Source organism: Rattus norvegicus (assembly GCF_036323735.1).
Source record: "Rattus norvegicus strain BN/NHsdMcwi chromosome Y unlocalized genomic scaffold, GRCr8 chrY_unlocalized_42, whole genome shotgun sequence".
NCBI lineage: Eukaryota > Metazoa > Chordata > Mammalia > Rodentia > Muridae > Rattus > Rattus norvegicus.
Genome location: NW_026947403.1, coordinates 1,898 through 146,076, shown reverse-complemented (window position 1 = coordinate 146,076; position 144,179 = coordinate 1,898). Strand labels below are relative to the sequence as shown.

General features: G+C 39.0%; 1 long non-coding RNA gene across 1 annotated transcript; it reads left to right on the top strand.

Moving 5' to 3' along the window:
• The first annotated feature begins 80,495 nt into the window (after positions 1–80,495).
• Positions 80,496–117,765, top strand: LOC134484746 (uncharacterized). Its single transcript, XR_010062487.1, has 4 exons — positions 80,496–80,734; positions 108,572–108,705; positions 110,852–113,526; positions 114,115–117,765. It is a non-coding gene; the product is annotated as an uncharacterized LOC134484746 (long non-coding RNA).
• Positions 117,766–144,179: the final 26,414 nt, after the last annotated feature.

Here is a 144,179-nt window from a genome sequence, read left to right as displayed (position 1 = left end):
ATTTTCAAAGTCCCCTATCAACGAATTTTCAATAAGAAATTGAAATACAATATTAATTCAATTAAACGTCTGTAGGGAAAATACTGGCCTTTGGGAAACAGAATACTTAGAATGTTGAACTGAGTCACAGGTATGAACCTGGGGATATAAGTATTATCTGGAAGATCTCCTATATTCCATGTTCCTAAATGTTTTCAACCCATGCCAAGACCCTGACTAACTTTCTCCATTCAGAGCTTTTAACTACTAGTGAAGCAGAGAGAAGTCTCTAGGTTTAGAGAGATGGAGTATGTAAAGGTTTCAACTGTGCAATAGGAGACTCTCCTGGAAAGGACACCCTCGAATCTGGTCAATGAAAGGAACGCTGCTCAGCAGCTAAGGACATGGCAGTTCTTAGTGACATCATCATTAGGCCTCCCTGAAAAATCTTTTGTATCCTGGAGATCCCTAGCTTCTTCTGTGATGTAACAAGTATTGTCCTGACAGGAACTGCCTCTCCGATATTTCTTCAGTACCTCTCTGGTTTACTAATTGGCCACAAATTCAGAGTAAACAGCCATGTGGGAGTGAGAACAAACAGGATGAAGAGATCAGAAATGGGCAGAAGTAAGCTGGCCTTCTGTCTTAGTATTAAAAAAAAGAAAAAAATAAGTGGTATTTGGAAAAGCTCAGAGAGCCCTTGGTAGGGGTTGAGTGGTATTGATGAAGAAATAGACTTGATCTGAGCCTTCCACATATGGGAATCAAGAGCTGGAGCATCTGGACTTCCCTGTTCTTCTGGTTCCTGGATGTCAGAGGGTTTATATCATTTATTCCTTTATTCCAATACCAAGTGTTATGAACGGCACAGTTGATTTCCTGAGAGCTCATGACCTTTACTCTTTTTGTCAAGAAGAAAAGGTCCTAAGGAAGAAGGGAAAAACAAGTATTGTGTCCCTAACTCAAGTTAAACTCCTCAAGGCTTTGAATCCCTATAGTGCAGTTTGTGTCTGACACTGATATCTAGGAGAGAGAAGTGCTTCTAGTTGAGACTTCATCATCTCAGTCTTTATACTAATATTAACCTGACTACCACTTCAGATTTCTGAGTCAATATGTTAGATTACTTGGCAGCTTTCTTCTCTTTTATATCATATATTTTTTTATTTTTTAGCAATTTGTTTTCTTTTCAAACTACATGTTTCTATATATACATTGAAAATATGATTTCCTTTCCCAGTTTCCTGCCCATAAGATCCCTACCAGTTTCATTTCCTTCTTCTCTAACCAGCCTTTCTGCTGCATGACATTCCCTTGAACTGAGAGACAAACTGTGGAGGACAAGGCCTCTCTTTCCAATGTTGCCTAAAAAAGGCCATCCTCTGCCACATATGCATTTGGAGCCATAGGTCTGTCCTTGTACTATTTTGTATGTTGGTATAGTATGAGAAAGTTCTGGTTCATTGGCAATGTTGTTTGTATGGGTTTGAAAACACCCTCAGCTCCTCTATCCTTTTTCAAAATTTACGAACAATAGGTCCGTTTTCAGTTCAATGGTTTACTACTAGCATTCACTTCTGTATTTGACATGCTGTATCTGAGTATCTCAGGTAATATTGATATCCGGTTCCTGGCAAAATGCATTTCTTACCTTCATCAATCTTATATAGTTTTGTTGGCTGATGTATACATATATACTTTTGGTGGCTCCTACACTTATGTTGTGAAGTGGAATGATAACATGGATTTTACCCAACTATGTCAAGAATGTAGAACTCACAAATGACCATTTCAAAAATACTCCTTCCTATTTTTATAAACCTAATGAAGTAGATGTTTAACTGGTCCTCAAGCCATTCTTCTCCTTTCCCATCATCCAGTATCTTATGTTTGGCCTTAAGATAGAATCACGTTAAAACATCCTAAAACCTCAAGTCTGGCCATTGGAATACTGGAAGCTCAATAGTGTAGTTCTGATATCAAATTGTACAAGAAACCGAAATCAATAGTCCATGTTGTCCTTTGCTTTCCTGATGTCTGGTAATTTTTCAATAAAATAAGAATTTGGGAATTTATCACTTGAAGTAGGTACACAGTTTTACACTTTTTATACTCACTCTATACCTGGGCCCACTTTGTGACCAAAATCATTGCAGAGAATGGAATTGGAAAACAAAATTTTTGAGTACACATTGAGGAATATTTACCAAGTCCCTTGTCATGCCCAACCTCGACCAGCAAAAAAGATATGACCAATGAAGATCTACTTCAAGCAGTTTTACTCAGGAACCTTGAAACAATCTTCTGACCCCGGGGAACCCCCGGAGAACACTTAAATAGCTAGTGCTGGCTAATCCCAGCAAGCTATCTGGGTCATGCAGACAGGCTATCACTATGCGGAAGCTAGCAAGCCAGGCAGGTATAGCCAAATAAGGACTTGCTTACTACAAGGAGCGCACACTGTTCGGAGGGTGGAAAGTGGAACCAGCACGATCTTTGACGCCTGTCACGTCACAGCCGCCTATAGTTCCACCTTTTTGTTTAATTAACCAAGCAGGCAAAGGCACCAGTGAGTGTGGTGACCCCCACTGTCTTAGGATCATCCCTTCATTAAACCAGTCTTATGACACCTCTTTGCCCACCAAGTTCCTTAGCTAGAAGAGAGGTTGCCCATAACTGGGGAGGGTCACTCACACATACTCATGCCTGAGGTACAACAAGGTCTTCTGAATAACCTTAAGCCAGGCTTGAGGGGACTGTCCTGCTTCAATTGCTGCAAATACCTGTACCACCATAACAGCGTGCCGCCTCTGAACAAACCTCATTCTACAGAGACAACACAGGCACACTAGGCAGACCAGCAGCAAGAATCCAACTAGGGTTCCCATACCCTCCCACTCCCTCAGATGATTCATAGCAGCCTCAATCCAAAATGACAATCCCGTAGCCAGTCTAGCATATGCACGTGTGGAGTTCACGGTCACGATGGCTGCACATAGCTGAACCATTAAGAAATCGAATTCTCCTGTCCAATTTCCTAGAAGATAACTTGACAACTTTTTAGAAAAATTAGATGAGTGGATTTAAAAGTCATGACGTATCGGCATGAGTCTCCGGAACACCAATAGTATCCCCCACAGGGGTTCCATTTGGACCACCATTTGGGTCACACCAAGAAGTGTCAGCAGCAGCAGGATCTTCATTCTTGTTGTACCTCCTGGTCAATCTTTCAGCGACCCACAACGGATCTTGCCGGTCCTGAGGAAACACACAAAGAGACCCTCTTGCCCATGACAACACGGGATCTGGCCAATGTCATAAGCCAGTGATCACGTCTTTCCATTTCACGTAACCTTTCAACATGCCCACCCGACACTGATGTCTGTCAGTGGCAGATAGGCCATCATAATCCAATATTAAAAATTAAGAGTAAAAGGGGCTAAGGATATCTGTTCCCTGGTGGTTCTACCATGGCCTATTCCCCCTATTTGTTTAATCACGCATTCCTTCAAGGTACGATATGCTTGCTCAACAATACCTTGACATTGGAGATTATAAGGCAGGCCATGGGTCAACTGCATATCCATCTGTTTACAAAAGGATTTGAAAGATATAGCAGTTTAAGCTGGGTCATTATCAGTTTTTAAGTGTTAAGGCTTTTTCCAAACAGCCCAGGCTTATAGGAAGTGTCCAATAACATTGCGTGGCTTTTCTCTACTCATAGGGGTAGCATGAATGACACCTGAACAAGTATCCACAGAAACATGAATGCATTTTAGAGTCCCAAATCCAGATATGTGAGTTACATCCATTTGCCAAATCTTTAGGGGCAAAAGGCCTCTAGGATTAACCCCTACACCTGGGGAATCGTGAAAAGTGATACACTGTTGACATCCTAAAACTATCTGTCGAGCATCTGCTCAAGACAGATGAAACTTCTGTTCTAAGGTCTTAGTAGGCACATGAAATTGTTGATGAAACTGTCCAGCTTGATCCAATGATGAGCTTAAGAAGATGAACTCCATTTGGGTCCATCTATCCACAAGATCATTTCATTGTTAGACAAAAATCTTGACCTCTTTTCAGATCAATTCCTGATGTTCCCTCAGCAGCTGGCATACCGTGCTGCTAATTTTAATAGGGCTAACCACTTCTAAAATCTTAACTGCATTAACAAATATGATGAATCAGAGAGCAAATTAAAGGCAAAGGAACAATTTTTATACACTTCCTGCACAATCTTGAGTTCAATTATTTGTGGAGAGCTGGGATGATATTGACACAAAATTGGCTCTTGATGGTTAATCATATAAGCTCCACAGCCATTTTTGGATCCATCTGTAAAAATGTTTGGTGCCCCCTGTATAGAAGTACTGGAAGTAACCTTAGAAAGAATATGGGATGTTCTTTAAAGAAGGATAGCAAAGAATGTTTTGGATAATGATTATCTATCTCTCCATGGAATCCACAGCATAATATAGCGCAATCACCCACAGTGCCACACAAGATCTTCATCTGCTGACCTGTATAGGGCACTATGATCGAGATAAGGGAAACACCAAAAAATTGTATGCACTTTTGGATCCCATACAGGCCTAATTCTGTAACTGCTGTAGGATAATACTCTACTGATCTAGCTGGAGAAGCCTTGGGATAAAAACAAAGCAGAGGGCCATCTTGGCACAACAATTCTGTGGGCTGCATGTAGGTGGCTAGAATTCATAGCACAATGTCTGCACCCTCCTTCCATCGATGTAAAATTGTGCCTTGTAATCCTTTTTCAACCTTCTTTAAATCTCTCCTTGCTTCATCTGTCAATTGTCTATGAGAATCCAAGGCCGAATCCCCAACTAAAGTATTATAAAATGGTTTTAATTCATAATTTGGTAAATTTAAATAACTACTGACCCAAATAATACCTCCTAATAATTTTTTAAAATCATTAAGTATTAAGATTATCTTTCCTCCATTCATCCTCCTGGGGAATAATGATAAAGGGACTTAATTTTGCTCTTAAATAATTTACAAGATTGCCCTTTTGTACCTTTTCCGGGGCAGTAATCAATCCCCTACCTTCTAGCAATTTAACTAAATTTCCATATGATAAATCTAAAATCTCTTCATTCTTTGCAGTTAAAAGGATATCATCCATAATATGAGGTGCATGAAACTTCTGTCTTATTGGGGTGATGGCATTGCCAGAAAAAGTTGACATATAGAAGGGCTATTTGGCATACCCTGTAGTATAACTACTGATTCATATTTTTGATCAGGTTCTTCATGTTTGCATGATGGAACAGTAAAAGCAAATCTTTCACTATCCCTTGGACAAAGAGGTATGGAGAAAAAGCAATCTTTTATATCAATCAGTACAGCAGGCCAACAGGCTGGCAGAGAGGATAAAAGAGGAAGCCCACGTTGCACTGGGCTCATGATTTGCAACTGTTGATTATTAACTTGTAAATCATGCATCATCATTCCCTGACTTCTTATATCACATATATTGGGGTATTCCAATATGATACTGATGGTTTTATATGCTTCATAGTCAGCTTTAGCTGTGGCAAGCTTCTCAGAAGAAAGCAGTCACTGAAGAACCCACACTGGCTCCTCTGTTTTCCAGGTAATGGAAACCCTTCCTCAGCAGCCCCAAGGAAAAACCCAAGTCCTGATCCTTTTCTCTCTTTTGGGCAGTTATAGGGTTAGTCCTACCCTGCAAGTATTTCCCTATTCCTTTACTGGGAATATAACCCATACGTTTCATAATCTTTTGTGAAGTTTCAGAATACTCAGTGTTCAATTTGAAACCCATATATTTCAGCAAATCTCTCCCTCAAAGGGAAATGGGCAAATCAAACACATAGGGTTGCATAACTCTCGAATGCCCTTCCTGATCTCTCCAACTCAATTGTCTTGCGCTCATATCAGGAGCTCATGCTTAATGGAGACATTGTAATGTTTGATATGAGACCTGTACTGGCCATCCAGAGGGCCAATCTTTCTTAGCTATTATACTTCTATTGGGCACTGTATCCAACAGTCCTAGGATCCTTTTTCCTTCTACCCTTAGCTCCATTACTGGGCGTTGGTTTAAACCCAAGGCTAGAAATGTAAGGTCGGAGCTGAAACCATTCTCTCTTCTCCCTCTAGACTGGGCTGCAAATCTTCCATGAAGCCTAGGCAAAGTAATAGTTTGGCTATTCTGTCCCCAGGGGAAATGGCAGTAATCTCTTTCAGTGATTCTACCATGTTCTTGACTACCCCAGTATAATCTGGGTCAATAACTCCTGGATGGACATGTAGTACTGTTAAAGCCGTAGATGATTTCCCTATAAGTAACCATACTGTGCCAAGTTCAAGGGGACGTTTAAATCGGTTTCTATCAACTGTACACCCATCCAAGGAGTTAGTACGAGTCTGGCAGTGGACCAGATGTCCAGTCCTGCAGAGCCTTTAGTGGCTCTCCTTGGCCCCTCAGATGGCGAAGGGATGACCATCTCTCGTGACTCGGTTCTACATCCTAATTCTCGACTGGCACATATATTTGTGGGCCCTAGGGTCGTGGACGTGGCTCTCCATTTTTTGGACCTGCTCCACCAAAACCCGAGCTAAGAGGCTGCCCATTGATGTCTTTTACCGAGTGGCACTCATGAGTGCAATGGTTCCCCTTTTTGCACTTGGGGCACGACCCTTTTTGCCTTGGTCGTTGGCCACTTCTTGTACTGAAGAGACTTCTCCTTTCTGGACATTGCCTTTTGAGGTGCCCCTGTTGATCACACTTAACACACATTCCTGAGCGTCCTCCTTTTCTCTGCATCATCTGCATAACAGCAGCTGCAAGTCCAGCATTAGTCAAAGATCCCCCTATATCTCTACAGACCTTGTTCCAAGCTTCAAGTCCCTTATTCTTGTAAGGAGTGATAGTGGCTCGACATTCCTTTGTGCAAAGCTCATAGGCCAATTGTTTAATTAAGGGCATAATCATAATGGGGTCGCCAAAGTCTCTACCTGCTGCTACCACTAATTGGGCTACAAAGTCAGAGAATGGCTCCATAGGTCCTTGAAGGATCTTGATGAGGTTTCTACTTACTTCTCCCTTACTAGGTAAGGATTTCAATGCATTTGTTGCAACCTCATTAATCTGCTGGTAAACCTGTCCTGGATAACCTGTCTGAGCATTTGCAGAGTGTCCCTGACCTAGCAGCATATCTCTATCCGAGGCAGCCTCCCCCCACCTCGCTACCAAGTTAGCAGCAGCCTGTTCATTGGCAAACTCAATAAGAAAAGCTCTCCAGTTCAAATACTGTCCCAGACTAAGACAGGCCTAAGGAAGTTTACTCCAATCACTAGGAGTCATGCAAAATCTGTATAAGACCTCAACCTGAGTTATGGGAAATGAGGCCATAATGCGATATGTCCTGACTGATTTTACAGGGACTTGATCACCTTAAAGTCTAAAAGCTCATGATACCTTTGTTGATTATCATCCACATAAACAGGATAGACCAGATGCAGTTCTGTGTGGATTGGCTTCCACACTTCTGGGCAGAATTTACTACCCATTTGTCACGCGCCCAATTTCTCACCAGCAAGAACGACGTGTGGCAACAGGATACTTCTGCGAACAAGCCTTTACTGTACAGCTCTCTTGAACAGGGACAGGGAGACCTCAAGCAGCAAGAATGCTCGCCTTATATAGACAGCAGCTGAGACTTTGCTAATTGTACTTCGGGGATTGGCGGAGCATGAATACCTCATTAGCATGGTGCTGCTCCCTCATTAGCATATTACTGGCCAACTGATGCCTGGTGCAAAGCCTGCACATGCACAGTACTGTTGTTCACCACAGGAGGGCTCCCTGCACGGGAAACTCTACTTCCTCCCTCTACAACATTGCAGGGAGGAGCAGCTGAGGGGAACCACACAGGAAGTTCCTCCACCATTTTAGGCTTTTTCCTTTTCTTGTTCTGTCTATTCCTTAGAGACTGTTTCCGCATTTGATCTATCAACTCTTGTAACTCTTCTTCTGAATCTGTTTTGTCTGTTTCTTCCTCTGTATCTGTCTTTTCTGAGTCTGTCTCCTTTACGCTTCCCTGCTTTTCTGTCCTCTCATTTTGATGCATTTCTTGGGCAGCTTGCCCCTTCTCCATAGTTGCCTGACAACATTTTTGATCCTCAAGACAACTACGCACTAAGGGCCACACTGGATGGACCCCAGGTCTTTTCATCCCCTGTTCCCATGCAAAATCAAGGTCTTTCCCTAATTTTTCCCAACTTCCACAGTAAGATTACCAGAGACTGCGAACCAGGGGGCAATGACATCCCATTCACGCAAAAATCTCTCTACTAATGCTCCTTTTTATTTTTAGTTTCTTATGCTCAAACAGCTCTTGAAGAGCCAGAAAAATTGGATGAGACTGTGAGGTCCTCATGACAAAATCTTTCTACCCTGCTATGGCTAAATTCACCAAGCGTCTTCCTAATTTCGGTTCGCTGCTACCGAGAACTTTCTTTGTAACTACACTGAATATTTATAGCCACTTATATCCCAGGGTCGTTATGGTCCCATCTTACCTTGGGAACTTTCCAGCGCTGCCCTGACTGCATGAAGTTCTGATATCAGGAGGTCCCGTACGGGCCACCACTTGCTGTGTCCAACCTCGACCTGCAAGGAAGACATGAATAGTGAAGATCTTCTTCAAGCAGTTTTACTTAGGAACTTTGATACAATCTTCTGACCCCAGGGAACCCACACACCACACTTAAATAGCTAGCACTGCCCAATCCTAATAAGCCACGTGTGTCATGCAGATATGCTGTCACTATGCAGAAGCTAGCAGGCCAGGCAGGCATATAGCCAAATAAGGAATAGTTTAGTGAAAGGAGAGCTCACCATTGGGAGGGTGGAATGCAGAAACAACTGCCAACTTTGAGCCTGGGCACATCACAGCTGCCTACAGTCGCTTTTCAAGGAATTTACAATAAGAACTAGAAATACAATATTCATTAAATTAAAGGTCTGTAGGGAAAATACTAGAGTTTGGGAAACAGAGAAAACCTAGAAAATTGAACTGTATGTCACAGGAAAAAACCTGTGACATAGAGAATAAAAATATTCTCTTGAGGAATCTACTACACTCCATATTCCGAAATCTTTACTACCCATGCCAAGCCCCTGTCTAAATTTCTCCATTCAGAACATGTAACCACAAGTGAAGCAGAGAGAAGTCTCTAGATTTAGAGAAATGGGGTACATAAATTTTTCCACTGTATCACAGGAGACACTCCTGGAAAAGGCACTCTCGAATCTGGTCAATGTAAGGAAAGGTGCTCAGAAGTTAGGCCATGGCAGCTCTCAGTTACATCATCATTAGCCCATGCCTGAAAAATCTCTTGTAACCTGGAGAGCCCTAGCCTCATCTGTGATGTCACAAGTTTTGTCCTGACAGCAACTGCCTCTCAGATATTCCTTCAGTAATTCTATGGTTTACTAAATGTCCTCTAATACAGAGCAAATAGCCATTAGGGAGTGAGAAGAAAGAGGGTAAAAAGAACAGTGATGGGGAGAAAGAAGTTGGTCTTCTGTATTTGTATAAAAAAGGAAGAAATACTTGGTCCATTGGAAAACTGAGTGAGCCCTGATTAGGGTTGAGTGGGTTTACTGAAAAATAGCCTTTATCTGAGCTCTCTACACATGGGACTGAGAGCCTCACAGAAGCATCTGGACATCCCTGCTTGCTATGGTTCCTTGAATTCAGAGAGTTTAAATCATTAATTTCTTTATTCCAAAAGCCAGGTATTGGAAAACGCCCAGTTGTTTCCTGAGAGCTCATGGGTTTTATAATTTTTCTGAGAAGAGAAAGGTCCTAAGGAAGAAGGGAAAGACAAGTATGGTGTCCTCAGTTCAGAGTACACACCTCCTTTTTTGGATTCCTGTAGTGCAGTTTGGGTCCATCACTGATATCTGGGAGAGAGAAGTGTTTCTAGTTGAGTCTTCATCATCTCAGTCTTTCCACTAGTATTATTCAGACAATATTCCCTGACAATTACACCTTTAGATTTCTGAGTCAATAGGTGTGATTAGCAGGCAGTTAACTTTTCTTTTTTTCTCTCATTTTTTTAGCAATTTTTATTGCTTTTTCTAATTGGATATTTTTATATTTACATTTCAAATATTATTTCCCTGGTTCCTGTCCATGAGATCCCTAAACAGTCCCACTAACCTTCTTCCATAACCCCTCTTACTTCCCTTTGACATTCCCTTGAACTGGGAGGCAAACCTAAGGAGGAGCAAGGGTTTCTCCTTCCATTGGAGCCCAACAAGGCCATCCTCTTCTACCTATGCATTTGGAGCCATAGGCCTGTTCATACACAGTCTTTGAATATTGGTTTAGTACCAGAAAGCTCTGCTTAGTTGAATTGTTGTTCGTATGGGAGTTGAAAGTCCATTCAGCTCTTGTAATCTTTTCTAAACATCTACAAACATGAGGTTCATTTTCAGTTCCCTGGTTTGCCACTAGCATTCACTTCTGTATTTGACATGCTCTGGCTGTGTTTCTCATGAAAGATCTATGTCCAGTTCCTGGCAGCATGAGCTTCTTAGCTTCAACAATCCTATCTAGTTTTGGTGCTTGATATATATATGCTTTGGTAGCTCCTACTACTAAGAATTTTGATGGAATATTTACTTGGATTCTGTGTAACTAGGTCAAGAATATAGGATCCACAAATGACAAGGCCAAATAGAGTCCTTCCTGTTCTTATAACCTATGGAAGTTGAGGTTTCACTGGACCTCAAGCCATTCTTCTAGCTGACCATCACCCAGAAACTGATGTTTATCCTGGTAAAGATTCATGGTAAAACATCCAAAAACCACAAGTCTTTCCCTGGGAACACAGGAAGGTTGATATTAGAGAACTGATATCTAATAGAACTACAAAACCGCATTATATAGTCCATGTTGTCCTTTGCTTAACTAATGTCTGGTTATTTATGGATAAAATAAGGATTTGGGAGTTCATCATTTGAAGGACATACACAATATTTACACTATTATATTCACTCTATAGCTGGTCCCCTTGTGTATCCAAATTTATTGCATAAAATGGAATTGGAATAATTAAAATTTTTAGTACACATGCAGGATCATATGTAATGTCCCCTATCAATGAATGTACAATCAGGAAATGTAGTACAATATTCACTCAATTAAAGGTCTGTAGGGAAAATACTGGAACTTGGAAAACGAGGACACTTAGGGAATTGAACTTTATGTCAGAGGATTGTACCTGGGAATAAAATTAATCTCCAAAAGGATCTCCTTCTCTCCATGTTCCTAGATCTTTTCTACCCATGCCCAGCCCCTGACTGACTTTGTTCATTCAGAGCATGTAATCACTAATGAAGCAGAGAGAAGTCTGTAGCTTTAGAGTGATGTAGGATAAAAAGATTTCTACTGTATCACAGGAGACACTCCTGGACACGGCACCCCTGAATCTGGTCATTGTAAGGAGATCTGTTCAGCAGGTAGGCCATAGCAGTTCTCAGTGACATCATCATTAGGCCCTCTCTGAAAAATCTGTTGTATCCTGGAGAGGCGTAGCTTCTTCTGTGATGTCACAAGTGTTGTCTTGACAGCCACTGCCTCTCAGATATTCCTTCCTTATATCTATGGTTTACTAATTGGCCTCTTCTTCAGAGTAAAGATCCATTTGGGAGGGAGAACAAATAGGATGAAGACATCAGAGATGGGGAGAAGGAAGCTGGCCCTCTTTCTTGGTATAACATAAAAGAAGAAATATGTGGTTCTTGGGAAAATTCCCTGTGACGATGACTTTAGTTCTTTTGTTTTCTAGGTGTACCGAGCTCTTGGAGAAGTTGCTTAAAATCCTAAAGAAATTTGGGCAGATGGTAAAGTTTCTAGGTACCCCTTTTTAGATTCAATTGTCCTGGGGATTGTATGTCTTATGGTACATGTTTACCAGGAAGAGTGATAGAGCCAGATTGATTTTTAGATGTTTTAGAAGACATGGAATTTTTCTGATATACTTGGCCTAATGATTGCATAAGGTCCAAAGGATTTTTTTTCGATGTGGACTTTCCCTCAGACCTTTGGAAATATAAAAAAAATAGTTTTGCATTTTTAAGTCTAATTTGCACAATGAAAAATCACTTTGAGCATCTTTGGACGACATGGGATGTCCAGCATTCCCTTGAAAGCATTGTTAACTTTACAAATTTCCTTCGTCATTTTTTGAATATTCCAAGGCCCTTAGGACAGAGAAGGTGTGGGACTCACCTAAGGAGTAGTTGTAGCTTTTGGTGTCTCTTTTGCAGAAGAAGTCACAAGATCCCTTTTGGCAGAAGGGGGAAGGTTGAAACTGTCTTCCTTAGAGGAGAAATTTCTCAAGACTCCATCAGAAGGATCAAATCTTAACCCTTTGTTTCTAGAAACTGGATGCCTGTGGCACATTTTTGTAGAGGGAGAATGTCGACTATTTCTCTCCAGAGAGGACATGTGAAAGAAATCTACTTGGGTACATGGGATAGTTGTAAAGCATGCTGTTCAGATGTAGTAGATCCTAAGATATCCTTCTCAGGTGAGGAAGGTCTTAATGTACCATGTATATGTTTAGAAATCCTGACTGACGTCAGAACGGGGCTTAGGTATTAGAGATACCTCTGAAGATGTGACCTCTCCTAGAGCATCATGGATATATGTGAGATGGCTGAGAGCCTCATGAACAGATAAGGATGTTTCTAGATATTGTTGTGTAATTGAGGAAGTTCCAAGAAAAATTTCTTCTGCTGGAGAAGAAGAAACAGACTTTCATATAGAAGTGTGAGGTTCCCTAGCCTCCTTGATAGGCAAAACAGGTTCGAAGGCCCCTTCAGAAGTTTAGATAAAATCCAGAGCCTTTGAGGTATTAGGTAAAATCAGAGCCTGGGACTGATTGTGGGTATAAAGTAGGACTGGAAACCCTTTGTGCATACTTGGAAGAGTGTACCATCTTCTGTAGTTGGGGAAGATGGCTGATCTTGAGGCGATAAGGAAGTTCCCATAGCCTCCTGTGAAATTTGCGGAGGTCGTATGCATTCTTTTACACAAATGTAATCCAAGGAATCACTTTCCTCAGATGCCGAGGATGGTACAGACACTGGTGTTTGCATATCATGTTCCCCTACTCCACGTTCACATACGCTTGGATCCATAACCTTCTCTACAGAAGGAATATGTCCTAGAACATCTTTTGTACATGTGTCACATCCACAAGACGTTTCTCTAGATGTGGCTGTGGTTAGAACTCCTTTAGTAGATATTTCTCGTTCCACAGACTCTTTATGAGATAGAGTACTACTCAGAGAATCCTGCTCAGTTTTGGGAAATTCTAGCATCTCTGATGTATATCTGGAAAATTTTGGAGCCTCTCCTTTTTTGAAAGAATGACCTAGAATCCCTTGAGTAGGTAGGAGATGATTTATCTCCTCTGCACATTGTATTAATACGGAGTTTGCATGGCTCATTGACTGTGTGTTGTGATAAACTTGGCTCTTTTGTGCCTGATGAAAACCAACATTTGTGCTCTACTGCCTGATGGACTCAGGACACAAAAAGACCGTATTTCCATTGGGACCAGGCAGTTCCAGTTTCCAGTTTGTTGATCCTAACCCAGAACTCCCTGCTCCTAGATGCTGTGGGAGAGAGAGCTGATCACCCAGGACTGTAGGCTATACTGAGACTACAGGGCAGGAGAGACTGAAATTTTTGCCCAACATTGCCCACATCTCTGGCCCAAGAGGATCCTTCATAGTGCCTCTGGACACCTGGACACCGGAATATAGGAGGAGTAAAGCTGCAGGACCACCATGTTACAGACTGTGCCTGGATCTGAACTGAACTGTTCAAACAGCTCTTTCATCCAAATCCTGAGGGTGGGGGAACTAGAATTTCAGAGGAGCAGACACTCCTGGGAAACCAGAGGAGACTATTCTCTGCCCAGATTCCTGACTCAACAGGAAAACCCCTTGGGCCATCTGTGCAACACCCCCACAGAGGAATCTAAGAGAAATAGGTGAAGGTCCTGCTTGTTCCTAACCACAGGGATGACTGAAAGCCAGTGGACAGGAGAAACTACTCGACTGAGAGCAGAATACTCTGTTCCCGTAACTGGCTAAAAGAAAACAGGAAACAAGTCTACAGCAGTCTTGACAAATGAGACTACAGGATGGTCAAGCCCCTGTCAGAAAGAATTAGGCAAGCTAACTCCAGAGACAACCTGATGGTGAGAGGAGAGCACAGGAAAGCAAGCAACAGAAATGAAGAATGCTTTGGCTCATCAGAGACCAATTCTCCCACCAAAGCAAACACTGGATATTCAAACACACCAGAAAATGAAGATCTAGATTTAAAATCTCATTTTATCATGACAATTTAGGATGATAAGAAGGTCATAAATAAATCCTTTAATAAAATACAGGACAACAGAAGTAAACAACTAGAATCTCTTAAATAGGAAACACAAAAATACCTTAAAGAACTACTGGAAAAACAACAAAACAGGAGAAGGAAATAAACAAAACCATCCAGGAGTAAAAATGGAAATAGAAACAATAAAGAAAGCAGGAAGGGAGACAACCCTGAGAATGAAAACCAAGGGTAGAGACCAGTAGTCATAGATGCATGAATCACAAACAGGATACAAGAGATAGAAGACAGAATCACAGGAGCAGAAGATTCCATAGAAAACATACACACAACTGTCAAAGAAAATATAAAACAGAAAGAGCTCCTAGCCCAAAACATACAGGAAATCCAGGAAACAATAAGAAGCTCAAAGCTAAGGATCACAGGTATAGAAGAGAGTGAAGACTGCTAGCATCTAGGGACAGTAATATCTTCAACAAAATCATAGTAGAAAACTCCCTAACCTAAAGAAAGAGATGCCCATGAACAGATAAGAAGCCTAAAGAACTCTAAATAGATTGGACCAGAAAATAAAATCCTCCCCTCACATAATATAGAAAAAAACCAAATGCAAAAAACAAACAAAAATATGAAAAGCAGTAAGGGAAAAGGTCAAATAACATATAAAGGCAAACCTATCAGAAATACACCAGACTTCTCATCAGAGTCTATGAAAGCTAGAACAGCCTTGACAGATGTCACACAGATCCTAAAAAAAACAAATGCCAGCCCATGTTACTGTGTCCTGAAAAACTGTCAATTAAAATAGATAGAGAAACCAAGATATTCCATGAGAAAACCAAATGTACACAATATCGTTCTACGTATCCAGTCCTACAAAGGATAATAAATGGCAAAGTCCAACACATGGTGGCAAGTAAAACCATAGATAAAGAAAGAAATTAAACTTTTCGCAACAAAACAGAGAAGAGAAGCACACAAACACAAACTAACCTCAAATTACGAAAATAACAGAAAGCAACCATCACTATTCCTAAATAACCCTAAATATCAAGGAACTCTATTCCCCACTAAAAAGACACAGATTAACAAACTGGATATTGAATGAGGACCCAGCATTTTGCACTACAGGGAACACTACTCAGAGAAAAAGACCGACATTACCTCAGAGTGAAAAGCTGGAAAACAACTTTCCAAGCAAATGGTCTGAAGAAGCAAACTGGAGTAGTCTTTCTAATATCAAATAAAATCGACTTTCAGCCAAAAGTGATCTAAAAAGATAAGGAAGGAGACCTCATATTCATCAAAGCAATAATTCACCAAGATGAACTCTAAATCATAAATATCTATGCTCCAAATAAAAGGGAATCAGCATAAATAAAAGAAACCTTACTAAATCTCAAAGCATACATTGCACCTCACACAATAAGAGTAGGTGATTTCTACAGCCCACTCTCATCAATGGAAAGATAATGGAAACAGAAATTAAACAGAGACATAGACAAACTAAGAGAAGTCATGAATCAAATGGACTTAACAGATAATTACAGAAAATTTTATCCTAAAGCAAAAGGTACTCACCACCTCATTGCACTTTCTCCAAAATTGACCATAATTGGTCATAGAAAAGGCCTCAGCAGATACAGAAAGGTAGAAATAATCCCATGCATCATATCAGTCCACCACGGGCTAAAGCTTGTCTTTAATGACAATAAGGAAAGAATGCCCACATATACGTGGAAGTTAAACAATGCTTTACTCAATGATAACCGGGTCAAGGAAGAAATAAGGAAAGAAATGAAAGACTTCTTAGAATTTAATGAAAATGAAGTTACAACATACCCAAACTTATGGGACACAATGAAAGCTGTGCTTATAGGAAAACACATAGCGCTGAGTGCCTGCAGAAAGAAACAGGAGAGAGCATAAATCAGGAGCTTGACAGCACACTTAAAAGTTCTACAACAAAAAGGAAGGTAATACACCCAGGAAGAGTAGAAGGCAAGAAATAATCAAACTCAGAGCTGAAATCAACCAAGTAGAATCAAAGAGGACCATAGAAAGAATCAAAAGAACCAAAAGGTGGTTCTTTGAAAAATCAACAAGATAGATAAACCCTTGGGCAGGATAACGAGAGGACACAGGGAGTGTGTCCAAATTAACAAACTCAGAAATGAAAAGGGAGACATAACTACAAAATCAAAGGAAATTCAAAAAACCTCAGATCCTACTACAAAAGTCTATATTCAACAATACTTAACAATCTGCAGGAAATGACAATTTCTAGACAGATACCAGTTGACAAAGTTAAATCAGGAACAGGTAAACTATTTAAACAACCCCATAACTCCTAAGGAAATACAAGCAGTCATTAAAGGTCTCCCAACCGAAAAGAGTCTGTGTAGAGATGTGTTTAGTGAAGAATTCCTTATTTATAATAGCCAGAAGCTTGAAAGAACCAAATGCCCTTCAACTGAGGAATGGATGCAGAAAATGTGGTACATCTGCACAATGGAATATTACTCAGCTACCAAAAGCAATGACTTTATGAAGTTCTTAAGCAAATGGATGGACTGGAAAATATCATCCTGAGTGAGGTAAACCAATCACAGAAATACACATAATGTATGCACTCATAGATAAGTGGCTATTAGCCCAAATGCTTGAATTACCCTAGATGCACAGAACACATGAAAGTCAAGAAGGATGACCAAAATGCGAATGTTTCACTCCTTCTTTAATTGGGTACAAGAATACCCTTGGCAGGGAATAGAGGCTAAGATTAAAACAGAGACAGATGGAACACCCATTCAGAGCCTGCCCCACATGTGGCCCATACATATACAGCCACCTATTTAGACAAGATGGATGAAGCAAAGAAGTGCAGGCCGACAGGAGCTGGATGTAGATCTCTCCAGATTGACAGAGCCAGAATACAGCAAATACAGAGGTGAATGCCAGCAGCAAACCACTGACCTGAGATCAGGACCCACGATGAAGGAATCAGAGAAAGAACTGGAAGAGCTTGAAGGGGCTCGAGACCACATATGAACAACAATGTCAAGCAACCAGAGCTTCCAGGGACTAAGCCACTACCCCTAAGGACTATACATGGACTGACCCTGGACTCTGACCTCATAGGTAGCAATGAATATCCTATTAAGAGCACTAGTATAAGGGGAAGCGCTTGGTCCTGTCAAGGTTGAACCCCCAGTGAACATGATTGTTGGGGCGGGGGCTGAAATTGGGGGGGATGGGGCGGGGAACACCCATATAGAAGAGGGGGATTAGGGGGATTTTGGCATGGAAACCAGGTAGGGGAATAACATTCAAAATGTAAATAAGAAATACTCAAGTTAATAAAGATAAAAAAATTAATGTGAACAGATAAACAGATACCGGTTTTCAGTTCTTCATAATTTCAAGAAGAACCTGAAAGAGAATATATAATGTTCCAGAGATAAAATAGGGGAATTTAAATTAGCCGGCATAAATATGTTGTTAAAATTTTCTCCCTTCTGTTATCTATTAATTTTGACTATTCGTGCTATGAATGAAAATATGGTTGTAAAATGTCTATCAATCCCCAAAGCCTGAAACGTTGTGAAAAAGTTTCGTATTTCTCCCTACCGTGGGTCTTTGGTCACCATCCTTTTCATTGCCCATCTAAATTCTCTGTAAATCATGTAGATCAGAGGACTACGTGAGGATGTCACTCTCATGTAGAAGACCAATAAACTGTCTGTACTTGCATGTATTTGCTCTTGGGAGCATGTAAATAAAACTTTCAGTTCCAAGAACAAAACATGGCCATCCAATGGGACCCCCGTTAACCAAAATCTTTCTTTCTGCCATCAGTGAACTTTAGCACACTAGTAACAATGTAGACAATAATATAAAGGAATAATCCTGTAATAATAATAATAATAGTAATAGTAATAATAATAATAATAATAATAATAATAATAATAATAACAACAACGGAATAATGCCCTGAGGGATCACGGACTAAGGAAATAACATGTTGAGCCGTGTTTTTCTAGGGATATTGTATCCATGAAAGCAAATTTCCTCACACATGAAAATCACTCACCCTGTCACGGCTTCACAGAGAGAGTTGGGAACCAGAGTGGTCTTTTCTTAGGACAAGAGAATCTTCGCCAACCTTCCAAATGGAAAACCAATCCAGACAGTCTGTGTGAGGATGGTTAACTTATGCATGACTAACACACACACACACACACACACACACACACACACACAGCACACACACACACACACATCCCACACACACACACATGCACACACACACATGCTCACAAACACACACACACACAGCACACACACACACACACACACACATACACACACACACATCTCTGATGTATGCTTCTTAGAGTGTCCAGGTGCACACCAGGTGTGTAAGGATGAAGTGGACCCAGGATGGTTAACTTATGCATGACTAACACACACACACACACGCACACACACAGCACACACACACACACACACACACACATACACACACACACATCTCTGATGTAAGCTTCTTAGAGTGTCCAGGTGCACACCAGGTGTGTAAGGATGAAGTGGACCCAGGAACCAGTCGGTCAGCAGAATCTTGGTCTGCCTGCAAGTAAGTTAGGGTTCCTCCAAGGAATTCAGGAACTCTTTTAGAAGTTATTCGGGGAAGCGCTGTGTGCATATATTTTACTCAGGGTGAACAAGGGCTACACAAAACTTTGAGAGCATGAAGGGGTATTCGGGTGCATTTACATTGATGGAGGCCTCATTTGGTTGAGCTTTTTAATCTCTGTCCCATCCTCAGTCTGTTGTTCAGGGATCTCCATTTGACCTCCTCAGACACAGACTCCACTGAATGTGCCCCATCCCCACCCCTGAGGTCTTGCTTGCTCGATATCAAAGGATTTCAGGTTCCGACTCTGCATTCTCCATCAGATTAAATCCTCAGGAAGGTGGCTTTCTAGATGCCATGAATTAACCAGTGCATCGAGTTTCTGCATTAACCCGTATGTCCCCTAATTTTGGCAGGTTCTCTCTGCACAGCGCTATCCCTCCATCTTCCCCACCGAACCTCTGCTTCTGTCCTCAGACGCCCTCACTCACCCACAGAATCTGTTCGAGTTTTCCTTTCAGAGAGGTCGATGCTTTCCCCCTCACCGGCCTTCTCCTTTCCTGTGACCTCTCTCCATTTGAGGATTGTAGATAAAATACGATTTAACTCACAGCTGATACTGATACCATCCGTAGGTAAACGCCAGCCATGTTTGTGTCTCTATGTCTCAGCTCCGTCTCGGGCTTTTTTTTTTTTTTTCTAGTTTCATCTATTTTCCCTGAAGCATGATGATATCATGCCCCATCCCTATGACATCATTCCCCCACCCCCATGATGTCATGCCCCACTCCATGATATCATGCCCCACCCGTACGATGTCATGCCCCACCTCCATGATGTCATGCCTGCGCCCCTTGCTAGAATGGTTGCATCTATTCACCAGGTAACATTCTGAATGCTGCCCTTTCACCACACTCCTCCCCGCTCCCAGCATTTACAGTCCCTCTTTCTATCCTCTCCCCTTCTTCTCTGAGAGAGTGGAGGACCCCTCTCAGTGCACCCTCTCCCCTGGCACATCAAGTCTCTGCACGACATGGTTCATCATCTCCCACCAGGTCCTGAAAACCCAGCCCGGGTAGGAGGACAGGATCCACAGACAGGCGACGGGTTTAGTGAACCCACGTGAAGACCATTGTGCTCCTCTGCCTCTCTCAGTCCTTCCCTCAGCTCTTCAGTGAGACTCACTGAGCTCCATCTGATATTTGTCCATGAGCCTCTGCTTCTGTGTCAGTCGGCTGCTCGGTGGAGCCTTGCAGAGAACAATAATGCTACCTCCCGTCTGCAGACACAAGAAAGAACCATTAATAATGTAAGTGTTTCCCGTTTGCCCGTAGGATAAGTCTCTGATCCGGCCACTTATCCTTTGGCTATTCGCTCATTTCCTCTTACATATCTGTCCCTGTGACTATAATAGAGAGCAATTTTTGGGTCAAAATTTTGGGGGAGGGTTTGTGTCCTTATCCTTCCACCTTGGGTCCTCCGTGGCTACGGAAAGAGACCATTTCAGTATCCGTATCCCCACTGCTACAAGTCTCAGCTAAAGTCAACCTCATGGACCCCAGGGTAGCCTCACCCATCCCAGATTGCAGGCAAATCAAAGACATAGCACCCACCCTGGACAGTCACTGATTTCTCTTTATTCTCTTGGCCCTCTGTCCCTCTTGCTCGTCTCTCCCAAGAAATGATTCTCAAACCCCATTTCCCTTCCCATCCCCACAGCCACCCAATCCTTTCCTTCCATCTGCCTCCTCTCATTATTTTATTCCTCCATCTGAGTGAAATTCAAGCATTTTTCTTGGTTTTTTCTTCATGTTTAGCCTTTTTTGGTTCCATAGATTGTAGTGTGTGAATTCTGTTCTTTATGGCTAATACCCTCTTTTAAGTGAGCATGTACATGTTATTTTGGGTCTCAGTTACCTCATTCAGAACAATACTTTCTAATTCCATGTATTTGACCACATCTTCACAATGTCCTTATTTTCAAAGATTCATAGTATTCCATAGTGTAATTGAACCACATTTTCCGTAGCCATTCTTTGGTTGAGGTGCTTCTGGGTTATTTCTATTTTCTGCTCATTATGAAGAAAGCGGTTAGAAATCTTATGGAGCACATGACCTTGCGGTATGGCAGATGTCTTTTCAGATATAAGGCCAGGAGTAGTATAGCTGGGTCTTTAGAAAGAATATCACTCATTTTCTCAGAATCCACTGGACAGATTTGCAAAGACATTATTCGGATTTGATCTTCCCACAGCAAATGTTATTTGTATCCTGATTTTTATCTGCTTCCTAAAAGGATGTTGCCCCTGACTAGACCTCTGTCATGGAATAAGGAGATCACATATGAACCTTCTGTACATTTTAATTGTTCCGTAAATGCTAGAGCCTATAACGGGGGCAAGAGGGGAAAGTTGATACTAGAGGGTTGAGGATGGGGTTGGGTAGAGAGGCAGAAGAGGATAAGAGAGGCATAGTATTATTACCATATAATAATATAATATACTAACCTAATATATTAATGTTATTTATATTTTATTATGATATTTATATATAATAATTTGATATATTAATATAATATATTAATATTTATTTTATATTATCATAATGTTGATACATAACAATTTAATATGTTAATATAGTATATTAATATTAATTATATTATTATAATGTTAGTATATAATAATTTAATATTAACTTATTAGAATATTTTATATATGTACATACACACACATACACACACACACACACACACATATATATATATATATATATATATATATATATATATATATATATATATATATATTGAATGATCTGTAACTTCCACTAAGTTAACTCCAAGTGGACCTCACACATTAATGGGTAATGCTGAGGGCAGAATATTTTTTTTCAGTTCGGTTTGCTTATATGGTAGATCACTTTGATGGGTTTTCATAGATTGATCCACTCCTGAAGCCTCAGGAGAAAGCCTACATGATCGCAGTAAATGGCGGTTTTGATATGCCCTTGCATATTATTTTCGAGCATTTTCCCTAGTATTTTTTCCACCAATGTTCATAAGGGCAATTCGTCTGAAATTCTATCTTTGTTGAGTCGATTTAGGTGTCAGGGCGACAGTGGTGTCATGGAATCAGTTTGGCATTTTCCTCCTTTTTCTGTTTTTTTGGAGTAGGTTGAGAATTCTTTGAAAATCTTGTAGGAGTCTGCACTCAAGCAATCGGGACCTGGGGCTCTTGCTTGGGGGGGGGAACTTAATGTTTGTGTCTCTTTAGGTGTTGTAGAGCTATTTGCATAGTTTATCTTACCTGAATTTACCTGTGGTCAGTGTAATCAGTCTACACAATCATCTACTTCATTCAGAGCTTCTAATTTGGAGACAGAGGGTTTTTGAAGTGAGACCTAATGATTCTGTGACATTCATCAGTGTCCATTGATATAGCTCCCTGTTCATTTCTGATTTTGTTATTTGGATGCTGTCTCTCCACCTATTACATTATCTGTCTGAAGATTTGTCTGCCGGGTCGATGTTCCCAAGGAACCAGCTCTAATTTTTTTTTTTTTAATCTTTGTATTCACTTTGTTTCTGATGGATCACTTTCACCCCGAGTCTGATCATTTCTTGCTGTCTCCTCCTTTAATATGTATTTGCTACTTTTATTTTAGAGATTTAGTGTGTGCTGAGAAGTTGCTTGTGTCAAATCTCTGGTTTCTTTATGAAAGTGCCCTGTGCTGCATATGCATGTTCCTCTTAGCACTGCTTTTACGTCCCTTAACTTTGGAGAAGCTGTGCCTTCATTTTCATTAAATTCTAGGAACCCTTTTTGTTTTTCATGTCTTCTCTGAGTTGGGGATTCTTCAGTTGCGAGCTATTGAATTTCAATGAGTTTATACATTTTTTCTTATTGTTGAAGTCTAGTTTTAATACATGGAGATCTGAGAAGATCCAATGGTTAGCACAGTCTTTCTGTATCTGTTATGGCTTGTTTAGCGAGGGAAAACATGGTCAGTTTAGGATAAAGTTCCATGAGGTACTAAAAAGAGAGTGTGTACTTTTGTGTTCGTGTGAACTATTCTGTAGATATCAGTGAGGTCAGTTTAATTGAACCCCGTGTTAGTTATATTATTTATTTTTTTAAATTTCTGTTTCAAAGGCCTACCCTTGGTGAGAGTGGGACATTGATGTTCCCCACTATTAATATGTGAGGTTCGATGTGATATTTAAGTTTCAGCAATATTTCTCTCACCAATATTGCTGCTTTTTCTTTGGCATATAGATGTCCAAAATCGAGATGCCGTTTTGGTGGATTATTCCTCTGATGCATATGAAGTGTCCTTCCACATCTCTTTTGATTACTTTTGGTTGAAAGTCTGATTTGCTGCATGTTAGAATGGTTACATCATCTTTTTTCTTATGTCCATTTGCTTGGAAAACTTTTTCCAACTACTTAGTCTGAGGTTGTGTCTATCTCGGTTGTTGGATTGTGTTTCTTGAGTGCAACAGAAGGATGGTCCTGTTTTTAAATCTATTGTGTTAGCCTGTGTCCTTTTACTGTTGAGTAGAGGCCATTAATGCTTAAAGGTATTAATGAGAAGTGATATTTATTTCATGCAATTTTGATGTTGTGGAAGCAGGGTTTTATTGCTTGCATCCTTTTTGTTTTTTGTTTTTTTGATTGGGATGTTTGAGTGTGTATGTGAGTATTTGATATGTTCTGTAGGGTGCATGGTTTTTTTGTTTGCATGTTTTTTGTTTTTTGTTTTTTGTTTTGTTTTTTGGTAGCTGTTAGAATATTCATGTGAATATGAGATCCCTTCTGTAGGTTATGCTGTGTAATTATTAATATCTAGTGGGAGGCAGGGATGGTTCAATTTCTGAAAATGCGTCAGTATAATCCAGGATATAATGAAACTGAAAGAAAAAAATCACATGATAATCTCATTAGATGCTGAAAAAGCTTGCAAAAATATTCCAACCCCCCTTCATGTTAAAAAATGAGAGCGATCAGGGATACCAGTTCTATGCAGAAACATAATAGAGGCAACAGACAGCAAGCTGGTACCCAACATCAACCTAAATGGAAAGAAATGTAAAGCAATTCCATTAAAGTCAAGGACAATGTAAAATGCCCACACTCCCTACTCTGTATAGTACTTGAAATTCTATCCAGGGTGAAAGCATGGTTCAAATTTTGTTCTGACATGGAGTATGGCCAAGGCCCGTGAAGGAGGAATGACACAGAGCTTTAGAAATCCTGGGGTATGGCACACTCTTCAGCACAGTCTCGTTGGACCTTGGTGAGGCAGGAACCCAAGGAGGACTTCATGCAGAGTGTCGGTCGGTTATTGCACTCATATCTCTCTTAATCTAAGAAGTGCATGAAATTCCTCATGGAGTTTCCCACCACTCAGAGGGCAGCGCCATTGGAATTGGCAATAACAGTGGTCAAGGTCTTTTAGGAATTGCCTCTGGGGCAGATCAGTGCTTCCATCATTGCCCGAGGAAATGTAGAATGGTCAGCGACGACCGCCAACCTTAAAACGCATTTGGATAAGTAAATAGTTTGTGAAGCTGGTTAAGATGTTGTCCCTACTGACTCTGATGTAAAACACAATTTATGTAACAATTTGATGTTTGGAAAGACTGGGACCTTTTCAGGTCAGGGATCAAGAACAATGGCGGGATAGGCTAATGGTGTGACTGTCACAAAGGCTGGACTGTTGATAACTGATTTCTGATTGAGTTTTACCCTCAGCTTCCTGATTGATTTAATAGATTGCCACAGATGTGCATTCTGATCATTAAAAGCAGATATGACATTTTTATGCAGATGTTTAGATTTCTGTTTTTTTTAAGATTATTATAAGTGTACACTTAAAGATAAGTAATACAATACTTAGCCATTTCTCTGTAAATTCAAATTGCTTACTTTTGAAGTTACGTTGGCCTTGAGAATAATTAGTTTTCTTTAGGTGTACTATAAAATATTTGTTCTAATACAGTATTGGGTATCACTTTATTTCAGCACTAAGATAGAGAAGAAAACAAGAACATGATCACATTTGTGTAATACAATATTCAATAAATTAATGGTCAATAAGGAAAATATTGCCTGTTGGGAAACAGAGAAAACCTCGAAAATTGAACTATATGTCACAGCAATGAACCTGGGAAGAAAAATATTATCTAGAAGAATCTCATATACTCCATGTTTCTAAATCTTTTCTACCCATGACGAGCCCCTGACCATCTTTGTCCGTTCAGAGCATGTAACCACTAATGAAGCAAAGAGAATTCTCTAGATTTAGAGAGATGGAGTATGTGAAGGTTACCACTGTGTCACAAGAGACACTCCTGGAAAAGGCCCTCTCGAATCTGGTCAATGTAAGGAAGGCTGTTCAGCAGGTAGGCCATGGCATTTCTCAGTCATCATCATTAGGCCCTGGCTGTAAAATCTCTTGTATCCTGGAGAGCCCTAGCTCCTTCTGTGAGGTCACAAGTGTTGTTGTAACTGCATCTGCCTCTCAGATATTCCTTCAGTACCTCTAAGGCTTACTAATTGGCCTTTAATTCAGAGTGAACAGCCATTTTTGAGGGAGAAAAGGAGGATGAAAAGGTCAGAGATGGAGAGAAGGAAGATGCCCTTCTATCTTGGTGTAAAAAAAGGAAGAAATACGTGGTCCATTGGAGAGCTAAATTAGTCCTGGGTAGGTTTTTAGTGGGTTCCTTGAAGAGACAGCCTTGATCTGAGTCTTCCACATATGGGAATCAGGAGATGAGAGCCTCTCAGGAGCATCTGGACTTCCCTGTTCTTATGGCTCCTGGAAATCAGAGAGTTTATATCATTCATTTCTTTATTCCAAAAGCAAAGTGTTGGAAAGTGCACAGTTGTTTCCTGAGAGCCCATGGCCTTTATTCTTTTTGTCAAGAAGAAAAATGTCCTAAGGGAGAAGGGATGGGCAAGTATCTTGTCTTCAGCTCAGAGTAAACTCCTCCAGGATTAAGATCCCTATAGGGCAGATTGAGTCTGACACTGACATCTGTGAGAGAGAAGTACTTCTACTTGAGATTTCATCATCTCAGTCTTTCACTAGTATTACTCTAACTACCATTCCCTGACTGTGACCCTTGAGATTTCTGAGTAAATAGTTGATATTAGCTAGCAGTTTCTTTTCTTTTATTTCTTCCATTTTTTTTATTTTTTACCAAATTTTATTGCTTTCTTAACTGGATATTTCTATGTTTACATTTCAAATGTTATCTTCTTTCAAAGTTTCCTGTCAATAAGAACCCTAACTGATCCCCCTACTCTACTTCTATAACCTCCCTTACTTCACCTTGACATTCCCTTAAACTGGGAGTCAGACCTGGGAAGGACCAAGGGCTTCTCCTTCCATTAGTGCCCAACAGGGCCATCCTATGTTACATATGCAGTTGGAGCCATAGTTCTGTCGATGCACAGAATATTGGCTTAGTACCAGAAATCTCTGGTTCTTTGGCATTGCTTTTCTTGTGAAGATGAAAGCCCCTTCAGTTCTTTTGGAGCAATGCCCTTGACGCCCTCCATTGTTGATGTTATTATTATGATTAGAATTAAGTAGGATTATTTTCATGGAAAATCCCCAGCCAGCTTTATAATACTAATACAAATCTGGTGGTCAAGAAAAATAATAACATTTTAAAGTTGTCCTGCTGACTAATAATATGACAAACCTTTTACATTTCTGATATTATATCAACATCAGCTGATTCCATGACGACACCAATATTGTATCTTTGGACTGAGTAAATGTTTCTTACTTCTCCCCACCCTATGTTACCACTGTTATGGTATAAATTCAGCCTTGGAGGAAAATAAAATTTTCACCTTGATCAGAGTCTTATCTTAACAACCTATGTTGTTACCCTGGTACCCAGTTCTATTCCAGGCACCCTCAGACCTCTCACTTACAAATGGCACCCAAGGAGAGGCTCTTTGAAGGTGTCCTAGAGGAGAAAGTCATTCCCTGTAAATAGGCTGGTCTGTCTTCTTTGTTTTTGAAAGCCTTTGCTCCCCCTTGGAGTTTTTGCTCCCACCCACCACCACCTCCTAGAGCTTCTGCTGAGAGATGGCACAAGCATTCTACAGTAATCTTTTGTGACATGACTCAGGGAGTCACACAGGACACAATGAATATGGTTATAAATTTTAAAAAAAATCTTAGATTTTGTAAAAATATTGTCCATAGTTCCCCCAGGAAGGAGCAATTGATTCAAAAGATAGTATAGAGTTTGTGATAGTTTAATGAATGAGCTAACACTTTTACTGAAGTCTACAATCTGTAGGGAATAAAATTTATGTGCATTTTGGGTACAAGGTTGCCTCTCCTTGTGTGAATGAGCAACCCCACATATGTGGATTAGAAACCTTATACACTCATGCTACTGCTCCGGTCACTTTGTCAATCTATGCTCCGTGGTTGCACTCCAGAAGTGGTTCACTATGGGGTTTTGGTGCATCACAGGGAACTGTACTCCCTCCAAACCACAGTTGGTGAAGAGATCACAGGTAATCTCAAACAAGTCAGTCTTTTCTGTTCTGTGTTACTTTCTGTTTTATCTCCATGTCATGTCTCGTCTTTGTTTCATGCTGACTTGTGTTGTCTGCCTCTGCTGTCTGAAGGGTTTGAGTCCCCACTGGAAAAGGTTTAGAGTCCACTCGGTTGTCACTATTGGTCCTGTAAGGGGCTTATGGTTGTGACAGGTTGACTTGCTAGTTGACACAAGCCATAGGGCCTAGAGGATGCTCTAGGAGGAAAAAGGAATCTAGGGGACACTCTAGAATCCCATTGGGAGGTGGGATCAGATGGTCTTCCTCTTCCCAGAAGCAGCTAAGGTTAAGCTTCATTTTGGGCCAGGTACTGAAGGTAACAGACATCTGTGGAATTCACTTATAGAATGATTTTTCTTGGTCCTGTTTTTCTATTTTGTTTTCTTTGGTATTGTTGAGTGTCCTTTTTTGGCTTTTGTTTAATTTTTGGGATTGGGCTGATGATAGTGTTTGAAATCATGGAACTGTTTGCTGTGTTTCTCAAGAAGTTTTACTTGGTCCTCTTGGTGCTTAACTTGGAAATAATTTGCTTGAGAGAAATTGCTTTCTGTCAGGGAGCCTGCCTTATCTGCTGGCCCTATTGCAAGTGAGGAGTTGATCTTCATCATTAAGTCCCTTCCTTGTTAGTCATCATTAACAAAGACACTGCCTCTGATCCTATCACTGCAGCAGTCAGTTCTTGTCCCATGGTCAAAATGCCCCAGGTTAGGAGTCAGGGTAGTCCCTAAAATAGTTTAAGAAAGACTCTGCACCAGACTGAGAAGAACTTTTTTTGCCAGACAAAACAGACTTTACTCTAGGATGACATGAGGAGAAAGTGTTGGCACCGGCTCTTCATCTTACACTAATTGGAGGCTGTGGCCAAGGTCATGGTCAATGTTTTTTTTTTCCCATGGCCCTCTAACTAAGTGAGATGGCTTACTGAAGGGCTACTCCTGCAGTACTGGGAGGGCTATACTTCTATTAAAGATCAGTATTCCACTGTTAGTCATATATTTATTGGTTGTAAGAGGCAGGAAACCCAATGCAATTGTGACCCTGCCTCAGGAATGGCAGCAGAAAGTGTCCTTAAAACCAATTGCCTCTAACTATAGCTTACTCTCTGATACCTGAGGCTTCAGTCGGATAACAATGGGCAAACCCTCTTCAATACTCAAATGCTACTTTCTCCTGGTCTTTTGGGGGAAGGTCATCCGGCATGTCTGACATGCTGGAAGAAACTTCCCCTCTAAAGTAGATGAACCATAAAATGATTTTGTCAACCACTTGGCATTTACTACTCAGATCCTAACCATCTCCCCATCCTTTTGTTATTAATTCTTACTGGAAGCCTAGTGTCCTTCAGAGGCTGGGTCTCTTGAGAGGCAGAGCCACTGAGCTGACTCTAAGGAGCTGAGCTGAGCTGAGTCCAGAAGGACAGCCAGTAACAGACCAGCTGCCCCTCTGCTCTCATTTTTGTTTCACAGGCACAAGGCTTCTGCTCAATTATGGGCTGGCCTTTTCGCCCCAAGAAAGCTGGCTCATTTAGCTGTGTGACTGAATGCTATTTGTCACCTGATAAGGTTGTTACACCTGCTCTCATCAGGCCACTCCATAGCACTCTTGCCAGGCCCCTTACAGCTCTTCTTAAGAATTTTATGACCTAAGACACTGTGTACTTTGACTTAAAGTATATCCCAACCTGCTTAATGCATGTCCGAGATTCACATTCTGAAGGTCCTAATTCTAAAGCAAGGGGATGGTGAACCCCCCTAAATATTAACTTTAACTCCACGGTCTGAACCAGGATTGGACAGATGGATATAGTTGGGGTCTTACAATGCTTCAATCAGGTGCTGATATGGAGATTATATTTACTATAAAATTGTTAAAAGTGACAGTGCATTCTTACTGCTTCGCTTTTGGGCACTGATCCAAAGAAGGAGCCCAGGGAAGCACTGAACATGCCGCAAGGTACACATGACTTCATCTTCAGCCTGCACTCCACTGAGAGGACCTGCTTCCTCAAAGATCTGCACTGATTCAAGTCCACTGCCATCGCCCAAGAAGAATCAGTATCCTACCACCCACTCTAGCACAACTAAAATATGTATTCTTCAACAATGCAATAACTTTCATAGGATTTGACTTTTTGGATAATGCAATTATGATTGTTGCAGGAACACAAATTTATGATTTATTCAAAACATGATTTATTTTGAAATATATAAAAATGTCAATCAGAATGTTATTTTTCCTTCTATGTATCAACACATTATTTATTTCTCAGTTATTGATGCTGTACTTTAATGACGTGTGGTTTGCTTATTTCTTATTTGCCATGCATGGGATACCTGTTTATCTCTTTGTCTTTTACTTATATATTTTGGACCTTGGACATTTAATCCTTTAACCAGCCTTGTTAAATAACAGGGAGACAATATAGCAACAAAACCTATTCACTTATATCATCATAGGCTAACTCTCGATGATGCTTTGATGAGGGTCAAACTCAAACACAAATCTCCATCTCAGTTCAGGCAAGGACATTTTTGTCCTTCAGTCAAATGGGGCTAACATTCTTTTCTGCCTACTGTCCTGATGTGTTTGCTGAAAAACCAAAAAATTGTCACCACTGCGTGCTGAGCTGGACAGTCAATGATGGATAAGAGAGTGATATGTTCATGAATAAGCAGCCTAAGACAGGAGGGCCGACATTAGCTGCTGCCTTATCCCATGATGGGCCCTGGTTACAAGATTCTCTTGGCCATGTGATAAATAACACCCCAACCTAAGACAGACACAGTTTCCAAGGGGTTCATTCCAGGACATACATGGCCATTGGTCACTTTTACATTTGAGTATAAGTAAGGTTATGGTTGACGAGGTTCATGGAAAATCCCCAGGCAGCTGTAGAAGACTAATACAAATTTGGTGTTCAAGAAAAATAATAATATGATAATGTTGTCCTGATGATTAATTATACGACACACCTGTGAACTCTCTGACATCCTTTCAACATCAGTTCTGTGATCAAACAAATCCTGTGTTCTTGCCCTGCGTAAATGTTTCTTAGTTTCCTCCCTCCCTCTGTTACCCCTGTTATGGGATAAATTCAGCCTTGGAGAAAAATAAAATTGACACCTTGTTCAGACTCTTGTCTTGGCATCCTTCTTTGCGTCCTTTGTCCCACATTCTCTTCCAGGTACCCTCAGAACACTCACTTACAGAGCATTTGTAATCCCTTCTCAAAAATCTACCAACAACAGATCAGTTTTCAGTAAACTCGTTTGCCACTAGCATTCACTTCTGTATTTGATATGTTCTAGGTGTGTCTCTCAGGAAAGATATATATCCGGTACCTGGCAGCATGCACTACATAGCTTCATTAATCATATCTAGTTTTGGTGATATATATATTCTCCTACACCAATGAGGTTAGGTAGAATTTTAGTATGGATTCTGTGCTACTAGCTCAAGAATGTTGAATCCACAAATGACAATGCCAAATAATCTTACTCCTGTTCTTAGGAACCTATTGAAGTTGAGGTTTAACTGGACCTCAAGTCATTCCTCTCACTGCCCATCCTCATAAGTATTATGTATGGCCTGAAGAAATAATCATGCTAAAACATCCAAAACCCCCAAGACTGACACTGGGAACACAGGTAGGTAGATATGAGAGAACTGATACTTAAATGGAAAGAGAACACATTCTATACTCTATGTTGCCCTTTGTTTTATTGATATCTGCTAATTTTTGGATAAAATAAGCATTTTGGAGTTTATCATTTGAAGTAGGTACACAATATTTTCACTGTTATATTCATTCTACTACTGGACCCACTTTGTTGACAAAATCACTGAAAAAAATAGAAATGAAAACAGATTTTTGATATGATATTCAGGAATATATATAAAGTCCCCTCTCATGGAATGTTCAATTAGAAAATGAAATACAATATTCACTCAATTAAAGATCTGTAGGGTAAATACAGGTCTTTGGGAAACAGAGAAAACCTAGGAAATTGAAATATATGTCACAGGGATGAACCTGGTAATAAAATTATTATCCAGAAGAATCTCCTCCATTTTATGTTCCTAGATGTTTTCTACCCATGCCATGCCCCTGACTAAGTTTCTCCATTCACACCATGTAACCACTAATGAAGCAAATGAAGTCTCTAACTGTTGAGAGATGGAGTAAATAAAGGTTTCCACTGTGCCACAGGAGATAGAACTAGAAAGGGCACCCTGGAATCATATCAGTGTAAGGAAAACTGTTCAGCAGGTAGGCCATGGCATTTCTCACCGACATCACCATTAGACCCTCTTCTGTGATGTCACAACTGCTGTTTTGACTGCAACTGCCTCTCAGAAGTCCTTCAGTACCTCTAGGGTTTACTAATTGGCCTCAAATTCAGAGCAAATTGGGGAGTGATTACAAAGACGATGAAGAGATTGGAAATGAAGAGAAGGAAGCTGTCCTTCTGTCTTGGCATATAAAACAAGGAAGAAACATGTGGTTTTTGGGAAACCTTAGTGAGTCCTTGGTAGGTGTTGAGTGGGATCACTGAAGAGATAGCCTTGATCTGAGCCTTTCACATATGAGAATCAGAACTGGGATCCTATCAGAAACATCTGTACTTCCCTGTTGTTATGGTTTCCCTAGTCAGTGGGATTATATCATTCATTTTTTTATTCCAAATCCAAGTGTTGTGAAGGGCATATATGTTTCCCTGAGAGGTTATGACCTTTACTCTTTTTGTCAAGAAGAAAAGGTCCTAAGGAAGAAGTGAAAAAGAAGTATTGAGTCCCTAGCTCCGAGTAAACTACTCCATGCTTTGGATATCAATAGTGAAGTTTGTGCCTGACACTGATATCACAGAGAGAGAAGTTCTTGTAGTTGAGACTTCATCATCTCAGTCTCTCCAGTAATATTACTCTGAATACCACTTCAGATTTCTGAATCAATATGTGCGATTACTTGGCAGCTTTCTTCTCTTTTATATGTTTCTCTTTTTAGCAAATTTTATTGCTTTTAATAACTGGATGTTTCTATATTTACCTTTAAAATATTATTTTTTTCCAAGTTTCTTGCCCTTCAGATCCCTAATTGTTCCCTTTTCCTACTTCTTTAACCAGTCTTTCTTTCTGTTGACATTCCATTGAACTGGGAGACAAATTAGGGAGGACCAAGGGCTTCATTTCCATTGTTGCCCAAAAAGGCCATCCTCAGCAACATATGCATTTGGAGCCATAGGTCAGTCCATGTACTTTCCTTGTATATTGGTCTAGTAACCAAACGCTCTGGTTCACTGGCATAGTTCTTATGTGGTTTAAAGCACCCTCAGCACTTCTAATCCTTTTTGAAAATTTACCAACAAGAGGTCCGTTTTCAGTTCACTGGTTTGCTACCAGCATTCACTTCTGTATTCGACATGCTGTATCTGTGTCTCTCAGTAAATATTTATATCCAGTTCCTGGCAGAATGCACTTCTTACCTTCATCAATTTTATCTAGCTTTGTTGGCTGATGTATACATATATACATTTGGTGGCTCCTACACCTAAGTGTTTACGTGGAAAGTTAACATGGAATCTGCCCAAGTATGTCAAGAATGTAGAATTCACAAATGACAATTTCAAATAGACTCTCTCCTGTTTTTATGAACCTTTTGAAGTAGATGTTTAACTGGTCCTCGAGACATTTTTCTCCCTGCCCCTCGTCCAGTATCTTATGTTTGGCCTTAAGAAAGAATCATGGTAAATCATCCTACCCTCAAGTCTGGGCATGCAAACACTGGAAACTAGATAGAGTGTACAGGAATGACCTGTGAATAAAAATATTGTCTAGAAGAACTTCCTACACACTGGACTTTTCTCTTCTTATGGTTCCTGGAAGACAGTGGGTTTATATCATTCATTTCTTTATTTAAAAAGCTAAGTGTTTGAAAGGCATATTTGTTTTACTGAAAAGTCTTGACCTTTATACTTTGTCAAGAAGAAAGGGTCCTAAGGAAGAAGGGAAAAACAAGTACTATGTGCTTATCTCTGAGTAAACTCCATGCTATGGATATCTATTGTGCACTTTGTGTCTGACACTGATATTTGGGAGAGAGAAGTGCTTCTAGTTGAGACATGATCATCTCAGTCTTTCCACTAGCATTACTCAGACTACCACTTCAGTTTTCCTAGACAATATGTGTGATTACTTGGCATCTTTCTTTTCTTTTATGTCATTCATATTTTTTAGAAAATTTTATTGCTTTTTTTAACTGGATGTTTTCTCTATTTACATTTAAAATATTATTTCCTTTCCCAGTTTCTTCCTTTATGATCCCTACCTGTTCTTTTTTCTTACTTCTATAACCAGTCTTTCTGTCCATTGACATTCCCTTGTACTGTGAGACAAATTAGGGAGGACCAAGGGCATCATCACCATTATTGCCCAAAAAGGTCATTCTCTGCCACATATCCATTTGGAGACATAGATCAGTCCATGTACGTTCTTTGTTTATTGGTCTGGTATGAGAAGGCTCTGGTTTATTGTCATTGTTGTTCTTATGGGGTTGAAAGCACCTTTAGCTCTTCTAATCCTTTTTTAAAATTTACCAACAAGAGGGCCGTTTTCAGTTCACTGGTTTGCTACTAGCATTCACTTCCGTATTAGACATGCTGTATCTGTGTCTCTAGGTAAATATCTATATCCAGTTCCTGGAAGAATGCACTTATTAGCATTATCAATCTTATCTAGTTTTGGTGGCTGATGTACATAAATAATTTTGGTGGCTTCTACACTTATGTTGTTAAGTGGACTGTTATCATGGACTCTCCCCAACTATGTCAAGAATGTAGAATTCACAAATGACAATGCAAATAGACTCCCTCCTGCTTTTTTTTTTTCTTTTCTTCAGAGCTGGGGACAGAACCCAGGACCTTGCGTTCGCTAGGCAAACACTCTACTGCTAAGCTAAATCCCCAACCCCTGCTGTTTTTATGAACCTATTGAAGTAGACATTTAACTGGTCCTCAAGCCATTCTTCAACCCTGCCCATCATCTGGAAGATTACATTAGGCCTTAAGAAAGAATCATGGTAAAACATCCTAAACACTCAAGTCTGGCCATGGTAACACTGTAAGATAGATAGGGTAGTACTGGCATCAAATGGGAGTAGAGAACCAAATTCAATAGTCCATGTTGTCCTTTGCTTTCCTGATGTCTGGTAATTTTTTGATAAAATAAGGATTTGGGAATTCATCATTTGAAATAGGCACACAGTATTTATACTGTTGTACTCACTCTATGGCTGGGCCCCCTTTGTGACCAAAATCATTACAGAAATTTTAATTGGAAACAGAATTTTTGGTTACACATTGAGGAACATTTACATAGTCCCCTATCAAGGAATTTACAGTAAGAAATTGAAATACAATATTCATTCAATTAAAGGTAGTTGAGAAAATACTGGCCTTTGGGAAATAAAGAAAACCCAGAAAATTGAACTCATTGTCACAGGAATGATCCTGGGAATAAAATATTGTCTTGAAGAATCTCCTACACTCCATGTTCCTACATCTTCTCTACCCATGCCAAGCCCCTGTCTAACTTTCTCCATTCAGAGCATGTAACCACTAGTGAAACAGAGAGAAGTCTCTACTTTAGAGTGATGTAGTACATACAGGTTTCCACTGTGTTACCGGAGACATACCTAGTAAGGGCACTCTCGAATCTGGACAATGTAAGGAAAGGTGTTCATCATGTAGACCACCGTAGTTCTCAGTGACATCATCATTAGGAACTCCATGAAAACTCTCTTATAACCTGGTGAGCCCTACCTCCTTCTGTTGTCATGACTGCAACTGCCTCTCAGATTTTCCTTCAATACCTCTAAGGTTTGCTAATTGGCATCTTATTCAGAGACAATTTGGGAGTGAGAACAAAGAGGATGAAGGATATGAAATGGGGATAAGGAAGCTGGCCTTTTGTCTTGGTATAAAAAAGAAGGAAGAAATATGTGGTGCTTGGGAAAGCTTAGTGTGTCCTTGTTAGGTGTTGAGGGGTATCTCTGAAGTTATGTGGTTTCCACATAAGGGAACCAGGAGCCAGGAGCCTCTCAGAAGCATCTGGACTTCCCTGTTATTTTGCTTCCTGGAAGTCAGAGAGTTTATATCATTCATTTCTTTATACCAAAAGTCAGGTGTTGTGAAGGGCACAGTTGTATCCCTGACAGGTCATGGACTTTATACTTTTTGTAAAAAAGACATAGGTACTAATGAAGATGGCATGGATAAGTATTGTGTTCTCAGCTCAAAGAAACCTCTTCAATGTTCTGGATACCCTATATTGCAGTTTTTGTCTGAAACTTTTTTTTATTAACTTGAGTGTTTCTTATTACATTTCGAGTGTTATTCCCTTTCCCGGTTTCCGGGCAAACATAACCCTAATCCCTCCCCTTCCCCTTCTTTATGCGTGTTCCCCTCCCCATCCTCCCCCCATTGCCGCATTTCCCCCAACAATCACGTTCACTGTGGGTTCAGTCATAGCAGAACCAAAGTCTTCCCCTTCCACTGGTTATCTTACTAGAATATTCATTGCTACCTATGAGGTCAGTCTTTGTATAGTCCTTAGGGGTAGTGGCTTAGTCCCTGGAAACTCTGGTTGCTTGGCATTGTTGTTCATAAGGGGTCTCCAGCTCCTTCAAGCTATTTGAGTTCTTTCTCTGATTCCTTCAACGGTGGTCCCGTTCTCAGTTCAGTGGTTGACAGTTATATCTGGGAGAGAGAAGTGCTCTAGTTCAGACTTCATCATCTCAGTCTTTCCACTAGTACTACTCTGTCTATCATTTTAGATTTCCAAGTCAATAGGTATGATTAGTTGGCAGTTTTCTTTTATATCTTTCATTTTTTATCAAATTTCATTTCTTTTTTTAACTGAATGTTTTTATAATTACATTTAAAATGTTATTTCCTTTCCCAGTTTCCTGCCCATAAGATCCCTAACTGGTCCCCCTCCCCTTCTTCTATAACCATCTTTACTACTCCTTGACATTACCTTGAACTTGGAGTCAAACCAAGATGAACCAAGGACTTCTCATTCCATTGTTGCTCACCAAGTCCAACCTCTTCAACATATGGAGTTGGAGACATAGCTGTGTCCATGTACATTCTTTTAATATTGGTCTAGTATCAAAAAGCTCTGGTTCATTGGCATTGTTCTTCTTATGGTGTTAAAGCCCCTTCAGCTCTTGTAATCTTTTCTGCACATCTACAAACAAGAAGTCCATTTTCAGTTCACTAGTTTGCCACTAGCATTCACTTCTGTATTTGGCATAATATAGCTGTTCTTCTCAGGAAATATCTATATCTGTTTCCTGGAAGAATTCACTTCTTACCTCATCAACTTTGTCTAGTTTTAGTTTCTAATGTATACATATGTACTTTTGGTGGCTCTTACAGCTATGAGTTTAGCTGGAATTTTATCATTGATTCTGCACATCTAGGTCAAGACTGTAGAATCCACAAATGGGAACTCCAAATAGATTCCATCCTGTTCTTTGGAAACTACTGAAATTGAGGCTTCACTGGCCCTCAAGTCATTCCTCTCCCTACCCAGTCTCCTATATCTTATGTTTGGCCTTAATAAGGACTCATGGTAAAATATCCGAGACCCTCAAGTATGGCAATGGAACACATGAAGGTAGATATTGCAGAAGTGATATCAAATGGGACTAGAGAACCGAATTCTATAGTCCATGTGGTACTTCCCTTTATTGAAGTCTGGTAATTTTTGGATAAAATAAGGATTTGAGAGTGTGTCATTTGAAGCATGTACACAGTATTTACACTGATATACTTACTCTATAGTTGGGCCTCCTTTGTTGCCAAAATCATTGCAGAAAATGGAATTGGAAAACAAATTTTTTGAGTACACATTCAGGAATATTATAAAGTCCCCTATCATGGAATGTACAATAAGAAATTATAATATATTATTCATTCTATTAAAGGACTATAGGGAAAATCCTAGAGTTTGGCAAACAGAGATATCTGAGAAAATTGAACAAAAGACCATAGGAATCGACCTGGGAATAAAATTATTATCCACAAGAATCTAATCCACTCTAGGTTCCTAAATCTTATCTACACATGCCAAGCCCCTGACTATCTTTCTCCATTCAGATCATGTAAACAATAATGAAGCCAAGAGAATTCCCTAACTTTAGAGCGATATAGTATGTAAAGTTTTCCACTGATTCACAGGAGACACTCCTGTAAAGTGCACCCTTGAATCTAGTCAATGTTAGTAAAGCAGTTCAGCAGGAAGTCCATGGCAATTCTCAGTGATATCATCATTAGGCCCTCCTTAAAAAAAATTCCTGTATCCTGCAGAGCCCTAGCTTCTTCTATGATGTCACAAGTGTTGTTGTGACAGCAATTTAATCTCAGATTTTTCATCAGTACCTCTAGGGTTAACGAATTGGCCTCTAATTCAAAGTAAACATATATTTGAGGGGGGAGAACAAAGAGCATGAATTGATCAGAGATGAGGAGAAGGAAGGTGGCCTTCTGTCTTGCTAATAAAAAAGGAAGAAATGTGTAGTCTATGGGAAAGATCTGCGTCCTGGGTAGGGACTGAGTGGGTTGGCTGAAGAGATAGCCTTGTCCTGAGCCTTCCAGATATGGGATTATGGAGCAGGGAGCCTCTGAGAATCATCTGGACTTCCCTGCTTGTTATGGTTCCTGGATATCAGAGAGTTTATATCATTAATTTCTTTATCCCTAAAGCCAAGTGTTAGGAAGGGAATGGTTGTTTACCTGAGAGCTCATTGCTCTTATTCTGTTTTTCACAGAAGAAAAAAGTCCTAAGTAAGAAAGAAAAGACAAGTATTATGTCCTCAGCTCAGATTAACCTCCTCCATGATTTGGATTCCTTTAGTGCAGTTTGTGTCTGACACTGACGTAAGGGAGAAGGGAAGGACAATTATTGTGTCTTTGCTCACAGAAAATTTCACCATGTTTTGGATATCTATAGTGCAGTTTGTGTTTGACACTGATATCTGGGAAAGAGAAGTGCTTCTAGTTGAGTCTTCATCATCTCAGTCTTTTCACTAGTATTACTCTGACTATCCTTCCTTGTCAGTGACTTTTTAGATTTCTCAGTCAATAGGTATGATTAGCTGGTCATGCTCTTTTATATAATTTCTTTCTTTTTTTATTTTTCACCAAATTATATTCCTTATTATTAATTGGATATTTCTATATTCTTATTTCAAATGTTATTTCTTTTCCCAATTTCCTGCTCATAAGATTCCTATCCTGTCTTGTCCCCTTGTTCTACTGCTCCCCTTACTGCCCCTTTACATTCCATTGAACTGGGAGTCAAACCCAGGGAGAACAAATGGTTTCTCCTTCCATTGATGCTCAACAACGACATACTCTGTCTCATATGCTGTTCGAGCCATAATTCTGTCCATGAACCATTTTTGAATATTGGTTTACTACCAGAAAGCACTAGTTCATTGACATTGTTGTTCTTATGCGTTTGAAAGCCCCTTCATCTCTTGTAATCCTATCTCAAAATCTACCAACAAGAGGTCCATTTACTTGTTTGCCATTAGCACTCGCTTCTGTATTTGACATGATCTATCTGTGTCTCTAAGGAAAGATCTGTATCTATTTATTGGGAGAATGCACTACTTAGCTTCATCAATATTATCTAGTTTTGGTGGCATATATATATGCTTGATGGCTGCTACAGTTATGACGTAAGGTGGAATTTTAACATGGATTCTGTGCAACCAGGTCAAGAATGTAAAATCCACAAAGGACAATGCCAAATAGACTTCCTCCTGTTCTCATGAACCTATTGAAGTTGAGGTTTCACTGGTCCTCAAGCCATTCTTTTCCCTGCCCATCCTCCTGCATCTCATGTTTGGCCTTAAGAAAGAATCACGATAAAGCTTCCAAAACCCTCACATCTGGCACTGGAACACTGGAAGGTAGATACTGTAGTGTTGATATCAAAAAGGACTACAGGAACGAATTCTATACACCATGTGGTCCTTTGTTTACTGATGTCCTAAAATTTTTGAATAAAATAAGGATTTGTGAGTTTTTCATTTGAAGAAGGTACACAATATTTACACTGTTATACTCACTGTATAGATGGGCCCCTTTGTTGCCAAAATCATGGCAGAAAATGGAATTGGAAAGCAGAATTTTTGAGTACACATTCAAAAATATTTATAAAGTCCCCTATCAAGGACAGTACAATGAGAAAGTGAAACACAATATTTATTCAATTAAGGTTTGTAGGGAAAAAACTGTACTTTGGGAAACAGAGAAAAAAAATGAACTGTATGTCACAGGAATGAATCTGGGAAACAAATAATATCTAGAAGAAACTCCTCCTGTCCATATGCCTAAATCAGTTTTACCCATGCCAAGCCCCTGACTAACTTTCTCCATTTACAGGATGTAACCACTAATGAAGCAAAGAGAAGTCACTAGCTTTAGAGAGATGGAGTACATAAAGGTTTCCACTGTATCACAGGAGACACTCCTGGAAAGGCCACCTTTGAATCTGGTCATTGGGAGGAATGTTTAGCAGGTATGCCATGGCAGTTCTCAATGACATCATCATTCGGCCCTACCTGAAAAATCTCTTGTATCCTGGAAAGTCCTAGCTTCTGCAATGATATCACAAGTGTTGTGCTGAAAGCAACTGCCTCTTAGATATTCCTTCATTACCTTTAGTGTTTACTATTTGTCCTCTAATTCAGAGGAAACAGCCATTTGGGAGTGAGAACAAGAAGGACGAAGAGATCAGAGATAGAGAGAAGGAAGCTGGGCATTGTCTTGTTATAAACAATGCTAGAAATATGTCGTCCATGGGAAAGCTCAGTGTTTCATGGGTAGGTGTTCACTGAGTTCACTGAAGAGTTATCCTTGATCTGAGCCTTCCACATCTGAGAATCAGGAGATGAGAGCTTCTCATCTGGTCTTCCCTGCTTTTTATGGTTCCCGGAAATCAGAGAGTTTATAACATTATTTTATTTATTCCAAAGCCAGGTGTTGGGAAGGGCAGAATTGTTTTCCTGAGAGCTCATCATTTTTTTTTAATTTTGCCCAGAAGAAAAATGTCCTAAGGGAGAGGGGAAAGTCAAATATTGTGTCCTTAGCTCACTGTACACTCCTCCATGCTTTGGATTCCTATAGTGCAGTTTGTGTCTGACACTGATGTCTGGGAGAGAGAAGAGCTTCTATTTGAGACTTCACCATCTCAGTCTTTCCACTAGTGTTACTCTCCTGAGAGTGACCCTTTAGATTTCTGAATGAATAGATGTGATTTGCTGGCAATTCTCTTTTCTTTTAATTTTTTTTATTATTTTTTAAATTTTATAGCAAGTTTTATTGCTTTTTTGAATGGGATGTTTCTATATTTACATTTCAAATATATTTTCCTACCCCAGTTTCCTGTAGGTTAGGTCCCTAACCGGTCCCCCACCCATTATTCTATACTTCCTCTTACAGGCCCTTGACATTCCCTTGAAATGGCTGTCAAACCTAGGGAGGATCAAGGGCTTCTGCTTCCATTGGTGCCCAAAAAGCCATCCTCTGCTACCTGTGTATTTTCAACCATAGGTCTCTCAATGTACAATCTTTTAATATGGGTTTATAATTGGAATGCTCTGGTTCATTGCCATTGTTGTTCTTATGTGGCTAAAAATCCCTTTAGCTCTTGTAATCCTTTTTCAAAATCTACCAACAATAGGTCTGTTTTCAGGTCACTGGTTTACCACTAACATTCACTTCTGTATTTACCATGCTCTAGCTGTGTTTGTCAAGAAATATATATATATATATATATATATATATATATATATATATATATATATATACATATATATTATCCGGTTCCTGGCAGCATGCACTTCTTAGCTTCAACAATCTTTTCTAGTTTTGGTGGCAGATATGTTTATCAATCTATATCTATATCTGTATCTGTATCAGTATCTGTATCTTTATCTATCTATCTATCTCAATCTCTATCTCTATCTCTATCTCTATATCTATATCTAATCTATCTACAGCTTCTTCAGCTATGATTTTAGACATAGATTCTGCATAAGGAGGTCAAAAATGTAGAATTCACAAATGCCAAATAGACTTCCTCCTGTTCTTATGAACCTATTGAAGTTGAGGTTTCCCTGGACCTCATGCCATTCCTCTCCCTGCCCATCCTCCTGAATTTTGTTTTCCTTGAAGAAAGAATCATGGTAAAACATCCAAAACCTGCAAGTCTAGAACTGGGAAAACAGGAACGTAGATATTACAGAAATGTAACTTAATGTGACTTCAGAACCGCATTCTATACTCCATGTTGTCCTTTGCTATAGTGATGTCTGGTAATTTTTAGATAAAATAAGGAGATTTGAGTTTATCATTTGAAGTAGGTATACAATATATACACTGTTATATTCACTCTATAGGTTGGTTCCCTTTGTTTACAAAACCATTGCAAAAAATTGAATTCGTTAACAGAATTTTTGAGTATACTTTCAGGAATATACATAAAGTCCCCTATCAAGGAATGTACAATAAGAAAGTGTAATACAGTGTTGGGGAATTAGGTCAGTGGTAGACCGCTTGCCTAGCAAGCTCAAGGCCCTGATTTCAGTCCCCAGCTCCAAAAAAAAAAAAAAAAGAAAGAAAAAGAAAAAGAAAAGAAAATGTAATACAATATTCACCCAATTAAATGTCTGTATGGAAAATACTGGCTATTGGGAAACAAAGAAAACCTAAAAAATTGAACTTTATATCACAGGAATGGACCTGGGAATAAAATTATTATCCAGATGAATCTCCTCCACTCCATGTTCCTAGATCTTTTCTACCAATTGCAATCCCCTGACTAACTTTCTCAATTCAGAGCAGGCAACCATTAATGAAGCACAAAGAGATCTCTAATTTTAGAGAGATGTAGTAAGGAAAGGTTTCCACAGTGTCACAGGAGACTATCCTGGAAATAGCACCGCCAAATCTGGTCAATATAAGATAGCTTTTTAGCAGGTAAGTCATGGCAGTTCTCAGTGACATTATCATTTGTCCATCCTTGAAAAAATCTCTTGTATCCTGGAGAACCCTAGTTTATTCTGTGATGTCACAAGTGTTGTCCTGTATGCATCTCCCTCTCTGATATTCCTTCAGTACCTCTAGGGTTTACTAATTTTCCTATAATTCAGAGTAAACAATCTTTGGGAAGGGGAACAAAGAGGATGAAGAGATCAGAGATGGGGAAAAGGAAGCAGGACTTCTGTCTTGGTATATAAAATAGGAAGCAATACCTGGTCCATGGGAAATATACATGAGTCCTGGGTAGGGGCTGTGTGGGTTACCTGAAGAGATAGCCTGGATCTGAACCTTCCACATATGCAAACCTGGAGCTGGGATTCTCTCAGAATTATCTGGACTTCCCTGCTTGGTTCCTGGAATCAGAGAGTTTATATCACTAATTTCTTTATCCCAAAATCCAAATGTTGGGAAGGGTGCTGTTTTCCTGAGATCTCATCAATTTTATTCTTTTTTCCCAGTAGAAAAGCATCCTAAGGAAGAAGGGAAAGGTCATTATTCTATCCTCAGCTCAGTGTAAACTCCTCCAAGCTTTGGATTCCTACAGTGTGCATTTTGTGTCTGACACTCATATATGGGAGAGAAAAGTGCTTCTAGTTGAGAATTCATGATCTCAGTCTTTCAACTAGTATTGCTCTGTCTACCATACATTGACAGTGACTCTTTATATTTCTGAGTCAATAGGGGTGATTAGCAGCCAGTTTTCTTTTCTTTAATTTCTTTCATTTTGAATATTTTTTTTGCTTTTAATTCCATACTTCTGTATTACCTTTTCCAGTTTCCTGTCCATAAGATCTCTAAGTAGTCCCCATCCAATTCCTCTAAAACAACCCTTACTGCCCCTTGACATTCCCATAAACTGGGAGCTAAACCTAGTGATGAAACCAAAGGGCTTCTCCTTCCTTTGGTGCCCAAAAAGGCCATCTTCTGCTACATATTCAGTTGGAACCTTAGGTCTGTCCATATACATTCTTTGAATATTGGTTTAGTACCTGAAATATCTGGTTCTTTGGCATTGTTCTTCTAATGATTTTAATGCCCCTTCAGCTCTTGTAATCGTTTCTCAAAATCTACTAGCAAGAGGTCCGTTCTCAGTTCACTGGTTTGCCACTAGCTTTCATTTCTCTATTGGACCAGCTTTCGCTGTGTCTCTCAGGAAAGATCTATATCCTGCTCCCGGAGGCATGCAATTCTTAGCTTCAACAGTTATATATATATATATATATATATATATATATATATATATATATATATATATATATATATATATATATATATAGGTGGCTCATACAAGCCATGAGATTAGGTGGAATTTTAACATGGATACTTTGGAACTACCTCAATTATTTAGAATTTACAAATAAAAATACCAAATTGACTTCCTTCTGTTCTTATGAAACTAATAATGTTGAGGTTTTCCTTGACCTCAAGCCATTGCTCTCCCTGCCCAATCTCCTGACTCTTATGTTTTATCTGAAAAAAGAACCATGTAAAACATCCAAAACCCTCAAGCCTGACCCTGGGAACACAGGAAGGTATATATTAGCTATCTGACATCTAAAGGTATTACAGAATCTCTTTCTCTTGTCCATGTTGTACTTTGCTTTACTGATATCTGATAATTTTTGGATAAAAAAAAAAAGGATTTGGTAGTTTATCGTTTGAAGTAATTACATAGTATTTACCCTGTTATATTCACTCTTTGCCTTGGCCTCCATTGTTCTCAAATTCATTACAAAAATATTGAATTGGAAAACAGAATTTTTGAGTACACATTCAGGATATATATATATATATATATATATATATATATATATATATATATATAATGTGCCCTTTCAAGGAATGTACAGTCAGAAAATGAAATACAATGTTCACTCAATAATAGGGCTGTAGGGAAAATCCTGGCCTTTGGGAAACAGAGAAAAGCTAGGAAATTGAACTGAAGGTCACAGGAATGGAATTTGGATTAGAATTATTTTTCAGAATAATCTCCTCCCTTCCATGATCCTAGATATGTTCTACCCATGACAAGCCCCTGACTAAGTTTCTCCATTCAAAGCATGTAAACACTAGTGAAGCTAAGAGAAGTCTCTAGTTTTAGAGAGATGAATACATAAAGGTTTCCTCTGTTTCGCTGGAAACCCTTCTTGAAGGGGCACTCTCAAATCTGGCCATTATAGTTCAGCAGGCAAGCTAAGGCAGTTCTCATTGACATCACCATTTTGCCCTCCCTGAAAAATCTCTTGTACCCTGGTGTGCACTAGCTTCTTCTGTGATGTCACAAGTGTTGTCATCACAGCACGGCCTAAGGGTTATTCCTTCTGTAAATCTAGGTTTACTAATTAGACTCTCATTCAATATAAACAGTCATTTAGGAGGGAGAACAAAAAGGCTGAAGAGACCAGAGATGGGGAAAAGGCAGATGGCCTTCTGTTTTCATTAAAAAATAAAAATAAAAAAAGAAGAAGAAATATGCCATCACTGGGAACGTTCAGAGAGTCTGGGGTAGGGGCTAAGTGTGTTCGCTGAAGAGAAGCCTTGGTCTTAGTCTTCCACGTTTCAGAATCAGGAGCTGGGAGCCTCTGAGAAGAATCTGGACTTCCCTGTTGTTATGATATCTGGAAGTCAGAGAGTTTATAACATTCATTTATTTATTCCAAAAGCCAGGTGTTGGGAATCATACAGTTGTTTTCCTGAGAGCTCATGCCTTTATTCTTTTTGCCCAAAAGAAAAAGGTCCTAAGGAAGGAGGTAAAGACAAGTATTCTGTCCTCATCTCAGAGGAATCTCCCACATGCTTTCCATTCCTATAATGCAGTTTGTGTCTGACACTGATATCGTGCTTCTAGTTGACACTTCATGATATCAGCCTGTCCACTAGTATTACTCTGACTCCCATTCTCTGAAGGTGACCCTTTAGATTTCTGAGACCATTGGTGACATTAGCCTGCAGTATTCCTATCTTTTATTTCTTTCATTTTTCTTTATTTTTTCTAAATTCTATTGCTTTTTTAAATGAATATTTCTATATTTACATTTCATATTTTTTCTTTCCCAGTTTCCTGCCTGTAAGACCCGTTACCTGTCCCCCTACCCTTCTTGTATAACCTCCCTTACAGCACCTTGACATTCCCTTGAAAGGGGAGTCAAACCTACTTTGGACAAAGGGCTTCTACTTCCATTGGTGCCCAACATGGCCATCCTCTGTTACATATGCATTTGGAGTCACTGGTCTATCCATGTACAGTCTTCAAATATTTGTTTAGTACCAGAAAGCTCTGGTTTGTTGAAACAGTTCTTATTGAGTTGAAAGCCCCTTCATCTTTTGTTATCCTTTCACAAAATCTACCAATGTGTCGTCAGTTTACAGTTCACTGGTTTGCCACTAGGATTCACTTCTGTATTTGACATGGTCTAGCAGTGTCTCTCTGGAAAATTCTATACCCGGTTCCCGGCAGCGTGCGATTCCTAGTTTCATTAATCTTACCTAGTTTTGGTGTCTGATTATATATATATATATATATATATATATATATATATATATATATATATATATATACACACATACACACACGCACACACACACACACACACACACACACACACACACACACACACATACTTTTGTTGGCTCCAAGAGGTATGATGTTAGGTGGAACTTTAACATGGATTCTGGGAAACTAGGTTAAGATTGTAGAATCCACAAATGACAATACCAAATAGACTCTCTCCTGTTCTTATGAATCTATTGAGTTGAGTTTTTTTTTTTTTTTTTTTTTTTTTTTTTTTTTTTTTTTTTGGAGCTGGGGACCGAACCCAGTGTTTTGTGCTTCCTAGGTAAGCGCTCTACCACTGAACTAAATCCCCAGCCCCTGAAGTTGAGTTTTTTTTTTAATTTATTTAATACTTAATAATAATTCTTTGGTTTCCGGTCAAACATCCCGGAAACCTCTCCAGGTAAATTAAGAGACTTAGAAAAGAAATAGCATTTTAATAGAAGTGCACATGTCAAACAAGATACAATAAAATCCCGAAACTCTACTAAGATGGTTACTATGCATTCCTATGTCCTAAGGTTTCATCAACATGGTATATAAAGAGAAGGTATATATCAGAAAAACAAATTCATGTTTTTTTTTATTTTTAACATTTTTTTAAATTTTTTTTTAATTTATTTAATACGTAATAATAATTCTTTGGTTTCCGGGTAAACATCCCCCTCCCCCCTCCCCTTCCTTATGGGTGTTCCCCTCCCAACCCTCCCCCCATTGCCGCCCTCCCCCCAACAGTCTAGTTCACTGGGGGTTCAGTCTTAGGAGGACCCAGGGCTTCCCCTTCCACTGGTGCTCTTACTAGGATATTCATTGCTACCTATGGGGTCAGAGTCCAGGTTCAGTCCATGTATAGTCTTTGGGTAGTGGCTTAGTCCCTGGAAGCTCTGGTTGCTTTGCATTTTTGTACATATGGGGTCACAAGCCCCTTCAAGCTCTTCCAGTTGTTTCTCTGATTCATTCAACGGGGGTCCTATTCTCAGTTCAGTGGTTTGCTGCTGGCATTCGCCTCTGTATTTGCTGTATTCTAGCTGTGTCTCTCAGGAGCGATCTACATCCAGCTCCTGTCGGCCTGACCTCTTTGCTTCATCCATCTTGTCTAATTGGGTGGCTGTATATGTATGGGCCACATGTGGGGCAGGCTCCGAATGGGTGTTCCTTCAGTCTCTGTTTTAATCTTTGCCTCTCTCTTCCCTGCCAGGGTATTCTTGTTCCCCTTTTAGAGAAGGAGTGAAGCATTCACATTTTGATCATCCGTCTTGAGTATCATTTGTTCTAGGCATCTAGGGTAATTCAAGCATTTGGGCTAATAGCCACTTATCAGTGAGTGCATACCATGTATGTCTTCCTGTGTTTGGGTTAGCTCACTCAGGATGATATTTTCCAGTTCCAACCATTTGCCTACGAATTTCATAAAGCCGTTTTTTTTTTTTTTTTTGATAGCTGAGTAATATTCCATTGTGTAGATGTACCACATTTTCTGTATCCATTCCTTTGCTGAAGGGCATCTGGGTTCTTTCCAGCTTCTGGCTATTATAAATAAGGCTGCGATGAACATAGTGGAGCACGTGTCTTTTTTATATGTTGGGGCATCTTTTGGGTATATGCCCAAGAGAGGTATAGCTGGATCCTCAGGCAGTTCAATGTCAAATTTTCTGAGGAAACTCCAGACTGATTTCCAGAATGGTTTTACCAGTCTGCAATCCCACCAACAATGGAGGAGTGTTCCTCTTTCTCCACATCCTCGCCAGCATCTGCTGTCACATGAGTTTTTGATCTTAGCCAATCGCACTGGTGTGAGGTGAAATATCAGGGTTGTTTTGATTTGCATTTCCCTTATGACTAAAGATATTGAACATTTCTTTAGTTGTTTCTCAGCCATTCGGCATTACTCAGCTGTGAATTCTTTGTTTAGCTCTGAACCCCATTTTTTTATTAATTTGAGTATTTCTTATATACAGTTCAAGTGTTATTCCCTTTCTCGGTTTCCGGGCAAACATGCCCCTCCTGCCTCCCCTTCCTTATGGGTGTTCCCCTCCCAACCCTCCCCCAATTGCCGCCCTCCCCCATAGTCTAGTTCACTGGGGGTTCAGTCTTAGCAGGACCCAGGGCTTTCCCTTCCACTGGTGCTCTTACTAGGATATTCATTGCTACCTATCGGGTCAGAGTACAGGGTCAGTCCATGTATAGTCTTTAGGTAGTGGCTTAGTCCCTGGAAGCTCTGGTTGCTTGGCATTGTTGTAATTTTGGGGTCTCAAGCCCCTTCAAGCTCTTCCAGTTCTTTCTCTGATTCCTTCAACGGGGGACCTACTCTCAGTTCAGTGGTTTGCTGCTGGCATTCGCCTCTGTATTTGCTGTATTCTGGCTGTGTCTCTCAGGAGCGATCTACATCTGCTCCTGTCGGTCTGCACTTCTTTGCTTCATCCATCTTGTCCAATTGGGTGCCTGTATATGTATGGGCCACATGTGGGGCAGGCTCTGAATGGGTGTTCCTTCAGTCTCTGTTTTAATCTTTGCCTCTCCCTTCCCTGCCAAGGGTATTCTTTTTCCTCATTTAAAGAAGGAGTGAAGCATTCACATTTTGATCATCCGTCTTGAGTTTCGTTTGTTCTAGGGATCTAGGGTAATTCAAGCATTTGGGCTAATAGCCACTTATCAATGAGTGCATACCATGTATGTCTTTCTGTGATTGGGTTAGCTCACTCAGGATGATATTTTCCAGTTCCAACCATTTGCCTACGAATTTCATAAACTCGTTGTTTTTGATAGCTGAGTAATATTCCATTGTGTAGATGTACCACATTTTCTGTATCCATTCCTCTGTTGAAGGGCATCTGGGTTCTTTCCATTTTCTGGCTATTATAAATAAGGCTGCGATGAACATAGTGGAGCACGTGTCTCTTTTATATGTTGAGGCATCTTTTGGGTATATGCCCAAGAGAGGTATAGCTGGATCCTCAGGCAGTACAATGTCCAATTTTCTGAGGAACCTCCAGACTGATTTCCAGAATGGTTTTACCAGTCTGCAATCCCACCAACAATGGAGGAGTGTTCCTCTTTCTCCACATCCTCGCCAGCATCTGCTGTCACCTGAGTTTTGATCTTAGCCATTCTCACTGGTGTGAGGTGAAATCTCAGGGTTGTTTTGATTTGCATTTCCCTTATGACTAAAGATGTTGAACATTTCTTTAGGTGTTTCTCAGCCATTCGGCATTCCTCAGCTGTGAATTCTTTGTTTAGCTCTGAACCCCATTTTTTAATAGGGTTATTTGTTTCCCTGCGGTCTAACTTCTTGAGTTCTTTGTATATTTTGGATATAAGGCCTCTATCTGTTGTAGGATTGGTAAAGATCTTTTCCCAATCTGTTGGTTGCCGTTTTGTCCTAACCACAGTGTCCTTTGCCTTACAGAAGCTTTGCAGTTTTATGAGATCCCATTTGTCGATTCTTGATCTTAGAGCATAAGCCATTGGTGTTTTGTTCAGGAAACTTTCTCCAGTGGCCATGTGTTCCAGATGCTTCCCTAGTTTTTCTTCTATTAGTTTGAGTGTGCCTGGTTTGATGTGGAGATCCTTGATCCACTTGGACTTAAGCTTTGTACAGGGTGATAAGCATGGATCGATCTGCATTCTTCTACATGTTGCCCTCCAGTTGAACCAGCACCATTTGCTGAAAATGCTATCTTTTTTCCATTGGATGGTTTTGGCTCCTTTGTCAAAAGTCAAGTGACCATAGGTGTGTGGGTTCATTTCTGGGTCTTCAATTCTATTCCATTGGTCTATCTGTCTGTCTCTGTACCAATACCATGCAGTTTTTGACACTATTGCTCTGTAATACTGCTTGAGTTCAGGGATAGTGATTCCCCCTGAAGTCCTTTTATTGTTGAGGATAGCTTTAGCTATCCTGGGTTTTTTGTTATTCCAGATGAATTTGCAAATTGTTCTGTCTAACTCTTTGAAGAATTGGATTGGTATTTTGATGGGGATTGCATTGAATCTGTAGATTGCTTTTGGTAAAATGGCCATTTTTACTATATTAATCCTGCCAATCCATGAGCATGGGAGAACTTTCCATCTTCTGAGGTCTTCTTCAATTTCTTTCCTCAGGGTCTTGAAGTTCTTATTGTACAGATCTTTTACTTGCTTGGTTAAAGTCACACCGAGGTACTTTATATTATTTGGGTCTATTATGAAGGGTGTCGTTTCCCTAATTTCTTTCTCGGCTTGTTTCTCTTTTGTATAGAGGAAGGCAACTGGTTTATTTGAGTTAATTTTATACCCAGCCACTTTGCTGAAGTTGTTTATCAGCTTTAGTAGTTGTCTGGTGGAACTTTTGGGATCACTTAAATATACTATCATGTCATCTGCAAATAGTGATATTTTGAACTCTTCTTTTCCGATCTGTATCCCCTTGATCTCCTTTTGTTGTCTGATTGCTCTGGCTAGAACTTCAAGAACTATATTGAATAAGTAGGGAGATAGTAGGCAGCCTTGTCTAGTCCCTGATTTTAGTGGGATTGCTTCAAGTTTCTCTCCATTTAGTTTAATGTTAGCAACTGGTTTGCTGTATATGGCTTTTACTATGTTTAGGTATGGGCCTTGAATTCCTATTCTTTCCAGGACTTTTATCATGAAGGGGTGTTGAATTTTGTCAAATGCTTTCTCAGCATCTAATGAAATGATCATGTGGTTCTCTTCTTTCAGTTTTTTATATAATGGATCACGTTGATGGTTTTCCTTATATTAAACCATCCCTGCATGCCTGGGATGAAGCCTACTTGATCATGGTGGATGACTGTTTTGATGTGCTCTTTAATTCGGTTTGCCAGAATTTTGTTGAGTATTTTTGCGTCGATATTCATAAGGGAAATTGGTCTGAAGTTCTCTTTCTTTGTTGTGTCTTTGTGTGGTTTAGGTATAAGAGTAATTGTGGCTTCGTAGAAGGAATTAGGTAGGGCTCCATCTGTTTCAATTTTGTGGAATAGTTTGGATAATATTGGTATGAGGTCTTCTATGAAGGTTTGATAGAATTCTGCACTAAACCCGTCTGGACCTGGGCCCTTTTTGGTTGGGAGACCTTTAATGACTGCTTCTATTTCCTTAGGAGTTATGGGGTTGTTTAACTGGTTTATCTGTTCCTGATTTAACTTCGATACCTGGTATCTGTCTAGGAAATTGTCCATTTCCTGAAGATTTTCAAATTTTGTTGAATATAGGTTTTTATAGTAAGATCTGATGATTTTTTGAATTTCCTCTGAATCTGTAGTTATGTCTCCCTTTTCATTTCTGATTTTGTTAATTTGGACGCACTCTATGGGTCCTCTCGTTAGTCTGGCTAAGGGTTTATCTATCTTGTTGATTTTCTCAAAGAACCAACTTTTGGTTCTGTTGATACTTTCTATGGTCCTTTTTGTTTCTACTTGGTTGATTTCAGCTCTGTGTTTGATTATTTCCTGCCTTCTACTCCTCCTGGGTGTATTTGCTTCTTTTTGTTCTAGAGCTTTTAGGTGTGCTGTCAAGCTGCTGACATATGCTCTTTCCTGTTTCTTTCTGCTGGCACTCAGCGCTATGAGTTTTCCTCTTAGCACAGCTTTCATTGTGTCCCATAAGTTTGAGTATGTTGTATCTTCATTTTCATTAAATTCTAAAAAGTTTTTAATTTCTTTCTTTATTTCTTCCTTGACCAGGTTATCATTGAGTAGAGCATTGTTCAATTTCCATGTATATGTGGGCATTCTTCCCTTATTGTTATTGAAGACCAGTTTTAGGCCGTGGTGGTCCGATAGCACGCATGGGATTATTTCTATCTTTCTGTACCTGTTGAGGCCCGTTTTTTGACCAATTATATGGTCAATTTTGGAGAAAGTACCATGAGGAGCTGAGAAGAAGGTTTATCCTTTTGCTTTAGGATAGAATGTTCTATAAATATCCGTTAAGTCCATTTGGCTCATGACTTCTCTTAGTCTGTCGACATCACTGTTTAATTTCTGTTTCCATGATCTGTCCATTGATGAGAGTGGGGTGTTGAAATCTCCCACTATTATTGTGTGAGGTGCAATGTGTGTTTTGAGCTTTAGTAAGGTTTCTTTTATGTATGTAGGTGCCCTTGTATTTGGGGCATAGATATTTAGGATTGAGAGTTCATCTTGGTGGATTTTTCCTTTGATGAATATGAAGTGTCCTTCCTTATCTTTTTTAATGACTTTTAGTTGGAAATTGATTTTATTTGATATTAGAATGGCTACTCCAGCTTGCTTCTTCTGACCATTTGCTTGGGAAGTTGTTTTCCAGCCTTTCACTCTGAGGTAGTGTCTGTCTTTGTCTCTGAGGTGTGTTTCCTGTAGGCAGCAGAATGCAGGGTCCTCGTTGCGTATCCAGTTTGTTAATCTATGTCTTTTTATTGGGGAGTTGAGGCCATTGATATTGAGAGATATTAAGGAATAGTGATTATTGTTTCCCTTTCTATTCATATTTGGATGTGAGGTTATGTTTGTGTGCTTTCATTCTCTTTGTTTTGTTGCCAAGACGATTAGTTTCTTGCTTCTTCTAGGGTATAGCTTGCCTCCTTATGTTGGGCTTTACCATTTATTATCCTTTGTAGTGCTGGATTTGTAGAAAGATATTGTGTAAATTTGGTTTTGTCATGGAATATCTTGGTTTCTCAATCAATGTTAATTGAGAGTTTTGCTGGATACAGTAACCTGGGCTGGCATTTGTGTTCTCTTAGCGTCTGTATGACATCAGTCCAGGATCTTCTGGCCTTCATAGTTTCTGGCGAGAAGTCTGGTGTGATTCTGATAGGTCTCCCTTTATATGTTACTTGACCTTTTTCCCTTACTGCTTTTAATATTCTTTCTTTATTTTGTGCGTTTGGTGTTTTGACAATTATGTGACGGGAGGTGTTTCTTTTCTGGTCCAATCTATTTGGAGTTCTGTAGGCTTCTTGTATGTCTATGGGTATCTCTTTTTTTTAGGTTAGGGAAGTTTTCTTCTATGATTTTGTTGAAGATATTTACTGGTCCTTTGAGCTGGGAGTCTTCACTCTCTTCTATACCTATTATCCTTAGGTTTGATCTTCTCATTGAGTCCTGGATTTCCTGTATGTTTTGGACCAGTAGCTTTTTCCGCTTTACATTATCTTTGACAGTTGAGTCAATGATATCTATGGAATCTTCTGCTCCTGAGATTCTCTCTTCCATCTCTTGTATTCTGTTGGTGAAGCTTGTATCTACAGCTCCTTGTCTCTTCTTTTGGTTTTCTATATCCAGGGTTGTTTCCATGTGTTCTTTCTTGATTGCTTCTATTTCCATTTTTAATTCCTTCATCTGTTTCATTGTGTTTTCCTGGAATTCTTTCAGGGATTTTTGCGATTCCTCTCTGTATGCTTCTACTTGCTTATTAATGTTTTCCTGTGTTTCCCTAAGTGTGTTCATGTCTTTCTTGAAGTCCTCCAGCATCATGATCAAATATGATTTTGAAACTAGATCTTGCTTTTCTGGTGTGTTTGGATATTCCATGTTTGTTTTGGTGGGAGAATTGGGCTCCAATGATGGCATGTAGTCTTAGTTTCTGTTGCTTGGGTTCCTGCGCTTGCCTCTCGCCATCAGATTATCTCTAGTGTTACTTTGTTCTGCTATTTCTGACAGTGGCTAGACTGTCCTATAAGCCTGTGTGTCAGGAGTGCTGGAGACCTGTTTTCCTCTCTTTCAGTCAGTTATGGAGACAGTGTGTTCTGCTTTCGGGTGTGTAGTTTTTCCTCTCTACAGCTCTTCAGCTGTTCCTGTGGGCCTGTGTCTTGAGTTCACCAGGCAGCTTTCTTGCAGCAGAAAATTTGGTCTTACCTGTGGTCCCGAGGCTCAGGTTCGCTCGTGGGGTGCTGCCCAGGGGCTCTCTGCAGCGGCAGCAACCAGGAAGACCTGTGCTGCCCCTTCCAGGAGCTTCAGTGCACCAGGGTTCCAGATGGTCTTTGGCTTTTTCCTCTGGCGTCCGAGATGTGTGTGCAGGGAGCAGTCACTTCTGGTTTCCCAGGCTTGTCTGCCTCTCTGAAGGTTTAGCTCTCCCTCCCACGGGATTTGGGTGCAGAGAACTGTTTATCCTGTCTGTTTCTTTCAGGTTCCGGCGGTGTCTCAGGCAGGTGTCCTGCCGCTCCTGGGCCCTCCCCCACGGGAGCCCAGAGGCCTTATACAGTTTCCTCTTGGGCTAGGGATGTGGGCAGGGGTGAGCAGTGTTGGTGGTCTCTTCCGCTCTGCAGCCTCAGGAGTGCCCACCTGACCAGGCGGTTGGGTCTCTCTCTCACCGGTTCTGGGAGCAGAGAGCTGCTGCGGGCCGGGATCCGCGGGTGTGGGACTTCCGGGAAACACAGAACGTGCCCGGTCCTAGAGAAATTCTGCTTCCATGTGTCCCAAGCTCACCAGGCAGCTTTCTTGCAGCAGAAAATTTGGTCTTACCTGTGGTCCCGAGGCTCAGGTTCGCTCGTGGGGTGCTGCCCAGGGGCTCTCTGCAGCGGCAGCAACAAGGAAGACCTGTGCCGCCCCTCCTAAGCTTAGTTTTAAGTGGTTCCAGACAGTAAAAAGCATACCTTTGCATATAGACAAACATGTGTTTCCCAGTCTAAATCACACATTCTTAGGCGAATTCTGTACATTCCGACTGGGAAAAGCATGTAGGAAGTCTACAAATCAGATAAACACAAACCTTGTGTTTCACAAAGTGAATTGCTGTTACTTGGCGAATAAGCTTAGGTTTCAGTGGTACTAGACAGTAAAAAGCATAATTTTCTGGATAGACAAAACATGTGTCTCCCAGTCTCATTCACACATTCTTTTGCGAATTCTGTTCGTTCCAAGTGGGAAAACCTAGTAGGATGTTTACGTTTAGCTATGAACACACAGCTAGTGTTTCACAAAGTGAATTGCTTTTTCTTGGCGAATAGCTTAGTTTTAAGTGGTTCTAGACGATAAAAAGCATACTTTTCTATATACACAAATCATGCGTTTCCCAGTCTGAATCGCACATTCTTAGGCGAATTCTGTTCGTTCCAACTGGGAAAAGCATGTAGGAAGTTTACAAATCAGATAAACACAAACCTTGTGTTTCACAAAGTGAATTGCTGTTACTTGGTGAATAAGCTTAGTTTTAAGTGGTCCTAGACTGTAAAAAGCATACTTTTCTGGATAGACAAAACATGTGTTTCCCAGTCTCATTCACACATTCTTTTGCGAATTCTGTTCGTTCCAAGAGGGAAAAGCTTGTAGGATATTTACGTTTACACAGGAAAACACAGCCAGTGTTTCGCGAAGTGAATTGCTTTTTCTAGGCGAGTAAACTTAGTTATGAATGGCTCTAGACAGTAAAAAGTATACTTTTCTACAGAGACAAAACCTGCGTTTCCCAGTCTAAATCGCACATTCTTAGGCGAATTCTGTTCGTTCCAATTGTGAAAAACGTGTAGGCGAACTTGGTGAATAAGCCTACTTTTAAGTGGTAGTAGACGGTAAAAAGCATACTTTTCTGGATAGACAAACATGTGTTTCCCAGTCTCATTCACACATTCTTTTGCAAATTCTGTTCGTTCCAAGTGGGAAAAGCTAGTAGGATGTTTACTTTTACCCATGAACACACAGCTAGTGTTTCACAAAGTGAATTGCTTTTTCTTGGCGAGTAAGCTTAGTTTTAAGTGCTTCCAGACGGTAAAAAGCATACTTTTCTATATAGACAAAACATGCGATTCCCAGTCTAAATCACACATTCTTAGGCAAATTCTGTTCGTTCCGACTGGGAAAAGCGTGTAGGAAGTTTACAAATCAGATAAACACAAACCTTGTGTTTCACAAAGTGAATTGCTGTTACTTGGCGAATTAAGCTTAGTTTGAAGTGGTACTAGACGGTAAAAAGCATACTTTTCTGGATAGACAAACATGTGTTTCCCAGTCTCATTCACACATTCTTTTGCGAATTCTGTTCGTTCCAAGAGGGAAAAGCTTGTAGGATATTTACGTTTACACAGGAAAACACAGCCAGTGTTTCACAAAGTGAATTGCTTTTTCTAGGCGAGTAAACTTAGTTATAAGTGGCTCTAGACGGTAAAAAGTATACTTTTCTACATAGACAAAACATGCGTTTCCCAGTCTAAATCGCACATTCTTTTTTTTTTTTATTATTATTATTAACTTGAGTATTTCTTATATACATTTCGAGTGTTATTCCCTTTCCCGGTTTCCGGGCAAACATCCCCCTCCCCCCTCCCCTTCCTTATGGGTGTTCCCCTCCAGACCCTCCCCTCATTGCCGCCCTCCCCCCATAGACTAGTTCACTGGGGGTTCAGTCTTAGCAGGACCCAGGGCTTCCCCTTCCACTGGTGCTCTTACTAGGATATTCATTGCTACCTATGAGGTCAGAGTCCAGGGTCAGTCCATGTATAGTCTTTAGGTAGTGGCTTAGTCCCTGGAAGCTCTGGTTGCTTGGCATTGTTGTACTTTTGGGGTCTCGAGCCCCTTCAAGCTCTTCCAGTTCTTTCTCTGATTCCTTCAATAGGGGACCTATTCTCAGTTCAGTGGTTTGCTGCTGACATTCTCCTATGTATTTGCTGTATTCTGGCTGTGTCTCTCAGGAGCGATCTACATCCGGCTCCTGTCGGTCCGCACTTCTTTGCTTCATCCATCTTGTCTAATTGGGTGGCTGTATATGTATGGGCCACATATGGGGCAGGCTCTGAATGGGTGTTCCTTCAGTCTCTGTTTTAATCTTTGCCCCTCCCTTCCCTGCCAGGGGTATTCTTTTTCCTCACTTAAAGAAGGAGTGAAGCATTCACATTTTGATCATCCGTCTTGAGTTTCGTTTGTTCTAGGGATCTAGGGTAATTCAAGCATTTGGGCTATAGCCACTTATCAATGAGTGCATACCATGTATGTCTTTCTGTGATTGGGTTAGCTCACTCAGGATGATATTTTCCAGTTCCAACCATTTGCCTCCGATTTTCATAATCTCGTTGTTTTTGATAGCTGAGTAATATTCCATTGTGTAGATGTACCACATTTTCTGTATCCATTCCTCTGTTGAAGGGCATCTGGGTTCTTTCCATTTTCTGGCTATTATAAATAAGGCTGCGATGAACATAGTGGAGCACGTGTCTCTTTTATATGTTGAGGCATCTTTTGGGTATATGCCCAAGAGAGGTATAGCTGCATCCTCAGGCAGTTCAATGTCCAATTTTCTGAGGAACCTCCAGACTGATTTCCAGAATGGTTTTACTAGTCTGCAATCCCACCAACAACGGAGGAGTGTTCCTCTTTCTCCACATCCTCGCCAGCATCTGCTGTCACCTGAGTTTTTGATCTTAGCCAATCGCACTGGTGTGAGGTGAAATCTCAGGGTTGTTTGATTTGCATTTCCCTTATGACTAAAGATGTTGAACATTTCTTTAGGTGTTTCTCAGCCATTCAGCATTCCTCAGCTGTGAATTCTTTGTTTAGCTCTGAACCCCATTTTTTTTCGGTTCTTTTTTTCGGAGCTGGGGACCGAACCCAGGGCGTTGCGCTTCCTAGGTAAGCGCTCTACCACTGAGCTAAATCCCCAGCCCCTGAACCCCATTTTTAATAGGGTTATTTGTTTCCCTGCCGTCTAACTTTTTGAGTTCTTTGTATATTTTGGATATAAGGCCTCTATCTGTTGTAGGATTTTTAAAGATCTTTTCCCAATCTGTTGGTTGCCGTTTTGTCCTAACCACCGTGTCCTTTGCCTTACAGAAGCTTTGCAGTTTTATGAGATCCCATTTGTCGATTCTTGATCTTAGAGCATAAGCCATTGGTGTTTTGTTCAGGAAATTTTTTCCAGTGCCCATGTGTTCCAGATGCTTCCCTAGTTTTTCTTCTATTAGTTTGAGTGTGTCTGGTTTGATGTGGAGGTCCTTGATCCACTTGGACTTAAGCTTTGTACAGGGTGATAAGCATGGATCGATCTGCATTCTTCTACATATTGCCCTCTAGTTGAACCAGCACCATTTGCTGAAAATGCTATCTTTATTCCATTGGATGGTTTTGGCTCCTTTGTCAAAAATCAAGTGACCATAGGTGTGTGGGTTCATTTCTGGGTCGTCAATTCTATTCCATTGGTCTATCGGTCTGTCTCTGTACCAATACCATGCAGTTTTTATCACTATTGTTCTGTAATACTGCTTGAGTTCAGGGATAGTGATTCCCCCTGAAGTCCTTTTATTGTTGAGGATAGCTTTAGCTATCCTGGGTTTTTTGTTATTCCAGATGAATTTGCAAATTCTTCTGTCTAACTCTTTAAAGAATTGGATTGGTATTTTGATGGGGATTGCATTGAATCTGTAGATTGCTTTTGGTAAAATGGCAATTTTTACTATATTAATCCTGCCAATCCATGAGCATGGGAGATCTTTCCATCTTCTGAGGTCTTCTTCAATTTCTTTCCTCAGTATTTTGAAGTTCTTATTGTACAGATCTTTTACTTGCTTGGTTAAAGTCACACCGAGGTACTTTATATTATTTGGGTCTATTATGAAGGGTGTCGTTTCTCTAATTTCTTTCTCGGCTTGTTTCTCTTTTGTATAGAGGAAGGCAACTGATTTATTTGAGTTAATTTTATACCCAGCCACTTTGCTGAAGTTGTTTACCAGCTTTAGTAGTCCTCTTGTGGAACTTTTGGAATCACTTAAATATACTATCATGGCATCTGCAAATAGTGATATTTTGACCTCTTCTTTTCCGATCTGTATCCCCTTGATCTCCTTTTGTTGTCTGATTGCTCTGGCTAGAACTTCAAGAACTATATTTAATAAGTAGGGAGAGAGTGGGCAGCCTTATCTAGTCCCTGATTTTAGTGGGATTGCTTCAAGTTTCTCTCCATTTAGTTTAATGTTAGCAACTAGTTTGCTGTATAAGGCTTTTACTATGTTTAGGTATGGGCCTTGAATTCCTATTCTTTCCAGGACTTTTATCGTGAAAGGGTGTTGAATTTTGTCAAATGCTTTCTCAGCATCTAAGGAAATGATCATGTGGTTCTGTTCTTTCAGTTTCTTGATATAATGGATCACGTTGATGGTTTTCCTTATATTAAACCATCCCTGCATGCCTGGGATGAAGCCTACTTGATCATGGTGGATGATTGTTTTGATGTGCTCTTGGATTCGGTTTGCCAGAATTTTATTGAGTATTTTTGTGTCGATATTCATAAGGGAAATTGGTCTGAAGTTCTCTTTCTTTGTTGTGTCTTTGTGTGGTTTAGGTATAAGAGTAATTGTGGCTTCGTAGAAGGAATTTGGTAGGGCTCCATCTGTTTCAATTTTGTGGAATAGTTTGGATAATATTGGTATGAGGTCTTCTATGAAGGTTTGATAGAATTCTGCACTAAACCCGTCTGGACCTGGGCCCTTTTTGGTTGGGAGACCTTTAATGACTGGTTTATCTGTTCCTGATTTAACTTCGATACCTGGTATCTGTCTAGGAAATTGTCCATTTCCTGAAGATTTTCAAGTTTTGGCGAATATAGGTTTTTATAGTAAGATCTGATGATTTTTTGAATTTCCTCTGAATCTGTTGTTATGTCTCCCTTTTCATTTCTGATGTTGTTAATTTGGACGCACTCTCTGTGTCCTCTCGTTAGTCTGGCTAAGTGTTTATCTATCTTGTTGATTTTCTCAAAGAACCAACTTTTGGTTCTGTTGATTCTTTCTATGGTCCTTTTTGTTTCTACTTGGTTGATTTCAGCTCTGAGTTTGATTATTTCCTGCCTTCTACTCCTCCTGGGTGTTTTTGCTTCTTTTTGTTCTAGAGCTTTTAGGTGTGCTGTCAAGCTGCTGACATATGCTCTGTCCTGTTTCTTTCTGCAGGCACTCAGCACTATGAGTTTTCCTCTTAGCACAGCTTTCATTGTGTCCCATAAGTTTGAGTATGTTGTATCTTCATTTTCATTAAATTCTAAAAAGTGTTTAATTTCTTTCTTCATTTCTTCCTTGACCAGGTTATCATTGAGTAGAGCATTGTTCAATTTCCACGTATATGTGGGCATTCTTCCCTTATTGTTATTGAAGACCAGTTTTAGGCCGTGGTGGTCCGATAGCACGCATGGGATTATTTCTATCTTTCTGTACCTGTTGAGGCCCGTTTTTTGACCAATTATATGGTCAATTTTGGAGAAAGTACCATGAGGAGCTGAGAAGAAGGTATATCCTTTTGCTTTAGGATAGAATGTTCTATAAATATCCGTTAAGTCCATTTGGCTCATGACTTCTCTTAGTCTGTCGACATCACTGTTTAATTTCTGTTTCCATGATCTGTCCATTGATGAGAGTGGGGTGTTGAAATCTCCCACTATTATTATGTGAGGTGCAATGTGTGTTTTGAGCTTTAGTAAGGTTTCTTTTACGTATGTAGGTGCCCTTGTATTTGGGGCATAGATATTTAGGATTGAGAGTTCATCTTGGTGGATTTTTCCTTTGATGAGTATGAAGTGTCCTTCCTTATCTTTTTTGATGACTTTTAGTTGGAAATTGATTTTATTTGATATTAGAATGGCTACTCCAGCTTGCTTCTTCTGACCATTTGCTTGGAAAGTTGTTTTCCAGCCTTTCACACTGAGGTAGTGTCTGTCTTTGTCTCTGAGGTGTGTTTCCTGTAGGCAGCAGAATGCAGGGTCCTCGTTGCGTATCCAGTTTGTTAATCTATGTCTTTTTATTGGGGAGTTGAGGCCATTGATATTGAGAGATATTAAGGAATAGTGATTATTGTTTCCCTTTCTATTCATATTTGGATGTGAGGTTATGTTTGTGTGCTTTCATTCTCTTTGTTTTGTTGCCAAGACGATTAGTTTCTTGCTTCTTCTAGGGTATAGCTTGCCTCCTTATGTTGGGCTTTACCATTTATTATCCTTTGTAGTGCTGGATTTGTAGAAAGATATTGTGTAAATTTGGTTTTGTCATGGAATATCTTGGTTTCTCCATCAATGTTAATTGAGAGTTTTGCTGGATACAGTAACCTGGGCTGGCATTTGTGTTCTCTTAGGTTCTGTATGACATCAGTCCAGGATCTTCAGGCCTTCATAGTTTCTGGCGAGAAGTCTGGTGTGATTCTGATAGGTCTGCCTTTATATGTTACTTGACCTTTTTCCCTTACTGCTTTTAATATTCTTTCTTTATTTTGTGCGTTTGGTGTTTTGACAATTATGTGACGGGAGGTGTTCCTTTTCTGGTCCAATCTATTTGGAGTTCTGTAGGCTTCTTGTATGTCTATGGGTATCTCTATTTTTAGGTTAGGGAAGTTTTCTTCTATGATTTTGTTGAAGATATTTACTGGTCCTTTGAGCTGGGAGTCTCCACTCTCTTCTATACCTATTATCCTTAGGTTTGATCTTCTCATTGAGTCCTGGATTTCCTGTATGTTTTGGACCAGTAGCTTTTTCCGCTTTACATTATCTTTGACAGTTGAGTCAATGATTTCTATGGAATCTTCTGCTCCTGAGATTCTCTCTTCCATCTCTTGTATTCTGTTTGTGAAGCTTGTAACTACAGCTCCTTGTCTCTTCTTTTGGTTTTCTATATCCAGGGTTGTTTCCATGTGTTCTTTCTTAATTGCTTCTATTTCCATTTTTAATTCCTTCAACTGTTTGATTGTGTTTCCCTGGAATTCTTTCAGGGATTTTTGTGTCTCCTCTCTATGTGCTTCTACTTGTTTATTTATGTTTTCCTGGAATTCTTTCAGGGATTTTTGCGATTCTTTCAGGCATTTTTACGATTCCTCTCTGTAGGCTTCTACTTGTTCTCTAAGGGAGTTCTTCACGTCTTTCTTGAAGTCCTCCAGCATCATGATCATAAATGATTTTGAAACTAGATCTTGCTTTTCAGGTGTGTTTGGATATTCCATGTTTGTTTCGATGGGAGAATTGGGCTCCGATGGTGCCATGTAATTTTGGTTTCTGTTGCTTGGGTTCCTGCGCTTGCCTCTCGCCATCAGATTATCTCTAGTGTTACTTTGTTCTGCTATTTCTGACAGTGGCTAGACTGTCCTATAAGCCTGTGTGTCAGGAGTGCTGTAGACCTGTTTTCCTCTCTTTCAGTCAGTTATGGGGAAAGAGTGTTCTGCTTCCTGGCTTGTAGTTTTTCCTCTCTACAGGTCTTCAGCTGTTCCTGTGGGCCTGTGTCTTGAGTTCACCAGGCAGCTTTCTTGCAGCAGAAAACTTGGTCTTACCTGTGGTCCCGAGGCTCAAGTTCGCTTGTGGGGTGCGGCTCACGGGCTCTCTGCAGCGGCAGCAACCAGGAAGACTTGTGCCGCCGTTTCCGGGAGCTTCAGTGCACCAGGGTTCCAGATGGTCTTTGGCTTTTTCCTCTGACTTCCGAGATGTGTGTGCAGAGAGCAGTCTCTTCTGGTTTCCCAGGCTTGTCTGCCTCTCTGAAGGTTTAGCTCTCCCTCCCACGGGATTTGGGTGCAGAGAACTGTTTATCCAATCTGTTTCCTTCAGGTTCTGGTGGTGTCTCAGGCAGGGGTCCTACCGCTCCTGGGCCCTCCCCCACGGGAGCCCAGAGGCCTTATACTGTTTCCTCTTGGGCCAGGGATGTGGGCAGGGGTGAGCAGTGTTGGTGGTCTCTTCCGCTCTGCAGCCTCAGGAGTGCCCACCTGACCAGGCGGTTGGGTCCTGTCTTTTTTCTTGAAGTTGAGTTTTAACTAGACCTCAAGCCATTCCTCTCCCTGCCCATTCTCATGAATGTTATGTTTGGCCTGAAGAAAGGATCAAGGAAATATATCCAAAACCCTCAAGTGTGTCTCTGGGAACTCAGGAATTTAGATATTACATTACTGATATCTAATGGGACTCCAGAACCACAGTCTATAGTCCATGCTGTCCTTTGTTTTACTGATATCTGGAATTTTTGGAAAATATAAGAATTTGGGAGTTTATCATTTGAAGTAGGTACACAATATTTAAACTGCTGTATCCATTATAGCTGGGCCCCTTTGTTGCCAAAATCATTGCATAAAACTGAATTGGAAAATAACATTTTTAGTACACATACAGGAATATTTAAAAATCCCCTATCATAGAATGTCCAATAAGAAAATGTAATACAATATTCAGTGAATTAAAGTTGTGTGGTGCAAATACTGGCATTTGGGAAATAGAGAAAACCTAGGAAATAGCACGGTATGTCACAGGAATGGAACTGGGAATAAAATTATTATCCTTAAGAATATCCTCCACTTTATGTACCTAGATCATTTCTACCTCTGCCAAGCCTCTGAATAACTTCTTCCATTCAGAGCATGTAGCCAATAATGAACAAAGAGAAGTCTCTAGCTTTAGAGAGATGTAGTACATAAAGGTTTCCACTGTGTCACATGATACACTCCTGGAAAAGGCACCCTCAAATCTGGTCAATGTAAGGAAAGCTGTTTAGCAGTTAGGCCATGGAATTCTCAGAGACACCATCATTAGGCCTGCCCTGAAAAATCCCTTCTATCCTGAAGAGTCCGAAGTTCTTCGGTGATGACACAAGCTTTGGCATGACAGCAACTCACAGATATTCCTTCAGTACCTCTAGGGTTTACTATTTGGCTAATAATTCAGAATAAACAACAATTTGTGAGGGAGAACAGGGAAGATGAAGAGATTAGAGATGGGGAGATGGAAGTTGGCTTTCTCTCTTGGTATAAAAAAAATTCTTCGTCCATGGGAAATTTCAGTGAGTCCAGGGTATTAGTTGAGTGTGTTCTGAAGAGATAGCCTTGATCTGATCTTTCCACATATGGGAATCAGGAGTAGGGTGCCTCTCAAAAGCATCTGTTCTTCCCCTTTTTTTTATGGTTCCTGGAAGTCAGAGAGTTTATATCATTAACAGCTTTATCCCAAAAGTCAGGTTATTTGATGGGCACCGTTGTTCCGTAGAGCTCATGGCTTTTATTTGTTTTGCCCAGAAGAAAAAGGTCCTGAGGAAGAAGGGAGGAAAGACAAGTATTTTGTCCTCAGCTCAGAGGAAATTCCTTGTTGATTTGGATTCCTATAGTGCAGTTTATCTCTGACACTGATATTTGGGAGAGAGAAATGCTTTGACTTGATATTTCATCATCTCAGTCTTTCCACTAGTATTACTCTGACTATCATTGCCTGACAGTGACCCTTTAGATTTCTGAGTCAATAGGTGTGTTAGCTTGCAGTTTTCTTCTCTTTTTCTTCTTTCATTTTTATTTTATTTTTTAGACAAATTCATTGCTCTTTTAAAATTATTGATTATATATTTATTTCAAATGTTATTTTCTTTCCCAGTTTCCTGCCATAAGTTCCCTACCCAGAACCCTCCCATTTTCTATAACCCCATTTACTGCCCCTTGACATTCTCTTGAACTAGTAGTCAAAGCTAGATTGGACCAAGGGCTTCTCCTTCCATTGGTGCCAAACAAGGCAATCCTCTGCTACATATGCCGTTTAGACATTGGTATGTCAATGTACAGTCTTTGACAATTGGTTTAGTAACAGAAATCTCTGCTTCATTTGAATTATTTTTCTTATGGTTTTGAAAGTCTTTCAGCTCTTGTAATCCTTTCTTAAAATCTACCAAAAGGGGTAGGTTTAAAGTTCACTTGTCTACCACTACCATTCACTTCTTCATTTGACAAGCTCTAGCCGTGTCTCTCAGAAAAGAATTATATCTTGTTACTCTCAGTGACACTTCTCTGCATTATCTAGATTTGGTGGCTGAATATATATATATATATATATATATATATATATATATATACACTTTTGCTGTCTCCTACAACTATGAGCTTTGGTGGAATTTTAACTTGGATTCTGGGAAACTAGATCAAAGATTTGGAATCGACAAAGAACAATGCCAAATATAAACCCTCATGGTATTATGAAACCAATGAGGTAATGATGTAAAGGATTCAATGGACCTCACCGATTCCTCTGCATGCCCATCCTACTGAATCTTATGTTTGGCCTAAAGAAAGAATCATGGTTAAATATCCAAAAGCCTCAATTCTGCCCTTGGGAACACAGGAGGTAGATATTAGAGAACTGATATCTAATATGGATACAGATCCACATTCTATAATCCATGTTTTCCTTTTCTTTACTGATGTCTAGTAAATTTTTGATAAAATAGGATTATGGAGTTTATCTTTTCAAGTAGTACACAATATATACACTGGTATATTCACGCTATGGCTGGAGCCTCTTCATTTCCTACGTCATTGTAAAAATTGAATTAGAAAACAGAATTTTTGAGTACACATTCAGGAATATATATATATATAGCAAGGAATGTACAGTGAAAAAAATGTAGTAATATATTCACCCAATTAAAGATCTGTAAGGAAAATACTGGCCTTTTGGAAAGAGAGATAACGTAGAAAATTGAACTGCATGTCATAGGAATCAACCTGGGAAAAAAATTATTATCCAGAAGAATCTCCTCCACACATATTTTCTACCCATGTCAAGCCACTGACTAACTTTCTCCATTCAGAACATGTAACCAATAATGAAGCAAAGAGAAGTCTCTAGCTTTAGAGAGATGTAATACGTAAAGGTTTCCTCTGTGTCACAGGAGACATCCTGGAAAGGGGACCCTCAAATCTCATCAATGTAAATAAAGCTGTTTAGAAGGTAGGCCATTGCAGTTCTCAGTGGCATCACCATTAGACCCTCCCTGAAAAATCTCTTGTACCCTGGAGAGCCCTAGTTTCTTCAGTGATGTCAAAAGTGTTGTGTCCGCATGTGCCTCTTGGATGTTCCTTCAGTACCAATAGTGTTTACTATTTGGCCACTAATTCAGAGTAAACAGCCATTTGGGAGGGAGAACACAGAGGATGACAATGTCAGAGATGGAGAGACGGAAGCTTGAATTCTGTCTTGGTATAAAAAAAGGAAGAAAAATATGGTTCATGAGAAACTCAGTGGGGCCTGAATAGCCATTGAGTGGTTTCACTAAACAGATAGACTTGATCTGAGTATTCCACATATGGGATTCAGGAGCAAGATGCCTCTCAGAAGCATCTGGACTTGCCTGCTTGTTATGGTTGCTGGAAGGCAGAGAGTTTATATCATTCATTTCTTTATTCCAAAAGCCAGTAGTTGGGAAGGGGTCCATTGTTTTTCTGAGAGCTCATCACATTTATTTTTGTTGCCCCATAGTAAAACATCCTAAGGAAGAAGAAAAAGACAAATTTTATATCCTCAGCTCAGTGTAAGCTCCTCCATGCTTTGGATTCATAAAGTGCAGTTTGTGTCTGACACTGATATCTAGGAGAAAGAAGTGCTTCTAGTCGATGTTTGATCATCTTACTCTTTCCACTAGAATTACTCTGACTACCATTCCCTGACAGTGAATCATTAGATTCCTGAGTCAATAGGTGTGATTAGCAGGCAGTTCTCTTTTGTATTATTTCTTAATTTTTAACTTTTTTTTGCCTTTTTAGTTGGATATTTCTTTTTTTTTCTTTTCTTTTATTCAGAGATGGGGACCATACCCAGGGCTTTGCACTTGCTAGGCAAGTACTCCACCACTGAGCAAATCTCCTACCCCTAATTGAATATTTATATATTTTCATTTCAAATGTTATGTTTCTATTCAGTTTCATTTCCATAAGATCCCTAAGCAGTCCCCCTCCTATGCCTCTATAACCACACTTATTACCCCTTGACTTTCCCATTCACTAGGAGTCAAAACTATGGATGACCAAGGGCTTCTCCTTCCTTTGGTGCCGTACAAGTCCTTGCTCTGCTACATATGCAGATGGAGACATAAGTCTGTCCATGTACAGTCTTTGAACATTGGTTTAGTACCAGGTTTGTTGGCATCTTTGTTCTTATTGAGTTGAAAGCCCCTTCAGCCCTTGTAATCCTTACTCAAAATCTACAAACAAGAGTTCCGTTTTCAGTTCACTGGTTTGCCACTGGCATTCACTTTTGTATTTGACATGCTCTAGCTGCGTCTCTCAGGAAGGATCTATATCTAGTTCCTGGAAGAATGCACTTATTACGTTCATCTATCTTATCTAGATTTGTTACACTATATATATATATATATATATATATATATATATATATACTGATATATACTGGATATATATTTGGTGGCTTCTACAATTATGACATTAGTTGGAATATTACCATGGATACTGCACAATTAGCTCAAGAATGTAGAATCAACAAATGACAATGCCAAATAGACTCCCTCCTGTTCTTAAGAACCTATTAAATTTGAGGTATACCTGGACCTCACTCATTCCTCTCCCTTCCCATCCTCCTGAATCTTATGTTTGGCCTAAAGAAAGAATCATGGTAAAACATCCAAAACCCTCAAGACTGGCCGAGGGAACACAGGAAGGTAGATATAAGAAACTGATATCTAATGGAACTACAATACTGTTTTCTATAGTCTATGTTGTCCTTTGCGTTACTGATATTTGGTAATTTTAGGAAAAAATAAGGATTTGGGAGTTTATCTTTTGAAAAGAGTACACAATATTTACACTGTTATATTCACTCTAAAATTTACCCCCTTTGTTACCAAAATCATTGGAAAAAATTGAATTGAAAAGAGGAATATTTAAGTTCACATACGGGAAAAAATATATGGAGTCCTATACCAAGGAATGTACAATAGGAAAACGTAATACAATTTTCATTCAATTAAAAGTCTGCAAAGAAAATCCTGGTCTTTGGGAAACAGAGAAAACCTAACAAATTGAACTGTATCTCACAGGAATATACCTGGAAATAGAAATATCCAGAAGAATCTCCTCCACCTTATGTTCCTAAAATTTTTCTACCTATGCCAAGCCCCTGACAAAGTTTTTCCATTCAGAGCATGTAACCACTAATGAAGCAAAAAGAAGTCTCTACCTTCAGAGAGTTATAGTGTGTATAGGTTTTCACTGTGTCACTGGAGACACTCCTGTAAAGGGCACACTCGAATCTGATTAATATAAGGGAAAGCTGTTCCCCAGGTAGGCTATGGCAGTTCTCAGTGACATCATCATTACACCTTCCCTGAAAAATGTCTTGTATCCTGGAGAGCCATTGCTTCGGCTGTGATGTCAAAAGTGTTGTTGTGTCTGCAACTGCCTCATTGATATTCTTTCAGTATCTCTAAGGTTTACTAATTTGCTTCCAATTCAGAGTAAACAGGCATTTGGGAAAGAGAACAAAGAGCATGATGATATCAGACATGGGGAGAAGGAAAGTGGCTTTCTGTCTTGGTATAAGAAAAGGAAGAAATATGTCGACAATGGGAAAGCTCAGTCATTCCTGGGTAGGAGTTGAGTGGGATCGCTGAAGAGATAGCCTCGTCAGAGCCTTCCACATATGGTAATCAGGAACAGGAACCTCTCAGAAGCATCTGTAATTCCCTGCTTGTTATGGTTCCTGGTAGTCAGAGAACCATACTCCAAAAGCCTGGTTTTGGGAAGGGCACAGTTGTTTTCCTGAGAGCTCATGGACTTATTCCTTTTGGCTCATGTTTGTAAAGAATTTAGTTCTTGATAACCTGAACCCTTCAGGTCTGTAGGAAGGCACATCACTTTTGTCACAGTGTTAGAGTCAGTTGCTAACTGTTACTATTAGTAATACTACTCGCTGGGGACAGCACACATGATAGTTTACCTTTGGCCAACACTTCGTTTCCAAAAAACATCCTTCGTAGTTTATCACTTACACAAACATGAAATCTTTTTACTGTGTCTTCATATTCTTTGAATTTTATCACTATTCACTCCATCCATTATTACTATCTTTGTCTCAAGAGTTGTTTCTTGTTTATCCTACAACAGTGTGCATCTACCCTGAGCTTTTTCTAACCACAAGTCTGTGCAATGTGGTTTCCTTCTGTTCCCCTTTCTTCAAACCCTCCCCCTCCATAGTAAACAGTATGTTTAATGATGTTGCACCTTAATTGTTGGTTACTTCCTATCTTGTCTTTCTCCCCATGTTCATTCAGTTGAATCCATTAGTCTTTGGACACATCTGTTGCTTAGGGAGCTCTTTCCCAGGGTGTCAATTTGCCTTATTCTTTCCCTTTATTTAGATCTCTGTTTAATGCTGTATTATCAGTGAGGCATTCAGTGAGCACACTACATTAAAATGGTCTCCTCTCTATTTTTCTATCCCTTTAGCCATATTAGTTTTCTTCAGATGCTTGTGACATGACAGTGCATCACATACTCCTGTCTCTACTTGCCACTAATATGTAAGAAATAGTTGGACTTGGTCCCAAACACCTTTATTGCTGGACTTTTGTCTCTAATCACTAGAATACTACATGCAGCATAAGAGAAGTTTAACAATATTTGGAGAAGTATGAATGGATTGAAGAGAAAAACCAATTGAAATTAAGTGATGTACAGAACTTTATTATTTCTTGGATGCTTTTTCCTCAGAATTGCCTACTTTATATCACAAAGTTATAAACCTATTTGCAAGGCATTGCAAGAACTTTCCAATTAACTGTATGTTTTCATTGTATTATTAGAGTTTTGTAGCTAGAAAGACAGGTCAGCCATTACAACCAAAACTTCAAGGTCCTCCTTCCCACTAGTTGCTAAAAAGTATTATTCACACAAATCATACAATTTAATATTGCTGAGAGTTATGATAATTTTTAACCAGTTTCTGTGCATGTAGGGTAATTATAGTTTACGTGTCTAGGATACATGAAACGTCTACAGTACACACGACCAACCAGATTACCAAGCTGCCATGGAAAGAGCAGAACTCGGTCTGACTTTCAGTTCCAGGTCCACCATTGTTGGATTGTTTTGGTCCAATGGAAAATTCTTCTTTTCTACAGCAGTTTCCTCATCTATTCAATGAACTCAGTACCTTAAATATACAGGATTATTATAAATTTATCTTTATTTGTTCATCTATAAGGAACTTAGAACCTGAAGTTTTTGTATTATCCATAAATGTAAATGTGACCCCTGCACAGTTAGAATATCAGAGGAACAAGGCAGGCATTGTTCCCTTTTGTTTTGAGGCTGGGTTTCTCTATTGTTTACCTCGGCTATGCCATTCAAGCTGGCCTATAGGTGTCTAATATTCTCCTATCTCACCCTGCTATCCAGTGAATGGGGCACAAGGATTATAGATTCATGTTATAAAATCTTGCTTTTTATGTGGATTTCTTGCATTCAAACTCAGATCCTCACACTTGCACCTTAAGCTCTCTGCTCACTATGCTATTTCCCCAGTAAACCCGCAAGTCACCTTTATGTGACTTGAAAACATAGGAACTGCCCTTGACCGCAATGAGTCTTTAGACAAAAAAAAAAAGGGTTTGGGCGTACAGAGGAAGGAGAGGGTTATGTAGTTCAGTAGCAAAATGATTGCCTGTCTCAAATGGACTCCTGAGTTCAGTCCCCAGTACTGAAAAACTAGGAGAAGTCAATCCTTAAGAGTTAAATAAGTCAGGAAAAAAGCAGATTTCTTTCTTTTCATGTGAATTAAAGGAAAGGGAGATTTTAGGGTTTTTTTATTTTTTAACTTATTTGACAAGCTAAGTTTTTAGTAAACATAGACTGTATTACTCTGAGTTTATTTTTAATGCATGCAGTTTATATATCTAACATTGTGCATTACACTCTAACCTCAGAACCTTTTTTTGTTTGATTTTTGTGAGTATTGGTGAGGGGTAGGGTAAACAGATAAGGCCAGCTGTCTGTCTTTATTTAACTCCACTCAGGTACTGAGAAGATAGCACTGTTGAGAGTCAGAGAGAAACACAGCAGCGGTAAAGCAAGTACAAGCAAGATTCTTTTCATTTTGCATTCACATAAAAATTATGTGAAAAATTGCTATGGTCTCTCAAGGGAACATGACCTAGTGTTCAATAATTTTCAATAAAAAATCTCATATCCCAGAGTTTTAATTTCATAAAAATAATTTTTTCTATACAAATTTTTGTTTTTCAGTTTTTCTTCTATTAACCTTTGCTCAATTTAAAATAATCAAATTATGCCAGATTTCACTTATGACTTAACAATTGCAGTAGACTTAAGTGTATAAAATAAGCACTTGTAAATTAATGGTAGGACTATTGATTGTTGAAATCCTTTTTGAGAATAATTGGTAGTATATGTAAAATGTTAAAAAAATTTAATTATATTGTTTTTTATAAATGTACAACCTAAGAGGCTACAATACAAAGAAATATTTTTGTGCCAATGTGCCTACAACAGTAGCAGCCTCGAAGCCTCTCACATAGCCATATATTTGGAGTGTACAGGAGTTGTGTTGCTCTGTATAGTGGCACATCTTGGCAGTAATACTGGAAGTGAAAGGTAGGCATAGCACTTCAGAGTGATGCTAGGCACTATTTACCAAAACGGAGGTAACCTATGTTTGTGGGCAGTAACCTATGAACCTCTCTAGGAATAGAGATAAGTGCATACACCTACGTATAAGCACTCGAGAACATTAGTAACTGTACTATGTTTATGTCCCCAAACTGGAACAATACAAAGTTCTATCAACAATGTAATAGATGTTTTGTTTTGTTTTGTTTTTTTCCCAATGGGATGGTGTGCAGAAGAGAGAGGAATGAAGTGAAGCCACATACAGGGACACAGATGAAAGTTTATAACTGAGGTTTATAGAACATGAAACTAACCATTTAAAAATAAACAAAAGAAGCCAAACTCCAAAAATACACTTATTTCATTTAGCTGACAAAAAGATTGACAATTCGTATTAGAAGACAGTGTTTACTTACCATGGCCGGAAAGGGATGTAAAGCGCAGGCACTGTTTTGTGATGAGTTTCAACAGTGATTTAGGACCCAAAACAACAAAAGAAAACATATCCAGCAACTGTACTCAATGCAGCAAAGATTATAATGAAAAGATTTAGAATAGACTTCTGTTTGGGGCATTGTTTTTTGTTTTGAGTTAACAGACATGTTCTGATTTGTAAATATTTTACATACAAGTCCAGAAGGCTCTGGAACCAGATTACTGAAGTTAAATATTTGTGTCCTTAGATGACGTACTTGATTTAACTCTGTTTCTTCATTTAGCTCCTGTAAAATCATGTATGTTTTTACTGTGAAAATAAAATTATACACAGCAAGAAACATAAAACATCACTTAGCCCAAAAGATGCTAATGAATGTTAGTATCCTCTCACTAAGATTTTAAACTATGTGAGAGTTTAGAATAGAACAGTATGCAGCTTTTATTATATGGATCCATTATTCACAGAGGTGGTATTCTTATTCTTAGATAGAAACTCCATGAACTCAGCTTATTCCATAATTACTTGAGTTTATTTGCGGCCCTCTCACATCAGCCATCAGTCAAGACCGTCTCCCAGAGACACAGTCACAACACATTCTCAATAGGGGTACCTCTTCCCAGGTCACTCTACGTTATGTCAAGTTGACCAGACAGAATTAGAAATTTTGGAATGTTGGAGCAAATCCGTGAGTGGCAAACAGTTAAAACAGTTAATCTTAAGATGTAATTTCAATGTCAACTTCAATATTTTATTACTTTCCCCCTTTGTAATTACTTTTTTTAGTGAAATGAAGTGTATAAAAGATGAACACTCCTTCTTTGTGTGTGTGTGTGTGTGTGTGTGTGTGTGTGTGTGTGTGTGTGTGTGTGTCAGATTCCTGTATACAGGTATACCCAGCATGGGTACATGAAAAAGCCCAAAAGAGGATAACAGATGTCTTTCTTATCCCTGCTTTATTCCCTTAGGGCAGGTTGCTCACTGAACTTGAGGCTGATTATTTTGCTCGGCTGCTGGTTAGTGAACTTTCCCGGCATGACTGGCTTCATGATACAGCACTAAATTATAAGTATCTATGACAAAGCCTGTTTTTATATGGTGCAAACTCACTTTGTCATGCTTGCTTAAGCTGTTTTTTGACCTCAGAATTAACTATTTTACAAGAAGATGTCAATATTGTTATACAATCTACCTAAACCTTTTATTGTCTTAGAAGGGAGCCCAGTCACAAATTTCTATTGCTCCAGCTGTCGACAACTACAGAACTTTTCTGTCTTTATGGATATACCTCCAGTAGATAGTCCATGTGATTGAAGTCTTGTGGCATTTTCACTTAGTGTGTTCTCAATATTCATTTACGTTGTGGCATCAATCCGTACTACGTTCCACATATCACTTTTTGTTTATCCATTCGTCCATTCATAGACTCTTTGGGTCTTCTAAACTTAATTAATAAACTTTCATTGTTTATATTATGATATTAGGACCTATGGGCATGTGCTTGCTATGGCTCACATGTATTGATCAGAAAACACTGTACGGGTGACGTAGGTGAGTTGTTTCCCTCCTATTGGGGCGAGAAATGGAACCCAAGTAGGTGTGCAGGCTTGGGGCATGTTTTACTTTATAGGAAAGCATCTTATTTTCTTCTATAGAGGTTATACCACTTTCCATTACTACCAGTAATGTATGAGGGTGCTTTTACGTCCATCCAAGTGGATGTGAGGTATTGTCTTAGTTTTTAAGTTGCATTTTCCTAATAACTTATCATTTTAAGCATTTTTCTTTTAGACCAGTATGAGAACAGATGATATTTCTATTGACCAAGAGGAAACTGAGAACCAGAAATTCTAAATCAAATAATTTCTCCTACTAGGATTTGATATTTGATTTATATATGTGACTTCAAAGCAACGCTTTTTCTGACCTGTTATTTTTAAGTTACTAAATATTTTTTTTAAAAAAAATGATTATATAAATTAAGGAAATATAATTTGGTTGAGATGAAATGAAAGAGCACAGTAGGTGCTGGGAAAAAACCCACTTTTTAAAAGGTAAGATGCATTAGGACTGAAGTGGGAGTAGTGTAGCATAGGTTTGGGAAAAGTAATTTGGAGAGTAGATGTCTTTAAGAGCTTTAATTTGCAGAGCTAAAGTATTTGAATATCAGAATTGTAGGAAGTGGAGATCAATAGTGTTCCCGAGTGGTGTGAATGGGCATATAAGCAACATAGTACTTGAGAGCACCAGCTTCGTGCACAGTTATAAAAGTTGCAGCCAGGTGTGGAGGCAGAGGAAGATGGGTACCTTCAAGTACAAGGCCAGGCCAACCAAATGTTACATTTAGCTCAATAATCCAGAGCAAATTCCTCAACCTTTCTGTGCTCTTGTTTTCTCCATCAACATAGGCATAATAATTTAAATTCATGAAGTTATTATAATGATTTAAACTATTTTACATGTAAATGTACCAAGAACAAAGTAAACTCTTAATGTTTTAAACATTCCATAGATGTCAACTATTATTATGTGACATTTGCCTTGTGTTTTGTATCTTTTCATTTTACAACAAATCTGTGCAGTAGAAGTAAGTGTAATTAGTGTAATGACAGAGACAGCAAAGTAGAAGAGGTTGTATCATATAGAAAGCTCCCATTGACTAAACTAGTCTTATACTAGGCATGGCACATATTTAATGCCAGGATACAGAAGGCAGAGGAAAGATGATCCCTGTGTTTGAAGCCAGTCTGGTCTACATAGCATGCTGCAGGATTGTCATGACTGCATGTCTCAAACAAAAACCACGTCTGGTCTTACTGTTCAATGCCATTTAAACCTGCTGTTTTATACTTTAGAAAAAGAATGAAAATTAAAAAAAAACATATAGAACTATGGAATAACATGATTAAAAAAGTTTGATAGAAATTAATCTAATGGAACTCTGCAGCATAAAGAGGTAGAAGAAATATGCCTAGATGCATATTTATTGACTATTAAGATTATCTATATACAGATTGTCTTTGTAGAAATATTTTGTCCTAGGTCTGTGACTTAGAGAATTATGAGAAAAGATATTTAAAGGGAACATGGTAGATAACTAACCAATATATTTCTTTCAGTTGTTTATAAACTTGAAATAGATAGAACTGTGTGGTCCTTGATAAGAATCTACTGTGGTAGCTATCTTCTGATTGAATTCCTTTTTCTACTGAGCATCAACACAAATGGTTGGAGACAAGCTGGAGTAAATCATTTCCTCACCTTTTAACTTAATTCAAGAAACAATTTGTCTCATCATCATCCCTTTGAGGTAGTACAGCACAGAGTCTTGTGAACATGTCCTTGCTAAAAGAATGGCCAGCTCACTGGGAGTCTCCTGAGTGTTCTCCACTCTCACAGAGCGTCTGACTTACTGGGACTCCATAGATGTACTCCACTCTGAGTGACTGAATGCAAGGGTGTTCATGAATAACCTGATCAGTGCTCAAGTCAACCTCCCACTAGAGGATTATTGAACTGTGCATCATTTTTTATATATTTGTTTATTAAAGGCTATTCTGTGTAATGATAATGAGGAACTTTCTCTCTTTTGTCTTCCCTCTGCTTTACAGATTGCTGAATTCCTGGTGATATTATGGTTCCTGAGTCTTCTGCCGTGCTTCTTTGCTCCAATTAGTATCATCCCAATATATGTGTATTCACTTGCCCTTTATGGGTTTATGCACTTCTTTCTTATCAACCCCCCAAAAAACTTTCTACTATAAATCCAGATTTTGGTTGTTTAAACTTCTGGTAAGTCTACAAGGCATGCACAATATTTTGAGCATAGTACATTAGCATTGACTTCCTCAAATGTCTCACTGGACTGTTGGATTGTACAGCCTTAGAGGCAGGATTCACATTGGGACAAGGGAATAGTGCCCAGATTCAGGAGTAAGTGCTTTTGTTGGATACCAGATATACTTGAACATTTATAACATGGAAGTCAGATAGTGAATTGATTGTATATATTATAATTAATTAACCAGTGTGGTAAAATATAGCACTTTTTTTCTTTCTAAAGAAAAGAGAGTCAGGCAGAGTGTTATTGTGTAATCCCTTACTTAGAATTTGAAGGTAGAAGGATCAGAAGTCCAAGGCTACTTTATACTGCATTTACCTCAGTATTCTCTTAGATTTCCTATAACTATAAATCCCTATGAAGTGTTTGTTTTTCTCTAAATCATATAAGTGAGTGCCTACATATTTGTATATGTATGAGTACCACATATGTGGTTGGTATTCATGAAAGCCTAATGAGTGTGTCTGATGCCTGAAGGTTGAGTTGTAGACAGTGGTGAACCAAGCATGGGTGATGGGAACTAAGCTCCTTCCTCCACAAAATCAGCAGTACATAACTATAGAGCCACCGATCTAGCATTTCTATAAACTTATTTCTAAATGACGGTTTTGGAAGATTCAGAAAGCTTACTGTGATGATGTTGCAATAGCAGGATGGTATAGATGCGTACTTTGTGAGCAGTGCCTCGGTGAGTCCTTTTTTTTTTTTTTTTGGAGTAGGAAGCCATCATTTCATGCATAATTACATTCTCTGATGAGTAGAATGATCACTGTTGAATGGATGTGTATCTAGGTCTGAACTGTGTGATGATAAATTTAGACTGATTGGTTGAATAGGCTGGAGTGAGGTATAAAATGGATTAACACACTAGTAAACGTCTTCTTTGAAGCAGTGATTTGTTGCTTTTGTAATATCATTACCAAAACAGAAGTGTTATAGGGTATAGGTGATTTAAAATCAGTTCGACTATTTACTCAAACTTCATTTATAAAATTATTCCCTAAAATGTGTGTCAGAGTATTAACTTAATGTTTTCACCATAGTTTTATTTATTGAAAATGTTTGTAAACTTTTGTCCTAAAATAAATATCTTATTTCCCTTTTTTTCTCCTTTATTTTTACTGAAAAATACTTGGTCTTAAAAATAAAGATTGCTCAACATTTATATTCATAGTTGTATCGGAATCTTTAAAATTGACTTATGCTACCTTCTTTTCCCCCCAAAAAAATTAAGAAATTTAAGTACTATATTTCTGCAAAGTTACTGTGTCAAATATATTGCATTCTATTTAAACTAAGGAAGTCTTTTGTCCTCTATCCTATCATTTTTTTGCCCCAACTAGGAATCCAATTAGATAGCACAAAGTCCCAGACTTTCCAATAGTAACATTACCTCATTCTTCTAGTAAGCTAACTAAAGTTTTAAAATAGAGTCCTTAGTTATATCATTAGCGATCAATTTGTTTTGTTTTGTTTATTTTTGTTGCTGCTGCTGCTGTTGTTGTTATTTTTCAAGGCACGTATTTCAGTGTGTCCCTGTTTGTCTGAGACCAGGATCTACAGAACAGGCTAATCTTGAACTCACCCAGATCTGCTGCCTCTGACTCTAAAGGCATGTGCAATGACTGCCTGGGCACAGATCAGGTTTTACCAATTTTTTTGAGTAAAATTGTGTGTGCATGGACATGATCTTAAGGGACCTGGAGAGTGTTCAGTGGTTATCAGCACAGGCTGAGGATCATAGAATCAAAATATATCGGCTCCAGAGACGAGTATCTCAAAACTTGTTATTATTGTTTCCGTAGCTAATTCAAACCTTATCTGTTATAGATGATATTCAAGATTGATTCATATTATATAGTCATGTAACCCTCTGAAGAGAAATGTTTATAGAATAAAGCGAAAGAACCAACCACATCTGAGGGCAGGCCTGCCATAGTTTCCCTGGTTGAATGTGTCTACTAAATAAAAAAAGGATACATCCAGAGAGCTAGAAATTTAAGCTCATTTTCAGAATTACTATAGTGTCAGAGGAATGCAATATTATCTATAAATTTTCTTCTGTATGATAAAGTAAAGGGAGACTAAGAGGATAAAGTTAAAAGCTATCTCTATCCATTCTCCTCCACGCAGGTACCACTGGGTCCACTGCACAACAAACAGTATCTGGTTCTCCTCTGCAATGACAGGAATTTTTTTTATAATTATAACAGGTTTAAAGAAAACCAGTCAAGGTGAATTTGTGTTAATGCGAATAACAAAGGACTAGCTTAGGAAATACTATGAGAAAGTTGACCGTGCTGTTACACACTATGATCCTGGCCTTACTGAGTAAAGGCAGGAGAATTTCAAGTTAGAGGCCAGCCTGGGGTACATAGTGCAGCCTGTCTCAACCTACTCCCCTTAAGAGAATTGTTATAAGAATTGTGCTATACCCATTTATAAACTCTAAGAGAATATATTGCATGAGTTAGTTGCTTAACAACACGTTTATCATTATTTTCAGAATAGTGGTCAGAGGTGATTTTTGTGGAAATGTTAAGGCCAACACAGTCATTACCATTACATTAGTGAAATCAATATTATATAGTCTGTGGGTGCAGTCAAGTGGTAGAGTGCATGCCTCATATGCATAAGATCCTGGGCTTGAAACCCAATGCTCTAAGAGTGTCATTTAGGTTAGAGAATGCAACAGACCTCAGATGATCACACTCCCTGCCAGTTTTTCTCTCTCTGATTTTGTGAGACAGGGTTTTTCTGTGCAGCTGTCCTAGAACTCACATTGTAGACCAGGCTGGATAACAATTCAGAGATCTGCATGCCTCTTCTTCCCTCTTTTGGAATTAAAGGCATGAGCCACCACTGTCTGTCCCTTCCTGTCTTTTATAGGCAAAGAAGAGCTTTGTAGTCAGCCAAGTTTACCCTGTCCAACAAATGATTTGTAGTCCAACACCGGGTTACCTCTTGTGCTTACATCACTTATTTTTCTTACTCCGTAGCACAGGCTAGCCTCAAACTTGTTGCACTGCTGCCTCAGCCTTCTAAGTGAAGGCCTACAGGAACGAACCACTATGGCTAGCGTATTCTCTCTCCACTTGGTTTCTGCTTTCCCCAACAACAACCACACACTCATCCACTGTTTACCTTCCAATTTTGCATTCAACTCCTTCCTACTTTACTGGGTTACACACCCTCGTTGTCTGGGCTTAGTGTACGTGTGTTATTTATTGGTTTCCTTTTTAACAGCAGTCATTCTGAATGGTCAGCCTTGCAGTAGAGAACTGATTCTATGTTTTCTCATTTTTTCCTTTCTTTTTCTCATTTTTGAGTATTTACTGCTGCCTTTCATAAGGTAGGCTTTGCCAATTTCTGGATGGCCGATCAGCTGAACAGCCTGTCAGTGATTCACATGGACCTGGAATATATGATCTGCTTTTACAATTTGAACTTAAATGGGATGAGAATAAGGGCCTGTTGCCAAATGATCCGCAAGATACAGTATGATTTTGTATTCACACTAGTGAATGCCAGCATAAACAAAGAACTGTTGGGAATGATAACTTCGACAGTTAATGTCATGATGAAAACTCATCCAATAGCATTACACACAGAATTAAATGTGCTTGGCACCCTGTTAGCAATCTCCTTATCTGAAATCATTTATTTGGCATTTAAGTTGTGTTAGGATTTTAGTCAACCTCTTGCCAAAACATTTACAACTTACATTTAAAGAATTCTGCAGTTATATCTCAACGTTCATATGTGTTGGTAGCTGTATCACAACTGCCAAAGTGCCAGCAGCTAGTCCTCATAGAAATGCTCAGGATGCCATTGTAGGAGCCAGTGGTCCAAGTACTGATTGCTTAGAATCAGGTCAAATGCCTGAGAAAGAACATCCTGGTCAGTTCAGAAGTCTTGACCTTCTTCTGGCTCTTTACCCATGCTTAGGTGACACCAAGTTAATTTAGTTAGGAAGTTTGCATTAATTACAAAGATCTAAGTGTAGAGAGACCTAGCATGTACTCACAAAAGATAATGATAAATTGGGTATGGCAGGCCACCACTCACCTGCAATCCCAGCACTGAGGAGGCTGAACCGATAGGATTGCCAGTCATCCTGGGGTGCATAAATGAAATCCTGTCCCCAAAACAAAAACTACTGCAGAGAAGCAATAAGAAACAATAATGAGCCATAAGCGTTCTATGATTATGAGGAGGCCATAGAGCGTGTGCTCTGGGTGTATTTTTATAGTAACTTGCCACTTACAAAGCTGTCTCAGTACCCGTAATATTTCTACATTTTCCTATGTTTAAAGTCATATAACAAAGCATGCGTTTTTCTTCCTTTTATTCATAGACTCTTTTCCTATAGTTTTATTACACTTGAAAAAAGTATGAAATTGTTTGAGTTGGTTCTAGGATATTCAGAAATCACAAAAAGAATTGCCCAGTAGTCACCTCAGCTTCTCTCGTTTTCTCAGCCACTAATGAGGTTGTGCAAGTAGTGTCTGCATAGGAGAAAGTGACTGTGAAGCACGGGTTAGGGTTTTATGGATATGCTGATGGGTAGTTGTACTGTGTGAATAAATGGTATGAACAGTTAATTTATTTGAATTGCGATATTGTTTTCGTTCTTCTTTGAAATATTCACAGAACCAGAATTTTGCAACAGAAATACATACAGAGTGCAAGCCACTGTTCAGTGCATTCCTGCTTGGCTTCGCTTCATCCAGTGCCTGTGCTGGTACCGTGACACAAGAAGAGCCTTTCCTCTTCCAGTAAATGCTGCCTGGCAAATACTCTACAACTTTCTTCACCCTGACATTTCCAGCCCTTTACAACACTCACAAAGGTAGGCTGAGTTCTCCCATCTGAGCCCTTACTACTGCATTCTGTTGCCCTGGACTCTGCCGTCGCTGCTGCTGGTTCTGCTGAGGCTTCAGTACCTGGACATCTCACTTTAGCCTTGAATATAGTTTTAATCTCATTTCAATTAACAGTTATTATCACTAAGATTTTCAGTCAATTGATTAGAATTGTGATGCTGTTTCAATCCTGTCTGTTGCTCAGTGTCTTTAACCTATGGGTGCGTTGGGTTTTAATTTAGTGGTTTAGAGTGTTTTTTTTTTTTTTTCTGTTCGTTTTTGAGGATTTTTTGTTGTTTTTCCTTGGGGGGGGGTTGGGAGGTTGAAATTTCCTTGTTTATTAGTGAGGTTAAGAAATGGTTAGGTGCACAAGAATCCCTCTTCCAACCAAGTATTTAATATTTAAGTATTTTCTTTGATGAACATGTAAGGATTGTTTACAGCCCATTTAACTGCAAATTGAGTTCTCTGATCGCTTCAGTTTCTCATTTCCATGGAATCCTGCTATGACTTGCTACTGATCTTCTGTTGGGAATAGAAAAAAAAAAAGTCTTTTAAGTTTAGAACCAAATGCAGACACTCAGTTTGACTTTTTACCATTTCCCATGAACTGTCAGTGATTTGCCATCCTTGCACTAAAATGTATTCCTTCTTTGTCTGCTGAGTAGAGAGTATCAGCCCACACCTTACAAAGTGCAAAGAGCTTTGACTAATGCAGTTTAGTAAAGAGCTTTTTAAATACGCACGTAAATTGTTCTCAGTAAACTTTTCTGTGCGGCTCTATTGGGAGATATATTCAGAAGTACAAAACTACTGTTGCTGTAATATGTATCTGATGCCATGTCAGATGAGGTCACTGTTAGTTCCGTGATATTGGTGTCCCTGAACTTTCACAGTATGACATAGGGTCTGTGCTAGAATAGTAATGATAAATGTAGCCATTCTTGTTAAGTGTTAGAATTTAATTGAGTACCTCAGTGAAGGAAACACATCCACAGGAATTCCATAATTTTAGTTCTTGCTAAGGAATGCCAGTACTCAATACCAGTATGCACCTTGATTTATAGATTTGACAGTTGATTTGGAAAAAAAGATGTGATATGGCTTCTTTTACTAAATTATCAGAAACATCTGCCTCCTGTCTTAGATATAAATGAGTGCTGGGGTAGATTATACTAGTAATATATTTATTAGGAAGTTAAAATTGCTGGAAGGTACTATTGACACAAAATACAGCACTTACCTCAGGAAATAAGGAATAGTTAATTCTTGAGGCAAACCTAAGTGCTAGTAGCCTGGGAGCACAGACTCAGGTTATAACCACTGGAGGTGATCACATAATATTTTATTTGATACAAAAGAAAGAGAAACATAAATAAGTGCATTTATCACATTGATGATCACTGCCAATAAGCAGGCTACAGCAAAACAAGTGGAACTCTGTATAAATCTAGGAAGTCTGATAACATGTTTAGCTTTCAGATTAGTAAAGGATGGTGCCCTGCTGAGCATACATTTTAGGGCTGTAGTGAATTTGGTCCCCAACACCCAGGTAAAGGCTGTGAAAGGCAGCAAACACCTATAACTCGAGCTCTGGGGAGATAGACACTGTGACTTACTTGCCACTCCTATTATGGTATCATTGAGCTGCAGATTCAATCAGAGACCTTGTCACAAAAAATAGGGTGGAGAATGCCTGGGAAGACACTGATACCAAGCTTCACACACACAGAGAAAACATTTGACAGATTTGGATAGTCACAGGCCCATTCAGATAAAGGAGTGAACAGTGAGTGACTTTCAAAGGGAAAGTCTAAGGTAGTCTGGTTAGGTTCTTCACACCATCTTCAATCACGAAGCTCGTTATTGAGACTCAGCCTTGAGGAACTTATGTTTACATAAAGACCTTTAACAACACAAAAGGATTACAAGTCCAAGCCTGTCTTATTTACAGAGTGAGTTCAGGCCAACCTGGCCGCATAATAAAATCCTGTCCCAAAATAAGTAATATATAGCTTACCTCTAATTCATAGAACTCTGTGGTCTGTCCTTAGCACGATGTAAGAAGAATTACAAAGAAGGTTGGGATGAGCCAGTAAAAATGGCTTCACAAGTAAAGGCACCTGAAGCAAAACTTGACAGCCTGAGTTCAGTCCCTGAGCACGATGGTAGAGAAAAAGAACTACCTCCATCGGGTTGTTTTCTGACCTCTGTGTTTGAACAGTTGGACTATGAGGAAATGGATGCTTTGTCCCCAGTATCACAGGGGGCTGGGGAATGTGAACAGAACTTTGAGCCAACATAATTTACCTATACATAAAGCAGTCCTGTACTAGTAAATACATATATTTCCTTTTCAAGTATAGTTTAAATTGGTACAGTTTTACATTGATATATTTGATGCATTGATGACTTATCTGTTTATATATATATATATTTATATTCTTTTCTCAAAAACAAAAAAAAATATCAGATTACATTATTCTTTCATTACAAGGTACTAAGAGAAGTTTCCTTATATCTGATTTAAAATTATAGAGGTTTGTTTAACTGTATATACTAAGGAATGGTTAAAGTGGTAAATTTATGGAGGTTTAAAACCACATATTTTTGAAAGGCTTCTATTATACTATTTTGTGTAAGCAGTGATCAGTAAAACCCTTAGCACAAAACTCTCACACAGCTTGCTAGGCCACAAATAAAAGTTGACATTCAGAGGACATGCAGGTGAGAATGACCGTGAAGGTCTGATCCTCCTGCCATAACCACTCAAGTTCTGGGATTACAGAAGTGAGTAACCCTGCCTGGCTCCTTATTTTTATTTTGTGATACCAGGCTCGTTCTCAGGGGTCTGAGTGTGATGTGCCATGTGGTCACTGTGCCATGGGGCTCATTCAGCCACACCATGCAGTGTAAGAGGTAATTCTGCTTCCTTCTCCTGTTTCCCTTGACCCCATTTGTCATGGCTGTGTTTGTCTTACACATTGCTACATCTTTTACTTCACATAATCATTGTAAGAATTGTCCTGAAATCATGGTATAGACTTTATAGGTGTACATACTGCATGAATGCCCTGGAGAGAAAAATGGTTTGGCCATTTATTAATTTTGTTTATCATATCCCTAAAGTTTTAAATATATTTTAATATTGCTACATATTGGATACATAAATAATTTTTGTACCAAAAAGTCAAGAACTTGGCATTGCAAAATTTTGACGTTGAATCGTGTTCAGGTTTCATTTTCTTCCTTCTTTTCTTCCTTCCTTCCTTCCTTCCTTCCTCCCTTCCTTCCTTCCTTCCCTTTTTTCTTTCTTTAAGATTGGGTCTCATGTCATGTGATAACAGTGCATCCCTTTAATCCCGACAGAGGCAGGTAGATCTTTGAATTTGAGTCCACCCTTGTCTATAGAGAGAATTCCGGGATAGCCAGAGTTACGCAGAAAAGCCCTGTCTCGAGGGAGAAATCAAAAAACAGAACAGAACAGAACAAAACAAAACAAAATGTGCAAGTCTCAAATAAAAATTAAAAAAAGACAGGGCTAGGCCACACATAGGTCTTACTAGCTTCAAATTCATTATGTAGCAAGCATGACTTTGAACTTCCGACTCCCTTCCTTCTATTTCCCTCTTAAGTGCTGGGATTAGAGGAATGTGCAACAACAACATAACCAGTTTTATATGGTGATGGATATAAAACTCAGGGCTTCAGTTTGCTAGGCAGACGTCCTACCAGTTGAGCCATCGCCCCAGCCCTAGTTAGGTTACTTTATTGGACAGTGTCCTAAAAAACAAAGTCTTTAAAAGTAATTACTGAGACAAAAGAATCTAGTCAAAATTACTAATTATCTAGATACTGTTCTATTGAGGCTGTTGCAAAGGAAACATTTCTGAGGAAAAAATAGTAAAAGACCATGACATGACCTTGTTTAGACTCTGATGTGATTCTTTCAAAGAAGTAGTCTGCCTTAGTTACCATAGTAACAGCACTGTACTAAGTGAACTTTGAAAATTGTTACAGTGCTTGTTTTTTTGTTGTTTTTTTTTTCTGCTGCCTGATTTGTTAAGATGGAGGATTATGCATTAACTCTGCACCTAGAATCATTGTAGGTGAGGATTTAGGTAAGCTATTTAGAAAGATTAATCATGAGGGCCCATGAGCGGCAGGACACCTGCCTGAGACACCAGCGGAACCTGAAAGAAACAGACCGGATAAACAGTTCTCTGCACCCAAATCCCATGGGAGGGAGAGCTAAACCTTCAGAGAGGCAGACAAGCCTGGGAAACCAGAAGAGACTGCTCCCTGCACACACATCTCGGACGCCAGAGGAAAAAACCAAAGACCATCTGGAACCCTGGTGCACTGAAGCTCCCGGAAGGGGCAGCACAGGTATTCCTGGTTGCTGCCGCTGCAGAGAGCCCCTGGGCAGCACCCAATGAGCGAACCTGAGCCTCGGGACCACAGGTAAGACCAAATTTTCTGCTGCAAGAAAGCTGCCTGGTGAGCTTGGGACACACGGAAGCAGAATTTCTCTAGGACCGGGCACGTTCTGTGTTTACCGGAAGTCCCACACCCGCGGATCCCGGCCCGGAGCAGCTATCTGCTCCCAGACCCGGTGAGAGAGAGACCCAACCGCCTGGTCAGGTGGGCACTCCTGAGGCTGCAGAGCGGAGGAGACCACCAACACTGCTCACCCCTGCCCACATCCCTGGCCCAAGAGGAAACTGTATAAGGCCTCTGGGCTCCCTTGGCGCAGGGCCCAGGAGCGGCAGGACCCCTGCCTGAAACACCGACGGAACCTGAAAGAAACAGACCGGATAAACAGTTCTCTGCACCCAAATCCCGTGGGAGGGAGAGCTAAACCTTCAGAGAGGCAGACAAGCCTGGGAAACCAGAAAAGACTGCTCCCTGCACACACATCTCGGACGCCAGAGGAAAAAGCCAAAGACCTTCTTGAACCCTGGTGCACTGAAGCTACCGGAAGTGGCGGCACAGGTCTTCCTGGTTGCTGCCGCTGCAGAGAGCCCCTGGGCAGCACCCCACGAGCGAACCTGAGCCTCAGGACCACAGGTAAGACCAAATTTTCTGAAGCAATAAAGCTGCCTGGTGAACTCAAGACACAGGCCCACAGGAACAGCTGAAGACCTGTAGAGAGGAAAAACTACACGCCCGAAAGCAGAACACACTGTCCCCATAACTGACTGAAAGAGAGGAAAACGGGTCTACAGCACTCCTGACACACAGGCTTATAGGACAGTCTAGCCACTGTCAGAAATAGCAGAACAAAGTAACACTAGAGATAATCTGATGGCGAGAGGCAAGCGCAGAAACCCAAGCAACAGAAACCAAGACTACATGCCATCATCGGAGCCCAATTCTCCCACCAAAACAAACATGGAATATCCAAACACACCAGAAAAGCAAGATCTAGTTTCAAAATCATATTTGATCATGATGCTGGAGGACTTCAAGAAAGACATGAACACACTTAGGGAAACACAGGAAAACATTAATAAACAAGTAGAAGCCTACAGAGAGGAGTCTCAAAAATCCCTGAAAGAATTCCCGGAAAACACAATCAAACAGTTGAAGGAATTAAAAATGGAAATAGAAGCAATCAAGAAAGAACACATGGAAACAACCCTGGATATAGAAAACCAAAAGAAGAGACAAGGAGCTGTAGATACAAGCTTCACCAACAGAATACAAGAGATGGAAGAGAGAATCTCAGGAGCAGAAGATTCCATAGAAATCATTGACTCAACTGTCAAAGATAATGTAAAGCGGAAAAAGCTACTGGTCCAAAACATACAGGAAATCCAGGACTCAATGAGAAGAACAAACCTAAGGATAATAGGTATAGAAGAGAGTGAAGACTCCCAGCTCAAAGGACCAGTAAATATCTTCAACAAAATCATAGAAGAAAATTTCCCTAACATAAAAAAAGAGATACCCATAGACATACAAGAAGCCTACAGAACTCCAAATAGATTGGACCAGAAAAGAAAAACCTCCCGTCCCATAATTGTCAAAACACCAAACGCACAAAATAAAGAAAGGATATTAAAAGCAGTAAGGGAAAAAGGTCAAGTAACATATAAAGGGAGACCTATCAGAATCACACCAGACTTCTCGCCAGAAACTATGAAGGCCAGAAGATCCTGGACTGATGTCATACAGATCCTAAGAGAACACAAATGCCATCCCAGGTTACTGTATCCAGCAAAACTCTCAATTAACATTGATGGAAAAACCAAGATATTCCATGACAAAAACAAATTTACACAATATCTTTCTACAAATCCAGCACTACAAAGGATAATAAATGGTAAAGCCCAACATAAGAAGGCAAGCTATACCCTAGAAGAAGCAAGAAACTAATCGTCTTGGCAACAAAACAAAGAGAATGAAAGCACACAAACATAACCTCACATCCAAATATGAATATAAAGGGAAATAATAATCACTATTCCTTAATATCTCTCAATATCAATGGCCTCAACTCCCCAATAAAAAGACATAGATTAACAAACTGGATACGCAACGAGGACCCTGCATTCTGCTGCCTACAGGAAACACACCTCAGAGACAAAGACAGACACTACCTCAGAGTGAAAGGCTGGAAAACAAATTTCCAAGCAAATGGTCAGAAGAAGCAAGCTGGAGTAGCCATTCTAATATCAAATAAAATCAATTTCCAACTAAAAGTCATCAAAAAAGATAAGGAAGGACACTTCATATTCATCAAAGGAAAAATCCACCAAGATGAACTCTCAATCCTAAATATCTATGCCCCAAATACAAGGGCACCTACATACGTAAAAGAAACCTTACTAAAGCTCAAAACACACATTGCACCTCACACAATAATAGTGGGAGATTTCAACACCCCACTCTCATCAATGGACAGATCATGGAAACAGAAATTAAACAGTGATGTCGACAGACTAAGAGAAGTCATGAGCCAAATGAACTTAACGGATATTTATAGAACATTCTATCCTAAAGCAAAAGGATATACCTTCTTCTCAGCTCCTCATGGTACTTTCTTCAAAATTGACCATATAATTGGTCAAAAAACGGGCCTCAACAGGTATAGAAAGATAGAAATAATCCCATGCGTGCTATCGGACCACCACGGCCTAAAACTGGTCATCAATAGCAATAAGGGAAGAATGCCCACATATACGTGGAAATTGAATAATGCTCTACTCAATGATAACCTGGTCAAGGAAGAAATAAAGAAAGAAATTAAAAACTTTTTAGAATTTAATGAAAATGAAGATACAACATACTCAAACTTATTGGACACAATGAAAGCTGTGCTAAGAGGAAAACTCATAGCACTGAGTGCCTGCAGAAAGAAACAGGAAAGAGCATATGTCAGCAGCTTGACAGCACACCTTAAAGCTCTAGAACAAAAAGAAGCAAATACACCCAGGAGGAGTAGAAGGCAGGAAATAATCGAACTCAGAGCTGAAATCAACCAAGTAGAAACAAAAAGGACCATAGAAAGAATCAACAGAAACAAAAGTTGGTTCTTTGAGAAAATCAACAAGATAGATAAACCCTTAGCCAGACTAACGAGAGGACACAGAGAGTGCGTCCAAATTAACAACATCAGAAATGAAAAGGGAGACATAACTACAGATTCAGAGGAAATTCAAAAAATCATCAGATCTTACTATAAAAACCTATATTCAACAAAATTTGAAAATCTTCAGGAAATGGACAATTTCCTAGACAGATACCAGGTATCGAAGTTAAATCAGGAACAGATAAACCAGTTAAGCAACCCCATAACTCCTAAGGAAATAGAAGCAGTCATTAAAGGTCTCCCAACCAAAAAGAGCCCAGGTCCAGACGGGTTTAGTGCAGAATTCTATCAAACCTTCATAGAAGACCTCATACCAATATTATCCAAACTATTCCACAAAATTGAAACAGATGGAGCCCTACCGAATTCCTTCTACGAAGCCACAATTACTCTTATACCTAAACCACACAAAGACACAACAAAGAAAGAGAACTTCAGACCAATTTCCCTTATGAAAATCGACACAAAAATACAAAATAAAATTCTGGCAAACCGAATTCAAGAGCACATCAAAACAATCATCCACCATGATCAAGTAGGCTTCATCCCAGGCATGCAGGGATGGTTTAATATACGGAAAACCATCAACGTGATCCATTATATAAACAAACTGAAAGAACAGAACCACATGATCATTTCATTAGATGCTGAGAAAGCATTTGACAAAATTCAACACCCCTTCATGATAAAAGTCCTGGAAAGAATAGGAATTCATGGCCCATACCTAAACATAGTAAAAGCCATATACAGCAAACCAGTTGCTAACATTAAACTAAATGGAGAGAAACTTGAAGCAATCCCACTAAAATCAGGGACTAGAAAAGGCTGCCCACTCTCTCCCTACTTATTCAATATAGTTCTTGAAGTTCTAGCCAGAGCAATCAGACAACAAAAGGAGATCAAAGGGATACCGATCGGAAAAGAAGAGGTCAAAATATCACTATTTCCAGATGACATGATAGTATATTTAAGTGATCCCAAAAGTTCCACCAGAGAAATACTAAAGCTGATAAACAACTTCAGCAAAGTGGCTGGGTATAAAATTAACTCAAATAAATCAGTTGCCTTCCTCTATACAAAAGAGAAACAAGCCGAGAAAGAAATTAGGGAAACGACACCCTTCATAATAGACCCAAATAATATAAAGTACCTCGGTGTGACTTTAACCAAGCAAGTAAAAGATCTGTACAATAAGAACTTCAAGACACTGAAGAAAGAAATTGAAGAAGACCTCAGAAGATGGAAAGATCTCCCATGCTCATGGATTGGCAGGATTAATATAGTAAAAATGGCCATTTTACCAAAAGCAATCTACAGATTCAATGCAATCCCCATCAAAATACCAATCCAATTCTTCAAAGAGTTAGACAGAACAATTTGCAAATTCATCTGGAATAACAAAAAACCCAGGATAGCTAAAGCTATCCTCAACAATAAAAGGACTTCAGGGGGAATCACTATCCCTGAACTCAAGCAGTATTACAGAGCAATAGTGATAAAAACTGCATGGTATTGGTACAGAGACAGACAGATAGACCAATGGAATAGAATTGAAGACCCAGAAATGAACCCACACACCTATGGTCACTTGATTTTTGACAAAGGAGCCAAAACCATCCAATGGAAAAAAGATAGCATTTTCAGCAAATGGTGCTGGTTCAACTGGAGGGCAACATGTAGAAGAATGCAGATCGATCCAACTTATCACCCTGTACAAAGCTTAAGTCCAAGTGGATCAAGGACCTCCACATCAAACCAGACACACTCAAACTAATAGAAGAAAAACTAGGGAAGCATCTGGAACACATGGGCACTGGAAAAAATTTCCTGAACAAAACACCAATGGCTTATGCTCTAAGATCAAGAATTGACAAATGGGATCTCATAAAACTGCAAAGCTTCTGTAAGGCAAAGGACACTGTGGTTAGGACAAAACGGCAACCAACAGATTGGGAAAAGATCTTTACCAACCCTACAACAGATAGAGGCCTTATATCCAAAATATACAAAGAACTCAAGAAGTTAGACCGCAGGGAAACAAATAACCCTATTAAAAAATGGGGTTCAGAGCTAAACAACGAATTCACAGCTGAGGAATGCCAAATGGCTGAGAAACACCTAAAGAAATGTTCAACATCTTTAGTCATAAGGGAAATGCAAATCAAAACAACCCTGAGATTTCACCTCACACCAGTGCGATTGGCTAAGATCAAAAACTCAGGTGACAGCAGATGCTGGCGAGGTTGTGGAGAAAGAGGAACACTCCTCCATTGTTGGTGGGATTGCAGACTGGTAAAACCATTCTGGAAATCAATCTGGAGGTTCCTCAGAAAATTGGACATTGAACTGCCTGAGGATCCAGCTATACCTCTCTTGGGCATATACCCAAAAGATGCCTCAACATATAAAAGAGACACGTGCTCCACTATGTTCATCGCAGCCTTATTTATAATAGCCAGAAAATGGAAAGAACCCAGATGCCCTTCAACAGAGGAATGGATACAGAAAATGTGGTACATCTACACAATGGAATATTACTCAGCTATCAAAAACAACGAGTTTATGAAATTCGTAGGCAAATGGTTGGAACTGGAAAATATCATCCTGAGTGAACTAAACCAATCACAGAAAGACATACATGGTATGCACTCATTGATAAGTGGCTATTAGCCCAAATGCTTGAATTACCCTAGATCCCTAGAACAAACGAAACTCAAGACGGATGATCAAAATTTGAATGCTTCACTCCTTCTTTAAATGAGGAAAAAGAATACCCTTAGCAGGGAAGGGAGAGGCAAAAATTAAAACAGAGACTGAAGGAACACCCATTCAGAGCCTCTCCCACATTTGGCACATACATATACAGCCACCCAATTGGACTAGATGGATGAAGCAAAGAAGTGCAGACCGACAGGAGCCGGATGTAGATCGCTCCTGAGAGACACAGCCAGAATACAGCAAATACATAGGAGAATGTCAGCAGCAAACCACTGAACTGAGAATAGGTCCCCTATTGAAGGAATCAGAGAAAGAACTGGAAGAGCTTGAAGGGGCTCGAGACCCCAAAAGTACAACAATGCCAAGCAACCAGAGCTTCCAGGGACTAAGCCACTACCTAAAGACTATACATGGACTGACCCTGGACTCTGACCCCATAGGTAGCAATGAATATCCTAGTAAGAGCACCAGTGGAAGGGGAAGCCCTGGGTCCTGCTAAGACTGAACCCCCAGTGAACTAGTCTATGGGGGGAGGGCGGCAATGGGGGGAGGGTTGGGAGGGGAACACCCATAAGGAAGGGGAGGGGGGAGGGGGATGTTTGCCCGGAAACCGGGAAAGGGAATAACACTCGAAATGTATATAAGAAATACTCAAGTTAAAAAAAAAAATAAATAAAAATAAAAATGGAAATAGAAGCAATCAAGAAAGAACACATGGAAACAACCCTGGATATAGAAAACCAAAAGAAGAGACAAGGAGCTGTAGATACAAGCTTCACCAACAGAATACAAGAGATGGAAGAGAGAATCTCAGGAGCAGAAGATTCCATAGAAATCATTGACTCAACTGTCAAAGATAATGTAAAGCGGAAAAAGCTACTGGTCCAAAACATACAGGAAATCCAGGACTCAATGAGAAGATCAAACCTAAGGATAATAGGTATAGAAGAGAGTGAAGACTCCCAGCTCAAAGGACCAGTAAATATCTTCAACAAAATCATAGATGAAAACTTCCCTAACCTAAAAAAAGAGATACCCATAGACATACAAGAAGCCTACAGAACTCCAAATAGATTGGACCAGAAAAGAAACACCTCCCGTCACATAATTGTCAAAACACCAAACGCACAAAATAAAGAAAGAATATTAAAAGCAGTAAGGGAAAAAGGTCAAGTAACATATAAAGGGAGACCTTTCAGAATCACACCAGACTTCTCGACAGAAACTATGAAGGCCAGAAGATCCTGGACTGATGTTATACAGACCCTAAGAGAACACAAATGCCAGCCCATGTTACTGTATCCAGCAAAACTCTCAATTAACATTGATGGAGAAACCAAGATATTCCATGACAAAACCAAATTTACACAATATCTTTCTACAAATCCAGCACTACAAAGGATAATAAATGGTAAAGCCCAATATAAGGAGGCAAGCTGTACCCTAGAAGAAGCAAGAAACTAATCGTCTTGGCAACAAAACAAAGAGAATGAAAGCACACAAACATAACCTCACATCCAAATAAGAATAGAAAGGGAAACAATAATCACTATTCCTTAATATCTCTCAATATCAATGGCCTCAACTCCCCAATAAAAAGACATAGATTAACAAACTGGAAACGCAACGAGGACCCTGCATTCTTCTGCCTACAGGAAACACACCTCAGAGACAAAGACAGACACTACCTCAGAGTGAAAGGCTGGAAAACAACTTTCCAAGCAAATGGTCAGAAGAAGCAAGCTGGAGTAGCCATTCTAATATCAAATAAAATCAATTTCCAACTAAAAGTCATCAAAAAATAAGGAAGGACACTTCATATTCATCAAAGGAAAAATCCACCAAGATGAACTCTCAATCCTAAATATCTATGCCCCAAATACAAGGGCACCTACATACGTAAAAGAAACCTTACTAAAGCTCAAAGCACACATTGCACCTCACACAATAATAGTAGGAGATTTCAACACCCCACTCTCATCAATGGACAGATCATGTAAACAGAAATTAAACAGTGATGTCGACAGACTAAGAGAAGTCATGAGCCAAATGGACTTAACGGATATTTATAGAACATTCTATCCTAAAGCAAAAGGATATACCTTCTTCTCAGCTCCTCATGGTACTTTCTCTAAAATTGACCATATAATTGGTCAAAAAACGGGCCTCAACAGGTACAGAAAGATAGAAATAATCCCATGCGTGCTATCGGACCACCACGGCCAAAACTGGTGTTCAATAACAATAAGGGAAGAATGCCCACATATACGTGGAAATTGAACAATGCTCTACTCAATGATAACCTGGTCAAGGAAGAAATAAAGAAAGAAATTAAAAACTTTTTAGAATTTAATGAAAATGAAGGTACAACATACCCAAACTTATGCGACACAATGAAAGCTGTGCGAAGAGGAAAACTCATAGCTCTGAGTGCCTGCAGAAAGAAACAGGAAAGAGCATATGTCAGCAGCTTGACAGCACACCTAAAAGCAGAACAAAAAGAAGCAAATAAACCCAGGATGAGCAGAAGGCAGGAAATAATCAAACTCAGAGCTGAAATCAACCAAGTAGAAAAAAAAGGACCATAGAAAGAATCAACAGAACCAAAAGTTGGTTCTTTGAGAAAATCAACAAGATAGATAAACCCTTAGCCAGACTAAGAAGAGGACACAGAGAGTGCGTCCAAATTAACAAAATCAGAAATGAAAAGCGAGACATAACTACAGATTCAGAGGAAATTCAAAAAATCATCAGATCTTACTATAAAAACCTATATTCAACAAAACTTGAAAATCTTCATGAAATGGACAATTTCCTAGACAGATACCAGGTATAGAGTCAAATCAGGAACAGAAAAACCAGTTAAACAACCCCATAACTCCTAAGGGAATAGAAGCAGTCATTAAAGGTCTCCCAACCAAAAAGAGTCCAGGTCCAGACGGGTTTAGTGCAGAATTCTATCAAACCTTCATAGAAGACCTCATACCAATATTATCCAAACTATTCCACAAAATTGAAACAGATGGAGCCCTACCGAATTCCTTCTACGAAGCCACAATTACTCTTATACCTAAACCACACAAAGACACAACAAAGAAAGAGAACTTCAGACCAATTTCCCTTATGAATATCGATGCAAAAATATTCAATAAAATTCTGGCAAACCGAATTCAAGAGCACATCAAAACAATCATCCACCATGATCAAGTAGGCTTCATCCCAGGCATGCAGGGATGGTTTAATATACGGAAAACCATCAACGTGATCCATTATATAAACAAACTGAAAGAACAGAACCACATGATCATTTCATTAGATGCTGAGAAAGCATTTGACAAAATTCAACACCCCTTCATGATAAAAGTCCTGGAAAGAATAGGAATTCAAGGCCCATACCTAAACATAGTAAAAGCCATATACAGCAAGCCAGTTGCTAACATTAAACTAAATGGAGAGAAACTTGAAGCAATCCCACTAAAATCAGGGACTAGACAAGGCTGCCCACTCTCTCCCTACTTATTCAATATAATTCTTGAAGTTCTAGCCAGAGCAATCAGACAACAAAAGGAGATCAAGGGGATACAGATCGGAAAAGAAGAGGTCAAAATATCACTATTTGCAGATGACTTGATAGTATATTTAAGTGATCCCAAAAGTTCCACCAGAGAACTACTAAAGCTGATAAACAACTTCCGCAAAGTGGCTGGGTATAAAATTAACTCAAATAAATCAGTTGCCTTCCTCTATACAAAAGAGAAACAAGCCGAGAAAGAAATTAGGGAAACGACACCCTTCATAATAGACCCAAATAATATAAAGTACCTCGGTGTGACTTTAACCAAGCAAGTAAAAGATCTGTACAATAAGAACTTCAAGACACTGAAGAAAGAAATTGAAGAAGACCTCAGAAGATGGAAAGATCTCCCATGCTCATGGATTGGCAGGATTAATATAGTAAAAATGGCCATTTTACCAAAAGCAATCTACAGATTCAAAGCAATCCCCATCAAAATACCAATCCAATTCTTCAAAGAGTTAGACAGAACAATTTGCAAATTCATCTGGAATAACAAAAAACCCAGGATAGCTAAAGCTATCCTCAACAATAAAAGGACTTCAGGGGGAATCACTATCCCTGAACTCAAGCAGTATTACAGAGCAATAGTGATAAAAACTGCATGGTATTGGTACAGAGACAGACAGATAGGCCAATGGAATAGAATTGAAGACCCAGAAATGAACCCACACACCTATGGTCACTTGATTTTTGACAAAGGATTCAAAACCATCCAATGGAAAAAGATAGCATTTTCAGCAAATGGTGCTGGTTCAACTGGAGAGCAACATGTAGAAGAATGCAGATCGATCCATCCTTATCACCCTGTACAAAGCTTAAGTCCAAGTGGATCAAGGACCTCCACATCAAACCAGACACACTCAACCTAATAGAAGAAAAACTAGGGAAGCATCTGGAACACATAGGCACTGGAAAAAATTTCCTGAACAAACCACCAATGGCTTATGCTCTAAGATCAAGAATCGACAAATGGGATCTCATAAAACTGCAAAGCTTCTGTAAGGCAAAGGACACTGTGGTTAGGACAAAACGGCAACCAACAGATTGGGAAAAGATCTTTACCAATCCTACAACAGATAGAGGCCTTATATCCAAAATATACAAAGAACTCAAGAAGTTTGGACTGCAGGGAAACAAATAACCCTACTAAAAAATGGGGTTCAGAGCTAAACAAAGAATTCACAGCTGAGGAATGCCGAATGGCTGAGAAACACCTAAAGAAATGTTCAACATCTTTAGTCATAAGGGAAATGCAAATCAAAACAACCCTGAGATTTCACCTCACACCAGTGAGAATGGCTAAGATCAAAAACTCAGGTGACAGCAGATGCTGGCGAGGATGTGGAGAAAGAGGAACACTCCTCCATTGTTGGTGGGATTGCAGACTGGTAAAACGATTCTGGAAATCAGTCTGGAGGTTCCTCAGAAAATTGGACATTGAACTGCCTGAGGATCCAGCTATACCTCTCTTGGGCATATACCCAAAAGATGCCTCAACATATAAAAGAGACACGTGCTCCACTATGTTCATCGCAGCCTTATTTATAATGGCCAGAAAATGGAAAGAACCCAGATGCCCTTCAACAGAGGAATGGATACAGAAAATGTGGTACGTATACACAATGGAATATTACTCAGCTATCAAAAACAACGAGTTTATGAAATTCGTAGGCAAATGGTTGGAACTGGAAAATATCATCCTGAGTGAGCTAACCCAATCACAGAAAGACATACATGGTATGCACTCATTGATAAGTGGCTATTAGCCCAAATGCTTGAATTACCCTAGATCCCTAGAACAAACAAAACTCAAGACAGATGATCAAAATGTGAATGCTTCACTCCTTCTTTAAATGAGGAAAAAGAATACCCTTGGCAGGGAAGGGAGAAGCAAAGATTAAAACAGAGACTGAAGTAACACCCATTCAGAGCCTGCCCCACAGGTGGCCCATACATATACAGCCACCCAATTGGACAAGATGGATGAAGCAAAGAAGTGCAGACCGACAGGAGCCGGCTGTAGATCGCTCCTGAGAGACACAGCCAGAATACAGCAAAAACAGAGGCGAATGCCAGCAGCAAACCACTGAACTGAGAATAGGTCCTCCATTGAAGGAATCAGAGAAAGAACTGGAAGAGCTTGAAGGGGCTCGAGACCCCATATGTACAACAATGTCAAGCAACCAGAGCTTCCAGGGACTAAGCCACTACCTAAATACTATACATGGACTGACCCTGGACTCTGACCCCATAGGTAGCAATGAATATCCTAGTAAGAGCACCAGTGGAAGGGGAAGCCCTGGGTCCTGCTAAGACTGAACCCCCAGTGAACTAGACTATGGGGGGAGGGCGGCAATGGGGGGAGGGTAGGGAGAGGGCACCCATAAGGAAGGGGAGGGGGGAGGGGGATGTTTGCCTGGAAACCGGGAAAGGGAATAACACTTGAAATGTATATAAGAAATACTCAAGTTAATAAAAAAAAAAGAAAGAAAAATAGGGAAATAAATACCACAAAACAAACAAACAAAGAAAAATAAAGAAAATCAATGCCAACGAAACAGAGTTTTCTGGTACTATATGGATATTGAAAGATTGTACATGGATAGCCCTATGGCTCGAACTGCATATGTAGCAGAGACTGGTTTTGTTCGGCCCCAATGGAAGGAGATGCCCTTGGTCTAAATGAGGTTTTATTACCAATTCAAGGGAATGTCAAAATGCAGTAATAGTGATTATACAAAAAAGGTAGGGGGACCGCTTAGGGATCTTATGGGCAGGAAACAGGGAATGGCAAAAATATTTGAAATGTAAATATGGACAAATCAAATTAATAAAGCAAGAAAATGCTAAAAAATAAAAAAATAAATAAGTTAAAGATAAGAAAACTGCCATTTAAACACATATTGACTGAGAAATCTAAGGGGTCACGATCAGGAGTCAGAGAAATATTATTGAAAAGACTGATATGATGAACTAGAAACATGTCTCACTCCCAAATACCAGTATCAGACACAAACTGAACTAAGGTTATCCAAATAATCGAGGAGTTTATTCTGAGATAAGGACATAATACTTGTCTTTCACTTCTTCCTTAGGACTTTTTTCTTTTGGGAAAAAGTAAAAGCCATGAGCTCTAAGGAAAAGGACAGCCCCCTTCCCAACAAATGGCTTTTGTTATAAAGATATTAATGATATAAACTCCCTGACTTACAGGAATCACTAGAAGCAGGGAAGTCCAGATTCTTCTGACCGAGTCTGAACACCTGATCCCATATGTGGAAGGCTCAGATCAATTCTATCTCTTCAACTTACCTACTCAACTCCTACCAAAGACTCAGTGAAATTTTCCAGGGTCGACATATTTCTTCATTTTTTTTCTACCAAGACAGAAGGCCATCTTTGTTCTCCCCATCGCTGAGCTCTTCACCCTCTTTGTTCTCATTCCCAAATTGCTGTTTGCTCTGAACTAGAGGCCAATTAGTTAACCCTATAGGTATTGAAAGAATATCTGAGAGGTATTTGCAGACACAACAAAACTTGTGACATCACAGGAGAAGGTAGGGCTCTCCAGGACACAAGTGATTTTTCAGGGAGGGCCTAATTATGATGTAACTGAGAATTGCCATGGCCTCCTGCTGAGCAGCTTTCCTTACATTGCCAAGATTAGAGGGTGTCTTTTCCAGGAGTGTGTCGTTTGAAACAGTGGAAATCTTTACATACTCCATCTCCATAAAGAAAGAGACCTCTCTTTGCATCATTAGTGGTTACATGCTCTGAATGGTGAAAATTAGTTAGGGGCTTGGCATGGGTAGAAAAGAACTAGGAACTTGGAGTGGAGGAGAATCTTCTGGATAATAATTTTATTCACTGGACCATTCCTGTGAAAGACAGTTCAATTTCCTAGGGGTTTTCTGTTTCTCAAAGGGCAGTATTCTCCCAACAGACCTTTAATTGAAAGAATATTGTATTACATTTTCTTACTGTACATTCCTTGATAGTGGACTTTACATATATTCCTGAATGTGTATTCAAAAATTCTGTTTTCCAGTTCAATTTTTTGCAATGATTTTGGCTTCAAAGAAGGCCCAGCTTTAGAGTGAATATAAGTTTAAAATTGTGTATCTACTTCAAATGATAAACTCCCAAATCCTCATTTTATCCAAAATTTATCAGACATCAGTAAAGCAAAGGACAACATGGACTACAGAATGTGGTTCTGTAGTCCCATTAGATATCAGTTCTCAAAAATGTATCTTCCTGTGTTCCCATGGCCAGACTTGAGGGTTTTGGATGTTCTACCATGATCTTACTTCAGGCCAAACATAAGATTCAGGAGGATGTACAGGGAGAGGAATGGCTTGAGGTCCAGTGAAACCTCAAGTTCAATAGGTTCATAAGAACAGGAGGTAGTCTATTTGGCATTGTCATTTGTGGATTCTACATTCTTGACAAAGTTATGCAGAATCCATGTTAACATTCCACCTACCCTCATAGTTGTAGGAGAAACCAAAAGTGTGTTTGTGTATATATATATATATATATATATATATATATATATATATATATATATATATATATATATATATGCCACCAAAACTAGAGAAGATTGATGAAGCTAAGAAGTGCATTCTGCCAGGAACCAGATGTAGATATTTCCTGAAAGACATATCTAGAGCCGTTCAACTCTATATAAGAATGCTAGTGGCAAACAGTGTACTGAAACAGACCTCTTGTTGGAAGATTTTGAAAAAGGATTACAAGAGCTGAAGGTGCTTTCAACACCATGAAAACAACAATGCCAAAAAACTAGATCTTTCTGGTACTAGACCAATATTCAAAGAATGTGCATTGACAGATCTATGGTTACAACTGCATATGTGGCTGAGGATGGCCTTGTTGTGCACCAATGGAAGGAGAAGCCCTTGGTCCTCCCTAGGATTCTCTCCTAGTTCAAGGGCATGCCAAGTGGACTTAAGGGGGATTAAAGGAAGGACTTAAGGGGGATTAGGGGAAGGGAACGGGTAGGGATCTTATGGGCAGGAAACTGGGAAAGGGAAAAAAAAACATTTTAAATGTAAATATAGAAACATCCAGTTAAAAAAGCAATAAAATTTGCTAAAAAATAAAAAAAAATGGAAGAAATTGAAAAAAAGAGAACTGCCAGATAATCACATCCATTAACTCGGAAATCTAGAGGATCACTATCAGGGAAGGGTAGTAGAGTAATACTAGTGAAAGACTGAGATGGTGAAGTCTCAACTAGAAGCACTTCTCTCTCCCAGATATCAGTGTCAGACACAAACTGCACTATAGGAATCCAAAGCATGGTGCACTTTATACCGAGCTTAGGACACAATGCTTATATTTCCATTATTCCTTAGGACATTTTCTTCTGGGCAAAAAGAACAAAAGCCATGAGTTCTCAAGAAAACTATTGTACCCTTCCCAACACTCAGATTTGGGATAAACAAGTTAATGTTATAAACTCTCTGACATCCAGGAACCATAACAAGCAGGGAAGTCCAGCTGCTGAGAGGCTCCCAGCTCCTGATTCCCATATGAGGAAGGCTCTGATCAATGTTATCTTTTCATCAAACCAACTAAACCCTACACAAGATTCACTGAGCTTTACCATGGACAAGATATTTCTTCATTTTTTTTATACCAAGGCAGAAGGCCAGCTTCTTCTCCCCATCTCTGATATCTTCATCCTCTTTCTTCTCCCTCCCAAATGGCTGTTTGCTCTGAATCAAAGGCCATTTAGTAAACCCTAGAGGTAATGAATGAATATCTGAGAGGCAGTTGCTTTCACGACAACACCTGTAACATCACAGAAGAAGCTAGAGCCCTCCAGGATACAAGAGATTTTTCCAGGAGGTCCTAATGATGATGTCACTGAGACCTGCCATGGCCTACCTGCAAAACATCTTGAGCAGGTATGTTGACTGAAGGCAGCCGAAAAAAAAAATACTAAATGTATGACATCGCAGTTGTGATGATCATTCATTAATTAGACCCGTTACCATAGAGATTTCTTATTCAGGGGAATGTATGGATGATAAAGCAGTAAATGGCCCTGAATTAAGAACCAGATGCCTGGTAAAGTTTCACGTTATTCACCCCCATGTTGTATGGGCCCTGAGCGAGAAGAGGGGGACTAGTGGGCAGGTTGTTGATTTTGCAGAGAATGGTAGAAATAGAAACCAATTGGGGTACGTAATAGTATTATTGAAGAGAAAGGTTTATGACTTTTATGGTGTATGTCTGATAACACAAATATGTCCATAAATCATTATTTTAATGTATTTGAGAATATTCATGTTAATATGCAATGAAGTTAAAGTTGGGTTTTATGTCTTAATTCATTAATTTAAATTACATTTTTATATGATAGGGGAATATATATTAATGTATGATATACATTAATTTTGTAATGTTCTAGATTATTTAATGTACAATATAAACCTGACATCTGTCTTAGACATATCCTGCCATGCCGTTCAATGTAGGTAGTTATAATATACATTGTTACTGGCAATTCATAGAGTTCTGTGTACCCAAGACAGGTAGCCTGGTCAAGCTGAATTACCAGAAAACTGCCAATTGTTTCTGAAAGAATGATCTTTCCTTCTCCTGTTCACTACCAACCTGTGATTCAAGGTATCCATTTGATTCTTTTGCATGCTCACATCTTATTTATACTGTGAAGTCTCAGGTAGCAGGTCAGTATGATCATGGGTTTTAGGGACACTTGTTGGGAATCCAGGTCAGTGATCTTGTTACCTTTAGTCACAAGGCAGACATCTCTTTGATGTCCATAGTAGTAAGCCTAGCAGATCATAGGGGAATCCAAATATTCTCTTGGAGAGCCAAGACCTTCTCTAAATTCTTAATGTCCTTTACTCAGCAAAAAGGACAATTTTGTCTCTGTATTATAAAAAAGACATGTGGAGTATCCAAACCATAATGTCTGTGGATGTACAAGATGACAGGTTTCCCCTTTCCTTATTTGACATCCTGAGTCAGAGTGATAAATCAGTTCTCTTCTCTGGGCCTAGGTACCTGGCCCTAAGGCTTCCGTGAAATAATTTCAATAACAGTAACTATTGAAGCTACTCGATACCTTGCTCAATGTTTAATGAAAATACTACCAACTGTGCTGACTATTGCATTAGTGTCTTTCTTGGGATGGGGTTTTGCAGTAATCCATTAGGTCTGTCTAGATAAATTGGACCATTGTTGTTACCTTGGACAGTCAGTGATGAGCATCTGTGGGTCTACACCACACAACAGGGTAACAGGATTTATGTCAAGTGGGTCTTCTTAACTACACTCCAGGATGGTGCAGGAATAGTATCTGTAAGTGTGCAACAGGGACATATAGAAGCCAGGGTCTCATGAATACACTTGGGAGAAAATAGGGAGGCAAATTTTAAAACAGGGGCAGAAGGAACACCCATTCAGTGCCTGCCCCACATGTGGCCCATATATATACAGCCACCAAACTAGATAAGATGGATGAAGCAGCAAAGAAGTGCAGGCTGACAGGAACTGGATATAGATCTCTCCTGAGAGACACAGCTAGAATACAGGAAATGCATAGGTGACTGCCAGCAGCAAACCACTGAACTGAAAACGGGGCCCCAGTTGAAGGAATCAGAGAAAGCACTGAAAGAGCTGGAATGGGCTCAAGACCCCATATGAACAACAATGCCAAACAACTAGAGCTCCCAGGGACTAAGCCAATACCTAAAGACTATACTTGGACTGACCCTGGCTTCAAACTCATAGGGACAATGAATAGCCTAGTAAGAGCACCAGTGGAAGGGAAAGCCCTTGATCCTGCCAAGACTGAACTCCCAGTGAATGTTATTGTTGGGAGGAGGGTGGTAATTGGGGGTAGGTTGGCAAGGGGAACACAAATATAGAAAGGGAGGGGGAGGGGTTGGGGGATGTTAGCCCGGAAACCAGGAAGGGGAATAGCAATCGAAATGTAAATAAGAAATAATCAAGTTAATATAGATGAGAAAAATAATAGAAGCCAGATTGTGGTGTTCCTTGTAGAAAGGCTTCAACTCTCTTGTCTGATAGGAGTATAAAATGCTGACACAGAATTAACTACCTTGCTTCTTTCACAGAAGAGGGGCAGCTAATATAGCCTTTAGACAAGTGATCATTCCTGAGGCTACAAGGTCCAGTTGTTTAGAGAGATGCACACAAGGTGTTTTCACGGCCCTAAAATGTTCATGTAAATCCTTCATGCAGTGTCTTTTCATGTGTTTCGTGAAAAAAAAAAGATGGAAACATTCTGAGGAACCTTGAAATTCTAGGAGTTAAACCACAATGAACTATCAAGTATCAAACTCCATACCATCTGTCTCCACGCAGATTAGGTTCTAGTATCCCCATGTGTTCTGGGGTATCTAGGATTTGCTGTTTCTCCAAAACCCTGGTATCCAGGCAGAGCAATACCCACACACACAAATAATCTCTCAAATCTGTCTAGTACCTCCGGAGTTGAGAACAGTGGGATTACATCAACCATTCTATGATACAGGTTCCTTTTGCCTCCCCCAGATTTTTGCCAATATTGTTGTCCTCCTAATATAGAAATGTGAACATTCCTAGCTCACCCTTGCTAGCTAAGTGATTATAACTCTTGGACCAGTGCCTCAGTGTCCCTTGTTCAATTATATTGAGCTTCAGGAGAGAGGAGGAGGTTATCTCTCTGTTGTAAGGGTGTCAACCTGTGAAACTTCTGAGGCCATCAACAGACAGGACTGAAGAATTTTGAAATCCATGAAAGAATAGGGTCTAAGGTATTTGCCCACTTTAACTCATTCTGAAATGGTCATTCAAATGTTAATTTTATCTCCTTTGCAAAAAGCACCTGAAGAATACATCTTCCAAGAACAAGAAAATCTACATACTTTACTGGAGATTCAGACTTCTGAGTGTATATGAGATCGGAACTATGGGGTTGGTAGTCTCTACCCTCTATTGCCAGTCCCTCATATCTTGGATAGTTCATATGATAAATAGCCCAGTTTCTTCTCAAGTAATGACAACAACTCCAGTGAGACTGTGAGGATATCAGGATGCCCATCTCTTTCAGTTGGTAATATAGACTGTATCTCTCCCTTTGCTTCCAGAGTGTGCATTATTTAATCTACATATGCACAAATGATCTGGTTAGTTGAATAATTATGGGATTATGTTTTAGGGACAGGTATGGGAAGATAGATTCTCCCAATATACCTAGGATTCTTCACTACTAATCTGAAACTACAAGTGTGAGTTTTAGTCCAACTATCTTTTTAATACGTTTCAGGACTTTCACAAAGAAGATATTCTTTTGGTAAACAGAAAAAAGGTTAACTTTGTTAGTATATGTAAGTCGAACTGTGTCTAATTTTTCAAAAAGATGATGGTTGCTTTCTGTTTATGCAAGAGGCCTCTTGCCAGAAGGAAACAGGAAGAAGGGGGGCAATGAGACATGATTAATAACAGGTGAGTTATTATCCCCTTGCCTATGTCAATGGCATGTTTGCTGCTTCAGAGACATTAAGGGAGTTTTCCTTTTGCTACCGTGAATGGTACCTTTTGATCAGGTAATTGTCACAGTACATTATTGAAGACTGAATATGTAGATCCAGTGACCATTATGAAATCAATTGCTTTGTCACAATTTTAGGTTTTACTATAGATTCTTGGAGTACAGTAGCCTGGGTGCCATCACTGTCCTAACTGTAGGACTTTCTGTACCTTTTACTTCCAATTACAGCACTTATTTTCCAATGTTCACTTTATTTTCAAGAGGTATATTGGTCTTTCTCCATGGGTTGCTTGCTCGCTTCTAGCCCTTTTCATGTTTGTTTTAACAGACTTTATTATTATTCAGATTTACTCTTCTGCTTACCGCTTATGGCCTTCTTTTTTTTTTTTTTTGAGTACATTTAGTTTATTGTAAAAAGTGATGGAGGGGGAGAAAATAAATGATACGAAATATTCATAATATTAACATATAAACGTTCCATTATTATTTCACTTTTGGTACATCCACATTGTTTATGTTGTCTACAATGACAACAAAGAAGCAAATTCACAAATCTAATAGCATTAGATATCAGCATTCAGCTTTCATATTCTACATGATCTTTGAAGAATCTGCTCCCATGCTCCTCAAAATCATTTTGTTCACTCCAGTCCCCTGAATGATGAGATCATTCATGGCAATTGTAACAACAGAAGAGTGAGACAAGAAGGAAAAAAAAATGCATGACCCCTGTGTTATCCCTTACATCATTGTCCTGGACTCAACAACCTATCACATCCTTCAGCATTTACCATCCATATCAAGTCACACAACTACATTTGAAAGCTGAGGCTATACTTCCCATGTATAAGCAATGATGGAATATGACACAGCCCATCCTTCCATGTGAAAAACATGCAGGTTTACTCCTTTTCTGCATAAAATCACACTCAACAGTTCTTTCCTTAGCTTTTATTTGCCTATGAATTCTTGCTAGGAAAAGACATTAAACTACCACATTCAGCATGCTCCTTTGAGAATTTTGTCTTCCTCTGCAGAATGTTTAAGAAACCTTTTCTATCTTAAAAGTTTGGTCAATAAAATTGCCATTATTGCTTTCATTAAAAATCCCAGTCACCTATTCTTATTATTGTTTATTGCTATTTTTACTATTTTTATTAATACTTATTAGTATATACTTTAGAAGTAAGTCCTACCAAGCTCTTGAAGACTTTTATCCTAACAAGACTTAAAGCTATATGTTATACAACAAGCCATTCCAGGACTTAGCACCTTAAACTACTGAACACTTTCTGACAGACTCGGGTACAAAGCAGGACAACAACTGTAATGTCTCTACCCCCGTTAGCTTCATCTGTTCTGAGGTCTGTTGCTAAAAGCAATCGGAAGGTCAGACAGGATGCAAGCAGAAGAAAAATAAACTTATTTATTTGACAAAGGAGATTCAGTGACAGTTATCAAAATAAAAACAAAGAAAAACCTGCTTATTCTGCTTCCCAACATAGAGTGGATGGAAAAAAAAATGCCTTTTTAAAAATATCATATATGTTTTTAACTTCTTTTTTTTAGCATGCCATTTCTTTTCTTTTCTTTTTTTTATTAACTTGAGTATTTCTTATTTACATTTCTAGTGTTATTCCCTTTCCTGGTTTCCGGGCCAACATTCACCTAACTCCTCCCCTCCCCTTCTATATGGGTGTTCCACTCTCCATTCTCACCCCATTGCCGCCCTCCCCACAACAATCATATTCACTGGGGGTTCAGTCTTAGCAGGACCCAGGACTTCCCCTTACACTGGTGATCTTACTAGGATATTCAATGCTACCTATGAAATGAGATTCCAGGGTCAGTCCATGTATAGTCTTTAGGTAGTGGCTTAGTCCCTGGAAGCTCAGCTTGGTTGGCATTTTTGTTCATATGAGATGTTGAGCCCCTTCAAGCTTTCCAGTTCTTTTTCTGATTCCTTCAACGGGGGTCCTGTTATCAGTTCAGTGGTTTGCTACTGGCCTTAGACTCTGTATTTGCTGCATTCTGGCTGTGTATCTCAGGAGAGATCTGCATCCGCCTCCTGTCGGCCTGCACTTCTTTGCTTCATCCATCTTGTATAATTGGGTAGCTGTATATGTAAGGGCCACATGTAGGGCAGGCTCTGAATGGGTGTTCCTTCTGTGTCTGTTTTAATCTTTTCCTCTCTATTCCCTGCCAAGGGTATTCTTATTCACCTTTTAAAGAAGGAGTGTAGCATTCGCATTTTGATCATCCATCTTGCGTTCCATGTGTTCTATGCATCTAGGGTAATTCAAGCAGTTGTGCTAATAGCCACTTATCATGTGCATGCCATGTGTGTTTTTATGTGATTGGGTTACCTCACTCAGGATGATGTTTTCAAGCTCCAACCATTTTTCTATAAATTTCATAAAGGCATTGTTTTTGACATCTGAGTAATACTCCATTGAGTAAATGTACCACATTTTCTGTATCCATTCCTCTGTTGAAGGGCATCTGGGTTCTGTCCAGCTTCTGGCTATTATAAATAAGGGGGTGATGAACATAGTGGAGCATGTGTCTTTTTTATATGTTGGGGCAACTTTTGGGTATATGCCGAAGAGTGGTACAGCTGGATCCTCAGGTAGTTCAATGTGAAATTTTCCTAGGAATCTCCAGACTGATTTCCAGAATGGTTGTACCAATTTGCACTCCCACCAATAGTGGAGGAGTGTTCCTCTTTCTCCACATCCTCGCCAGCATTTATTTTTACCTGAGTTTTTGATCTTAGCTATTCTCACTGGTGTGAGGTGAAATCTCAGGGTTGTTTTGATTTGCATTTCCCTTATGACTTAAGATGTTGAACATTTCTTTAGGTGTTTCTCAGCCATTCGGCATTCCTCAGCTGTGAATTCTTTGTTTAGTTCTGAACCCCATTTTTTAATAGGGTTATTTGTCTAACTTCTTGGGTTTTTTGCATCTTTTTAATATAAGCCCTCTATCTGTTGTTGGATTGGTAAATATCTTTTCCCAATCTCTTGGTTGCCGTTTTATCCTAACCACAGTGTCCTTTCCCTTCCAGAAGCTTTGCAGTTTTATGAGACCCCATTTGTCAATTCTTGATCTTAGAGCATAAACCATTGGTGTTTTGTTCAGAAAATTTTTTCCAGTGCCCATGTGTTTGAGATGCTGGCCTAGTTTTTCTTCTATTAGTTTGACTGTATCTGGTTTGATTTGGAGGTCCTTAATCCACTTGGACTTAAGCGTTGCACACGGTGATAAGCATGGAACGATTTGCACTCTTCTACATGCTGACCTCCAGTTGAACCAGCACCATTTCCTGAAAATGCTCTTTTTTCCATTGAATGGTTTTGGCTCCTTTGTCAAAAGTAAAGTGCCCATAGGTGTGTGTGTTCATTTCTGGGAGCTGCCTTATGTATAATACCCAAGAGCTAGAAGAATCCGTAATGGCATTCATCAAAGGAATGAATACAGAAAATGTAGTACATCTAAACAATTGTGTACTACTCAACTCTTAAAACCAATTATCTCAAGAAAGCCAAAGACAAATGGGATGATCTAGAAAATATCATAATGTTTGAGGTTACCCAATCACAAAATGGTATGAAATCACACATTTTATGAAATCACCAAAAGTGGATATTGGCACAAAAGCTAAAATTACCAAAGATGCAGTTCACAGACAACTGGAAGCTCAATAAAATGATACACAAAATGTGCATGCTTTAATCCTTTTCAAAAGGTGGACACAATAATATCTATGAATTTCGAGCAGAGACTGAGGAAATCCCATTCAGAGCAGGCCGTACATGTGGCAAAAATATATACACATCAGTCACCAAAACTAGATAAGATTGATGGAGCTAAGAAGTGCATTGTGCCAGGGACTGTATAGAGATCTTTCCTGTGAGACACAGCTAGAGCATATCAAATAAAGAAGTGAATTCTAGAGGCAAATCAGTGAATTGAAAACAGACAGTAGGGGAGTTATAGAAAAAGAGGAGTGGGGCCGGTTAGGGATCATATGTGCAGGTAATAGGGAAAGGAAATAACATTTCAAATGTAAATATAGAAATACCCAATTAAAACAGGAATAAAATTTGCTAAAAAAATAAAAAGAAATAAAGAAATTTAAGAAAAGAACACTGCGAAGTATTCACAGCTATTGACTCAGAAATGTAAAAGTCATTTTCATGGAATGATAGTCAGAGTAATACTAATGGAAAGACTGAGATGATGAAGACTCAACTAGAAACACTTCTCTCTCCCAGATATCAGTATCAGACAAAAACTGCACTATAGGCATCCAGAGCATGGTGGAATTTACTCTGAGGCGAGGACTCAATACTTGTCTTTCCATTCTTCCTTAGGACCATTTTCTTCTTGACAAAAAGAATAAGGCTATGAGATCTCAGCAAAACAACTGTGCCCTGCCCATCACTTGGCTTTGGAATAAAAAAAATAATGATATAAACTCTTTGACTTCCAGGAATGATATGAACAGGTAAGTCCAGATGCTTCTGAAAGGCTCCCAGCTCCTGATTCCCATATGTGGAAGATTCACATCAAGCCTAACTCTTCAGAGATCCCACTCAATCCCTACTAAGGACTCTGAGCTATCCCAAGGATGATGTACATCTTCCTTTTTTTATACAAAGATAGAAGGCCAGCTTCCTTCTCCACATCACTGAAATCTTTATCCTCTTTGTTCTCCCTCCCATATGGCTGTTTACCGTGAATTAGAGGTCAATTATTAAACCCTAGAGGTACTGCAAGAATATCAGAGAGGCAGTTGCAGCCACAACAACACTTGTGATGTCACAGAAGCAGCTAGGGAGTCCAGGTTACAAGAGATACTTGCAGTAGGGCCAAATCATGATGTCACTGTGAACTGCCATGTCCTACCTGCTAAACAGATTTCCCTACATTGACCAGATTTTGAGTGCCCTTTCCAGGTACGTCTCCTGTGACACAGTGGAAACCTTTACATAGTCCATCATTCTAAAACTGTAGAAATCTCTTTTCTTCATTAGTGGTTACATGCTTTGAATGGGGAAAGTTAGCCATGGGTTTGGCATGTGTATAAACGATTTAAGAAAATGGAGTGCAGGAGATTCTTCTAGATAATAATTTTTTCCCAGGTTCATTCCTGTGAAATACATAAAAATTTTGTAGGTTTTCTCTGTTTCCCAAAGGCCAGTATTCTCCCTACAGACCTTTAATTGAATGAATATTGTGTTTCAATTTCTTATTGTACATTCCTTGATAGGGAACTTTATAAATATTCCTGAATGTTTACTCAAAAATTCTGTTTTAAAATTCCATTTTTTGCAATGATTTTGGCCCAATGATAAAGTGAATATAACAGTGTAAATATTGTGTACCTACTTCAAATGATAAACTCCCAAATCCTTATTTTATCCAATAATCACAGACATCAGTAAAGCAAAGGACAATATCAACTCTAGAATGTGGTTCTGTAGTCCCAAAAGATAATCAGATCTCTAATATCTCCCTTCCTTATTTCCAAGGTTCTGACATGAGGGTTGAGGGTTTTTTAACCTGATTCTTTGTTCAGGCCAAACATAAGGTTCAGGAGGATGGACAGTGAGAGGAATGTCTTGAGGTCCAGGGAAACTTAACTTCAATAGTTTCATAAGTAGAGAATGGCATCTATTTGGCATTGTCATTTGTGGATTCTACATTCTTGACCCAGTTGTGCATAATTTATGTTAAAATTCCACCAAACCTCATAGGTGTAGGAGACACCAAAATTACATAAGATTGATGAAGGTAAGAGGTGCATGCTGCCAAGAACTGGAGAAAGATCTTTCCAGAGAGTCATAGTTAGAGCATGTTAAATACAGAAGTGAATGTTAGTGGTAAACTGGTGAACAGAAAGCATGTCTCTTCTTGGTAGATATTTAGAAAGGATTACAAGAGCTGAAGGGACTTTCAACCCCATAAAAACAACTATTCCAACAAACCAGAGCTTTCTGACACTAAACCAATATTCAAAATCTGCCCATGGAAAGTCCTATGGCTCCAACAGCATATGTGGCAGAGGATGGATTCCTTGGGCACCAATGGATGTAGAAGCCCTTGGTCCTTCTCAGGTTTGGTTCCCAGTTCAAGGAAATGTCAAGGTGCAGTAAGGAGGGTTGTAAAAGAAGGGGAGTCGGTCCAGTTACGACCTTGTGGAGAGGAAATTTGGAAAGAAAATAGCATTTGAAATGTAAATATAGAAATAGCCAATAAAATAAGCAAAAATTTACTAAAAAAATGGAAGAAATGAAAAAAGAAACTGCTAGCCATTCTCACCTATTGATTCAGAAATATAATGAGTAACTGTCAGGGAATGGTAATCAGAATAATAATGGTGAAAAGACTGATATGATTAAGAGTCGACTAGAAGCACTTCTCTCTCCCAGATATCAGTGTCAGACACAAACTGAACTCTAGGAATCCAAAGCGTGGAGGAGTTTACCCTGAGATGAGGACATAGTACTTGTCTTTCACTTCTTCCTTAGGACATTTTTCTTCTGGGCAAAAAGAATAAAAGCCATGAGCTGTCAGGAAAACAACTGTGACCTTCCCAAACTTGGGTTTTGGGATAAAGAAATTAATGATATAAACTCTCTGATTTCCAGGAACTGTAAGAGCAGGAAGTCCACATGCTTCTGAGAGGACCCCAGCTCCTAATTCCCATTTGTAGATGGCTCAGATCAAGACAATCTCTTCATGAAACAACACAACACCTACTAAGGACTCAGAGAGCTTTCCCAAGGACCTTTTTTGTACCAAGACAGAAGGTCAGCTTTCTTCTCCCCATCTCTGATATCTTCATCCTATTTGTCCTCCCTCCCAAATGGCTCTTTACACTGAATTATAGGCCAATTAGTAAACCATAGATATATGGAATGAATATCTGAGAGGCAGTTGCTGTCAGGACAACACTTGTGACAACACAGAAGAAGATAGGGCTCTCAAGGATACAAGAGATATATTACGGGGGTACTAAGGATGATGTCACTGAGAACTGCCATGGACTACCTGCTAAACAGATTTCCTTACATTGACCAGATTTGACGGTGCCCTTTCTAGGAGAGTCTCCTATGACACAGTGGAAACCTTTTGTACTCCATCTTTCTAACGCTAGAGACTTCTCTTTGCTGCATTAGTATTTACATGGTCTGAATGGACAAAATTAATCGGGACTTGGCATGGGTAGAAAAGATCTAGGAAGATGGAGTGGAGGAGATTCTTCTTGATAATAATTTTGCTCCCTGGTCCATTCCTGTGACATACAGTTCAATTTCCTAGTTTTTCTCTGTTTCCCAAAGGCCATTATTTTCCATACAGACCTTTAATTGAGTGAATATTGTATTTCATTTTCTAATTCTTCATTCCTAGATAGGGCACTTTGTATTCATTCCTGAAAGTGTACTCAAAAATTCTCTTTTACAGTTGCATTTTTGTAATGATTTTGGCAAAAAAGAGGGCCGAAGTATAGAGTGCAGAGAACAGTGTAAATATTTTGTACCTACTTCAAATGATAAACTCCAAATTCTTATTTTATCCAAAAATCATCATACATCAGTAAATCAAAGACAACATGTACTATACAATTCGTTTCTCTATTCCCATTTGATATCATTTCTGCAATATCTTCCTTCTTGTGTTCCCATGGCCACACTTGAGGTTTTTGGATATTTTACAATGATTCTTTTTTCAGGCCAAACATAAGACTTAGGTGGATGGGCAGGGAAAGAAATGTTTTGAGTTCAACTGAAACCTCAATTTCAATAAGTTCATAATGACAGGAGGGACCTTTGCATCTGTAGATTCTACATTCTTGTTCTAGATGCGCAGAATCAATGGTAAATTCCATCTAACCTCACATAGGAGCCAATATATATATGATAGATAGATAGATAGATAGATAGATAGATAGATAGATAGATAGATAGATAGATAGATAGATCTGCCACCAAAATAAGATAAGATTGTTGAAGTTAAGAAGTGCATTCTGCCAGGAAGAGGATATAGACATTTCCTGAGAAACACAGCTAGAATATGTCAATTACATAAGTGAATGCTTGTGGCAAACCAGTTACTTGTAAATGGAACTCTTGTTGATAACTTTTGAGAAAGGATTACAAGAGGTAAAGGGGTTTGCAAACCCATAAGAAAAACAATGTCAATGCACCAGAGCTTTCTAGTACTAGACCAATATTCAACGAATGTACATGGACATACCTATGGCTCCCACTGCATATTTAGTACCAGATGGCCTTCTTGGGAACCAACAGAAGTAGAAGCTCTTGGTCCTCCCTATATTTGATTCACAGTTCATGGGAATGCAAAGGGGTAGTAAGGGGATTATAGTAGAATGGGAGGTGGACTGGTTAGGGATCTTAGAGACAGGAAATTGGAAAAGGAATAACATTTGTAATGTAAATATAGAAATATCAAATTTAAAAAAGCTATATATTTTGCTAAAAAAGAAAAAAATGAAAGAAATAAAAGAAAAGAAAACTGCCAATTAATTACACCCTTTGACTCAGAAATCTAAAGGGTCACTGTCAGGGAATGATAGTCAGAGTAATACTAGTTCAAAGATGAAGATGGTGAAATCTCAAATAGAAGCAATTTTCTCTCCCAGATATCAGTGTCAGACACAATCTGCACTCTAGGAATCCAAAGCACGGAGTAATTTACTCTGAGCTGAGGACACAATACTTGTCTTTCCCTTCTTCCTTAGGACCAAAACCATCAGCTTTAAAGAAAACTGTGCCCTTCCCAACACTTGGCTTTGGAAAAAAGACATGAATGATATAAATTCTCCGACTTCCAGGAACCATAACTAGCAGGGAAGTCCAGATGCATCTGAGAGGCTCCCATCTCCTGATTACCATATTTGGAAGGCTCCAATCAATACTATCTTTTCAGCAAACCTTCTCAACCACTACCCAGAAATGACTGAGATTTCCCATGGACCACATATTTCTTTTTTTTTATAACAAAGCAGAAGGCCAGCTTCCTTCTTCCCATCTTTGATCACTTCATCCTCTTTTTTCTCCTTCCCAAAGGCTGTTTATGCTGAATTAGAGGCCAAATAGTAAACCCTAGAGGTACTGAAGGACTACTGGAGAGGCAACTTCTGTCAGGACAACACTTGTTACATCACAGAAGAAACTAGGGATCTCCAGGATACAACAGATTTTTTTAGATAGGCCTAATGGTGATGTCACTGAGAATTGCCATGGCCTACCTGCTAAAGTGTTTTCCTTTCAATGACCAGATTCGAGGGTGCCCTTGCAAGGTTTGTCTCCTGTGAAACAATGGAAACCTTTTCATACTACATGTCTTTAAAGCTAGAAACTTCTCTTTATTTCCTTAGTGGTTACATGCTCTGAAAGGAAAAGATAATCAGGAGCTTTGCATGGGTAGAAAAGATCTCGGAACATGGAGTGGAAGAGATTCCTCTGGATAATAATTTTATTACCAGGTCCATTACTGTGACATACAGTTCAATATCCTAGGTTATCTCTGTTTCCCAAAGGCCAGCATTTTCCCTACAATCCTTTAATTGAATTCATATTTCATTACAGTTTCTCATTGTACATTCCTTGATAGGTGACTTTATATATTCCTGAATGTGAAGTGAAAAATTCTGTTTTCCAATTTCATGTTTTTTTGCAATGATTTTGGCAACCCAAGGGTCCCACCTAAGGTTGAATATAAAAATGTAAATATTATGTACCTATTTCCAATGATGAACTTCCAAATCCTTAGTTTATCCAAAAATTTCGAGACATCAGAAAAGCTAAGGAAAACATGAAATATAGAATATGTTTCAGTCGTCTCATTAGACATCAGTTCTTTAATATCTAACTTCCTGTTCCTCTAGGGCCAGACGTGAAGGTTTTCGAGGTTTTACCATGGTTGTTACTTCAGGACAAACATAAAATTCAGGAGGATGTGCAGGGAGATGAATGGCTTGATGTCCAGGGAAACTTCAACTTCAATAGGTTCATAAGAACAAGAGGGAGGTGTTTGGAATTGCCATTTGTGGATTCTACATTCTTGACCTAGGTGTATATAATCCATGTGAAAATTCCACCTAACCTCATAGCTGTAGGAGCCACCAAATGTATAGTTGGAACCAGATGTACATCTTTCCTGAGAGACATAGCTTGAGCAAGTCAAATACAGAAGAGAATGCTACTTGCAAACCAGTGAACCAAAAATGGATCTCTTGTTGGTAGTTTTTGAGAAAGAATTACAAGAGCTTAAGGGGATTTCAATTCCATAAGAACAACAATGCCAGTGAACCAGAGCTTTCTGGTACTAAACCAATATTCAAAGACTGTACTTGGACAGACCTATGTGTCCAACTGCATATGTAGCAGTGGATGGCCTTGTTGGGAACCAATGGAAGGAGAAGTTCCTGGTCCAACCTAGGTTTAACTCTCAGTTCAAGGTAATATCAAGGTTCACTAAGGTAGGTTATAGAAGAATGTTAGGGGGACTAGTTACGGGTCTTATGGACATGAAACTGGGAAAGAAAATCAAATTTGAAATTCAAATATAGAAATATCCAAATAAAAAAAGCAATAAAATTTGCTAAAAATTAAAAAAAATGAAATAAATTAAAGAAAAGACATCTGTCAGCTAATTACACATATTGACTCAGAAATCTAAAGGGTAACTATCAGGAAATGGTAATCAGAGTAATACTAGTGGAAAGACTGAGATGATGAAGTCTCAACTAGAAGCTCTTCTCTCCCAAATATCAGTGTCAGACACAAACTGCACTATAGGTATCCAAAGCATGGAGGCGTTTACACTGAGCTGAGGAGACAATACTTGTCTATCCTTTGTTTCTTCGGACCTTTTTCTTCAGGGCAAAAAGAGTGAAAGACATGAGCTCTCACTAAAACAACTGTGCCCTTCCCAACAACTGACTTTTGGAATGAAGAAAATGATTATATAAACTCTCTGAATTCCAGAAACCATATCAAGCAGTGAAGTCCAGATGATAATGAGAGAATCCCAGCTCTGTATTCCCATGTGTGTAAGGCTCAGATCAAGGCTATCTCTTCAGATACAACACTCAACGCCTACCCAAGACTCACTGAGCTTTCCCATGGACCATTTATTTCTTCCTTTTTTTATACAAAGACAGAAGGCCAGCTTCCTTCTCTTTTATCTCCCTAACAAATGGCTGTTTAGCCAGAATAAGAGGTCAATGAGTTAACCCTAGAGGTCTTCAAAGAATATCCAAGAGGCAGTTGCTGTCACCATGACACTTGTGACATCACAGAAAAGCTAGAGCTCTTCAGGATACAAGAGATATTTCAGGGAGGACCTAATGATGATGTCACTGAGAACTGCCATGATCAAACTGTTGAACAGCTTTCTTTAAATTGACCAGATTTGAGGGTTCCCTTTCCAAGAGTGTCTCTTGTGACACACTGGAAACCTTTAAATACTATATATCTCTAATGCTGGAGACTTCTCTTTGCTTCATTCGTACGTACATGTTCGGAATAGACAATGTTGGTCAGGGGCTTGGCATGGGTATAAAGATCTAGGAACATGGGGTGGAGGATATTATTCTGGATAATAATTCCACTCCCAGTTCCATTCCTGTGACATACAGTTCAAGTTCCTAGGTTTTCTCTGTTTCCCAAAGTCCAATATTTTCCTTCCAGACATTTAGGTGAATGAATATTGTATTACATTTTCTTATTGTACATTCTTTGAAAGGAGACTTTATATATATTACTGAATGTGTACTCAAATATTCTGTTTTCCAATTTTAATTTTTGCAATGATATTGGCAACAAAGTTGGCCCAGCTAAAGCATGAATATAACAGTATAAATATTGTATACCTACTTCAAATGATAATCTCTCAAATCCTTAATTTAAGCAAAAATTACCAGCCATCAGTAAAGCAAAGGACAATATGGACCCTAGAATGCGGTTCAGATTTTCTTTTAGGCTTGAAAAATTTTGCGAAGAAGGTTTTGTGGGTGTATTTGTGTCTTTATCCCTCCATTGCTGGTCTTTCCAGGCAATGGGAGTTGGCCTCTTAATGTTTCATATCACCAATGTAATTCACAGCTTAGGTCACCCCATTGATTCCTGGGTACCTCCATTATACCAGGTCTCTTTCTCTTCCTGGAGGTTTCTCCCACCTCCTCATCTCTTTAAGTTCAAGATTTCCTTTCTTTCTCATGACTATCGGGTCCTATCTCCTTCCCTGCACACACAGGATCCATTCTCCTCTTCCTTCCATCTCTCATCTAGTTCCTTTCCTCAATCGGCCTCCTAGACTATTTTATTCCCCATTCTAAGTGAGAGCCAATCTTATGCACTTTGGCCATTCTTCTTGTTTATCTTCTTTGTACCTTTAAGCTTTGTGGAGGATGTCCTGTAGTTTATGGATAATATTACTTATAATTGAGCAATTTCAACAACCCTCTTGATCATATTTTAGAGTAGTATGTTAAAATTGAAAATTATAATTTAGTATGAGTGAATGTCATGAGGACCAAATTTAGGTAAAAAGAAACTTAAAACAAGATCAAATCACAGATTTTAAAAATTGACCTAATAATAAAAATTCTCTACTATCATAAGGAATTATTATATCACAGGCAATTTTTAAGTGGTACCATAAATTTGGCAGACAAATGATGTTTTTAACAAGTAATTATGGATAATATGACTAAGATCAAATAAGTTAAATATATTGTTTTCATTCTGATATCACTTCCTGGCATTTTTCCTCAAACATGATGTTTATAGCATTGAACATTATGGTATTAGTTTTAAATTTTAATATTTATTATAACCTAACCTATAAAGTAACAGGTTGCCATATGTTATGTTTGTAGACAATCACCCTCATCCTCGCTTCCTCAGTTCTTTGTTTCCGCCTGCCCTATGTCCCTCACCACTTATACTAGTCTCTCTTCATTATTCTTACTTCTAGATTCATATCCCACATGCTCAATATCTTCCATACCACACTGTTTAAAACCCTACTCTCTAATCTCTCTAATCTCTGTGACGTATACCAGTTAAATGAACTCAAACCACCCACAGCTTCACATAAATACAAGTATATTAAAAGGAGATTCTTTGATCTCTTTGAAAAAGAACACATGGTATTTGCCTTTCTAAGTCTGTGTTACCTTACTCGGTTTAGTTTTCCTAGGGAGAATGAAGTACCATTGTGTATATTGTCACATTATTATATATCTATGTATCAATGAATATTCATTATGATTCTCAATAAAAGAGCAATAGATTTATTTTTGAAAAACGATGAGAAAGCTCAGATAGAAAAGTCAAGAAACTAAGAAACTAAGAAACTAAGAAAATTTCAAAGATAAATATGACGAACATATTTGTGTTTATATTAACTGGAGCAGTGTGTGTTAAAGTTAATAAAGGATGTGGTATTTATAATATTTTTATACTAATAAAATGTAGAATATTCAATAATTTAGAGAATACTTATAAAATTGTTCATCACTAAGTTATATTTCCACTAAAACTGTAATCTTTTTATAAACTATTTTACATATATATATGTATATATATATATATATATATTTTACCTTCAAAATAAAGAATATTAAGAAGTTAGTCATAAAATTCAATAACAACACCAAAGACGAATTATATGAATAACCAACAGACTAGGAGATATTGCAAACCTCTCCAGTTAAATTAAGAGACTTAGAAAAGTGATAGCATTTTAATAGAAAGGCACATGGCAAACAAGATACAATAAAATCCTGAAACTATACTAAGATGGTTACTATTCATTCCTATGTGCTAAGGTTTCATCAACAAGCATGGTACATGAAGATAATGTATATGTCAGAAAAATTAATTCATGTTTAACATAGTAACTTTCTTCATAAAACCCAAGCAGACACTTCTCTTTTTTGTTGCTTAAAAAGTATGTACAAAGCACGGCTTTTGATTATAACACTAATATTTCAAAACTATCATTAAATATGCAAAGATCTTAACACAAAACCCATAGTTTTCATAGCAACCATACAAACTTAAGAAGGAAAAGAAAACATTTTTAAGTACATAGATATGCGTAATGAAGTCCCCACCTTACCAGTAACAGACGGGTCAAATTTATTGTTCTATGTATTACATAGAATACTCTATCCCAGTTCATTGTTCCTTAGCATATGTTTTTCCTCATCTTTCTCTGTTACTTATCTTCTGAAAGCAGGTGGTATTTCTCATAAAATTAGTTCAAATCATCCAATCTTCACTCCAACAAAAAGAAGGTGTTGACATTAGAGGAAAACCAATTAAAGGTTCTCATTCTTTATTGTGCAAAATTTTATGTATGATTTTGTATGCTTAATATGCTTCTACACCTTAGTGATGACAATTCAAGATTGGCATGAAATCCATCATTCTTAATTCACAATGTAAAAGCCCTTTAGCTAATCACAGAAAAGCCTTCAAAGTGTATTTACATAGGATTATTTAGTAAAAATTCAACTTATAGTTTAAGGGGAATAGTGATGTAAAACATCTTTTCTTACATTTTCGTTGCCTTCACAATGTAAAAGCCCTTTAGCTAATCACAGAAAAGCCTTCAAAGTGTATTTACATAGGATTATTTAGTAAAAATTCAACTTATAGTTTAAGGGGAATAGTGATGTAAAACATCTTTTCTTACATTTTCGTTGCCTTCACATTATTTTATAGCTAAGAGATTTCATTAGAATCAAGAAAGAATTGTTAACATCTTACTAAAATAAAATGAGAATTTTCTCTGTATAATACAGAACTTATTCTTGAAAATTTTTTTGACACTGTTTCTTTTATATCCCTGGCAGTACCAGAACTCACTATCTCTTTCACCTATTCTCTCTCTCTCTCTCTCTCTCTCTCTCTCTCTCTCTCTCTCTCTCTCTCTCTCTCTCTGTAGACCAAGCTGGCCTTGAACTTAGAGTTCGGCCTGCTTCTGCTACCCAGTGCTAAGATTAAAGGCCTGTGCCACCACACTCCGTGCTTTTCTACATCTTTAACAAGCTCTTGTCTGATTATATTCCAAATCTTATGAAGTTAGCTCCCTAAAGTACCTAGAAGAAATTCAGTATCAAAAATATATTTTGCACACCTAAATCCCTCGTCCCGAGTTGCTGATTGATCTACACACGTAGCAAGCTCTCTGAAGGAACTGAAAGACACAAATTTTTGCTTACATTACAGGAATAAAGAAAAGGCCTGTTCACTGCACAATCTCATGATATCACGGAACAATTCTTCCAACACTACAAAGTGAAATCTTATAATGACTCCTGTACCTGAAGCCAAAGTTTCTTTCCTTCTATTTAGTTGTGCTCATTGTCACCACCATTTCATTATAACCAGGTTTAACCCAAAGGTATTCTCTGCCCCAAGAATTCATTTCTACTATATTGACATATTCAGTCATGTTCAGTTAAATTTAAGCACTGACCACACCAAAGTGAGGATTTATATAATATCCAACAGAAACATAGGAAGAAATGCTACAAAAATAAATTTATACTGAATAAATAATCAAAATGTGTTTTATTTGTTGTAACACAACATCTATCCATTTTCATTGTATTGATTGGTTCTGGGTATATTCACAAGCCAAGAAAATTGTATTTAAGCCCGGAAAAAACTTTTGAGATTTAGTTCTCTCTTTTATATAGACTATGAAGACTAAACTTAGATATCAATGCTTAATAGAAAGCAATTTTACATGTTGTGTCATTTCACTGTTTCTCAAATTTTTTTGTATAATTGAAAGTGTATAGCTAAATCTTGTAATTTAATATTTTTCCCACTTCATTTCAATTTCTACTTTAACTCTGAGTAATAAGTCCAAATGGGATCTGATTACATATATTGGCCCCGTACGATTTTTTTAAAAATTATAAGGTAAAGTTTTATATGCTAGAAAGTACACTTTTGAGAGTACATTACACTGGAAATTTAGTTCATCCTTTTTCATTAGTTTTGTCTGAAAGACTATTATTTACAAATTTGTTTTAAATTTTTAGAAGTATTGTGTGTGTTTGTTTGTTTGTCTGTGAGTATGCCTGTTTGAGTATACATACATACATACATGTATATCTTTGACAATTCAAATATAATAAGACCAGAGAAAGTAGCTTGAGTGTTATTGATAATTTATGGACACTGAATTTTTGTATATGCTGTATATGTAACCTTGAAAATATGTACTGTATATTTTTTCAAAAGCATTGTTTAAATATGTATACTACATGAAGCACACTAATTGCAGTTTTAGCCTTTTCCACACTAATTTTATCTCTTTAGATGTCTAGAAAGAAATACACAGAAGCATGAATCATCTCTTAACTCCAAATGTAGGTAGACTCTATGATATATTTTGCTTTTTTACATGATTGCTCAACTTTAGTTCATAAATTATATATTTAATTTGCTCTATTTATGTTACAAAGGTGTGGCACATTGCTTTTGTAATGTGTGGCACATTGTATATATGTATTCATTGATAACTTCCTTCTTTCAACAAACATTAAGAATAAATGATTTATAAACATTATTACAAAATCTAACATCATTCAGTTTCTTCCATATTCAAATACCAAAATGCATAAATATAGAAAGAATTTCCTGATTTTGACTATTAACAGAAATATTTGATGTACCATTCCTATAAACAAATTTTGATATATCCATTAAAATTTCTTCAATGAGTAGTTTATATAATAATGAAGGTAAGTATAGACATATTGTTAGTATATTTGAATCACAAATGATGTCAGTATTTTACATAGCCAAATATGCATAAACATGTAATTTTACACCTGAATTCCATAAACGTGCATTTATATATTTCCACTCAAAATCAGCTGGGTCCAACTTACATGCATTCTCACAATTATACTCTTACACACACACATATGCATTCATTCTTGTAATTACATATTTAAACAGACATCCTTACTTTCATATGCATAGGGAGCAAGAGACCAAGCACCAGTGCAGAATGATGAGGTCCAATCTTTATAACATAAAGAAAAAAATCACTTCGACCCTTTTAATGCTAAGTGAATTAAACCCAAGTGTATAAGAGAAAAGCCTTGTTCCTTTTGATAAGAGTAAGCATGCATTGCTATTAAGAAATGACCTGTTCTGTCCCATGGTAAGGAGAAACCTGCCTAGACCTTCTGTTCTTTCCAGCTTCTTCTCTTTTCCTCTTCTCCTCTGTAATTCTGCAGATTGCCCTCTTATGTTACTTATAATATCTACATTATTCCTCTCTACATTTCTTCTCAGCCCAGATATTTTTGGCTCAGTTCTACTAAGCTCAGTTCTCCTTAACTCAAAGCTGACTTTTCAGCTCTGTCCATCTCCAGGTCAGTCCACCTGTCTCTGTCCTTCCAGTTCAGTCCTTCTCTCTCAGTCCTTCTGTGTGACTTCTCTTTCTCCTCAGAACTTAAACATCTTTAAGAATATATGATCCCATATTACAATGTTCATCACAAGTTCATATGAAAGATCAAGCATAAATTGAAACATAATTTACAACCGAGAATTTTTACATCAATATCCATCAAGAGTAATTATCTGGCGAAACATTCATCACCTGTGTCAGCTCCACAGGCTCACTGAAGATCCAAAACCATAGTTGTTAGTGATGTTATATATAGATAAACCCAGTTAATATCTTATATTAACTGTCCTTGCACCTGCAACAAATCGTTTGTTTTCTTTTTATGACTCTTGATAACTGTATTGCAACATCATGGAATGTGTTCTTAGTAGGAGAAAGTCTGTTTACTATCTCAGAAAAATTAACTGTTGACACCAGGGACACCGGCAGAATTGTCACTGCAATTTTGACTATTAGAAAGGGACTTATACGGGTTCGGGGTTTAGCTCAGTGGTAGAGCACTTGCCTAGCGAGCAAAAGGCCCTGGGTTCAGTCCCAGCTCTGAAAAAAAGAAAAAGAAAAAAAAATATAGAGACTTATAGCAGTCCCACTATAATAGAGATTAATAACCATTGATATAATTTTAGGAATTATTGTAGAATCATTATTAAGACTAAAAAATTCATCTATTTGCCTGTATAGTATCACTACGGACAGTAAAACTTCTTATGACTGCAGAGATCTGCTCCAAAGGGGTGTGCTATTACTCAATGATTGTTATATATGTCTAATAATAACAACAGGAATAGCATTTAATAGCGTAAACTTTCCCAAAATAAATCCCTTACAACTTTGCTTAATAAGGGAGAACCAGTTGTAGATTATAAAATAATCCGAAGCTGTGTATCTCAGGATGATCACCTGCTAGTTATTAGCCTGTCCTGTTATGGGTCCTGACACTTTCTTCTCAGTCTTACATAGTACCTTCTCAAAAACTGACAATCTGATCCATCATAAAACAGGCCTCAAGAGATACAAGATGTTTGAATTAATCCCATGCATCCTATGAGATCACTACAGACTAAGAATGGTATTCAATAACAACAAAAACAACCATAGTCCCACATATACATGGTAGCTGAAGAATGATTTACTCGATGAGAACTTGTTCAAGGAAGAAATAAAGAAAAAAATTAAAGACATTTCAGATTTTAATGAAAATGAAGGCATAACTTGGGAACACAAAAAAGCAATGCAAGAGGAAAACTCATAGCTCTGAGAGCCTCCACAAACAAACAGAAGCTATGATACACTAGCAGTTTGATAGAACACCTGAAATCTCAGAACCAATAAAAATCCAAAGACTAGACAGCAGGAAATAATCAAACTCAGGACTGAAATCAACCAAGTAGAAATGAAAGGAATTATATAAAGAATCAACAAAACCAGGAGCTGGCTCTTCGAAAAATCCAGAAATAGGTAAATCCCTTATATTCAAATTAAAAATAACAAAATCAGAAATGAAATAGAGATATAACCCAAGAAAGTGAGGAAACTCAAAAAATTATCAGATCCTTGTATAAAAGCCTATACTTAACAAGTGTGAAAGTAAGGATTCAATGGATAAATTTCTAGAGAGATATAAGGTACCAAAGTTGAATCAGAATCAGATAAACCACCTAAATTCTCCCATAACTTGTAAAGTAGTAGAAGCAGTCATTAAATGTCTCCCAACCAAAAGATCCCAGGACCAGAAAGGATTAGTACAGAATTCTCTCAGACCTTCATAGAATATCTAATACCAATATTCTCCAAACTATTCCACAAACTTGAAATAGAAGGAACACTACACAATTCCTTCTCTGATGCCACAATTATGCTTACAACTAAAGCAAACAAAGACCCAAAAAAAGAAAGAGAATTTCAGACCAATTTATTCATGAATATCCCTGCAAAAATTCTCAGTAAATTTCTTGCAAGTCAAATCCAAGAACACATGAAAACAATGATCCATCATGATCAAGTAGGCTTCATCCCAGAGATACAGGGATTGTTCAATATACAGAACCTGATCACTAATCAAACTAATCCCACTATAAAAACAAATTCAAAGAAAACAAAACAAGCAATCATTTCATTAGATGCTGAGAAAGCATTTTACAGAACGTAGCCCTTCATGTTACAAGTCTTGGAAAGATCAGAAATTCAAGGACCATACTGAACTCAATAAAAGCAATATACAGCAAACCAGAGGCCAATATCAAACTAAATGGAGAAAAACTTAATGCAATCCCACTACAATCAGGAACTAGACAATGATAACCACTCTCTCCCTACCTTTTCAATATAGTATTCAAAGCCCTAGCCAGAGTAAACAGAAAACAAATGGATGTAAAGGGATACATATTGCAAAGGAAATTTTCAAAATGTCACTATATGCAGATGTTGTGACCCGACAATTTCCACCAGTGAATTTCTAAGCAGATAAACAGCTATAGCAGAGTGGAAGAGTTTAAAATTGATTCAAACAAATCAGTATCCTGCCTCTGCTCAAAAGAGAAATAGGCTGAGAAAGAAATTACAGAAATGACACCCTTGACAATAGTGAAAAAGCTTATAAAATACCTCTGTGTGACTCTAACCAAGCAAATGAAAGATATACATGACAAGAACACAACTGTCTGAAAAAAATAAATTGAAGAAGATCTCAGAAATTAGAAAGATCTCCCATGTTCATGTATTGGCAGGTTTAATATTGTAAAAATGGCCATCTTGCCAAAAGAAACCTACAGATTCAATGCAATCTCCATCAACATTACAACTGATTTCTTCACAGACATAAAAATGGCAGTTTGCAAATTTATATGGAATAAAAAAAATCCCAGGATAGAGAAAACTATTCTTAAAAATAAAATCATTTGGGGAAATCGCTATCCCTGAGCTCAAGTTGTATTACAGAGCAATGGTGAGGAAAAACTGTATTGTATTGGTATTGAGACAGTCAGGTATAACAATGGAATAGAATGTAAGACCCAAAAATGAACCCACACAGCTATGGCCACTTGATAATTAACAAAGGATCTAAAACCATACAGTGGAAAAAAAAGATAGCATTTTTTAAAAATTGTGCTGTTTCAACTGAAGGGCAGAAGGTAGAAGAATGCAAATCAATCCATTCTTATCTCCTTGTACAAAGCTCAAGTAAAACTGGATTAAAGAACTCCAAATAAAACCAGATACACTGAAACTAATTGATAAAAAGCAGGGGAAAGCCTCAAACAGATTGGTACTGGGGAAAATTTCCTCAATAGAACACCAAAGGCTTTTGTTCTAAGATCAAAAATTGAAAAATGAATCTTCATAAAATTTCAAAGTTTCTCTAAGACAAAGAACACTGTTATTACTTCCATACAGCAACTAACAGATTGGGAAAAGATCTTTACCAATCCTATATCCGATGGAGTGCTAATATCCAATATATACAAAAAAACTCAATAAGCTATCCTCCGGAGAATCAGATAACCCTATTTAATACTGGGCTACAGTTCTAAACAAAAATTCTCAACTGATGAATATTGAATGGATGAGAAGCACCTAAAAATGCTCAACATCCTTACTCATTGGGGAAATGCAAATCAAAACAATCCTGAAATTCTACCTCATACCAGTCAGAATGGCTAAGTCAAAAAAGTCAGGTGACAACAGTCTCTGTCAAGGATGTGGAGAGAAAGGAACACTCTTTCACTGTGGAAATTACAAGCTCTTAAAATCACCCTGGAATCCAGGCTGGAGCTTCTTCAGAAAATCGAACATAGTATTTACTACCTGAGGATCCAGCTGTACCATTGGATGGCATATACCCAAAACTTGCTCCAACCTACAACAAGGACACATGCTCCACTATGTTCAGAGCAGCCTTATTTATAACAGACAGAAGCTGGAAAGAACCCAGATGTCCCTCAAAAGAGGAACAGATTGATATAATGTGGTACATTTACACAATGGTGTGGTATGCAGCTATTAAAAAGAATGACTTCATGAAATTCATAGGGAAATGGATGAAACTAGAAAATATAATCCTGAGTGACATAACAAAAACACAAATAAATGCACATAGCATGCCCTCACTAGTAAGTGAATATTAGCCCAAGAGCTCATAATATCCACCATAAACTCATATGCACTCTGAAGCTTAACAAGAAAGGACAAAGGGGGATTGCTTCATTAACAATTAGAAGGGGGAAGAAAATTTTCATGGGAGTCAGATGGAGGAATCACCCTGTGTGAGAGAGGGGAGTGAAATAGAAAAATAGGAGATCAGGATAAGATGTTGGAAGAAACAGGGAAAAAAACAGAGGACCAGGAAAATTAGTATAGAGAGAAGGAACAGTTGAGGATGGGGGTAACCTCTAGGATAAACCAGATACTAGGAATGCGACAGGTTCCCTGGACCCAATACTGATGACATTGGCCAACATCAACAATAACACTGAAATTAACCTGAAGACACCACCTCCAGTAGATAGACATGGCCCCCAGTGTAAGGATGGGACCACTCACCCATCTCAAATATGTTCAGAGTTATCCTGTCTAATGGAAATGCAGAGGGGAAAGTGGGGCAGAGGCTGAAAGAAAGGCCATCCAGAGATCTGCAGACACCAACCTGGACACTGTTGCTGCTGCTGATATGTGCTTGCAAACAGGAGTCTGATATGCCTGTCCTCTGAGAGGCTTTGCCAACACCTGACTGAGACAGATGCAGATATTCACAGCTAACCATTGAACTGAACCTAGAGATCCCAATGGAAGATGTAGCGGAAGGGCTGAAGGGGCTGAAGGGGATTGTTATTAGAGATAGAACAACGATATCAATTAACCAGACCCCTCAGGGAACCCATGGACCTAACCACCAACCATTGAATATACATGTTCTGGTACCCTACAAATGTAGCAGAGAATTGCCTCATCTCACATCAGTAGAAGGGGAAGCAGTTGGTCCTTAGTAGCTTGATGTCCCAGAGAAGAGCGAATCTAGAGGGGTGAGGTAAGAACGACTGGGGGTGTTGGGGACGCACGCTCTTAGAGACAAAGAGGAAGAGTATGTGGTGGTGGGGATTATAGAGGCGGACCGGAAAGGGGGCAATATTTGAAATGCAAAGAAATACAATTGTTAATAATAGTAATAATAAAGGCAACTGCATACGATATCAAGACATATTTAGAATTTCAATATATGTGATTAGAGAAAATACTTTCGATTGTGTAGCATACTCAATATTTCAAAAATATCATCACGGAAAGAATATTAAGAGCTTTGGGACAAGAAAAAATAGTGATACATCAAGGCAGAAGCATCACAGTAATATCTGGAACTCAAATGGAATTCTAATATCAAGCCCATGCATTCAATGATCTATACAAATCCTATCACATGTTCATTCCCTAAAAAAATCCACCAGTGATTTTCTAGTCCCTGCAGTCTCTGAGGATCAAGGGTCTGGATCAACCTTTCCCATTCGGTTATGAGGCTCCAAGACACATCACTGCACCACAGATGGCCTCTGGTTAGAGGGATCTACCGTGTTGTAAGTGTCGCTTGACCGCACAGTGTCCTAAGCACCCCTTGCCCTTTCCATTCATGTTGCTCCTTCCCGAATCCCTTGTCTTGGCCCCTGACAGTGGGCACAATAGCAGATAGCACTCTGGACACAAAGGAAGAGATTCGACAGGGTTCCTCCTCATTCAGAAAGCTTGGATGATCGTCCCGCTACTACAAGCAGAAATGACAAGTGAAGCAGCTCCTGACTGCCCGGTGCAGAACTCGCTACTGCCCCATGCAGACCTCGCTACTTCCCTGTGCAAACTCGAGGACAGCTCCTCTCGAGCTTTGGATGTTTCCTGAGATCAATGGTCACTCGAGATTTCCCTGCTTTGCCTTCCGGACTTGTCCACAGTTCTCGGAAGATAGAGAGACATACTCAAAGGATACAGCTCAACTGATGCTTACCATGACTCACCACTGGCAAGTACATTCACTGCCCCTTCACATGGTAGTAGCCCATTCGACATTTCTTGTTCAATTTCCTTAAAGACTAAACGACCAGATGTGAGGAGAGAGACCAGCGACCCTCATCCCGGACTTCACCCTCTGACCATGCACCAACGATTTCTCAGCCTCCACGGCCTGGGAACCCTTCAGTGTCCCCCAAGATGACAACAACACCTGAGTGCAACAGTGGAATCAGTTGAAGGATTCCCAGCCTCCACAGCCTGGAAGCCCATTCAGTGTCCCCCAAGATGATTATAACACCGGACTCCAATGGGGGAAGCATTTTAAGGGTTCCCAGCCTCCACAGCCTGGAAGACCTTCGGTGTCCCCCAAGTGGATTATAACTTCCTACCACAGTGGGGGAAGCAATTGAACACCAGAGACCCGAGCGACTTTGCACCTCCCGGACTACTTAGAAGGGCTCGGGACAAGTTCAGATGCCCAAAACCCTATGAAGATCAGAGATTCAAAAAACCTGATGCTCATGTTACAGAAAACCTGCAGAAACTCAAAGATCATATAAAGGCTTCAGTCAATAAGAGGGACCTAGACTCCAGAAGGGAACTGACAGAGAAGAAGAAATGGACAGTTCCACTTACTCTGAGGGTTTCTGAGGGCATGAGTAATACACTGACCAAGGATAGCAGATCACTGAGAAACCCACTGACTAGGGATATCAGAAGATCTGCTTTACATCCTGCTACCCGAAAAAGAGTGGCCTCATCTAAGTTCCCATTCTTGGTTCTTGGGAAGATGAAAAAAAAAAAGTAAAGAAAAGAAAAGCGGGTTATGTCTACTGGGATTGAGGAACATGTGGACTAGGACGAGTTGGTAGCCAGAGTGCCTGTAACATCTACAAAACACAATACTGGAAAGAATAGTGAAAGACTCAAAGAATATCACACTGTGCCTGGGCCACTTTTTGCTGACTCTTATACTGACAAATTGGGACAGGTACTTTCCCCACACATTCCAGGTTGCCAACATCCTTCCCTATCTAGACATGGAGAACTTGGATCTCCCATTTTTCCCCAAGATGTTCCTACCCACCCAGGACTTTCCGGAAATAACCAAATGGTTCCAATGTTCTATAGGGTTATTCCACATTTGCCCAGGTGTCCAAAATTCCTCCCACAGATCCTGAAAGGAAAATCATACATTCTCCTCTTCCAGAGGGAGTATCTTTTTTTCTTCCATCTTTATTAAATTGAGTATTTCTTATTTCCATTTCAAATGTTATTCCCCTTCCAAGTTTGCCCATTAACATTTTCCTAGCCCCTCCCTCTCCCCTTCTATAGGGGTTTTCCTCTCCCGATCCACCCACACATTACTGCCCTTCTCCCAAAAATGCCATTCACTGGGGGTTCATTCTTGGGAGAACCAAAGACTTCCCCTTCCACTGGTGCCCCTAATAGGCATTCATTGATACCTGTGAATTTGGAGTTCAGGTCAGTTCATGTATAGGCTTGGGTAGTGGCTTAGTCGGTTGAACCTAGGTTTGGTTGGCATTTTTGTTCAGATGGGGTCTCAAGCCCATTAACTCTTTCAGGCCTTGCTCTGATTCCTTTAGCAGGGGTCGCATTCTCAGTACAGTGGATTGCTGCTGACATTTGCCTAAGTATTTGCTGTATTCTGGCTGTGTCTCTCAGGAGAGATCTACATTGGTTCCTATCACCCTGCATTTCATTGATTCATCCTTTTTACCTAGTTTACTGGCTGTATATGTATGGGCCCCATGTGGGGCAGGCTCTGAGTGGGTGTTCTTTCTGCCTCTGTTCTACAATTTGCTTCCCTATTCCCTGACAAGGGTATTCTTGATCCCCTTTTAAAGAAGGAGTGAAGCATTCACATTTTGGTTCTGTGCATCTAGGGTAATTCGAGAATTTGAGCCAATAGCACTTATCAATGAGTGCATACCATGTATGTGAATCTGTGATTGGATTACCTCACTCAGGATGATATTTCCAGTTCCATTCATTTGCCTAAGAATTTCATAAAGACATTGTTTTTGACAGCTGAGTAATATTCCATTGTGTAGATGTACCACATTTTCTGTATCCATTTCTCTGTTGAAGGCATCTTGGTTCTTAGCTTCTGGCTATTATAAATAAGGCTGCTACGAAAATAGTGGAGCATGTGTCTTTGTTATATGAAGGGACATCTTTTGGGTATATGCCCGAGAGAGGTATAGCTGGGTTCTTAGGTAGTTCAATGTCCAATTTTCTGAGGAACATCCAGACTGATTTCCAGAATGGTTGGACCAGTCTGCAATCCCACCAACAATGGAGGAGTGTTCCTCTTTCTCCACATCCTCGCCAGCATCTTCTGTCACCTGAGTTTTTGATCGTAGCCATTCTAACTGGTTTGAGGTGAAATCTCAGTGTTGTTTTGATTTGCATTTCCCTTGTGTGTAAAGATGTTGAATATTTCTTTAGGTGTTTCACTGACATTCGATATTCTTCAGCTGTGAATTCTTTGTTTTGCTCTGAACCCCATTTTTCAATAGGGTTATTTGTCTCCTGCAGTCTAACTTCTTGTTTTCTTTGCATATTTTGGATATTACCCTTCTATCTGTTGTAGGATTGGAAAGATCTTTTTTCTATCTGTTGGTTGCCATTTTGTCCTAAGAACAGTGTCCTCTGCCTTACAGAAGCTTTGCGGTTTTATGAGATGGCATTTGTTGATTCTTGATCTTAGAACATGAGCCTTTGGTGTTTTGTTCAGGAAATTTTCTAAAGTGCCCATGTGTTCCAGATGCTTCCCCACTTTTTCTTCTGTTAGTTTGAGTTTATCTGGTTTGAAGTGGAGGTCCTTGATCCAGTTGGACTTTAGCTTTTTACAGGGCAGTAAGAGTGGGCCAATTTGCCTTCTTCTACATACTGACCTCCAGTTGAACCAGCACCACTTGCTGAAAATGCTATCTTTTTTTCCATTGGATGGTTTTGGCTCTTTCTCAAAAATTAAGTGACCATGGGAGTATGGTTTAAGTTCTGGGTCTTCAATTCTATTCTACTGGTTGATTTGCCTGGCTCTATCTCAATGCCATACAGTTTTTATCACTGTTGCTCTGTAATACTAGAGTTCAGGGATAGTGATTCACAAGGAAGTCTTTTATTGTTGATGATAGTTTTAGCTATTCTGTGTTTTTTGTTATTCCAGATGAAATAATGAATTGTACTGTCTAACTCTACAAAGAATTGGATTGGAATTTTGATGGGGATTGGAATTAATTTGTAGGTTGCTTTTGGTATAATGGCCATTTTTACTATATTATTCCTGCCAGTTCATGAGCATGGGAGATCTTTCCATCTTCTGAAATCTCCTTCACTTTCTGCAGAGACTTGTGGTTCTGCTCATATGCTCATATCTTTTACTTGCTTGGATAAAGTCACCTTGAGATATTTATATTATTTGGGGCTATTGTGAAGGTTGTCATATGCCTAGTTTCTTGCTCTGCTAGTTTAGCTTTTGTGTAGAGTTACTTTTATACCCAGCCACTTTGCTAAAATTGTTTATCAGGCTCAGGAATTATCTTGTGAAACTTTTGAGGTCACTAAGTATACTATCATATCATCTACAAACAGTGCTATTTTTACTTCTTCCTCGCCAGTCTATATACCTTTGACCTCCTTTTGTTGTTTGCTTCCTCTGGCTAAGACATCGTGAACTACATTGTATAAATTGTGAGAGAGTGGACAGCCTTGTCATGTCTCTGATTTTAGTGGGATTGCTTCATGTTTCTCTCCATTTAATTTAATGTTAGCTACTGGTTTGCTGTATATGATTAGGAACGGTCCTTATGTTCCTATAATTTCCAGGACTTTTATCATGAAGTAGTTTTAAATTTTTTCAAATGTTTTCTCAGCATGTAATGAAAGGATCATTGGGTTTTTATCTTTGAGTGTGATTATATAGTGGATTATGTTGATGGTTTCTATATACAAAACCATCCCTGCATGCCTGGGATAAAACCTACATGATCATGATGGATGATTTTTTGATGTGTTCTTGGACTCAGTTTGCAAGACTTTATCGAGTATTTTTGCACCAATATTCATAACGGAAATTGCTCTGAAGTTTTCTTTTTTGTTGGGTCTTTGTGTGGTTTATGTATAAGAGTAATTGTGGCTTCATAAAAGGAATTCGGTAGTGCTCCACCTGTTTCAAATTTGTTGTATAGTTTGGACAGTATTGGTATGAAATGTTCTATGAATATTGGATAGATTTCTGAACTAAACCCATCTGATCTTGGACTCCTTTTATGTTGGGAGGCTTTTAATGATTGCTTGTATTTCTTAACAGTTATTGGTTGTTTAAACGGTTTTTCTGTTCCTGATTTAGCTTTGGTACCTGGAATTTGTCGAGAAAATTGTCCTTTTTCTCCATATTTTCAAGTTTTCTTGAATATGGGCATTTGTAGGACAATCTGATAACTTTTTTTTAATTATTTTTTCAGAGCTGGGGACCGAACCCAGGTCCTTGTGCTTGCTACAGAAGTGCTCTACCATTGAGCTAAATTCTCAACCCCCGATAAATTTTATAATTTGCTCTGATTCTGCTGTTATTTCTCCCTTTCCGTTTATGATTTTGTTATTTTGGAAACACTCTGTGTGCCCTCTGGTTAGTCTGGCTATGGGTTAATGTATCCTGTTGATTTTCTCAAAGAACCAGCATTTGGTTCTCTTCATTCTTTGTATAGTCCCCTTTTTTTCTACTTGGTTGATTTCAGCTCTGAGTTTGATTATTTCCTGCCTTCTACTACACCTGTGAATATTTGCTTCTTTTTGTTCTAGAGTTTTAGGTGTGCTGTCAAGCTGCTGCTGTATGCTCTCCCCTGTTTCTATATGCAGGCACTCAGAGATATGAGCTTTCCTTTTAGTATAGCTTATATTAGTCCCAAAAGTTTGGGTATATTGTACCTTAATTTTCATGAAATTCTAAGAAGTCTTTAATTTCTTTCTTCATTTCTTCCTTGACCAAGTTATCATGGAGTAGAGCATTGTTCAACTTCCATGTATATGTGGGTGTTCTTTCCTAATTGTTATTGAAGAACAGTTTTAGCCCATGGAGTCTGGTAGGATTCATTGGATTATTATTATCTTTCCATATTCTTTTAGGCCTGGTTTTTGATTGATTATATGATCAATTTTAGAGAAAGTGCCATGAAGTGGTGAGAAGTTATATCCTTTTGTTTTATGATAGAATGTTCTAAAATATCTGTTAAGTCCATTTGGTTTATAACTTCTGTTAATCTGTCTATGTCTCTGTTTAATTTCTGTTTCCCTGATCGGTCTAATGATGAGAGTAGGGCGTTGAAATCTCCTGCTATTATTATTTGCGGTGCCATATGTTCTTTGAGCTTTAGTAAGGTTTCTTTTATGTATGTACGTGCCTTTGTATTTGGAGCATAGATATTTATGATTTAGAGTTCATCTTGGTGGATTTTTCCTTTGATGAATATGAAGTGTCCTTCCTTATGATTTTTAATGACTTTTGGTTGAAAGTAGATTTTATATGATATTAGAATCACTACTCCAGCTTGCTTCTTCAGACAATTTGCTTGGAAAGTATTTATCCAGCCTTTTACTCTAAGGTAGTGTCTGTCTTTGTCTCTGAAGTGTGTTTCCTGTAGTTCAAAACGCTGGGTCCTCATTACATATCAAGTTTGTCAATCTGTGTATTTTTAGTGGAAAATTGTGTCCATTGAAGTTGAGAGATATTAAGGATTAGTGATGGTAACTTTCTCTTATTTTCATATTGAAGGTTAGTTTACGTTTGTGTGCTTCTCTTTGTTTTGTTGTGAAAAGATTAATTTCTTGCTTTATCTATGATTTTACCTGACTCCTTGTATTGGGGTTTGCCAGTTAGTTTCCTTTGTCTTACTCGATATGTAAAAATATATTGTGTAAATTTGGTTTTGTCATGGAATATCTTGGTTTCTCCAGCTATGTTAATTGAGAGTTTTGCTAGATACAGTAACCTGGGCTGGCCTTTATGTTCTCTTAGTGTTTGTATGACATCAGTCCAGGATCTTCTGGGTTTCATAGTCTCTGGTGAGAATTCTGGTGGAATTCTGACAGCTTTGCCTTTATATGTTATTTTACCTTTCCCTTTACTGCTTTTAATATTTATATTTCTTTTGTGAATTTGGTGTTTTGACTTTTATGTGATTGGATTATTTCCTTTTCCATTCCAGTCTACTTGGAGTTCGAGTTCGGTAGGCTTTGTGTACGTTTATGGACATCTCTTCCTTTAGATTATGGAAGTTTTCTTTTATAATTTTGTTGAAGATATTACTGTCCCTTGATGTTGGCAGTCTTCACTCTCTTCCATCCTGTTATCTTTAGGTTTTATCTTCTCATTGTGTCCTGGATTTCCTGTATGTTTTGGGCTAGGAGTTTTTTTCGGTTTTACATTATCTTTGACAGTTGTGTCAATGTTTTCTATGGAATCTTCTGCTCATTAGATTATGTGTGCTATCTCTTTTATACTGTTGGTGATTCTAACATCTGTGACTCCTGGTCTCTGTCCTAGGTTTTCCATCTTCAGGGTTGTCTTCTTCTGTGTTTCTTTATTGTTTCTATTTCCATTTTTAATTCCGGGACGGTTTTGTTCATTTCCTTCTCCTGTTTTGTTGTTTTCCCAGTAGTTCTTAAGGTACCTTTTTGTTCCCTCTTTATGGGATTCTACCTGTTTACTTCTGTATTTTTTTACTGTCCTGTATTTTCTTACGGAAGTTGTTTATGAACTTCTTAACATCCCCCATGGTTATGATAAAATGTGAACTTAAATCTAGATCTTGCTTCTCTGGTGTGTTTGGATATCCAGTGTTTGCTTTTGTGGGAGATTTGGGCTCTGAATGAGCCTAAGTAGTCTAGATTACTGTTGTTTGAGTTCCTGTTCTTGCCTCTAGCCATCAGGTTGTCTCTAGAGTTAGCTTGTCTTGCTCTTTATGACAGTGGCTTGACAGTCCTGTATGCTCGTGTGTCAGGACGGCTGTAAACCTGTTTTCCTGATTTCTTTTAGTCAGTTATGGGAACAGAGTATTCTGCTCTCAGCCGAGTAGTTTCTCCTGTCCACTGGCTTTCAGCTCTCCCTGTGGGCAGGAACCAGAAGGAAATTCACATACTTCTCCTAGGTCCTACTGTGCGGGTGGGGGCACAGAAGGCACAAGGTGTTTCCCTCTTGAGACAGGAATTTGGGGATAGAATAGTATCCTCTGGTTTCCCAGGAGTGTCCGCTCCTCTGAAAGTATAGTTCCCCCACCCTCTGGATTTGTGTGCAGTGAGCTATTCATCCAGTTCATTTCAGATCCAGGCACAGTCTGGGACATGGTGCTCCTACAGTTTTACTCCTCTATATTCCTGGGTCCAGTAGCACTATGCTCTTTTGTCTGGGGCCAGAGATGTGGGTAACAGTGGGAAGACATGGGAGCCTCTTTTCTTTGTAGGCTCAGTATTGTGCACAATACTGGATAATCAGCTCTCTCTCCCACAGCGTCTAGGAGCAGGGAGCTCTGGGCCGGGATGACGAGTTTCAGGAGAAAGCTAGAAACTGGAAGTGCCTGGTCCCAGAAGAGTTCTGCCTTTGCTTGTTCTGAGTCCACCAGTCAGGTCACTTAGAGCAGAAAAGTTGGATTTACCACTGGTCTCAGGCCAGAAGTCATTCCACAGCTGACTTTCAGCTCTTTATGAGAGCCACAAGCAGAAATGTCCTACCCCTACCGCTCCTAGGTCCCTATGCACAGGAGGCCCAGTTGGAGCTAGGTGGTTTTCAGGGGTTTCCACCCCTCTGATGCTCTAAGTCTTCCAATCCCATGAGATTTGGGTGTAGGATGCATTTGGACTAAACCAGATAAAGATGCAGTTTGGACTGCAGGGCTCCTGTACCTTGACTCCTACTATATTCATGTATCCAGAGGCACTGTGCAGTTTCCTCTTGGGCTAGGGATGTCGGCACAGGTGGACAGAAGTGGCAGTCTCTCCTTCCCTGAGGTCCCAGTATTGCCCACTCTTCTGGGTGATCAGCTCTCTGTCACACAGAGATTCCAGAGGAGTTTCAAATGTTCATTCCCTATCCTGTAGGTCTCTAATCATTCCAATTCTCCTCCAAAGTGTGATGGACAAGAACCCTCTGGTCAAGGGGAGGTACAACAGGCCCCATCAGAAAAAGAGGGCTGCAAAACTACTTCTCTTAAAGGTAATCTCAGTGATTATTCATATTCCACAAATGGATTAATACATGCCCCCTCTCCACCGGAGACTTTAATACCGTTGATAGCTGCCAAAGCAGGGCAGAGAGCTATGTCCAATCCGAAAGACAGTCAAAGATGTCCCCAATCTACATCAAAGTGCCTAATGCAATCTGCTTAGGGTAAAGCGAATTTTAAACCTGATTCTGCTGAAAAAGGGGGTTTCAGAACTTCCCTATTAAACCAAGAGGAACTTAAAAGCCCTCCACTATTAAAAATGAGATTAAATCATCACTTATGGTCCAGAGTGACAAAATGCAGTCACAAATCCCAAAGTGAAACTCAAAACGCACATACCAGCCCAAGCAGAGACAAAACTTTCTGCATGTACAACATTAGATCAAGGACCATTGACAATTTCAGAAGGGGCTCTTCAGTGTTCCATACCAAAGCAAGATGTGGTAGAAAATTCTGAGTCCACCAAAGGAACTCTTGTGCCTTCAGCATATAAAAAATATGATCTAGCACCCTCACCATCTCCCCCAGTACTTACAATGTCACTATACAACAGAGAATTATTCAAATATCCTCTACCACCGAAAAGGTCCCTCCTGACTTGTCATCAGGCCCAAAAGAACCAAGTTTATCACAACACACAGTCAATGAGCCATGCAGACTCCATATTTATACAAAGTGCAGAGAAGATACAACATCCCCTACCTCCTCAAGGGACTCTAGGTCATTCTGTCCTGTAAGGAGAGGCTCCAAATTTTTCCACATATACAGCAGAGATGCTAGCATTTCCCAAAACTTAGCAGAATTCTCTGAGTAGTACACTATCTCTTAAAGAGACTGTGAGAGAAGAAACATCTACAAAAGGAGTTCTACCCACAGCCACATATGTAGAAATGGCTTGCCGATGTGACACATGTACAAAAGATGTTCTAGGACATATTCCATCTGTAGAGAAGGTTATGGATTCAACCATATATGAACCAGGAGTGGGGGAACATGATAACGAAATACCAGTGTCTGTACCATCCTCAACAGCTGAGGAAAGGGATTGCTTGGATTGCATTTGTGCAAAAGAATGGATATGAGTTCTGCTAACTTCACAGGTGTCTATACGAACTTCTTAATCTCCTCAAGCTCAGCCAACATCCACAAACACAAAAGACGCTACAGACTCTTCCAAATATTCCCAAAGGGTATCCAGTCCTTCTTTATACCCACAAGCAGACCCAGAACATCTGCAAAATACTTCTAAGGCTCTGGATTTTACCTTATCTCCTGAAGGTGCCTTCGAAGCCGTTTTGCCTATCAAGCAGGCTAGGGAACCTGACACTTCTATATGAAAGTCTGATTCCATTTCTCCCGCAGAAGAAAATTTTCTTGGAACTTCCACAATTACACAACGATGTGTAGAAACATCTTTATCTGCTCATGAGGCTCCCAGATCTTTCACATATGTCCATGATGCTCTAGAAGAAGTCACATCTTCAGAGGTAGCTCTAATACCTAACCACCATTCTGATGTCACAGTCAGGATTTCTATACATATACATGATACATTAAGACCTTCCTCATCTGAGAAGGATGTCTGAGGATCTACTGCAGCTGAACAGCATGCTTTACAATTATCCCTCTCTACCCAAGTAGATTTATATCACATGTGCACTCTGGGAAGAAATAGATTGCATTCTCCCTCTACCATAGTGGACCATAAGCATCCAGTCTCTAGAAACACAGGGTTAAGATTTGATCCTTCGGATGGAGTCTTGAGAACTTTCTCCTCTGAGGAAGACAGTTGTGAATTGGGATATTGTGTCATCTTCTGGAAAAAAAGAGACACCAAAAGATACAACTACTCCTCAGGTGAGTCCCACACATTCTCCATCTGTCCATAGGCCCTTGGAATTTTCCAAAAATGACGAAGGAATTTTGGAAAGTTGCCAATCCTTACAAGGGCATACTGGACATTCCATATTGTCCCAAGGTGCTCAAGAAACTCACTTTTCTACCAAAATGCATGTTCACCGTCTGCCCAGGGTTTCAGGGAATTTCTTCACACTGCTCTAGGGCTCCAGAAAGTGTTGTCCATGCTCAAAGTGATTTGTCATTGTGCAAATTAGACTTCAAAATTACAAAAGCTTTTTTTATATTTTCAAAGGTCTGAGGGAAAGTCCACATCGAAAAATATCTTTTAGACCTTGTGCCATCAGCCCAAGTATATCAGAAATATTCCATGTCTTCTAAAGCATCCAAAAATCAATCTGGCTTAGCAGTCTTCCTGGGAAACATTTACCATCAGCCGTACAATCCCCAGGACCAATGAAATAAAAAAGTGGTATCTAGAAACTTTACCATCTGCCCAAAGGTCTTTAGAATGTTCAGCAACTTCTCCAAGATCACAGTTAAACCAGAGATCAAAAAAACTAAAGCCATCTTCCCAGGGTGTTTTCCCAAGAACCACATGTTTCTTTTTTCTTTTATACCAAGACAAAAGACCAGCTTCCTTCTCCCCATCTCTGATCTCTTAATCCTGTTTGTTCACCCTCCCAAATGGCTCTTTACTCTGAATTAGAGGCCAATTAGTAAACCATAGATATATGGAAGGAATATCTGAGAGACAATTGCTGACGAAGCAACACTTGTTATGTCACAGAAGAAGCTAGGGCTCTCCAGGATACAAGGGATTTTTCGTGGAGGGCCTAATGATGATGTCACTGAGAACTGCCATGGCCTACCTGCTAAACAGCTTTCCTTACATTGACCAGTTTCAAGTGTGCCCTTTCCAGTAGTGTCCCCTTTGACACAGGGTAAAACTTCACATGCTACATCTCTCTAAAGCTAGAGATTTCTCTGCTTCATTAGTGGTCACATGCTCAGAATGGAGAAAGTTAGGCAAGGGCTTAGCATGGGTAGAAAATATCTAGGAACAAGGAGTGAAGGAGATTCTTCTGGAGATTAATTTTATTCCCACGTCCAATCCTGTGAAATACAATTCAAATCCCTAGGTTTTCTCAGTTTCCCATGTGCCAATATTTTCCCTACAGACCTTTAATTTAGTGGATATTTTGTTACATTTTTTGATTGTACATTCATTGACAGGGGATATTCTATATATTCCTGCATGAGTACTCAAAAATTTCATTTTTCGAATTCCATTTTTTGCAATAAATTTGGTAAACAAACTTGACCCAGCTATAGCGTGAATATAACAGTGGAAATATTGTGTACTACTTCAAATGATCAACTCCCAAATCATTATAATATCCAAAGATTAACAGACATCAGTTAAGCAAAGACAACAATGACTATAGAATGCAGTTCTATAGTTCTATTACATATCTTTTCTCTAATATCTATCTTCCTGTATTCCCAGGGCAAGACATGAGAGTTTTTCAGTCCAAACGTCAGTTTCAGGGGGATGTGCAGCAAAATGTATTGCTTTAGGTCCAGTGAAACCTCAACTTCAGCAGGTTCATAAGAACAGGAAGGAATCTATTTGGCATTGTCATTTGTGGATCCTATATTCTTGACCTAATTGCACAGAATCCATGTAAATATTCCACTAAAATTCATAGTTGTAGGAGCCATTTTATATATATATATAAAATCAGGCACCAAAACTAGATAAGATTGATGAAGCTAAAATGTGCATTCTGCCAATAAACAGTTATAGATCTTTCATTAGAGAGACAGCCAGAGCATGTCAAATACAGAAGTGATTGCTAGTGGCAAACCAGATAACTGAAAACAGACCCCTTGTTTGTAGATGTTGAGAAAGGATTTCAAGAACTGAATGGACTTTCAACCAAATAAGAACAACAAGTTCAACTAACCTGAGCTTTCTGGTACTAAACCAATATTCAAAGACGGTTTATAGACAGACTTATGGCTCCAACTGTATATGTGGCAGAGTATGGTGATTTTGGGCATCAGTGATAGGATAAGCCCTTGGTTCTCCCTAGTTTTTATTGCTAGTTCAAGGGAATGTCAAGGCTCAGTAAAGGCGTTATAGAAGAAGGGTAAGAAGACCAGTTAGGAATCTTATGGACAAGAAACTGGGAAAGAAAATAACATTTGAAATGTAAATATAGAAATACCCATTTAAAAATGCTATAAAATTTGCTAAAAAAATAAAAAAAATTAAAGAAAGAAAAGAAAAGAAAAGAAAATTAGCAGCTAATCAGACCTATTGGCTCAGTAATCCAAATGGTCCCTATCAGGGAATTATAGTCAGAATAATACTAGTGGAAAGTCTGAGGTGATGAAGTCCAAATTTGGAGCAATTCTCTCTCTCAAATACCAGTATCAGAACATACTGCTCTATAAGTATCCAAATAATTGAGTAATTTCCTCTGAGCTGAGGAAAGAATACATGTTTTTTTTACTTCTTCCTTAGGACCATTTTCTTCTGGGCAGAAAGAATAAAAACGATGAGTTCTAAGGAAAAGAACAGTGTCCTTCACAACACCTGGCCTTTTGGATAAAGATATTAATGATATAAACTCTCTGACTTCCAGGAACCATTAGAAGCAGGGAAGTCAGGATGCTTCTGAGAGGCTCCAGCACCTGAATCCCGTATGTGGAGGGCTAAGGTCATGTCTGTGTCTCAAGTGAATATACTCAACTCCTACCAAGGACTGAGATTTCCCATAATCCATGCATATCTTCCTTTTTTTATACCAAGACAGAAGGCCAGCTTTCTTTTCCACACCTCTGATTTCTTCATCCTCTTTGTCATCCCTCCTAAATGGCCCTTTACACTGAATTAGCAGCCAATTAGTAAACCCTATATGAACTGAAGGAATATTGGAGAGGTACATTGAATATATTCAAGAATGTGATTTGCAGGTGTGTCTCCTATGACACAGTGGAAACCTGTACGTACTACAAACTTCATCTCTCCAAGTCTAGATACTTCTCTTTCCTGTATTAGTGTTTACATGGTCTGAATGGAGAAAGTTATTCAGGGGCTTGGCATGAGTAGAAAACATCTAGGAACATAGGATGGAGGAGATTCTTCTGGATCATAATTCTATTACCAGGTCCATTCCTGTGATATACAGTTCAGTTTCCTAGGTTTTCTTTGTTTCCCAAAAACCTGTATTTACCCTACAGACCTTTAATTGAGTGTATATTGTATTTCATTTTCTATTTGAACATTCCTTGATTGGGGAATTTATATATATATATATATATATATATATATATATATATATATATATTATATACCTATATATATATATATATATATATATATATATATATACATGTGTGTATGTGTGTGTGTGTGTGTGTATTCTGGAATATATATATATATATCTATATATATATATATATATATATATATTCCAGAATGTGTTATCAAATAATCTGTTTTCCAATTCCATTTTTTTTCATTGATTTTGGCAACAATGTGGGTCTAGCAATAGAATGAATATAACAATGTAAATATTGTCTACCTACTTCGAATGATAAACTCCTAAATGCTTATTTTATCCAAAAAATAGCAGATATCAATAAAACAAAGGACAACATAGACTATAGAATGTGGTTCTGTTTCCAATTAATTATCAGTTCTCTCATATCTACCTACCTGTGTTCCCACCATGATTATTTCTTCAGGCCATACATCATACTTAGGAGGATGGGCAGTGAGAGGAATGGCTTGAGGTCCAGTTAAACATCAACCTCAATAGGTTCCTAAGAACAGGAGTGAGATTATTTGCCATTGTCATTTGTGAATTCTACATTCTTTAGCTAGTTGCGCACAATCCATGCTAAAATTCTACCTAACCTCATTGCTGTAGGAGACACCAAATATATATATTTGAATATATATATTCAAAACTAGATATGAGTGATGAAGCTATGAAGTGCATTCTGCCAGGTACCGGATATAGCTCCTTCCTAAGAGAGACAGCTAGAGCATATCAAATACAGAAGTGAATGCTAGTGGCAAACTAGTTTACTGACAACTGATATGTTGTTGGTAGATTTTGAGAAGGGATTACAAATGCTGTGTAAGTGAGGGTTCTGAGGGTACCTGGAAGAGAATGTGGGACAAAGGACCAAAGAAGGATCCCAAGACAAGAGTCTGAAAAAGGCGTCAATTTTATTTTTCTCCAAGGCTGAATTTATACCATAAGAGGGTTAACAGAGGGAGGTGGAACTAAGAAACATTTACGCAGGGCAAAACACATGATTTGTTTGGTCACGGATTGATGTTGAAAGGATGGTACAGAGTTTACAGGTTTGTCATATTATTAATCAGCAGGACAACATTACCATATTTTTATTTTCTTGACCACCAGATTTGTATTAGTCTTCTGCAGCTGGCTGGGGATTTTCCATGAACCCAGTCATACTTAATACTAATCATAATAATAACATTTACAATGGAGGGCTTCAAGGGAATTGCAACCAACATCTCCAATTTACATATATTCAAATGTAAAAGTGACCAGTGCCCATGCATGTACTGGAATGCACCCCTTGGAAACTGCGTCTGTCTAACTTGGGGTGTTATTTGTCACATGGCCAAGAGAATCTTGTAGCCAGGGCCCATCATGGGATAAGGCAGCAGCTAATGTCGGCCCTCCTGTCTTAGGCCATTTATTCATGAATATATCATTCTCTATCCATCAATGACTGTCCAGCTCTGCACGCAGGGGTGAGAATTTTTTGGTTTTTCAGCAAAGGCATCAGGACAGTAGGCAAAAAAGAATGATGGCCTCATTTGACTGAGGAACAAAAATGTCCTTCCCTGGACTGGGCTGGAGATTTGTAGGTGAACTTGACCCTCATCAAAGCATCATTGATAGTTAGCCTATGATAATATAAGTGAATAGGTTTTGTTGTTATATTATCTCCCTGTTACTTAACAAGGCTGATAAATGATTAAATGTCCAAGGGCCAAAATATATAAGCAAAAGACAAGGAGATAAATAGGTATCCCATGCATGTCCAATAAGGAATAAGCAAACCCCAAATAATTAATGTACAGCATCATTAACTGAAAAATAAATTATGTGTTGATACATAGAAGGAAAAATAGCATGCTGATTGACATTTTTTAAAGTCTCAAAATAAATCAAATAGACAATACAATTTGGGTTCCTGCAACAATCATAATTGCATTATCCAAAAAGTCAAATCCTATGAATGGTATTGCATTTTTGAAGAATACATAATTTAGCTGTCCTGGAGTGGGTGTTAGGTTTCTCATTCTTCTTGAAGCGATGCAGTTCTTTGAGGAAGCAGGTCCTTTGAGTGGAATGCAGGCTGTAGATGAAGTCGTGTGTACCTTACGCCATGTTAAGTGCCTCGCTGGGCTCCTTCTTTGGATCTGTGCCCAAAAGCAGGTCAGTAAGAATGCACTGTATCTTTTAACTATTTTAAAGTAATTATAATCTCTGTATCAACCTCTGATTGAAACGTTCTAAGACCCCAAGTATATCAATTTAATACTTAGGGGAATGTACCATCCCTTGTTTTAAAATTAGTACCTTCAGAATGTGAATCTGGGACATCCATATTAGCAGGATGGGATATATTTTAAGTCAAATTACACAGTGTCTTGGGTGATAAAATTCTTAAGAACAGCGGTGAGGTGCCAGGCAAGAATGCTAGTGGGTGACATGGTGAGAGCACGTGGAACAACCAGATAGGTGACAAATAGCATTCAGTCATACAGCTAAATGGGCCAGCTTTCTTGGGGCAAAAAGGCCAGCCCATAATCAGGCACAAGCTTTGTGCCTGTGAAACAAAAATGAGAGCAGAGTGGCAGCTGGTTTGTTACCGGCTGTCTCTCTGGACTTTGATTGTCCTGAGCTCAGCTCAGCTCCTTAGAGTCAGCTCAGTGGCTCTGCCTATCAAGAGACCCAGCCTCTGAAGGACACTAGGCTTCCAGTAAGAATTAATAACAAAAGGATAGAGAGATGGTTAAGAACTGAGTGCTAGATGCCAAGTGGCTGATAAAATAATTGTATGGTTCGTCTACTTTAAGGGGGGAATTTCTTCCAGGCTGTCATACATGCTAGATGACCTTGCGCCAAAAGACCAGGAGAAAATAGCATTTGAGAATTGAAGGGGGGCTTGCCCAGGGGGTGTTATCCGATTGAAGCCTCAGATATCATAGAGTAAACTATAGTTACAGGCAATTGGTTTTAAGGACGCTTTCGGCTACCATTCCTGAGGCATTGGTCACAATTGTGTTGGGTTTCCGGACTCTTACAACCAATAAATAGATTACTAACATTGGAGTACT